Here is a 144179-nt window from a genome sequence, read left to right on the forward strand (position 1 = left end):
TTTTTTTTTGTATCAAGGCCTATCCCTGTGATAAGCCAATGATAGGAACTTTTTTAGTCATCGCCTGCTGGACCACATCCTATATTATCAGATGTTATGGGGTCCGATGTGGGCTGCCAACATTTCTGAGAAGTGGGTCATGAGTCGGAAAAGCTTGGGCATCCATTGGTGTGCTTTAACTCACCGACCAGGACTAAATGACTGCTCTTTTCCCCAGCTGCTCCCATCTTCAGAGGGAGCATTTAAAAAGAAAATTGTTGCTGAAGTAAGCGTTGATGAAAAAGGTAATAGATACTAGGTTGATCGAGCCGTTGAGACCACACTGACCATGAGATGACCAACTGGGAACAGCTGTGAGGCGAAGAGGATGTGACATTAACACTCAAAGCAGGACAGATGCTTTTTTTGGTGTACTCCCTCTGTGAGACCGGTTCAAATAGGACGTGTTTGAAAGCAGTCAGCTCTGCAGAAGAGCAACAGAACCGCAGCTCTTAGTGAAGTTGCAGATGCACCTGAAGCAGAATGAGCCGCTTATTGCATAGTGAGCAGCTGTCCACATGAAACAGACAGATGTGGTTTATCAACAGAAATATAATGTTTGCAGGAAAATTCTCTAATTAGATCATGCACTGAGTGGATTGGCAATATGTTTAACAAGAAATGTAAGAACTCCAGATTTTTTCAACAGCAATAATGAATCACAGAAAGCTAATTAAAGTTTTAAAGCTCTCAAATTTTAATTTTAATTGTCAGAGACCTCTTATCAATATACTGCATTAAACAATTCACATAAATCCTGAAGAATACACATTGTTTTTTTCTTTTTTTTTAAATAAACTACCACGGCAGCTATTCATGTGATTAACATGACCACTGAGCAGATAATGAAGGTACCTGAAGTTTATCCGTCATGTTCCATTTAATTTATTCAGTTGGTTCTGTTCAATTTATTTGTAATTTTGCATTGTTTTCCCAGCAGTGTGATTTTATTAGCTGTGGGAGAGCAGTGGGCTGGTTCACTCACTGAGCGGCTGTAGTGTTGGGGGAGTAGTTTGACTAAATGCAATTAAACTAGTAAATTTGCACTGAATTTTACAGTCCTCTGGTGGCTTTTCAACTATATTCAAATTTAAATTGCGTTAATATTTTGTCATCTTTGTTGACATTGGAAGCATTAGTGTAACGGTGTGAGCACATGCAATTCCTACCAACAAATCATTTTTTATTCAGCTAACTGATGAGCTAGAGCCTTATTGTATGATTATGGTATGAATAGAGCAACTTGACTCTTGAGTGACTCTGTGGACACTGGGTGAAGACAGGGGGATCAATGAACCAGTCAAAAACGTTTTAGACGATATGAACAGAATCAGTACAGTGTTGTCGGTGTTAAATATGCATGGTTTATAACGTTGTCAGTCAAAATGTGGCCAAAACTTCTTCCAAAAAAAAAAAAAAACTACTACAAAAAGGTCTAAGGCTAGTCTCTACTGCTGCAGGTAGCTGTTCAAAAATATTCGTTTACATGGAAGATATAAGTTTAGTTGAAACCATCTTTTTGAGAAACACGAGTAAAAAAAAAAAAAAAAAAAGTTGGGAGGTGGGTCTGTTGCTGCTCAGATGTAACAAAATGGTTCCGAAAATGTCTTCCACTTTTTTTTTTTTTGTTGTAGTTTTAAAACCATACTCGACAAGCTGTGATTCAGACTCTTTTCACAAACTTATTTGAGGAAATTGTAGGGACAACATCAAGAAGGAAAAGATTTTATATGCAATGCAATCTCTGCCTAGGTTGGTGGCAAAGTGGTTTCAAAACATCTAAGGACATGAGAAACTGCCGCTTTTACAGATATCACAAGTATATGGATGCATAGGTCAGTGGAACCTACACTTATCCATAGGTACATAAAAAACAAAACAAAAAAAACAAAACAAATTCTAATCATTCTGCTGTCTTCATAATTTTGCTCACAATATTTGAATTCCACACCAGCATTATTAAAAGCTGAGTTTGTCATGTTTATCATCATATAATCAAACTTATGGTCTATTTATCCAAGTTAGCTAAACTACTAAACCACTCATCATCCACACTGACAATATCTTACCTGACACACCACAATATATCAGCTAGTTATAAAGCTAGCGACTTGACAATAGCATAGTGGCACCTCAGCATATGAGAGATGACCCATGGCGGCCCTTCGGAAGGGAGCGACTCAGAAGGCTGGGGCTGACATATGTTACTCAGCGTGACGAGCCGAGTCCGTAGACACCCAATTTGTGGACTTTTGACAAAATTTTTCGTCGCAGCAAGCGGGCCTCGGAGACGTTTAACGAGGCATCCCTTCCGAAGGGAGCGACTTAGAAGCCTGGGGCTGACATATGTTACTCAGCGTGACGAGCCAAGTCCGTAGACACCAAATTTGTGGACTTTCGAGAAAATTTTTTGGAAATGATTAAAACACAGAATTTAACCGTGTCCCCCGGCAGCATATGAGAGACCGCCCATGGCGGCCCTTCGGAAGGGAGCGACTCAGAAGGCTGGGGCTGACATATGTTACTCAGCGTGACGAGCCGAGTCCGTAGACACCAAACTTGTGGACGTTTGGAACAAACTTTTCCGTTGTGACATTCACACTAGTCTTAATGGTGTGCACCTCAGCATATGAGAGATGACCCATGCGGCCCGGCGGCCCGCCAGCGCGCCCCCCCCCCCCCCCCCGGTGGCCCGCCGGCGCCCCCCCCCCCCCCCGGCACAGGCATTGCGCCCAGCAAGCAGAGCTAGCCGCCCGGTGGCCGCCGGCGCCCCCCCGCGGCGGCCCGCCGCGGCGCCCCCCCCCCCCCCACGGCGGATGACCCATGGGGCGGCCCGGCGGCCCGCCAGCGCGCCCCCCCCCCCCCCCCCCCGGTGGCCCGCCGGCGCCCCCCCCACCTGGCACAGCCCATTGCGCCCAGCAAGCAGAGCTAGCCGCCCAGGCGGCCCGCCGGCGCCCCCGCCGCGCCCGGCAATTACATATCAGTTTGTGTTGTTATTTTCTATAAAATAAATGGAGTATCTGTGGTACTTCAAATGAACACGTGAAGACTTTTTATTACTGTTTTTTTGCAAATCAACAGGTGGTGCCAAAGCCAAACGAAGGGCAGCTACAACAAATTATCATTGTAATCTCCACAATAATACTGGTTGTCACCCTGGCCCATATCATTTCCTGTTATAGACTAACCTCGGCCCCCCATCTCAGAAAGGAAAGTTGATGTGGCCCCCACTGAAAAAAGTTTGGGGACCGCTGGCATAGAGAGTTGAAGTCATGGCTCGCCTCTGTTCCACTAGCTCCTGTAACTCAATACAATCTCTGATTCAGCTTTTCTTTCATCGATCTTTGTGAACACATAGAAGCGAGCCACACCACATACTGCTGAGAAAGACTCAGTTCTGAAGTTGTATTTTTTTGTTATTAGCAATGTTACAAATGTTTTATGGGATTTTGAATGAGATTTTATTACTTCTGGAACAGAACTGAAAGTTCCAGTTTCACTTTGGCTCTCTATATTCTGTTTCACATAGTTGTAAACAAAGCGCTGATGTTGTGTAAAACCGCTGTCAATTGCATACAAATCATTTTTGAACTAATTATGGAAAACTGGGGTAAGAATAGTAGGAGTACCTGGAATGTAAAATGCGGAAATATTTCTGTCACAAAAATATTGCAAAAGCAGAAAGACCAGATCATTTTTGACCCAACTATGCCTGTAAGAGTTAACCATCCAAATCTGAATTAAAATAATTTAAATTTAAGGAATCCAATGAATATTTTCCTTATACATAAAACTAATTGATTAGTAATATATCCAATCATCACAAATGAGAGGCAGGCTCATGCAGTGGTAAAGAGAGAAGTGTCTGCTTATTGTTCCTCCTGAGGACGCCTCACCGATGAGCTATAGAGTAAAAAGGGCTGACGACTGTCTCCAGTATAATTGGACAAATGAATCAATTACATCAATAGCAAATTACAACATTCATAATTGATCCCTGGACAAATGCAGCATAGATCATCCTACTGTTCGATAGCTATACTACAATATTCACGTTACACTGAGCATATTCAGGAACTAATTAAATCTCAAAGGAGAGGATCAATGTTTGAAGTAGCATGAGGGAACTATTGATCGTACAACAGAGATCTCTTACACCGGTGATTTAAACCGCATGACATGATACAAGCTTTTCCTTTTGATTAATTTATTACATCCTCTCCAGAAAATAATATATGCATAGCAGATCGAGATCACAGCAGCAGGAACAAAACAGTGACCGTTATAGTTTTGGTTAAACTTCTCTGTGTTTCTAGTGCCAATGTGTTGCAATTAGCTGAAACCTCATCCCTGCATCACTGCTGTTACAGTTTACATGTACAAGCTGAGAAAACAAATTTTTGTCCCTCTCGAGTGAAAATAAAACATTTTCCACACCCTTACTACGGGTTTTCATATAACTTATATTAACTACGAGATTGAATTTGGGTATTGGACTGGCACTAAGCACAGCACTGAGGCTTTTCAAGAGCCTACAGCACTTACCAGAGGAAGGTAGCCGTCAGCATGAGAGTTCACTTGACAAATCAATACCATGGACAGCAGGATAAATGCTAATGTCTGGCTGCAAGGCCAGAACATTTTTTGCCTGAAACACACAGAGTAGTTATGAGGCGGCTATTTTCTTGTACCCACAGAAAAAACAGCAGCATTTAAATGGCCCGCAACTTGCATCTAAAGCACTTATGATGTTAATATTTTTGGGACAAAGTTTAAGAAGTTAAATTATTTGACATTGCACTGTTGTCAGCATTCATTTAAAAACCAATATTGCCACAGAAGCTACTTAATATCTCAAACATGTGGATTCTGCCTCCAACTGACACAACCATATAGGTCGTAAAGGCGGACCAGACCTCCGTCGTCGTGGTAACAACAATAAACATGCAGTTAAGGCTGTGGAACGGTTTGGTTTGGTTTAGGCACAAAAACTACTGATGAAAAGATTGTGGTTTGGATTAAAATAAGTCCTCTATTAAAGACCTTTGTCGTCATGGTTATAAAAATAAACATGCGGCTAAGGTTGAGGAATAAAATTAGTCAGACATAAACATAATTTGTACGAGACAGGGTTGAAGCCAGATTTTGGTTTTTGGCTCATTCCTGCAAATTTTAAAATTAGACATTTATTTTTAAATAGTAAAAAAGTTAATATAGCCCAGTCAAAAAGTTAGACTCTGATCTAAACTCAATTATTAGAAAATGTGTATTTAGAGCATGTTGCCTTTGCACTGCAGAAGAATTACCAAAAAGCACCAAGGTTCACCTCACACAATGGACAAAGGTTAAAATCCACTTATAGCTGAAATATTGGTTGTGTCATTGAAAGCTGCTCTTCCCCTCTGTCCTCCTCTCTGCTGCCACTGACCTTTTTCTACTGTCCACGTCTCAGCGCCAGTGGAGAGAGTATTTTGGCCACACTCCATCTCTTACCAAATGAGGCCAACTGTGGAAGTGAATCAATGTGTTTTTCCCCTAGTCATAGGAAACAGCTGTCATGCTGTCGTCTGCTACGGAGCTGGGCTGACTTAATGCCAGAGCCGGCTGGGAGAGTCAGCGGGGAGAGAGCCCCCCCCCCTCCCTGTATCTGCTCGTACGAAACCCATCACCTGAGTGAATTCTACTTGCCATGCCTCCCAGCTACACTCAAAGCACAGGGATGTAAACAAAGAACCAGATCCAGCAGGGTTCCTTCCTGGCACTGCTGCTATACTTCACAATATCGGTCCTAATTAAATGAGTATCGCTTTTATAAGTCCTTGGAATGTTTGAACTTTCATTCCAGCAAATGTTGAAGGTTATGGTTGCAGGTGAATGATTTGATATGATGAAACGGCACGAGTCTGTCTTTTCATATAAATGCAAAGACGGGAGACGGGGGTTGATAATGAAGTAATATGAGGGAGGGAATGAAATGCTTCAAAATAAGAATGAGAAGCTGAGAGGAGATGTTTCCATGCAAACCTTTAGCATGTGTTTCATTAGCGGGACCTGACCTTATCTCCCACAGATACCGCCAGCATGCATAATAGGAGAGGGGCCCTTTGTGCCAAATGCTGCAGGGCAGAGCCCATACCCCTCTCCTGGTACAGACCACCCCCTCTTTCCTCTTTCAAGCCACAGCTGTACACACAAATATACAGACACTCAGGGATGCAGAAAAGCACACACAGAAAGACACTCACCTCCCCTGTGTTCACCACCTCCTTCATGTTGCTCTTTGCCATTCTTCCCCCCAGAAGCTGCTTTTTTTTTCTTTTTTTCTTTTTTTTTTTTATGAGTCAGGAGGTGTTGTCTGTGTGTGAGATTGTAACCAGGCTTGGATCCTGTAAGAGACACAAAGAGGCTTTATTTTACCAGGAAGCAATAAAGGATAACAGTGAAATATCTCTATCACTCTTAAAAATGTATGCATGTCAGCAAACCTGCTTTAATTGTTTTAATTAAAGAACGCATGTGTGTGTGTGTGTGTGTGTGCGCGCGCGCGCAGTTCCAGGCTGTATGTACAGTGTGTGTATGTGCAGAATACGAGCATCTGTGCAAAGCTCAAAGACGAGCAGAGGCTACCTGCTCCATATTCATCGGTTTCCCCATATGTGACCCTCCTCTGTAAACAAAGAATATTACACACGGACACTCGGAGGCGGCCTAATGAACACATACACGTTACTCACAGTGTAATGAATCGATGGAACTTCCTCTTTCATCAAATATTTATTGAAGTAATATTCCTGAGCCGTTCCAAGTGAAACGCCGGCGCTGTGTGTGGAGTTTGACGGCCCCGGAGCCGGGCTGAACACAGCCACTCATTACAAGAGAAATATAAATCCTTGACTTAATGAAATATATATAAGTCCATCAATCATCCCCAGCCAGGTGGATCAAATCACTACAAAACTAATATTTACAGAGACTCCAGCATTTCATTGGAAAGATTTCGCAACATCAGTGAAATACACATTGCTTTAAAACTCTGTTTCCCATGATATACTAGATAAAATGTTTGAGTCTCATCATCTCCATATCATGTCACAATGAAGGTTCAATCTCATTCATCTTTAGAGGATGTGTACAGAGCCACCTTATGACTGTGCACTGGAGTCTAGGACACTGACAGAGCTTGACGGCATTGTGGGGTAACCACTGCCGCATCGCTTATGAAGACTGTGGTGATAGAAAAGCCTGCTGGCCCCCTGAGGCCCTGCGTCTCTTTTTTCGGGAGCTGAAGCAAAGCAGCTGACAAGTTCCTAGAGCTGCCTGGAAACCTCTGGAAGGCTCTGAAAGCTAAAACACATTGAAAAAGTGACGGACCACAGCTGTCTCTGACTCCACACCCCCCTCAGCACCCGTCTGCAGGGACGCTCTGCTTTGCAAAGCTCTCTACCTGGCTTTCAGTTCCTCCTCACAAAAGGCCAAACAAATAGATTCTAAAGAAATACCATTAATCCTTTTTGAAAGCTGCTACTGAAGTGGCCGTGACCGTCCACCTGCATCGGACTTAGAGATCTCTTACTTTCATTTTTGCTTTCATTAATTCATTAAAAGCATTTTGCATGTAAACAAACTGCACCCCGTTGCCCTGTCTCAGCTTGAGGACAAATAGCTATTGGGCTCCCTCTATTGGCCTTTATGCATCTATCTGCATTCTGCCCAGCCGCAGTTTGAAAGGGTAAAAGGCCAGTGGTAGAAATTCTAGGCATGTCCCAGATTTTCTGTACAGTGATATTATTGACTTACATTGAGCCTAAAGAGTTTTCTGTAGCCTCTATTCGATGTGGTATGCATATTAACAACAAAGAGTATCATGAAATTTTGCCTGAAGAGTGAAGCTGCAACTAATGATTATTTTCATTATCAGTTAGGCTTTCTTGATTCATTTTGTAGTCTATGAAATATCAAAGTCAAAATTCTCACTATGCAGGATGACTTGACAAATGTCTTTTTTTTTTTGTCCGACCAACTCCAGTCCAGAACCCAAAGAGAAAAGCAAGAAAAAGAGGAACATTCGAAAAGATGGAACCAGCAAGATTCATCAGCATTTTTGCTTGGAAAAAAAGAAATGACTGAAATGATTAATGATTAACTACCATCATTAAATAGCTGCAGATTAATCTTCTTTTGATCAACTCCTCACCTAATTGCTTCAGATAATTTCTTCCTGGCCAGCAGGGTGCATCCCATCGATGTAAAGCACAACCCATGTCTCTAAAGTCATTCAGAAATGCTGTTGTCATTCTCCTCCTGAGGAAAAAAGAAAAAAAAAAAAGGCCAAAGAGACGTATTTTCAAGAGGAATTATGAAAATAATATATTGTAAAGGAATACATTGTACAGCTTCTTTAATTTTGTACACTAATGCTGATTGACACAAGCTGATCTTTGCGTTGGCCAGGTAACACGAGCTCGCAGCGTCTTGGTCTAATTAGATAACACTATACCCGACAATTTCCTTCATTCATTATTGTTTCCAAGGAGCCAACTTCTCCTTCTTTTCTCCTTGCAATGAATTATTCATGGGCTAAAGTAGCAGAGCCCAAATCCATCCATCAACATCAGGGGTAAGTACATAAACAAAATTATTCACATAAAGTCGGCCTTAAATCCTAGTTTAGTCATTTAATGTGCAGCCTGTAACACAGGATTGTTATTATTCCCGTTTCAAAGAGGTTGTGGAGCAACTAATATGGATTTAGCCAATTTACCTGGGGCTCAAGTAACTCAATTCATTTTCTGGACAAGTACAGGAATGGTAGAGAAGTGGTATTGAATAAGGCTTTGCTTCTAAAGTCTGTCATGGCAGAGATCTGTTTGGAAGGTCTGTATTTGCTGTAGCAGCAGAATCTAACTTTCTAAGTGAAGCAGAGGTTCATAATAACACTGCATGAAACTAACTTGTGCAGAGTGTCCATCTCAGTGATGCCTGGTAAGGGACACCTGATTATTTTTGTTCAGTCTTAACTGCAGCCACATCCCTCCTGACAGCAGACAGACTTCATGAAGCAGCACCACTCAAGTGTGGTTAACGCAGTCCACTGTCTCGTGCTGTCACTCCAAACGATAAGATTATTTGCGCTCCCTGAAGACCAAAAGGCAAAATTCAAGCAGCTACTTTTAGACCTTGACAAAAAATCTATAGAGTCCAGAGTGTGAGTAGATTGGCTGTCAGGCTGAGTATTTGATATTTATGACAGGTTACGGGGCCACTATGCATCCAGGAGTGACAAAAAAATTGGTTTCTTTCATTTTCTCAAGCACAAGCAACACCCAAATGAACAAACTGATCCTGCATGAGTACATATTCAGGGCAGCCACGCTCATGTCGGGCCAGGAGATTATACAACACCCATAATAGAGTCTCACATCCCAAACAAAGTGGGTTCGCTGCTCTGTCAACACCATGCCGGCCACTGGAGGGGCCACCGACATTTCAGACGGGACATATGTTAACCCCCAACATCCATCCTTTGAAATATTTATGACATATGTATGTGAGGGGAGCCAGTAGGAAGAGAAGCAGGGAGAGAGGTGTTTGTAGACTTCATAAATAATTGCTCTTGGAAAGGTTACATTTAGCATCAGCTGGACAGAGAAAGACGTATGAGCGGGGCTCAGAAATTGGCAGGAGCACATTGGTAACCACGACCATGAAGACGGCGGCCATATTTATTCTGACGTGTGTCTTTATGCTCTCTCACACACTAGATACACACGCCATAGATTTACATGTGGTTTAGCAGTGTCCAACTATGCCAAACATACCAAATGCAGCTTCTGTATCCTGTTTTTTTTTTTGTTTTTTTAAACCTTTATCTTCTAAAATGGTTCCATTTAAATAAAATTACAGCATACAACATTTTATTCATGTTGGACTAATAACAAGTTACTACATTACTGTAATCTTGCTGCTAATAAAACAAATATGAAAATACATACATAAAATACTATATTTTAAAGAAATGCATAAAAATACACCCATGCCTGAATTATTTTATAATGCATCAAGATGGTGTAATCTCAGAGTTAATTATTTCACTGTATTCTGAGCACTGAGAGAAGCCACTTGGGAACCTTTTGCTCAACTAGCCTCATTTATAAGCAGCTCAAACCTGGCTCATTTATCAGTTGAAATTATTCAGTGGTGCATGCCTCATTAATACAAAAACAGATGACTGCATTCACTTTGTTTGCGGGGTAGCAGCACACCACTTAACACCATTTCCAGTAATACAATTCTGTATACTGTCATGATATGCACTTTATGTTATTAAAATAAAATTTTGCCTTTTTCTTCCTTTGCCTCGATGCCTCTTCCTGGTTGTGCTGCTAAATCTATTACTTTTACATAGCTGATCCAACAAGTTGGCAAAATTCTCTCTCGACACTCAAAAATTATATAAAGAAATTTTGAAGCAGGCTTTATTCTATATAGTTACATAATAATTTAGCCTCTATGGGAGGGATGGCTGAGGGACATGCAGCCATCCCCAACACTTTTCTTTGTTTGACCTTTCCTGCCAGAACGAGGATGGTCTTTTAAAAGAAATGGAAAAGGCAGGAGCTGATGGAGCGATGTCTTTAATGAGGTATGCTGGGGCTGTTGTCTCTCCTTTTAATTAGACAATTATGCACCCTCCTACGGAAGAGGGAGCATTCGGGGTCACATGGGAGGGGGCGGGCGATGCCACAATGCCACCCTGTCACATACAGAAGTAAGGAGGGTAAATCACAGGTGAGTCCCTCTGGGGCGAGCACAGACCCCCGCTCTCCATTTGGGAGCCATTATAGGCTCATCCTATTTAAATTCAGTTCAACTGTCTTGGTCCATCTTCATTCTGTTTTTGATTAGCCTAGTAATTACCATTCCACAAAGACACTTGCAGACACCAACAGCAACATTGCTGCAGACCGATGGTGCCAAATGGCCTTTCCTCGGCTTCTGAGCTCTCACCAGACACTGACAATGAGAAACTTGCACCTCAAAAGAAACTAGGTTGACTGAGGAACTATTTGCCAAGTAAACAAAGACTTTTGCAAGCAGGATATTTGAAGCTGCAGCAAGATTTCATTCCACCAGTGCCTCATTTTGCACCAGAGAATTGTAATTACACATTCACTGCCATCTGGTATCCATGCTTGTCTCTGCCCATTCTTCACCGGTGCCAAAGCAGGCTCCAGTTTCTTCCATGGTGAATTGCTTTAACCTCATGTCTGCCGTCCCGGTGGATGTGTCACTACACTACACACTCAGATGGGTAAAAACCAAAAGCACAACACATTAGGTCGAAGATACACAGTGGGGTGAAGGTTGAGGTAGCACGGAGCTCCTATAAAGAGGGACCATAAGTCACATAGATGAATGGTCGGAAATCTCAGCAACTGATGAGACAAAATTCATTTTGGTGATGTATGGGACACGTCACAGAGCAGTATTATTTGTACATATGTCAGCACAACTGAACGTCCTCCATTTCCTTTGTTTCGTCTTTTTCCTTGCGAGACGGGAATAAATCAAGGTATCAACATACAACACTAATACTTAAAGGAATAGTTTGACATTTTAGGAAAAAACAAGTTTGGCAAGATTTAGATGAGAAGAGCAACATCATTCTCATGCCTGGTTGTTGTAATGGACAACCAGCAGCCAATTAGCTTGGCTTGGCTTGGCTTGGCTTAGCGTAAACCCTGGAACTAGGGAAATGGCTAGCCCGGCCTTGTCCACAGTTAAATATATGCTGACCAGCACCTCTAAAAGCAGTAGGCAGTAATTTTCTGCTGTCTCAACAGGGCCTGTTACCTCAGAATAAACCCAGGCTAGCTGTTTTCCCCAATTTCCAGTCATTATGCTAAGCTAAGCTAACTGTTTATTGGCTGTAGACTTAAATTTACCAGACAGATGTGAGAGCTGTAGCCATCTTCTTCTCCAATACTCACACACAAAACACAAATAAATTATTTCCCAAAATCTTGAACTATTGCCATAAGAACCACAGAACAGTACAACACTATTTCCAGTGCACGTGGTCCATTTGTAAGGGAGCCAGTATAATGAGTAACATTTTCTGCTACTGTATGTGCACAGTCTTGGAAAAAAATATATCACAGCTGCAGCTTCCCAGCTTAACCATAAATCATCATCAGCATCCAATCTTTCCCTGCACATATTCACATGCAATTCAGAAAATGAGCGACATTTCCCAGGGAAGTAGTTGCCCAGCAGAGAGCCTGACTGTATGTCATTTCTCACTCGCAACCGGTGTAGTTAGAGAATAACAGACAGAGGAAGAAAAACCACTGTCCCGCACAATATCCCAGCATGAAAAACACTCATTATGTGACTGGAAGCTGCTCTGTGACAATTAATCCATCATTACCGCTGGTTCACCCCTAGTTCAGGCTCAAGACTGATGATGGCGTACAATATTGTCTTGTCCATAAGTGAGCAACTGCAGACTGTGTGGATCTGCTCTCTTGGGTTAAACATAGTGTATTGCTCCACATGTCAGAGCTTGAGCCTGCTGCCACAAAACACACACATATATATAAGTAGACACAGTGGTGGTGTCAGTTGGCTGGTGCATTATGGTGGCACTCAACAGGAAAAGATACATCAGTGTACTCACTCAGCAGCTGTTTTCCCCCCACAACAACAAATAGCGATCAATTTCCTAAGCTTTCAAAATGAGACGCTGGCTGGATAAATAGTGATAAGAGAAACATGGTTTAAGCCGTGTTACATTTTAAAGATTAGCCACTTTGTTTAAAGTTTAGAGAACTTCCTGTAGAGGATTATAATGTCTAGTAAGAGGCCTTGTAAGTACACGGCTGTTGTTCAGGGTGAGTTTGGGATCATGTTCAACCTTCATTTGGAGATTTGAACAAAAAGGAGTTAAAGCAGACATTAGCAAAGCAATCTTCACCCAAACAAGAGAAGTTTGGCTGATTGGACAATAAAACCTATTTAAAAGGCCAGAGAGGAGAAGAGTTTAATGTCTCGTTTAAGCTTCCACACCCTACTACTGATATTAAAACTGCAGCCAACTAGCCATGCACAGTGTTGATGGCTATAAAACTTTCCTAACAGTTTCAGTGACAGCATTTTTGAATGAAATTGTTGCTTGAAACGAAACTGTTCTTTCTCCTATCAGATAAGTGGAGCAACTTACTTTGGAAGGGCAATTTGGATGCAAGTGTCTCCGCAGGCTCCTTTGAAAATGGGAAAACAATCTGTTCCATACTCAGGTGCTGGTTGATGTGTTTCCAAGCAATGATCCTTCAAGTTGAGTCAGTTTTTTTCTTTATAAGCATCTACACAAGACTGTGCTGTTGCTGTAAGTGAGAAACTAGTCAAGTAAGAGCAGTGGTGCAGCCACACACTGTGCACACTAGCAGCTACTGGCTAACTGCAGTGTATGGTGGCTGGTGAGGGCCACACAGACTTCCCTGAGTTTCTAATTAGGATTCACAACACCTGTGGAGGCCAGCAGTAATCCAGGGTACACACATAATTCCCCAACAGGATATGTAAAGTATCAAAACTGAGGGATTTAACCATTTTAGCTCAGATGTTCCCCTTAAATGTGAATTTCAACATTATGTCCCTTAAATTTAAAGTAAAACATGAATGATTAAACAATAAGGATTTATTTTACTATGATAGCTGTAGGGCTAGAACTCCATGAGCAGGCTTAATCCTAAGTAGTCTTTTGTCTCTGAAACACTGCTGAACATGCAGGTGCTTAAACATTTCTGGTGTACAAGAGCTGAATGCAGAAAATTATAACCACATATTTCTTACTCTTTTTTTCTTTTTGGCTGCTGCACGAGGTCGTCTACTAGTGCTGGATGAAAAAGGCTGCAAGAAGCAATGTCTCAGAAATACCTCACACTTTATTGCAAACAACACAAAGAACTGATGGTGAACTGTGATTCAAGGGAAAGCAACCAGCTGTGAGGGTTGTACACAGGCAAAGAGAAGGAGAGGCCCTCCTCCCCTCTCAGCCCAATCAACGACAAACCACTCTTCCATGACATCAACCCCTGGGATCTGGTGGCTATCCAGCTCAAACTGATTACAAACCGACTGTAAGCAGGAAAAATTTTTATTAGTTGTTCCCTAATAAAAGTGTTTTATTGTGAGTTTATGTTTTTTTTTTATTATATGTCTTGTGCCTTATGTTTTATGTATCTTATGTTCAAGTCTGTGTGTGTTCTCTGTTTCACCTGGCTGAATTTTATTTTCTTTTGTGGCTATTTTCACATGGGAACAAGTGAAGTGACAGTTTTTCAGCTAATATTGGCTGTATTAAAATGGTGCTTCTCTGGGTACAAACATTTGCACTACTTATATTCATGCCTCTCTTCAACAAGAAGATTCAAAGTTAGATGAAGCATAGTGACAAGCAGGTCCAACTGTATGCCTCATGCCTATTCCAGCACAGAACACATCACACGTCACTCTGTCACTAGAAATGAAAATGGGAGATTTATGGCTGCACAGAAAATTATACATGTTTTTATAATTTCTATCAATTGACAATTCAACCTGATATATTCAGTGTTATAACTTGGCATTTTGACTGGGATTTAAAATAGAGTTGTGGGTGTTAACTGTGAGTCTGTGTAAAGTTTTACCTGCCAAGCCTCTGTGGGGGACTGAAACTGATTTTCTGGACAAATCTTAAAGGAGATTCTGCTAAATTTTACTTTTTTGTGTGTGTGTGTGTGTGTGTGAAGGACTGTGAATACATGCACATATTCCATAAGCACCAAGTAAATGCACCTCTATAATTTTAATTACAAAGATGGTTGAAATTGAAAAAAAGCACAATAGAGCCAAGTATTTTCTTTTTTTTTCACAGATTGGTTTTAATGTCAATCCAGCAGGACTGGCTCCAAATAAAGATTAAGTCCAGTTGGAATCACATGTATTTTTAAAGCATCAGTCTCCTCTTAGAGTGTACACTGTTGTTATTCCACTCACGTATAATTCACAGATTCCTGTCCCACAGGCTTTGAGTTGGATACTTAGTACTGTAGTTTTTGGGTTTGCAGTGTTATTTGGAGCATTTTTAGGAGCAGCACACGTACATCATTTACCGGCACCAGGAAGAGCTGCAGGATAAAATGAGAAATTATGGATCTCATGTTTTCAAATTAATCACAAACACACACACACGCGCACACACACACACACACACACACACACATATACACACACACACGCAAGCACTTATCCACTTTTTATGACAATAATTAATAATAAAAAATGTATATGTTTAACACTGGACCAAAGCTTTTGTTGCATATGAATTATGCTGCATTAATGAATATCATTAAAGGCAGACATGATAAAAACATTAGTTTTTTTATTTTTCAGTGCTGCTCTGCTGTATCCTGGGCTTTCACAATAATTCATGAGGGGCTCTGTTTAATCCATTTTGAGCAAAACACCATATGCCAATGAGTGCACACACATACAGAGGGCAGTGGGGCCTGCAAGCCCGTGTCCAGACTCAATGGATTTGTGTTGATTTTTTTTCTCCGCTCACGGCTCAAGGTCACGGTTCTCTGTGACTCTGCATGGCCTTGCGATTCCTGCTGCACACCATGTTCGCACTGAAGGCCGTGCTGTCTCAGCTTTCTGTCCCACAATCTGCAAATGCTGCCCTTGCCCCCTCGACCTCCCAGAGCTCAACCTGTCAACCCGCACACCCCCAGAACCCTGCTGCAGTGCAGCATGGGGGGACTGGAGGTGGGGAAGATATAAAAATGGAAGAAAAAGGGAAAAGGAAGATTAGGGAAAAAATGAGAGAGGGCAGGAATGGGGCTGTAGAGCAAAAGACAGAAAACAATTTAGAGCTGTAAGAATGGGGAAAAGGCAAAGCGCTCGAGATTGAAAGGCCTCCTCTTCTAATTTGCACCGTATTCATCACCTCAGAGGGCAGACACTCTCATATCGCTTTCCATTCACTTCCTCACCCTTGGCTGCAGGTCAAAGGAAAAGGCAATTTCCCCTCAGCCCATGTACAAGCTGCTCCATTCCTCATGGATAAACTGTACTTTTGAAATGTGTAGAAGTGAGGGCATTCATCACCAAACCGCCTCCTCCTCCTCCTGCGCAGGAAAAGCTACGAAGCAAACATGTCTGATTAATAACTTTCTCCTTGTGCAGTTAAAGACCACTCGGCAGAGCCACTGTCAGTCAAGTGGGGCAGTGTTGGGCTCCCTGCCCACCTAATTCGCTTACTGAGCACTGGGCAGCGTGCCCACCTACTGAAGACGCAGAGCAGACTGTCTCAGGCTGTCAGACTTTTATCTTGGAGATCCACCATGCTGGGCCTGCCAGTGAGGACACCAGGAGTGTGTTACAAATCCACTCTTGACACGCTCTCACACATCTTCAGCTGGGAAAAGAGCTGAAATTAGGGCATATGAAAGTCAACAGAACCAGGCAACATACGCCTGTGGTTTAAAACAGATGTCAGTAGGATATACATTCATGAAGGCAAACAGTGATACAGTGTGTCTTGTGTAGCTGTATTAATGTAAAGAAAAAGATTGTAAAAATAACTCAATAACATCCCTGTCAAGGTTTTGGTTGGCAGGCCACAAAAGCAAAACTAAACATATATGTGCAAACGTAGATATAGCCATTCTTCTCTCCTATCACAATCAAATTTCCATTTCTCCCTCACACACTGAATTCCTCTCTAAAACTTCACCTCTACTTCAGAGAGATGGAGAGAGAAGCGGGAGGGCTGGAAGTAGATGGATGATGATTATTCAGCCACACTCTCTCTTCTCTTTCTCCTCTCACCATTGATCCCGTCCCATCAGAGAGGCTATAAATATTAATAAGGGGGCTTTGTTTTAGCAACCTGTGTGAAGATCAGAGTGCAGAACAATAGAAGTATCTGGACAAGCTTTTTTTTTTTCTTTTTTTTTTTTGCAGGGAGGCAGGCAGGCAGACAGGCAACCTGCAGAGTGTCCTTGGGGGAGGGGAGCCTGGGGGGGAGCCCAGCCCTCAGCCCAGTGCCTCGGGCTCAGTGCGTTCAAGTCAAGGGCAGCTCAAGGGGAACTGCTGCTTTGGCAGAGTCTGGTTCAAAATGATCCTTTCACACACTGACATGTGGTGGATGAAATCATACACAAATGTACATTATAGAGTGTGGAAGATATTTTTGGGTATTTATACCACAATGAGAAATGATTCTCATTTCCAAACACCTCTCTGAATCTACATCCAAATGGTCAGTTTACCAAAATTAGACAAAAAAAAACATATTCCCACCTGCTGATAAAGATATCAATTCATGCAGATAGTCTAGATTTTAAAGGAATAATTCAACATTTTGGGAATTGTCCTTTTTTTGTTTCCTGGGGGAGCGTTAGATGAGAAGATTAGTACCACTCTAATGTCTGTACAGGCTACAGTCAGCACAAAGCTTAGCACAAAGACTGGAAACAGACTGACCAACAGGAACAAAATCCACCTACCAGCACCTATAAAGCTCACGTTACATACTCTATACTGTTTGTTTAATCTGTACAAGAAATAACTTCAGTTCTTTATAATTCTGTCCCTGATCAAGTCTGATAAATTGTGATTTCATAAATATATTAAAATGTCAATAGGGTGACATAAATCTTACAGACAGATATCTATTCAAATGGCTCGATTCCACCAGAGGTAAGTGAGAGAATATGTTTTATTTGGTTTGGGTGAAGTGACCCTTTAACTCAATTAAAGAGAAAACATAAAGCGATGAAATAGGTCAAATATGAGCCCTGGTGGATCTGACCCTCCCTCCCTGCCTCCCAGTGTTGTTTTAGTGTCTTAGAATAATATGTGTTTGTGCGTTATCTGACCTCCATTTTCTCTCATCCTGACCTGACTGATAGTGCGAGCACATGGGGTCACCGTGTCCCTCCACTTGGTTAAACGTTTTAATGCTGTACTTGACATCATTGTGTTCACAGACCAGAATCCTCCCTCTGATGGTGGAGGCAGTGATGGAGGGCTTGCTATGGTTGCAAAAAAAAATGATCCTCCAGATGAAACCAAGACAATGGTTTGACCCAGAGAGAGAGAGAGAGAGAGAGAGAGAGAGAGAGAGGGAGAGGGCTGGCGTCTGGTGGCAGGACGGATCCCTCTGGTTAATGGGAGTTTATGATTTACAGCAGATGTTGGCCAACTCCCTTTTAATCTAGAAACAATACGTGTGACATGGGGCCCATTTCTGGAAGGGAACGAATCGATGATACAGAATGGTGTGGATTTTATGAGAAGTTGGGCTGTGGGGGTATGACTGATGCAAGAAGCCATCCAAGCTGATCCGCGCAGCACAGGCGCCGCCGGTGTGATGTGTGGAGGCAGAGCGAAACAGGCCGGGTTAGATGTAACCACAGTTTGTGCCTCTCATGTATTTGCATTACACTGACGTCACAGAGCTGTGGGGACAAGGAGGACACTGTTATTGGGAACTTTTTTTCAGTTCAACCTCAAACCCTCTTTTTTTTCTTTTTAAGAGAAACCCAATAAAAGGATTTCAAAGGGAGAGAGAGAGCTGAGCATTAAAAAATCTGTGAAAAACTCAGAAGGTCGTTTGACAACACTTGATGTTTTTTTTCCAGAACTTTTAAAGAGTCTTCGAACATATGGATAAAAATCTGTCTGTTGTTATATTTTGCATAAAAACACAAAGTAACATTTTGGCTCATGTTGCTTCTTCACCTTCTTTGTTTGGATTAGGAATAAAGGTGCAAATTGAAAGAGATTAAAGTTCTTCTTTTTTCTTGTGCATCAAATTGATTTATTTCTCATCCACATGCTGAGAAGAGCATTTTTTGGAATTTAGGAACGCCGTCAGAGCAGTGGTGAATGCTGCTAAATGACCTTCAGGGTTTTTCAAAGATCATCGGGTATTTATTTGTATTATTTTTCAGAAAATCAGTTGTTTAGTGCTGAAACTCCAGTGTAATGTTAATGAGAGGCAGAAACTGCAGCTAGGTTAGAATTAGCTCTTGGAAGGTTGTTGTTGTGTGTGTGTGTGTGTGTGTGTGTGTGTGTGTGTCTGTGTGTATGTGAAGGGAGGGGGGGTAATCTGGTGTTTCTCCTTTTTTATCATAAAAAAAGCTGATTATCTTCCAGTTGTAACAGCTGCTTCTCTTGTTTTGGAGTTGACTTTTTGACAGTTGACAGTTTGGAGAGGCTCTCCAAAGTGGAGGGCAACGCTAACTCCTCTGTCGCATGGAAAAGCACTTATTATTTCTCGTTTTTCTTGTGTTGCTTAACTGCAGATTACATCCAAATAAATGCTGCATTGTCACCCTCTACTGTTCATCACAAAATGTGCCAGGTAGCCCTTGACACCAACGCTAAGTGCGGTGGTGGAAAATCTGAGTTCGAAGAGAAAGTGGAGGGCTAAACTGTCTCTTGACAGAGAACATTTGTGATTTAAGACACCACTTCCTCTCATGGAAATGTGCAATCAAAATGGGGAGTGTTGACTCCAAGTTCAAATGGAAAAAAAAGTGAAACAATGAAAGAGTCCTGTGGTGTATTTGATGAATTCTGTCTCTTATATTTAAAAGAAAGTTTTGTTTTTAATGTTAGGAATCATCAGCATGACGCGCATGATGAACGATGATTTATTCACGTTGTTGAAAATGAAATGCGCTGCCTTGATTTTGTACTCGCAGAGATATGAAAGACAATAGCAGTGGGAGGAAATAATCAGGGCTCATAATCAGTCCAGAGAGGAGGAAACTGAAGCCTTAAATCAACAGCTAAAATTAAGAACAGTGGGGTGTGCTGTTGACAGTGAACCTGTCCAACAGTTTGAGAGATGTCGTGATGTGAATCCTGAACTGGCAGCTACAACAAAAAAACAAAAAAAACAAGGCATCTTGGTGCCAAAATTTTCATTTTAAGAGGTGAACAGAGAAGGAGCAAGAGAAGCAGCTCTGATACAAAAGACAAGAATCACCAGAGAGATGATAAAGGAAGAAATCAGGAGCATCATGTCCTCTGTTGCTCAGACAGTCAGGTCACAACAGCCAACAGAAGACCGCCTGTGCAGCAGCGTGTATACACTTGACTGGTTTGACTAGATGAGGCTTTTTCTCTGCTCCCTCTTAAAACCCTATTGAGAGAACCAGCAAGGTGTGTGCTTGCATTTCATTTGTGGTGAGCCACTTGAGATTCTCCAGTATGACCTGTAAACAGGTTTCTCTGCAGCCCAGCCAGCGGTGCGCCGGTGTCGCCTGTCTGCAACAGTGCCGAGCCAAGCGTCGCCCATGTCACGCTCCGATAGCTCAATTTAAATGGAAATTGGATGAACTGCTTGGAAGTGATCCAGCCATCCAGAACAATTAACCCATATTACTGGCAGGCCTTGAAGGAGTAATTTGACTTTGAATGAGAATGGGAAGGAAAGCCTGTGGTATTTAAAACTACTGGAAATAAAATATCCTGAAGTGCAGAAAATATCCTGTTTGGCATTAAATCTCTGGAACTAAAAGCAGCAAACAGTGTCTTTAAATCCTATATATTCAAAATAACAGTAATCCATTGTTGGAGTGAAAGTATTTCACCAAATTTAAAGGCAACATTCAAATGAAAGATGCTTATTTTTACTTCACTATGTCATTTGAGCAATAATAAAACTGTATTCAAGTGGTGTCTATTGCTGCTACACTGGATAGATTGCAGCCTGCTTCCTTATCTGTCACTAATTTGATGCTGTCTTAAGGCGGGTGTACACTGCAATTCTGGTCGGCCCCAGACAAAAGATGACCAATGGTCAGTTTCAGAAATTTAGGATGACCATCTCACAATGTGACTGCTGCCACAACCTATGTCTACAAACCAACCAATAGGAACACAGCATGAAATTCAGCCTATGATTCAGTAGGTATTATCATCATGCAGTCTATACACACTGTATATCAACCTTGATGTTGTACCCAAGTTTATTAGATCCATGTCGCACAGTGTGGCTCGCAATGACCTTACAAGATATTGAAATCTCACAATCTGTAAGCGCCTTTAAGCTGAAATTTACATGTTAATTTGAGGGTTTCTATACATCTCAGCAAATCTCATTAAAAGAACAAAAACAAAAATTCTATTAGCTTGTTTCTCTTTGTCTGTGGCACTCAGCCTGACGTAGCCTACAATCTTTCCAACTGAAGATGTAAATGTTTTAAAAGCAGGTAACAAATATATATATATATATATATATATACTTTCAGTGTTTAAAAATTGAAGTAATTTCCTAGAAGAGCTGGGCCGTGTAGTTTTTATAAATGGTTACTCAGACAGGAATAAACAGTGCATTTCATGGGGACTATTTTCAGTTGTGGATGAATACGCATATGGTGCTTTATTTAGTACTTGCAAAAGCAGGGTGGTGCATGTGGGTTTCACTCATAATAGTCCCCCATGTTCATGGTCATGAAGAACCATGTCACCCAGTGCATTGGCATGGCTCATTTATGTGTTTCTGGACAGCAATGGTCCTCTATGGTACTGAGAATAAGCTACACAGACAACATTTATTGGTAGCATCAGTTCATTGTTGGTTTTGTTCTTTTCATTGGATTAGTTGACAGAATATGTAGGATGTAGGATATAGCTGGATTTATCCTTTCAGGTTAAGTGCTCAACCATGACCTTTCTCCTCAGTGATTTAAGAAAAATAGATGTACAAGCATGTACATTTAAAGATTTGACCATGACCTACCACAAACATCTATTTGGAATCAATAAACACAATTAAAAATAAAACATTCATGAGCATCGAGAGATTAAGAGAGAAGTGTAATATGTAGACACAAGAGCTCGTCATGGCCTAATCCTGCCTGGTCTATGGTGAAATGTTTTAGAAATGGCAGTGGTGGAGCATGGCGTGATCTCAGTATTAAAGGGTCAGATCTCTCAAATTACAAAAAAACAATTTCACTCATCTCTATTTTTTGGAGGGGTGGCAGCAAATGACTCAGAGGCTAACATCTCACAATGTGGTCAGATGAAAACAAGACTGTAAGATGAGATCCCACCGGAGTTAAGCAAGAAAATGTGCTTTCTGTAATTTGAGTGAATCGACCCTTCAACTCTGCTATAGAGAGAAAATGGAGTGGCTGTTAGGAATAGAAATTGTTCAATGATTAGATTGTTTTCGGTGCAAATGCCGTTGAACTGAAAGCACAGGTCCTGCTTTTCTAGGCAACAGCAAATCATTTCAATGTGATATCTGTGATCTGGTTCACATCACTATCTGTCTCTACTTGGAAAGAAAATAATCATTTGGGATCTGCTAAATTTGAGTCTGCATGACCCTTTCTTTGTGTTCTTCGTGAAATGAAGCCAGATTGCTCCCAGATTCCATAGAACCGAGCTCAGAAAGTGAGCATGATCATCTGCAAAAGGAATTGTGCTGTAATTGCGTTAAGTATAGTAAGTATTTCAGATTAAACACACAGACACAAAAACACAGAAGACTTACCCAGAATGAGAAGGACAACAAATGACTGCAAGGTGCATCAATGTCATACTCTAAAAACAGTATTTAGAGTTTGAAAGCTGCCTGTGGTATTGACATGCGAGAGTTAGAGGAAAGGCAAAGGCTGGGGGGTGGGGGGGGGGGCAAAAGCCACTAAAATCAGAGCACTCTGTATGCAGGGGACTGAAGCACGTTGGACTTGTGAGTCAGTCAGGTAATGGGTGAAATTGTGTCTGCTGCACAGCTTATAAATCGCAGTGCTGGCAGTATTTATCTATGTCTCAGACAATCCTGCTGGGAGATGGGAACAGTGCAATGAGAATCAACAGCCTGCTTCTCCTCCCCTCAGCTCCCGTCAGGTCATTTCACCCCCCTAACCCCTCCTCTCAAAGGCAACATGTGAGGAGAAACTGATAAATATAAAGCAAGTTGAGAGCCGCCTGCCTCTGCCCTCTGCATTTCGCCACAATTTCTGGGGTCATTTTAACATATTTTCTCCAAACCTAAAGGGAACTCAACTAAGCTGCCTCTCTTGCCGTATTTATTCCTCTTTTGAGCCACTTCCTGTCCATCAGTGCTACATTAAAGGCCATCAACTCAAATCCATTGCATTTCCACTCAAACTTTGCATATTTCACCTTTCAAATCAGGGGTTTTTACACTCCGGTGATGGCAGAGCCGCTCTGTAATAGAAGACGGCACATGAGCTATTTCTAGCCTCCCATTCTAGACAATTGCCCTTTGGCTTTGTCTCTAACAGTCACACCTTGTTACCACATCTCCGAAGGATAGAATAGAGGGGACAGACGTGGGCATGAGAAAAAGGGTGGATGGAGAAAAGAGGACAGGAACACAGGGAGGTAACAATAACACGCAATTTCAGGCTTCATTGTAATTCCGCTCTCATCTCAGTCCCAAATGACAAGCAGCTAGCCGCCCAGGATTCTAATCATTCCTGTTGTCAGATTGGTACCCCAAGTGAGATCGAGTTGATTGCTTGAACAAATTTGCAAAGTAACGATGCAATTTGCTGCAATATGCCCTGGGAGGGTTTGGGGCGTCAGATTGGTGGGGTCTGTGGAGAGACTCGCAGGAGACCAGCATGGAAGTTGTTGTCTTCTTAGAGACACTTGTCTGCAAGTAAATTAATCTCACTGTTAATCATTACACCTGCAAGACAAAAAATAAACTGCTTTAAATCTGCAACAACATAGCTAGGCTAAATAAGTTAAAGGATTTTATTGAGATTGTGGGAAATACGCTGATTCGATTTCTTGCCAAGAGTTAGTTGAGAAAATTGAAACTACTCTCTGGTCTGTACAGTAAATAGTGTAGGAAGCAGGTGCTTAAATTAACACAAAGACTGGAAACGGAGGAAAAGCTAACCTGGCTTTGTCCCAACATCTCAAAATCCAGTTACTTTTTTTTGGCTGGATGCAGTGATTGTCTCTGTAAAATTGTTGTTTTTATACTTCAGTTTTTGTATGGATTAAAGAAACAAGATACAGCATGTTAATTAATGAGCTACATCCTTTTTATCTTTAGACAGAGCCAGGCTAGCTAAGCTACACTAAGCTAACCAGCTGCTGTATAGCACCATATCTGACTGACAAGTTTCGGGGGAAAAATCTCTCCAAAAAAGGGAATAAGTCTATTGCCTAAAATGTCAAACTATTGATTTAAAGCTTAGGAGACTAATACTTTATTATTTGCTACTAGACTGTCTGGAAAAGAAGAGACGTTCAAAACATTGTGTCTATAACAACCTCTGCAACACTTCAGGAATGTTTGATCCCTCTGTATAATGAGACCTGTCATTTTCCACTAACTCTACTCAGTGAACATTGCAGCATGACAAACCCCAATCATCACACAGTATGAATATGAATTGGTTGCTGTCTTTCATCTCAAGGCTAATGATTTAAGAGTCCAGGGACATGGTAGTGCACCAAATATAAAGACCATCCATATCCAGTATGACAGTTGCTATTCATCATGGCAATTACTCTGTTATGGAATTTGACAAATTTTAATAGAAATTACTTATTGGTGATGAGAGAGAGGGGGCCAAGGTGTGCCAGAGAAGTATATTTGTCTTGAACAAAAGGACTTGTCAGTGAGTCATATTGTGATCTCTACCGCCAGACCCAATGACATTTCCATTCATGCATTCTTTGGAAACAGGTCGGGGACAAATTCTAAAATGATTCATTTTTAGGCAACTGAGGTTATTTGTGGGGATTTTTGTCAAATGGGAACATTTTCTCCTCACAATGCATCTCCCTCTCTCTCAAGAATGAAAAAAAAATCCAATATTCTGAAACTACAAGAAAGTTCATGAGTTAATAGTTCATCAGTGTGTGATATATAAAAAAATGTTGTCAGTATCCACACTAACCCATGATTCTATTAAATCAAGATGTCAACAGTAGCAGGTAAGTAGGTATTCAAGGTGAGCCCTCTTCTGCTGGTGTTGCTCCATGACTCAGCAACCTCACTCAGTCTCAGGAAGAGAAATCTATGCACATTGTTACAAAGCATCTTTACATTTGTGGTTTGCTTATGGATTGTTTTAGCTGTTTCTTTTAATTACCCTTTTTCTTTTATTTCCTTCTGTAAAGCAAATTGTAACTACTGCCATCTCTGTACTGTCAAAGCACTATATAAATAAGGTTTGCTTGCTGTTACAGCAGCCATTTTTTTCTGATTTTTTTTCAGCGCAGTGTAGTGGTAGACCATGATAAGATATCAACTGGAAATACAAACTGGAAATGACTTGTGGTTGAATGTAGCTAAGAACATTTGATTACTTTATACTTATTTCCATTTTTTGGATACTCAATACTTCACCTCAAAAACATCAAGTCAAATATTTTAACTTTTTACTCCACTACAGATATGTGACAGCTACAGTTACTTTGAAGATTAAGATTTGACATCATGATATCAAACATAAGATCAGTTGATAAAATGAACTATTGTTATAGATTCAACTACCCAATAACATATAGAGTAGTTTTTAATGCTACAGCATTAAAAAGGCTGTTAACATTATCAACACATTACTATTAATAATTCATTTCATATTGGGAATATATACATTTTTCTGTAAAACAAGTACTTTTACTTTTGATACTTTCAGTGCATGTTGTTGATAACAGCTCTGTACTTTGACTTATGTCAGATTATGACCTGCTATTGAGTATGTTTACACCATGGTAGTGGTACTCTCACTTACAGTAAATACTTCTTTCTCTACTGGAAATTACAAATATAATGCTCCTTCTGTGAATTTAAAATGACCCAGTCTTAAAAAACAAGATGTGTTTTGGGGCCAACATATTGGTTTAGGTTATGGTCTAGACTGGCGTTGTCATGCATCATCACATGCTGCATGCTACAGTGCAGCAGAGTCAGTAAAGGCAGTGCTTCCTGTTAGATTGGTGTGTGTACTGAACTGTTACTGAACCACCGCTGTGCTGCTGGAATCGCTGGAGGACCACTGGAGAAATGATTATCCAGACACCAGTGGGCTGCTGGCTGCTCCCACTGGCAAAGCAATCACCGTGTTATTTGGGAGAGAATGAATTACTGAACATTTTGAGATTAGACCGCTTAATCCTCAAATGAATGGCTCAGAGCATTAATATAAAGTGTACCAACATTTGTGTCTTCCATCTATATTGTCTGTCGTTTATTCTCCATCACCTGCCAGTCCATGTTTTTTAATGTCTCTCATATTATTGTGGACTGTGGAAACAGGAATTGTTTTCTTACATGACTCCCTGTAGAGGTATGGCATAAAAAGTATTATTCTCTCCTCCACTTTTTCTTTGTAGTTGATCCAACTCTGTGCCTTCACACATCTCCTGTGGCCATGTTTGATTTGCTGTGGCCCTGACCAAGGCTCGGCACACCGTGGTGTCGGCCCTGATTACCAAGAAGCACAGATCTCTGCAGAACCCAGGAGCGGGCAAAACAAAAACAGCAGCAGAAACCATAATGGGTAAGCAGTGTTGAAACAAAGGCGGCAGAGGATATGAGAATCCTTGTACAAAGAGGTGTATTCTTGCAATATGAATCAGTCAGAAAAGGCTGAGGGCCTGCAGCGATTCCCATCATCTCTCTCAGACCTTGATACCAGGTTGAAGAAGGAGCTTGCGTCGGCTCCTTTTATCTAGCCTGAGATTGGTGATTAGATTGAGGAGCCCAGCAGAGGAGACACAAGTCCTCTCCTCCACACCGAGAGGAAAAGCAATGTTCCACAAGACTACACATTCATTACTCAAAATAAATCTCCATTAAACAAATGCCATATGCATAATTAGTCTATAGGAATAATTATAATTGTGATTAGTTTCTCCATGGGCCGACCTATGTAAATTGTGATTGACACCCGGCAAATACGGAGTGCATAAACCTGGCTTCAGAGATACATGGACACACACTGCAGCGCAATAACAAGCAGCAGAATACAGAGGCAACAAAGGGATTTAGGGGCATAGGTGGCTGCAAGCATGCCACACATTCATTATCCAAGATATACAAGCCTCGAACTACTGTATGGTTTTTTCGTATCAGGAATAAACAGTCAAAGAACAGAAAGTAAAGGTAATAAGGTACACCTACTCATACAGTCTAAAACAGCAGCCCTGCAATAAATCCAACCTTCATGTTGGTTATAATCTTTGCCTTTGTTGGAGCTGTTTGTCTCCTGCTGTTGACATAAATGAGTTGAACCACATATTAGAAAGACCTTGCAGTATAAAACAATATACTGCTGCAACAACACAGCAGCATAAACTACAACCTACAAAAGACCCATAAAGTTAAATAAACACCTACAGAAACCAGTGGTAACAAAACACAAAAGCACAATACATCAATGGATATTAAACACAGATCAAGCAAGACTCAAGCTGTACATACATCACATGTACATGTACAGCAGTTAGTATACAAGGAATCACATGCTAATTTGCAAAGGTAATCAAACTGCGACTGAAGAATGCTACTGCAAATTAAACCCAACAATGAGATGGGCAAAATGTTTCTCTAAAAAAAATTCAAGTTGTTTTTTGTCTTCTGATGTTCTCTGGGAACTGTTTCATTACCATCAACAATTCATTTTAATATTATTCTATGATTAGCTTCTCTTCTTCCTTTGTCCACGGTTTTGCATTATGGTAGAATAGTGACTATCAATAGCAGACTCAAAACTGAAGTTTTTATTATTATCAATATGAATTCTGACTGTTTTGAGTGTGCTTTCTTCTTTTTTGGTCACAGCTTAAGAGACTACAGCCATGCTAGCAACTCTCTGAGGCTGTACATATATGCAGTGCTTCAAAATGCTAACTGACTTATTTGGAGAATTTTTTCAAATATTAAAGCTATTTTTGTTTCAACAAGGGCACTATTTATTAGTGCATCAGTTTTAGCATAGTGTACCTAATAAACTGGCTACTGAGTGTAAGTATGAGCTATGATCCGTCAATAGATGGTAAAAATTCACATGCATGTCGCCTGTCGACTCCTGTGATGTAAATCTGAGCAATATTTGCAGGGTATTAAAGAAGCAATTTCTCAATTAAAATACACCTGTTGTATGTTTCACACACACATGGTGCATGTAACAGTGGACTGTGATGTGTTCAGTCCATACAAACAGAAGTCCATCAGTCACCTAGCTCTGGGGGTCCCTGTCTGTTTGTTCAAAAGGAAGCCAGTCTTGATCTGTCCGACTGCTCGGGGATCCCGCTGACAGGGCATGCCTAATATTCGTGTGGCGGTGGTGGAGCCCATTATTACCAGTCTGCGGCTGCTGTGGGTTCCACTTGATATGCACCTTTCATCTCTAAAGCCATCTCTCCGGGAAACAATAACCAGCCCTACCCATCCTTTTGAACTCACCAGGTGGGGGCAACAGTGCTGATATGAAGTGAACAGATGACTTTTGGGGGGGGTGGGTTGTGTTTTGCATTTTTTGTTCGTGCGTTCTGTGTCTGGTCTGTCAATACATATGGTAAGACCGGTGTCAGCAGGTTTAATGCATATGCAAAACAGCCAGACAGGTTGTGTGTGGCTTCTTTTACATTTTAATGGAAAAGCTGGGAATGATAGATAAAGCCATTGATAGAAAATGAAAAAAATGTTTATGCCTCCACAACCAGAAACCAAAGAAGACATTTTCAGGCTCTAGGATCCAGACCTGCCCTTTGGAAACCAATCTCTTCAGAGCCACTTGGCTTCACATGATGTAAAAAAAATAAATGACTGTCAAGATATTAAAAAGACCACAAGATAAACAGGTATGATATGTTCACATTTATTGTGCAGTGACTTTTATATACATACATTTTATACACCTAATTTACATAAACAGAAATAAATTAATCTGCTAATGTTCTTTAACTCATCTGGCTTTAGTGTTGCCACTGACTGGACACAGCAAACTTTGAAGGAGAAAAAGCACAATAATTCCAAGTGACACATGAGTGACAAGGCAGTAATATGAGTCAATGCAGTCTAGTTTTCATTTAGTGTTATATCTTACACATATAAAAGAAGCAGTTGGTAAGAGTTTTAGTGTTTGATGACTTATGTTNACAATAATTCCAAGTGACACATGAGTGACAAGGCAGTAATATGAGTCAATGCAGTCTAGTTTTCATTTAGTGTTATATCTTACACATATAAAAGAAGCAGTTGGTAAGAGTTTTAGTGTTTGATGACTTATGTTAAAAAAAAAAAAAAACATCAATAGGAATTTATGAATGAAAGTTTGAGGAAGGCCAGTCATCACAAAACACTGCTTTGATTTCACTACTGGGTGACGAGTTCAGACAATAAGGTCAGACAACAGAACTGACTCCATGACAGCTTTATATTTGGAAGTCTCTGTCTCAAAGAGGTGTCACACCTCTCTATAGCCAGATGAGACTACAGGTCAGATCAGACCTCTGATTTCAGCTTTTTGCAATATAGAAATATTCAAAGATATATGACATAAAAAAAATATATGTCTCTAGTTGTGAACTATACCATGCTGATATCAAGTTAATGAGACTAAAAAAAAATTTAAATTATTTTTAAAAAATGGCTTTTTGCACCACTTCCACGATTATGCACCAGCTACTTAAACATTCAACTTTAAGTCTCACTTTTTAATATCAGTACAATATAGTGGTCATGTTGTCTGTTTTTTTCAATACAAAGTTGTATTTGTTATTCATGTCTATTCATTCCTTTTCATTATATTTTGTTGTAATTTAATTGAGTGTTTCGTTTGCTCTAAAATAATTTTTTGTTTGAAAAAACATGTAGTTTTTCTTTATTTGTGGACTTGCTTTATGTCTATGTAGTGGAGTCAGTTAACCTGAGGATGTTCAATAACTAGGTAGCCTACTAATGTTTCAGACAACATGGCCAAACAAACACCCTGCAGAGCTAAAAACGACCAAAACATCTTACTAACTGCATCTTTAATATGACTATTACTATTGTGCTACATACAGTATTTATCACTGACAGACACATAAAGATAAAATACAACTTGGCTAATTAGTGTGTTCTTTATAAAAAGTAAATCTAACAAGCTAATGTGAAAATCATCTTAACTGTGTACATTGTAGTGTGTGGAAACGATAGAAAATACATTAACTGGAGCGGCCGGGGCCCACACACGTCAAAATGTGGCCAAGGAAAAAAATAAAAATGTGAACCACTGGAGAAATCATCTCTAGGTTTCTCATATACACAAACTGTAAATACAAACATTGACCTGCTCTCATCTTTTCAGTCTGAAGGAACTGACAGGAAGTCTAACTTTCTACTGCTAGCTTATGATAAACACTGACACTAACTAGAGTGACATGCCTATGTAACACGAAACAACACATCAACTCCAGCCTCCTCTTACCATACAGAAACACAGAAAGAATTTACAGGATACATTAATGGGTCTTAAGCACTAAACTGCTGCTGCAAGCAGCAAGAACTCTAAGCTATCAAAACATGCAGCTTGTGGTGAGTTTCTACAGTACTATTCAGTAGTTCGTTGGTGGTAAACAGCTGTGTGAAAACCCAGAGTTTGTATTTCTTATTACTATTATTCTATCACAAGATAATGATTTTCAACATGGCTCTGCTGTTCCATTAGCCTTGCACCCAATCAATTCAGACTCTCATTAAAGTGAACAAATAATCACACTGCAGCCGTCTTATCACCACACCATACAGGAACATCTGATTATTGCACACTAGCACTGAACTTGCAAATGTTCATGCAGAATGTATGAGAAACACACTACACTCAAATCAGTGGTTGCTCACTATGTGACAGATGACCATACAGTTCTTTGGAAGACTAAAATACATTGTTTGGGAGGGTCAAGGACATTTAACTACGTGGCACACTAGTGAGACGCCTACAGCGCTTGTATTACAACCTAAGGTGGTAAACAGAGGTGCAATGATGTTTTAGAAAATCAGTATTAGGATACTTGACACCATCTGATAACGACTGGATTACAGTACCTTCTTTAAACAGTAGAAAAGGAGGAGTGTTAGAGATGGTAATTGCACCGAGGAGGAAAAGGGAACGAGACAAATTCTGTGAGAGAATCTAGCAACCTCTTTTCCAAGCAAATTCTAGCGCCGGCATGTAAAATATATTACATCCATATCCAACATTCATAGCATTGTTTCTGTTAAAACACAAAAATAGTTAAGACTCACAGAAAGAATCCCAGCAAAGAAAAAAACTTGATGCCAGGGGTTCATCTGTTTGGAGATGAGAGTTTAAAATTGTTGTATAAAGTAAAAGCTAAAAAAAGAAATAAATGCAATCTTTTTCAGACACACATTTTCCCCAGAAAATACTCCACATACTAGACTATTGACTAGACAAGTGAAACGGTCGTAAGGCGAAACTGTGGCAGAAGTATGAGAGAAGGAGGCGTGAGAGTGAGCAGGGGCTGTAGTGATGGACCTTGTGTTTAATGGACCTTGCATCATCTTCGCTCCGACTCAAGGGGACTGGGAGCCTGACCTGTAGCTCTTAAAGCTGCCCAGCAGACTCTGTACTCCCTTCTTGACCCGTCGAGCCACAGAGTCAGCAGGAGGAGTGGGCAGGCAGGAGGCTAGGCTGGGAGGACGTGCATCCAAACATTTCTGATAGCGAAGCTGTAAACAGAAGAATGCACAGAGCTTAAATGATGTATTGCAGATACTAGACTAAACACCGGAGTGTCTATGTAAACAACTGTGACTGACATCTGTGCTAGCTCAGCTTTTGGCTTTGGGACAGAATAAAGTGAAGTTCTGACAGAACTAAAATACAAACAAAGCATTTCTCAAATATCTTCTGGAAATCATCCCATCTCTTCATCTCTCTATTTTTAGGACTTTCCTCTCTTGTATTTGTTCACAACTCACCATGCAGGCAGCCTGGACAGCCTCACTCAGACTGGCAGCATTGGGTTCGCACCAAAACATGTGACAGGTGAAATCTCTGGGACCTTCAGCCATGATGAAAGCGAAGGTGTGGACATCCTTCCCCACACCCATGAAAGACAGGAAACGCACCCTGCACTCTGACAGCACTTCCTCATTCTGGACATGGACATATGAATGAGTGTAATTTAATAACTTTCTGTGGTATTTTTATTTTTACATTTGCAATATTCAAATGTTCTCTCTACAACCTTTCACAGTAGTATAAGTCACAAAACATTTATAAAAATGAATTGGTTGTTTTATTACATATTTGAAAAGTTTTAAGGCAACATTTTAGTAAAAGTAGTGATTGAATGAAAGTAATTAGTGAAAAACTTTCACTGAAACACATTGCTGACATTTCTGTTGAGGCTCATCATGATGAAATTTTAGCTTCTGATTTAAAAACCACTCTCCCTGAGACCATGTTATACTGATTTCATTGTCCGTTACCTGTTTTGAAAGTATTGTGAGGGTGGCTGGTGCAACATTCACAGAGACAGGAGTCCAATCATTTTTATCTTTGCCATTCACTGCTGTCTCTAGCACTTCATTGATTACATCCATTCCTGCGAAGGGAAGAAAACACACACATAGAGGCCATGATACAATGCATTAACTTAAGAGTTACTACTGCACCTATAATAACGATGAGGACAGAAATTATTTCAAAGCAGCTGAAGTGTTAACATAAACCATTACATATTTAGAAGTGTTCTTCTTACCAACTGGCTTAGTCACAGACTCACAACCAAGGTAATAAACATGGAAGCGCTGGAAGAGTTCATTTTTTGGAGCAGGAAACTCTGTTAAAAAAGGAGGAGGCATTAAGTGATCTGTTTCCATACTTATTATATTAGACTTATCATTACTTATTATGATAATATTCAAAACGTGTAAGCTTTACCTTCAACAGGGATGAGCCCAGGTTTATCTGGGTCAGAGTTCAGTCTGCTTATCCCTGGCTTGGTTGCCTTTCTCTCCATCATTATCTAAAGTTAAATAAAGGGAAAAAATATGTGAATTCAAGTAAGTAATTCACTGCTGATTGTGAATGAAGACACTGTGCTGAATTCATAATGAAACTAAATTAAATCCAGTAGTGGCTGACCTTTGAGCACATCTCATGTAAGCTGGTGGCGATGTTCTTGGCAGGTGAGTCACAGCGGAAAACATGACACTTCAGAACTTGGGTCAGGTTGTCTCGAGCCACATAAGCAAAATCCCTGCAGGTGAAATCAGATGGAAAAGGTCACATTCATATATTGAAATATTAATACAGCATAAATGTGTGTTTCCAGTTTCAACAGATACAAACGTATGTGCACATAAAACATTTACACATTCACAACTTCAAGTAACAACCGCAGAAGACAATCATTTAAAAAATATTAGTAGAAGGTAGAAGTAATTGAAGTATACCTTTCCCTGTTCATGATGGAAAATGCAGCATGAAAGAAAAAATATGATTGTTAGAACACAATGATGCAGTTTGGAGGCAAAAACTGGGCAAAGCAGGGGTGTTATTTTTGTATGTAATGTACACAACGATCCAGCAGAGGGCAGCAGCGTGCCATTAAAAGGGTGCACACAAGAGTGCAAGTGCTTGAAAGGAATGCCAAGCCTCCGAGTCATGACTACAGGAGGCTGTACATTGTTTTAACTCAACCACCAAATGCAGACTTAACAGGATAATGGCAGAATATTCAAAACAGTGAGAAAAGACTGCGTATCTTCACACAACAAGTCAGGAGGTATAATTGACTGACAGTTCAGTTAACTGTAAACAAAAGTTAGAGGTGTTTTTTTCTAAGTTTAGTTAGCTACCTAGAAACATCTTTTCACAGAACACCTTTGCACAAACTAAAAGTGTGAGCTACAATGTGTATAAAAAGTAGTTGTTCCTCCATGTCAAATCAAAACTACACAGTTCAATGAGTAAAGTTTAATGATCAAACAAGGTGTTTTTGAAGCATGTTTTGTTTAAGGTGATATTAAGAAGTTAGGTAAGTAAATTGTGTAGATCTTCCATTTTCATTTAGGCCTAATAATGTGGATACTGACCTGCCGTTGTCTCTGCCTACACCCCACACACGGATGCTGCCAATGGGCTGAGCATGAAGCAGAGTCTGGCCCAGAGGGTCGATTAAGTTCATAGTGTCATTCTCCAGGACCATCAGCATGTCCTTACCCTGTCACGACACAAACATACTGACAATGAGCAACTTAGCTTAAAAACATTTTACCTAATTTGTGGGCTTCTATGAAATTCAGATACATGTATTAGTGCACTTTTTAACTTTTACTATTTGAGGTATTTTGCTTCAATTCCAGTATGAATTTAACCATGGAAACTTTTCTTTACATCTTAAAAAGACCTGAAAATATACTGCCCTAAGTAACCACATCATTTTCAACCAAAATAGTTGAAGAGTGTTTGACAATAACCACCAAATACAACACTCGGTGATTGATGATTTGAGTGTTTTTGATGTAGACAGTGTACTATTATAAAATCTCCTAAAATTATGAGTGTGAACTTTTGACAAGTAAATTGCATTTTTAAATGTATCTTTATTAAAGCAGACAGCAGACGTGTGCAGGTGTCGTCAGTAAAGTATCTCCATGACTCCGTAAATCCCCTCACCTCTCCCCAGATACCAGCAGTGTCATGAAGGTTGTGTTTGTGATAAGAGAGCTGCCTGATGCAGTTGTTGACAGCAACACTACTCTTGCCAGGTGCCATGTCCTCCTCAGACATCTCTACCCAGCCCAGGGAACGCACTGCAAAGCACTGAAAGTGCAAATAAGCAACATATTAGTATAAAACAAGACTGCATAAGGAAGGTGAAGAACAATGGAGTAGGAAAGTTTCAAACTTTGAAGTGTGTTGGCTCCTCTACGAGTTAACATAGCTCAATTCACCTCTTTTACTCTCATTTAGTTGTGAAAGATTAACTTAAAAAAAGTTTGTGTAGCTAAAAAAAATATCACAAATAAAATAAATCACTTGGCCTTACTGCCTCGCCTCTACAGAAGTTATAAAAATACCAACTGCAATTACAGCACACATATTCATATGTCAAAGTATGAAAAAATATTAATTCCATATCACACAAGAGCCACCAAAAAGCAATTGTTAAGTACAATACTAAGTAGAACAAGCTAATTAGATAAATTATACTTCATTATTTCCTGTTGTGAAATTCTCCTTTTCATTTGAGCCTTCCTAAATATTCTGGAGCAGTTCAGAGACATAGTACAGCCCTCTGAAAACCAACTCCAGCTCCAAGGCCAGTCTTGTGGTTCTCAGACCCTTTATACTTTCAACTTATTTATATCATGCAGCAGCAAACTCTGATTTACCTTAGTTTCTATATCTGTGGAGAGTGGAGTGAGCTTCTCTTCTTCTTCTGATTGGGAGCAATTGTAGCTGTAATAATAGAGAAAAAAATAGTGCAACAGAATAAGACAATATGCTAAATACCAAATACTAACTAAGCAAAAAGCTTTCACAGCACGTACTTCAGGTTGATGGATGCATAGCGTAGAGTTGCTCCTTCAAACTCCTTCAGACTTTGATCAGATGCAACCTCTCCCTCCTCCTGAAGCCACAGAAAAGAAAAAAAAACAAAAAAAATAGGTAACAATGACAAAGTCAACTTTGCTCAACTTTTTCCAGCTAGAATATGTAAACCTTATAGTTTGTTAACAAATAGTCTGTTTTAATACATAGAACAGACATGTCTATGAGACGTGGCATCCTGAAATACTGGAAAAGTGAAAAAGTGATGCGATAAGAAACAGAGGGCTGATATTGGCTTGTGTGCAGATATAATAATCATAGTACATAAAAGTATAGTCCATTAGTACATAGTACATTAAAGAGACTGCAATTTATATAGTCTTGACAAAGACCTAAGTAAAATATGTTCATGGGATTTTCGAAAACTATTTTTGTTGACCACAAAATATGAAAATACTACACGTACCAATAATGAATGTTACTTTCACAAAACCAAATTACACTTTTCCAAGACTTACCTTCCACAGTTCCCCTTCACCGGCTCCTTCATCTGTGCTTGAAAGATGAGCCCACGATTCCTGGAAAATGTAACAAAAGCTGTTATTACCTTGAGTTTCACACGTCAGTGTCTTTATCCTGGTAAAAAGGGCGTTGAAACCTCACCTCCTGCTCCTCACAGGGTGTAGTTTCCAGGGACATAGTAGAGGACATCATAGAATCGCCAACTTTACCCAAGGGTGAAGGAGGCTCCCACTGGGTGGTGCCTGTGGGGATGTGCCAGTAGTATGTGCCTGATGTATCTCGCACTCTCATCCATCCTGAAGGCAGGTCTGTGTCTGTCTCAAAAGCACTGGAGTCCCAAAAGGACTCTGGAAAGGCAGTGAGCAAAGGAAAAACAAGTGTTAAATGTCTGTTTTAAAAAAAACATTCTGACCATTTAGGAAGCGACAAGAATGAACAAACACAAAACAAGGATTCTGTAAAATGTGTAATTATGCTGACAGCTTTGAAATAGTTGTATGGTGTCTGACAACCAGATAAACTGGAATGCAAACATGGGGATAATGAGTCACCATGGCCGGCAAACAGTCTACCCTCTTCATAAACTTATCAATAACCACAGTTATGTTGTATAAATTATCTTTGACGATTTTGACTCCCGTTTATCAGCTTTCCAATGAGAAAGAGACATGGGGGTTTTAACCACACTGATGAAGCTAGACTTCCTAGCTTTTTCTTGTTCACACAACAGGTGATCTAATGTTGCATTTATAAAGTTGATTCAACTCATTGGTGATGGTATGAAATGGACATTAACAGAACACAGGACTTAAACAGAATTACTGAATACTGATAAGATTAGATTAGTACCATACACTTTACTTTGCTATATACAGCTACTATATATTACTGCATACCTTTTTAATATTACTGAATATTGAAACTAATATAATGAGACTGCACTGGTGCCATCAAAGAAAATGTTTGACCTAACACAGCAAATCAGCACTGCACAAAAACCAGAGCATGGAAGTTGACTCCAATGCACAGACTTTAGTGTTTCACTGCACTCCACCATACAGATTGATATTATGACAATATATTAGATGGAAAACATGACAGATTTAGCTTTCATTTGTTTGAGGCCTTTTACACCAAGTACAGTACAAAACAAAGAAAAATTTGAAATTTGCAGTGGAAAGATGGGAAACTTCTTAACATGCCTGCTTTTTTCAGTAACACCTTACGTTAAGTCCCCCGATTTATCATTTATAAACAGTACACAAACATGGTGTATAACACACTATGTTGTAGTTATGAGCAGATAAGGGCATTCTAAGTTTGTTAGTAATGCACAGTATTTGTCACCAAATATAAGGCATATTTGAAATTATTAAAACTCTGTTACTATATTGCTTATGTGAATATGTGTATCACCATGGCAAACAGTGGCCATGGAGACAACCACTGAAGCGGGAACTACCGCAGAGGCAGTTTTGAGTACTCTGGCAGATGTTCACCAGCCATAACAGTGGGGTGGGATATTATTCTCACCTTGTGCATTTATGTGTGTCTGTGTGTGTGTGTGTGTGTGTGTGTGTCATCATCAGAAAATGTGGTCCAGGAGACTACTGCTGTAGCAAGAACTAAACTACCATAGAGCACTTTTGAGTACTTTGGTGGGTGCTTTTATGTCTGTGGACAAATTTTGTCACCATGACAACATCACAATTGTGCAAGATACAGTCACGAAACTTTACGGATGTGTGTACTTGACATAATAATGAAGGCTGAGTTTGAAGATGGGTGTGGTCCAACCCCTGAGTTCTGACTATTCATGTAAAAATGCAGTAATGACTTGAGTACTCATGAGTCAGAAAATCAACATTTTGACGGGCGTTGTGGCTGGTGTGATCCCATCGCAAGATGGTCTCTAGTTTATTATCTGTTTATACACCAGTCTCTACTTATGGGTGGTTCACCGGAGGAGTTATAGTTGTTCACAAATACATTAATAACAAACACTAATAAACATATCTGCTTACAACTACATTACAGTGTGTTATAAACCATTTGGTGGTGGAATCAAATGGGTGGACTTAAAAGTTAAGTGTTGCCCTTTTATACAGCTGCAACTCATCAACTCAGTGCTCAGTACAACATTTTTTACCATATCTTCTCCATTTGTGAGGCACGTTGCTTTGATCTGCATTTTTGTTTTTCTAATTGTGCAAGCTGTGCCCCCCAACTGCTCTTATCAGCATGCATAATGTTGTATTACACCATGAATGTGATGCCTTCACATCAGCTGTATGTTATGTTTACCTCTGTTGCCATTTGGAGAGCTGTCAGCTGTGTTATCCTGCGACAGTGCAGGCCAGCTGGACTCCTCATCACTTGGTGTCCCATTCATGTTGGAGAAGAGGAGGCAGGCATTTCTCCCCACAACACTGCCCTCTCTCTGAGACTCCACATTACTCTGTTCTTCAGCCACTTTCTCTCCTCTGGTATCACCTGATGTCTCCTCATCTTCCTCTGAATTATTTTCCTTCTCTTTGCAGTCCTCTTCTCTCTCTTTATCTTTCTCTTCTGTGGACTCCAGAGTGTCGATGAGTAGCGGCTCATTAAGGATGTTTTTGGACTCCTCCTGACTGAGACCAGGGGTCATTGCTATTTTGGGAGACTTGGTCTGCTCCTCGTTTCCCTGTTGTTCTTCCTGAGTGGTATTCTGATGAGGGAAGTCTTCCTTGTTCCCATTTTGGCTGATATTGCAGTTGTGGTCCTGGTCCTGCTGGTTCTCAGCTACTTTCCGCAGCTGGTTCTGGCCTTCTTTGACCCATTTGGCATTGTTGCCTGTGGACTCCTGGTCGCACCAGTGGCTGCTGTCATTCAGCTTGTTCTTTAGCTCTTCATCTTGCTTTTGTTTATTCACAACATATGGCATATCTTCATCATCATGGCCACCCATGGTAACTTTCCATGTAACTGCTCTGATGGAGGAAGAGGTTGAGATTTATTAGCATTACCGTTAGCAGGCTAGCTAGCAGGCTAGCGATTAACACAGATTCAGTCGAGAGTTTCTCACCTGAGTTCGTGAATTTGCACTGCGTTTGCTGGTTATGAATATATTCAGAGCCGTTAACTTTGTCACAACCACTATTAAATGTTAAAATGCGAAGTTAAATGGATTGTTACGTTAAAACAACCAGCAACATTTCAATCTGGAGACTGAAGTGGGTTTGACATTCGTCAATTCCGGGTTGCCCATTACTGTGCCCACTTTCACTGTTACATTTTTCGTTCCAAAATGAAACGCACTTCAGCAGTTTTACCTTCCATTTGCCAACACGACCTTTTTCTCTTTAGATATAAAGCTAAATATAGAACCGGTCATGAGCTCAATGCATCATGTTAGATTCAGTTAGCTGGTTGTTAACTAAAATCCAGCTCTAAAACGAGACTATGTGCTGAAATATAGTGATATTAATCAGATGCCATCGCCGCAGCTGGAAATAACGGGCACCGTCCGCCATCATCACCGTCGTCATCTTGGCTAGGCTAACGTTAGCTCCTAACAGGGAAATCAAAAGCGAGTAGGGTGATTATAACTTAACAAGTTTATGATAAGAATTTTGACTTACCAGCTCCACCGAACCTCCTGTTGTCGAAATATGCGGAACTATGCCAGCTAACTACATATTTCCATTAATCGTGAGGGCTCTCTTCGTCTGTAGGTGGTGTTTTCTGTCAGTGGGCTCGGCTGGTGATGGAGGGCAAACCTGCGTCACGGATTATCGTCACGGCTGGAGCCCAGTGCTGCCCCTCAGGCAAAGAGCAGGAGAAGAATTTAAGGAAATATAATCCACTTTTATGGTGTTTTAGGACATATCGATCCGGTGCTGCGTATTGTCAGTTTCTCAGGATTTAAGTCATCAATTTATAACTTCTGTGCCAGTGGCTGGGAGATAGGGCGTGGATGGACTAACTAGGCTAAATTTATTTAAGTAGATAGAGTATCTGCAGATCAAATATGGTCTTTGAATTTATTTAAAAACTCTTAAATTTCCCCGAACAAATGTTTTAAATATTTCTTCAACTCTGCTGTAGGCGGTAACAGTAGTTATAAAATATATTTATATGTGATTTTAACAAAAAGTTGCTGGAAAATCCTTGTTACAGACCTCTAACCTGATGTATGCAAAATTCATGCCTGGACCTTGGACCTTGTATTGTGTGATAGGAGCCTACTTATATTATGTCTACCTATGGACATTGGCATTTCTTCTCTTTGCATGAGATTAGTGTTTTTGGTTCCTAATAAACAAACTTAATAAACTAAGTTAGTTATTTGGTAATCAGTAATCTGCCCATCATAGGTCACATCACTTTGCCTGGTAGGCCTATGAGTGACAGTAAATTACATTCTACATGGTATTAAAAAGGTATTAAAAAGTCTTAAAGTTAACTTGGTGTACTCAGCAGAAACCCTACTACTGTACTTAAGTACAATTTTGAGGTGCTTGGATTTAACTTTCATATTTCCATTCTATATTACCTTATACTTCTACCTCTCTACAATTATCTGACAGCTGTAGATAGTCACAGGGGACATTTTACTGCATTATGAGTGAGCCTACATTTACTTCAATACTTGAACTTCATTTTGCTGATTATACTCCTGTACTTTTATGAGGATTTTGAGTGTAGAACTTTTACTTGAGAAAGACGCAGCGTGCATTTACACACAAGGGACTGCATCTTAATTTCATGCTGATATGCAAATATCATTTGTATACCAAGCAAATTTTAACCTTAGTCCTACTCAGAAGCCGAGGATCTTTAGTTACACAATTTAGAAGTCATATTATTGTAGCTAGTGAGGTTGGCAGATTCCAATTGATACACACTATGATGACTTAAGAGTGTCAACTTTTCATGTACTGGCTTGACAAAACACTGAACTGTACAGCAAATGACAAAGACCTGGAAATGTTCTGTTTTTCTTTAAGTGAGCTAACTTTGTCCCACAAGATTGAAAAATGAGTACTCCAAAGGCATCAAACAGTTTGCAGAAAACGCCATGAAGATAGATGACTGACAGGGAGGAGATCCAGCAGCTCGTGAAGTGGTGTGCTGAGAAACATCTGGCTCACAACATCCAGAACACCACAGAGATGATTGTGGAAATTAAGAAAGCCTCATGAATATGATGATGAAAATAAATAACAACAAAAACTCTAAGATTGCTTTTTTTGTATCCATAACTTAATTTTGTCAAACTTTTAAATTATATGCTGCAGGTAAATAACTACTGATGGGTAACAAATACATATAATAACTACTGCAGATGCTTCCATGTAGAATATTAAAATTCACTGGATGATCAGTAATAATCAATACAAATAAAAATACAATATTTTTTAGTTTTTAGTTTTTGAAATCAGCAGTTTTACCTTTTCCTAAATGTTTTTACTTGATTTGACTGAAGTTTAGTGTTTTATGTTTCATTACACTGTACATGTCAAAATAGGTTATTGAGAGACACATCAGTGTGACTGACTGGTTATTAAGTGTCAAACAGCTGAGAAAAGGAAAGGAAAGTCCCACCCCTGCATGGTACAGAGTACTTTTTTAAATAAAATACAAAACAAGTGTAAATCTTTTTACTTAGGCTCTAATGCAGGGGCAGTGGAAAAGAGGAAGTCCAATTTCCCTAAGCAAATCCCATCATCCTAAGTGTAACACACACACACAATTTCATTTAAAGCAAATTTGATTTGTTATTGTTTTCTGCCATTAGTCAGTGATTATCGGATCACCAATTTCAGCAATTATCTTTTATATTTCCTACATTTAAACATTTATGCCTTCTGTTGCTAATTTGACTAAAATTTATATCAAGAGTCAACCCTATGAAACACACGATTCAACACTGAGCCAAATAGAGAAAGTCTACATGACACGTTTCCCAAACTACCCAATAATGTTAAATTCCCACTATGAATCCACACATTCAAATTTCCCATATTTTTCCTTTTTAATATACTTATATATATAAATACATACATTTGTATAAGTCATTCTTGATTTTGGCTTCAACCTGTGATTCAGCACAAACAAGCAAGCTGGTGGAGGCACAGAAACAATGCAGGTAGAAGAAACAACAACCCATGAGATTGATATAAAGTCAGAAGTCACCTTGAGGCCCAAAATAATAAAATCAAGTGAGAAAACAATAGAGCAGTTAGCGGGATGTTAATACCACCCCTTAATGTCCCAGTCACCTTATGTTGGCAGCAGCTTCTGATGTAGCCATCAGGAGGTCTCCATGGAGGAAAGGCGGTCTCCATGCTCGAAAACAAAACAAACTACACCTGTAGCTAACATGTCCATGGATTAATTACAGTCGGGGTTGCATTATTCATTTTCTGATACGACAAGTATTCAAAATGAAAATAACACTTGAGTCACTTTGCGACATTGTGAAACAGAGGCTGACTATACTCTTTGTTCAATAGTACAGATAGCAGAATCATAAATCATAATAAAACTGTTTTGAAGGGAAAATACTGAAAATTAACTAGATTACACCAGTAAATTCAAATAATCTAGTTAAAATCAGCAATCTTGCAAAGCATCTTGAAAGAAATCTTCCCATAATAACAGCAATAATCAACATCAACATTTTTGCTGCACTGGAAAAAAAACAAAAGGTTTGCATGGCCAGTTTTGTACAGGATACAGTCAGGGACCAATGCTCAAGACAGGCCAAGCTCTACACACCACTACACAGCCAAGCTGAATGGCACAGCCCTGCTACTGTATGCACTCTTGCAGGCAGCCCTCATTCATATACATTTTCTCATTAATCTCATGTTTAAATGCTTAGTTTCAGACATGTGTCATGCTTGCCCTGTTACATAGTTTGTTGCTGACAACAAACATAAATCTTTTCCCACAAGACAAGCTTTGGGTTAATATGTTATATCTTTTATTATAAAACGGAGCAGTCACCTTGTAGGGTGACTTTTTAAAACTCCATATTAGAGTAAGGCCTTAGATCCACATGAAGCAATGCTGCAGACTGTCATGCTGACCTCCACAAGTTATTAGGTCGCTTAAAGAAGATTGTCCACATGATTACAGTTTAGAGGATGAACAGTCCATATTAAGTTCCTGCGCAGACAGTATCAGCCAAAAAAAAATTTGATATCACATTGAAAAAAGAAAACAAAAACAATATAAAAAGAACTGACTGCTGCTGGATTCATTTCAGAAGCAGAAGCTACAGTGGCGTTGAATGCAGCGGTAGAGTGAAAAGTTTAAGGCAATACTGGCAAGCACCACAGTATCAGAGTGATATCTGGGGGAAGATATCCAGTAATTCATCGGTTCAGTACAGGGGAGGGCAGAAGAGGTTTCTCACTTGTCCTGCATTTTTTCCAGAATTGGCACAATCATGTCAAATTTAGGCCTCTTAGCTGGGTCTTCATTCATGCATATCTTCATGAGCTTGCAAATGTGGGGTGAGATGCCGGGAGGGATAGTGGGCCTCAAACCCTCCAAGGCAACCTGAAGGCCAAAACAGACAGACATTAGATACTGTCAAACCTCTAGACAGATATCCCTGAATTAATGAAACGTTGCGGTTCTGCCAACCTTCATGCCTATTTCCATGTTAGATAGGTCAGCAAAGGGAACCTCTCTGGTCACCAGCTCCCAAAGCAGGATAGCAAAGCTCCACATGTCCGCTGACCGACGGTTGATATCCTCTGGCTTCTTCTGCAGGGCTGTGCACCACAAAGAGCAACAAGTGAAACACACAACAGACACCGCCTCCCTCTACTCTCAACAAAAAGCTCTTCTATTCAAGCTCAGCTGAGTATATAGATAACACTTACATGTGTGCTCATTGGATGTGGAAAGATACAAACTTTTAGGCCGAAGTGCAGAAATAGAAGTTCTACATTAAAGTGGTGTATTATTTAAATATATTTAACTCAGGCTGGAACTAGCCTTTTTTTTTGTTCATAGACTACAATACTAATAATACCTGAACTATCATTCACTTAGATTGTTAAACACTCATTGCTCTTTCCATCTGTTATTTACAGGGTGTAAATGACACAAAGACATCCTTGCTGAAGATAAGGCCTATTAAGATTCTTCACCTCCGCCACATCTGCGCATTTGTACCTTATCACCAGCAACGCTCTCTGTGCTCTCAATTTCATGGCTCACTACCCACTATAACTATACTGTATGTAGGCTGTTTCTATGGTAACTAACGGCAACATCTCTCCTGCATCCCATGCAGCCACAGCCACCATGCTCCATATGCCCCTTCTGTAAAATTAAAACCTCAGTGCTGCAAAAGTTCCCTGTTTATTTTCTTTCCTGTTTTATAACCAGTTTATGTTTCCATCTTGCTTGGATTTCACTGTATCTCAAGGGGAAATCAGCTGTAGATTACATTTGGCTCAGAGACAGTCTCAAGTTCCCTGCATCTATTTTTCACGCTCAAGCTTGTGTGGCTTCAGTTGTCACTTTAGATCTGTGCTGTATGAGTGATGCCTACCCTCGGGGGCTACCCATGCAGGAGAGTACATCCTGCCAGGACACTGGAAGGAGAACTTGACATCTGCCATGCTGATCCTGGCTGTCATGTCTTCATCTATCTGTGGAAATGAGGAACACCGAGTGAGATGTCACTTTAAAGTGTAACAGACATCACTTTCTACTTGTCCAGTTTTCTGGGGCAACATAGTTCTCTTTTAATAGGTCATTTAATTACAACAAGTGGGTAATTCTGATTGAGAAAGCAATGCTGATATCACAACTTCTTCTTACCATAACACTCTTGCTGTTGAGATAGTGGCGAGGGATCATGGGTTCAAGTGTGTGTAAGAAAGCCATTCCACAAGCAATGTCCAGCGCAAACTTCACCGCCTGTGTCTGGTCCACCACAAAGTCTGACAGTAGGATGAGGAACACAAAACAATTGGTTTCAGTCATTTGGACTTTCACCACGTAACAGGTTGACAGTCAAATTCCTTCTGTACAGAAAGTGATGGCAACATAATGACAAATGCTTAAGTGCAATAAATCACAAATCCCTGCAAACCACCAGAACTGGTGACAAGTACGGACTTTGTGACCCGAGTAGAAGTACTCACTGGTGCCTTCATGCAGCACGTTGTAGAGGGAGCCATAAGGCATCCAGTGTGTGATGATGATGGGGTGAGGGGCGGGAGGAGACTGACATGCTCCCAACATGGGTAGGACATTCGGGTGGGAAAATATCCTGGGATGGAGCCCAAGAGGGAGGGACACGGGAGAGAGACAGACGGACAGAAAGAGGCAAAACCACAGAGGATTTGACATAAACAGACGGCTCATGTGCGATGCAACACCCCCCAAAATAAAATAAAAAATACATAAAGTTTGGATCAGCACAATGCAAACAGACAAATGAGTGACAACAACAGCACAGAGCAGAGGGTTGTAATAAAGACACGATTCAATAATAACCTGAGTTTGGGATATTCCTCATTGAAGTCTCTGCTTTTCCTTGTGGTCCAGTCACGAATCTTTAGCAACTTAACGACAATTTCATTTCCTTGCCAGCGTCCTTGCCACAGCTAGAGACGAAATAAACACAGAAGAAGTGAAGTGAAGGACGTGTACCTTTAACTGATCATTAGCAGCTCTGCATGAATATTCAGCACAATAAAACAGTGAAGACAAGAATATAAAGTACCTCTCCCGACTGGTTGTCGTTTATTTTAGTGAGGAGAGAAAGCTGTTTGAAGTCAATGCCTGCATGTTTATTCAAAGTGCCATTGCCTAAAAACACAAGATGGAGACAAACTTAAGTGACAGTTTGAAGTTCAGACAAAAGCCGCATTATTCATGTGAAATTTAGAACACCACTACACTGACAGAAAAGCTGTGAGACTCACGGGGTCGAGTTCTGGTGGTGCCTTTCCAGAACGAGTCCTTGAAGGGAATTTTAGTCAAGTTCTGACCCAATTTCTCAGCCTTTTCTGGCGGGTGGAGAAATGAGAAAAATCAACACAGAGCAACAAAACAGAGACAAGAATGGCTGCTACTAAGATGCATTTGAAACTGGTGAAATAATCAGCTGTAATGGGCAGTTATACCTCGGAGGAGTTCACGCAGGTGAGGTTTGGCTTTGTCCAGGGGAGTTTCCCCATATTTGTTACAGATGCTCACCTGAGCCCCATTAGTCACAAGGTCCTGGGAAAGAGTAAGGAGTGGTCTCAGTGATATTTCCTAACAGTTATCATGATGGGAAGTGACACATGAATAGATAAGCCTCTTCTCTAAAACCAGCAGGGGGCGCACTAACCTCAGCCACTTGGTCTTGGCCCCAGAAGCAGGCGTAATGCAGTGGTGTGTTCCCGTGTTCATTGGCTGCATTTGTGTCCGCTTTGCACTGGATCAGCTAAAAGAAAGAGAAACAAAGGATTATGTGCAAAACAAAGCTGGTCAGATCTTGTTTTGGCTGTATACAGGGATGACTGTTAATGCTGCCAAGAAAAATCATGGGAGTGTGTCTTGCCTGTGGACACATACCAGGGGTATTGAGACATGACTAATATTAAACTCAATAGCTGCCTGACAGCTATTCTAAATCAGACACCCTGCAGCAGAAGCCTCACATTATGGCAACAGTACTGTGCACAACACTGACATGCAGATTAACTTTGTATTTCTTTCATGGCCTGACATTAATGCTTTTCAATAAATACAATTATAGAGCAGTCGCTTTGTGTTTCTTTATTTCACCAGCTAGAGATGCTTTACAAAATCGACATTAAAAATGTACAACCACCTGGACTTTCACATGTCAACTGTTGCATCTCCAAAAGTAAACCAGTGGATTACAAACCTTTAAACAGGATGTATAGCCATGAGATGTCTCTTAAAAAGACTCTAAGAGGAGTGCTGCAGGTGAGTTTTCTTATGCTGCATAGGCGCTTGTACAGACACAGACTATCAGGGAATGATAGTCTGAACCAGCTCCCTGTACTGGAGCTACTGACTGATTGTTGAATCAATGTATTACTTATCTATTACTTATTTTGGTGAAACAAATCAGCATATAACAACAATCAGCCATAGATTTGACCTGCAGCTGATGCATTTGCCCCACTGCACAGTCCGTTTAGGAAATTAGCAAGTAGCCAAATTGACTGTCCCCGAATAAATACAAGGATTAAAACATTTTGAGGAAAATCACCACCTCTTTCATATCATAAATCTGTTCTACCCTTAATAAGTGTAGCAGTAAGCAGGTTTTATAATCATAGCTGCAGCCATTATAACATTACATTTTCCCTTGACACTGACAAAACTGATGAGCCCTCCCTTTAGTTTAAAATTGCTGATGGCAGGACTGCAAGAACAGACAAGACCTTTGTTTTTCTAATCGCTGCTCGATGAGGACATTTTAAGTTTCATAATATTCTCTGTTTATGAGTCAAACTTAAAGAGATACATCAACATTTTGGTCATTCAAACAAATATTGGTTGGAATCATATATTGCAACTCAGAAAAATATACCATAGTTGGATTATAAGTCATGCTGTAATGACAGAGAGTTTATATTGTGGCAATCATCTAAAAAGACTTTTACTGTGGAGATACAGGAACCAGGAAGGAACCCTCTTTCTAGCTGTACGCCAGTGTTTCCATGAACCTCACCTTTCCCACAATTTCTCGATGTCCATGGCTGGAGGCCAGGTGCAGAGGCGTGTCGTCTCCACGGTTCATGACGTTAATGCGAGCTCCTCTCATGATGAGCATGTCCACCACGCTGGAGCGACCTTCCCTGCATGCCCAGTGGAGAGGGCTGAAGCCATGGTCATCTCTACAGCAAGAGAGGAGAATTCACATTCAGCACAGGCTCCACTAAATCCTTCAACATAGCAAGGACTTGGAATAACTGCAGGACAGACAGGAAATGTTACTAAGTATGACCCCAGGGAGAGAAAAGTATACGAGAAAATTCAGCCCCAAGTTATCTACATTAAGTTTTTCCCTGCAAACAGCTCTGTGGTAAAACAGGCACAAGTCCAAGTGGTACAGACTGGGAGTATATTCTGGAACGGATGTGTTTTTGCTTTGTCAATCAAAATATCACTTTTCAAAAAATTAATGAATAAAAACACAACAAGTGTGCATTCCAGAGAAGAAAAGGATGGTCAACATAAACAATATAGTTGCACCCAGAGATTTGGGCACCCCGGGGCAAACGACATATTAAACTGATTTTTGAAGTGAAAAGAAGTAAATTGAACCCCTGCTGAAAACAGACATTAAGAATTGAGCTGCTCTTCAAATGATAATGCCTTTTGTTTAAATGTTTAACAGTAACTGTGGCATGTGCAAAGGTCTGGGGACCACCTAAGTCAGTCCTTGTTAACTTAGTAAGGTGTTCTTTTCTCTTTTTATCAAATGCTGGACTTTCTTCCCAAATATCTGTCCACAGCACTTGTTTCCAAAATGGCTCTGGCTTATCCAGATGCTGCTGTGCCTTAGGGTGCTGACTTTTGTGATCAGATCCTGTTTGTGCATCAATGCTGCACAGTGGAATGGTGCACCACCAATCCTGTGTCATCTAAACTTTCCTGTAGATCCTCTGCAGTCATATGAGGGTTTGCTTCGTCTTTCTGCCCTTTAGACAGTTCAGTTCCTAAGACTTCAAAACACAACAGCCCTGCGGTAAATCCTCCCACTCAATTTTATGGCACTGACAGTTATAGAGCTGTTGAATCATACTATGTACTCCTAAGAAGTGTTTATAATATTTTGTTTGTTTTATTAATAAGTAGAGATTGAATATTAGAAATAACTCTCAGTATAACGCAATACAACTCAACAGCACTACAGAATTAAGTTGTTTTAGGCTATTCAAAGCTGTTGTTCCCCACTGAGCTGTAGAAGCACATTATCAGGAATTTCATTTATGCTTCTGTCATTTTCTTCCTTTAAAAAGGGAAGTGATGCAACTCACACTGAGACAGCAGCTAAAAGGCCCCTGGCACTCACCATTCCTCTTTGTCTCAGTGACACTGGCACTGACACATGTAGGACAGTGGCCTCGATTACATGACAGAGTGACTAATGGTGTATCTCCTCAGAGAAAAAGAGATAAAGAGTGAGAGATTAAGACACAGCAAGAGCTGAGTGACAATCAGGAAATGGCAGAAAGAAAAAAAAAACAAAAAACAGTAGGCTGAGTGTTTGCTACCGTCCTTATAAGGGCCAGTGAGACTTCCGTCAGCAGTGCTTCACCCACATACACTCCAGCTGCTGTGTGTGATCATGTCTCCACTCCATTGTCTTCTCATTCAACTCCATCCTGTCCCTCAGAGTTACACTAAACCAGCTGGACTGTGCTGGTGATAAAAACCACTTTCCACACACATTCATATTCCATGTGCGCTTCACTGTTTGGGCAAAGACACTGCACAATCCTCTTGTCAGTAAAGTTATGCCCGTATTCTGAAATTATGAGTAGGGAGACAGCAAAATAATGCAATCTGAGAACTGAGGGAGTATTATGAATCTGCAGGAATTTGAACCGTCTGCTCCTCCACCACCACCACCATCAATTCACTGGCTTGTATTCACACGTCCTGCAGAGCTCGGCTCAAAACAGCACCAAGAGCCCCACAGAGACCCTCAGTCCCACAACACACATCTATCTGTGCATCTGGGTGACCTGCTGCAGTCACACCAGATCTGCTCCCTGTGCAATTTCCTCTCAGCCCAAAAGGCCAAATCCTAAAAACTAATTAGCCTAAGCTTATGAGAGAAAAACTCCCTGCAGGCTCACATCCATGATTTTATTTGTTTTCTGTGTTAAGCTTGAGTCTGTTAAGGGGAGGAGGTGGACTTATGACAAACTTAATGGCCAAACTTAATGTTAGAAACAAGAATGCCCACATGAACAGAAATATCAATTCTGTTTATCTGTATGATCTTAGATTCACTATTTACAAATGACAAGCTGAAATGTTAAATTGGTTCAGGAGTCAATCAGCATAAAAATAAACTGCAGCTATTTGCATAGTTAATTAATCGTTTACCTCTTATCAATGAGAAGCTACAGTTTTGTCTGGTCCCAGCTTCTCCAAAGTGAAGATGTGCTGCTTCTCTCTGTTATACATCATTGTTAACTGACTTACATTTGAGCTCTGGTGTGTTGGTTGGACAAAATAAGACATTTGAAGATGTTACCTTGGACTCTGCGTAATGAGGTGTCAAAACTTCTGTAACACCAGTAAATTTGTAATGGGGATAGAAAACGTATTGTTTCAGCAATTTTGTGTGCCCATGTGCAACAGCCCAATTTTACAGGATGCAGTACAATAATCAACTCACACAATACATGACCCATTTTACTACAAACAGGAAAAAAAAGCAAAGCTAAACTAGTTTAGCATAACTTAATTAAAAAGGGCCCCACTCCACCTAAAATCGCTAAAAATGTACTTAAGTGGTGACAGCAAGTGAGGCTCAGCCCTCTGGTTTCTATGTGTATTTTCTTTTCACTTTTTTCCAGACAGATCTTCCCTTTAAGCAAGCTTCATCCTCACAACCCAAAGGCAGTTCAAGTGCCAGGGTTTTCTTCTGCTCACCCCCTCCACTCTGGCTGTGGTAATTTATTTCAGGCACTTCCACCTGCCAACACAGCTCAGTTTAGCAGACGGAAAAGCCCAAGGAAGAGCCCCTGTCTGCACCCTGTATGTCTCTGGCCCGACATCCTCGCCAGGTCATGTAACAAACCTCAGCTGAGGGACAAAAAATTCACAGAAACATTCAAGTAAATGAAAAGAACATCCACAGAAGTTGAATAAACAAGTTTCCCAAGACTTTGTACACAAGAAGTAGGACTGTCACTTCTGCTGTCATTAAAGTGGCTGACGCAACAATGTTTAAACGTTGAGAAACTAACCTCTGTAAGAGTTCTTTTCTCAAGTCAAGTCTCTACAATCACGGAGGAAATACATGAGAAGAGCAGAATTAAAGCTACAGTGGGCTAGAATCACCACCAACATCTATTATAACTACAACTGCTGTACCCATGTATCTGTGCATATATTATCCTCAGATACATATCGAAATTCAATTTTCGTCATAGCTGATGCCTGATACAAACGATAATTAAGACAAGACAAGACAAGATAATGTATAGCCTGACAACAGCTAGACTGTAGACAATAGCTAGCCAACACTGGACTAGACAACAGCTGCAGACTCTAAATGCAGACTGGTCTAAGACTGCAACACACAATTATCATTATCGCTTAATCTGCTGATTATTTTCTTAATAAATTGTTTGCTATAAAACAGAGAAAAATGCCCATGTTTTTTGTTGTTGTTTTGTTCAACCAACTGTCCAAAACTCTAAAATATTCAATTTGCTATAATGTAAGACAACATGGCAGTTTTAACATTTGAGCAGCTAGAAATATCAAATGTTTGTGCCTGAAAAATTACTTAAATGATAATTCGATTATAAAAACACCAGCCAATTAATTAGCCAATCAATTAATCCACCATTTGTTGCAGCTCTATGATGATTCTAACTTTCTTGAAAGGGTATCAGTTCTTCCAACATGCTTGTAGAAATGTGGGATAAAGGTATGCAGAGTGAAATTCCATTTGGTGCGTGTGTAATAACCCCGCTGTGTCAGACATAATTTAAACCTGACAATCTGTGTAAACTCATTAACATAAACTGATAATGCTGCTTCCCAACCTCAACAACATTTAAAATAAGTGCTGTCCTACTGTCAGTAGCAATCATGCGTGAAAAGTTAATTGTTCTGCTTGAACTATAATTCACACATGTACATGGCCTCTTCTGGACATATATGATGAGGAGGCTAAACACAGACAACCGTAAAAGCCACAATTACACACTTATAGGCCAAAGAAAACACCAGAGCATTTTAGTCCTTTTTATGATCAAAAACACCAAATATTATCAAAATCTAAACTGCTCAAATGTGGTGATTTCCTGCCTCTCTCTGTGACATATGATATGAACAGATTAATTGCGAATGAAAATACTTGTCAGTTGCAGCTCTAGACTAATCAATTAAACAGCTCCACATAGAACTTAAATTTACTTAGAATTTAAAAACCAAATGGTGGTTCAAAACCATCACATTATGCTCTATGCCGATTTCCAACACAGAAATATAACCCCCTACTAAAGTGACAAAACATATTCAGAGAAGACAGAGATGATGACTATACAACATTAGGGAGAGTTTCAAACGTTGTAATTAACTGTTGTAAACTTTGAAGAAATGTTGAGGGGAAATGAGTGGAGCTATCTAATACCGCTGGGAGACGAATGCCAGAAACATCAGTGGAGGAGGGGAAGGTGATGTGCTGTGCTCTGTTATGGCTTACTGTGCATTCCTCTTTTGAAGAGAGAAAAAAAAAATTCACTATTTAGCCCCCCCCCCCCCCACACACACACACACACACACACACAAAGATTCACTGTCATACATAACTCTTCCAGTCCTGCCCACTACAACACTCTCCTCCCCCTCTCTCTCAGTTTTGGTAGGTGGTAGATGGTTCCCTTAAGGCCTGTGTGTTATTCCTTGTAAGGAGATTCAGCATTCCACTACTACTCTTCGTGTGGGAGTTATATCTGTGTAAACATACCATCAATGAGCAGTAAAGAAAATAATATAGTGAGGATCTGATAGGCTGGGATATAGTGGGTTTACTTAAATATAGAAAGGGAGGAACTAGAAGTTCTGTAGGGAAATGAAAAGGCAAGAGTAAATGTGTTTCACCCACTGGGGTGATATATCAACCAGAAAAGGGAACTTGACATGTAATCAGCTAATGGACAAGTCATGTGGAGATGCATGTAGTACCCACACCGGCTTAATGCAATCATACAGTCTCACAATGATCAGAGAATTAAAACAAATAAAAGAGAAAGAGGCTTAAAAAAACTGACTGCAGCATCCTGCATGTTCTGATATGATACTTGGATACTGCATATTATTATAATTCAACTATTTTTGAAAATTATAAGATTGCAATAAAGGTGGGGATTTTTTTGAAAAAAATGCCTTGCAACAAAAACACAACACTGACTAAATGACAACTATTAGTTAATTATTCACAAATTAGTAAATCAAAATGCTCCTAAAGACATCTGTGCTCCAGAAAGCATGAAAACAACACCATGTTCTCATATGCTGTCTTACATGAATCAGTAAGACCAAATATTATGTGTGTGGATGTTATCAGTTACTTCTCTTAAAAAAAAATCATGATTCATTTCACATGATCACAAGGTGTGAAATTAGAGTTGCTATGTTCAATTTTCTCAACGGTAATCAGAGTAAACAAAAAAAGGGCTTTCCATATTCAGAGTGTTTTGCAAATGAATCAGTCAGTATAAAAGACAAATCAAGTGGTTGTTAATGTGCTCTGCCTTCCTTCTTACCATAAATGTACCAAAGGTACCATAGGTAAAAAAGGTACACAGAGTTATTGTAATTAAATGGATTAATTCATTCTGTCCTTGTTTGCTTTGAAAACAAATAACAGTGGTCAAAACCCAGAAAAGTCCAAAAGACAATCATCCTGGGTGGCCATCAGAAGTTGACAGGCGAGCTCTGCCAAGTTTTTCTTCACAGACTCAGTTAAAGACACAAAGGAAGCTCAGGATTGACTGATTACCTATATCTATCAGACAGGTGTTTTTTGTGCTCAACCTGTCGAATCTTACAGAAGCTCTCAGTACTCTCTACATCTAAATCTTACATTAATACATCTCCACAGATGTCTAGGTTTTTTCTCTCTCTTTAGAGCCTGACTTTGCAGTGACAACTGAAAGCGTAACTAACTCTTCCATCACTGCGTGCTTCCTGTCCAACATCATGCTTTTGAATTATTCCACTGGCATTCCAGGCATAAACATGTGCCCACAAGGAAATGGGTTCAATCTCAGGCCACAATCTCACTGGGGACTGAAAAGGCGGGCTCTAAGTCTGCAGCATTTAAAGTAAGCAATGATACTGTAGTGTAACTGATGTTGCCTCGGGATTCTGATTCACTGATTCCAGCATCACAAATTCGTGTTGTGGAAGTCAAGTGCAATTGTGCAAAAGTAACCATTGGCTAAATAATGAAGATAGAAATGACACTGAACTACAGTCTATTAGGCTGGACAATAACTTTTAAATGATTCTTCTGTCTGTACAGATATTTTGTTTAAAAGGACAACAAATTAATTAAGCCACAAGCCACATTTTCACCACATCCTTAATGACAATAATAGCCTACTGGACATGAGTTCATGCGTGTGCTATGTGCTAATCTTGACTTTAACAAAGTAAATTTTTATTCCATTGGATTTGCAAATTCTGGATACCATTAACACTGACAAGAAATACATACATAAATAAACCTTAGCTCACCCTTGGTTGAGGTCATTCTCTGTATTGTCCAACCATAAGCGAACTGCTACTGCATTGCCTTCCCGGCACTGCGTAAAGATGTCATCCATTTTGGCTTGAGTGTTGTTCTCCTATGGTGCACTCGTGGGAGTAGATGTAGAACTAAACTGGAGGAGTTGAGAGAGGAGGCCCAAGGGGTTCAGGAGAGTCCTGGCCAGCATCAGTCCCTCATCTGGGACAGTGAGGGACACAATCGGAGATGCTCAACAGCACTCCAGCAACCCTGAAAAAAGGGAAACACAAACAGGGATGCTGCTCTGTTAAAAAAACTTTTCTCTTAGTACCACTTCTTTTCCAGCCAGGTATTGGGTTGTCACTCCAGCATACAGTTCGGTTTTATAAATCCAAAAAGAAGAGAGCCAAGCAACCAACAAACTTTGTATTGTGTAATCTTATCCAACTCTCTAATTCTGGGTGGATGCTGACTACAGCATTGTGACTCACAACACTTGGCCATGACTATCACCCTGCACACCATGGTAGAAAAATATTTTTATCCAGCGTTATGTTCATTTCTGTACTTCCTTATTTTATTTTATTTTTTTATAATTCATAAATGATTAAAATCATTTATCAAGCAAAAACTTGAAACACTAACTAGTTACAGCTTTTGAGTTCTGAAGATTTACTACTTTCCTCTGTTTTGTGGTACTAAACTAACAATACTTGGGTTTTCAACCATTAGACAAATAAAATTAAAAATTTGTAATTTCTAACATTTTATATACCAAAGAGAATAATTGATGTGAAATAATGGTTATTTGCATCCCTAATTTGATCAAAGTGTAAAACAACATCTTAGTAAACGCAAAGAGAAAATGCAATGTAAATGACTCTTCCACATTTCATAATTCACACAGCCTGAACTAATATGAAATTGAAGACATTACTGAAGACAACAGATTATGACAAAGTGTTAAAAAAAAGCATAGAAGTAGGATCACAGTTTAGACCCATTACAACACCTATGAATGAAGGAATACATTTCAAATATTTGATTTAGTCAGAAACTCAAATAGAATAGGTTATGGTAGATGATGATAAAACTACAGCTGCAGGCCATCTTAACAGAACATAAATCCGCAGTTTAAATAAAATGGGACTTAAAGGTTGACTTTGTTTTTCAGTCATTGTTTATCGAGTTCACATAAACACGCAACAATCTGGACTCACAGCAATTAGTTTATCGGCAACAGTTAACAGCAGCCTGACTAGCTGCACTGCTATCCGGCTAACACAGGGGATCAGCTCGTTTCCAGCTTCGTTACCTGGTTATCCCTTCAGCCCCGGGCAGTATCACAGTGTGTTTTCATTACAGTGGATAAAAAAGAAATGACTGTATTTAGTTCCATACATAAACCAGCATCCTGTGGTTGACTAAATGACCCAGGTTTTTGCTAACAAGCTAACCAACTAACCTGACGCCGCGGACTGGCTCACTCATTTGAAGCTGAATGACTGAGAATAACACTAAAAAACGTAATTTGGTAGTTTAAGCAGGTCCCACTGAAACATGAACGATAAACTCACCAGATATGTTCGCCTGTTCCGGTGTAATGCAGTTACAGAGCAGGAGTTATTAGCAGCGTTAAGTTATCTCCAGTGGATTGAATGTAGGGGGACGTCCACACCCTCACCGCCTCCGTACATACGTGAGAGGAGGAAGAGAGCGCCCCACCCCCTACAGGCGGCAGAGGGAACTACAGAAGGTCAAAAATATTCACCGCCTCAGGTCATGTTTATTTATCATCATTATTAACGTTTTTTAATTGGCCTAATGAGATTGTATCTGTATATCAACCAGGTCGTCAACCTTAAAAAAATATTCATCACAAAATTTCACATTACTTTGCCTTTGTGCTGACTTGCAAATTAAACCTAACGATATTATTAACACGAGGTTTCGTGTCAAGATTGTACTACTAATTTCATGAACTATTTGACTATAGTAGTGACAAGCATTTTTTTTAAGGCATAGCAAAGCCCAGGTGGCACTTTTGTGTATTTCCTAAAGGGAAAATCCACCCTATAACACTACACATTTTATACTATAATATAATGTATAATGTGATATTATGCATATTATTTTGGATTTTAGAGTGAGTATGTTCAAACATAGAAACTCTCTTTACAAACTTTCAGATTGAAATATGGGTTTATTTGTCATCTCTATAATAAAAACATATGTAATACAAGGATTAAGGTTTAAAAACTGACAAAATGTTAGATAAAACATAAATGCAGGAAAAAACGGAAAATGTTTACAGTTTGTCGGTTTTTTTAAACCATGTGTGAGATAAAAAAAAAATCAGATTATGTTTAAATTCAACAAGACATATACTGTGTAAACATACTTATATTACTACAAAGTAAAAATAAAACATGAGGTATCTAGGTTTACCTGTGTGTGTGAATTTATGGTATGTTTGTTAGTGTGTTATAACATCGAAATCTGTTTTATTTAATACTGGAATTTGAAGTGGGAGAGCCTATAAAGAAATATTTAATAAGACACTGGTTTTGTTTTTGTCAGTATTTACTTTTGTTCACTACAAACCCTGAATAAGGACAAAAAATTTGAGTTCATGTATAGGCCTAGTAGTTTCGCCGCCTAAAACTCCATCTCCCATAAGTCTCTGGTGTGCTTGCATCATCTACGTGCGCCTGCACTTCTGTTTTGCTTCCTTCACGCACATGAGACAAACCAACGTGGCTTTTACTTTTGACAAGAAAGTATTTCACCTATTAAATGTAATTACATGTTTATTAGATAAAAACATTTGCATGCAAACAACGACACCGACGGGACAAGCTGTTTGACTGGTGAATCGGTGACTGGTGAGTAACTGAATGAGCAGAGTTAACGCTTTCAGCGGAAAATGAAATACTACCAGGGCAGGATCTTCCGATCCCCAGCAGTGATTTACAGATGTGTGTGTTCCTTACAGTCCTGACAGAAACATGTTTAATGAGGATGAAGACTGGAGCGACGAACAAGACGCTCAAACCCAGAGTAAGACTGTCTTCAAAAACACCCAGACGGCCAACAACACAAATGTCAAGGTAAAATAAAATCCAGTTTGTGTACCTGCTGCAAACAGATTGCATTGGTATTATGGCTGAGTAATATATCAGTACTAACTAACTTTATTCTCCTGCAGCTAACTATTATTTTCATTATTGATCACTCATTACTCAATGCCCTTAACAACTGTGCAGAGCCAAACTTGACATCTTCAAATGTCTTGTCTTGTTCAGCCAAATGTCCAAAACCCCAAAGATATTCAGTTCACAGTGACACATGACAAAGGAAAGCAGCATATTTTCTAATTTGAGATGCTGAGATGAGGGAATATTTGGTATTATTTCACATTTTTCTGCTTGAAATGTAATAAACAATTGATTATCGAACTAATTGATAACTAATCCATTAATTGATGAACAATTTCAACTCTAACCCTGGGTTTTCTAAATTCACAATACAAAGCAGTGAGTGAGTCAGATTTCTGTCAGAATAATGTTTGAGAAGTTTTTTACTAAATGATTTCTGATCTGTGCATTTAGATAGACATGGAAAGACTTAATGTGCCGCAGTTACATAGAATAATAGAAAAATAAATAAATTAATGAAGCAAGAATGCATGAACATACAGTATATCACATAAAGGTCCAGATATATACACTTGTATATTAACACATTTTTTTCTTTTCAACAAACCCTGCAAATCAGACACTGTGTAAATATTGGACCGTCTTCTGCATATTTTGACACAACCTTGCTGTTATTACCCAGGCCAACATCAGCCCACACATTGTTTAGTTAAAAGAGTAATTATTTAAACTGATGATCTTTCCCTACTCAATCCAAGGTTGTTGGTAAGAAGAGCCTCCTGCGGACCCTGCAGACACTGGGATCAGTACCAGAGTGGAAGAGCGATGAGCACCAGCAGGACAGTGACAGTGAGAGCGAGACAGAAGCAGCTCCGTCACATGCCAAGAAAAAGAAGAAGAGAAGGAAGAGGAGAAAACATGCAGAGACATCAGAGGAGCAGCAAGAGAACGGGGACTTAGATCAGAGTGTAATGGCGGAAAAACCTGTAGCAAAAAAGAGAAACAAGGACAACAAATCTGGTGAGTAATTAACTGAGTCAAGACTTTTATTTTCATGCACAGCACATGTTACAGTGTTCATAAGAATTTAATGGATTCAGAAACAGAACAATGTTGAATTAAAGTGTGTTCTTTCTTCCTTAAAGGCGCCCCGAAGGTAAAAACACCTGCAGGTGAAACAAATGCTCAAGGAATGACAAATTCTGCAAAGATGAACATGAATAAACCAACGAACACAGAGGGACTGACCAGACAGCAGTGGAAAAACAAAATGAAGAACAAGAGGAAATGTAAAAATAAATACAGCCAGAATAAACCTGAGGAGGAAGAGAATAAAGCAGAATCTGCAGATGAACACAAGCCAAAGGAAGAGGTAAACACAGATTCACATAGCAACAACAACAGCGGAGCAATTTCTCAGAAGGCAGCCCAGAAAAAGAAAATGGAGAAAGAACATAAACCACAGAAAAGGAAAGAGACTGAAGAGGGCACTGGTGTATCCTGTGTATCAGAAATACAAACACTGAAAGAGGAAAAGAAGCAGATGCTAAAAGACAAAAAAACAAACGGTGGTAAAGTCGAAAAAGGCGCCGAACCTTCTGCTGATGGATGTGAAGCTCAAGCAGACATCACAGATGATCAGCAGCAGTTACCCATGAAAAGACTGAAACCCGAGCTGAGCAAAGAGCAGAGTCTGAAGAGAGAGAAGCTGCGGAGAATGCTCCACAGCCAGAGAACAGAGCAACAGGAGCGTCCTGCCGAGCACAAGGACGAACCCCCACCAGCACCAGAGGAAGAGGTGAAACCGGACCGCTCGGCCTCCCTCAGGTCCCGCATGGAGCAGCGTTTGGAGTCGGCGCGTTTCCGCTACATCAATGAGGTTTTGTACAGCACGTCCAGCGGCGAGGCCAAGCGCATGTTCAAGCAGGATCCACAGGCCTTCTGGGTCTACCACAAAGGATACACTGCACAGGTTCAGAGGTGGCCCACCAATCCAGTGGACGCCATCATCTCTTACATTCAGAAAAAGTGAGAAATCTTCATCATTGCTGTAACACCAGCATTTTGCATGCGATTTTTACATTAGCGATTTCTTTTCCCTGAGGAATGTGAAAATCAAAGTACAGTATGTATAGTAAAATGTCTACGCTCAAAAATCCACTTGCTAGCTTTTTAAAGCTTTCAAACACATACTCATGGACTTCTTCAGCAATTGCAACTGACCCAGGTGTTATCACATGACCTAAGAGTAGAACTCGGGTCACGGGATAAAAAGTACAACCCATGTACAAAGAACTTGAAATCAAAGTCTTAGTTCACATGAATACATTTTAGCCCGCTCCTTGCTCCATGATGAAGACGATGTAAGCTCTGGTTGAAAGGTCCAGAAGCTAGTAAGCGGATAGTTTATTTTATTAAATATACAACAGTAGATTTGAGTGTCTTTCTGCATGCAGCTCATTTAAGAAACACACATCTGACAGTGATTTTACATCATAGTTGAGTTATTTTGAAAAACAAAATCAGTTAGTTTGCTCACCTCAATTGATGCTTGTTGGACAATCAAACACACAATGAATTACAAATCACAAAATTCACAGTTTATCACAGCAAAAGTAAGACTGGGAATGAATTTTCCGTTTTCAAATTTTCTATTCATTACCTGAATAAGAGAAAAGCAGTACTGTAGAACCCAGCTGTGGAAAAGGCAGGAGATTCTGTATCATCTCAGCTCAACATCTGTACAATCCATCATCATAGTTTGAAAACAGAGTGTGGTGATCCATTTGATTCACAGGGTGTACCAAATGTAGATTTTTGCATTATTTAATACAATATATAATAAATGCACAGTTGCATCTTTATGAGTTAAGACACATTTGTTTAGCGTTAGCCTTTTCCCAGGCGAATAAGAGGACCTTGTCTTTCCATCTCCAAAAGACTAAGAGTAATAAGACATTCTTCACATTTCTTCTTGAGGCAGGTTATTGTGCTGTAGGCCCCAAGCTCCCATTATATACATAATTTATCTGCTGTAAACAGTACAAACCTGACATTACTCTGCTGAAGATGTTTTGACAGCGAGGAGTCATGCAGGAGATGATGCTGCACTGTGGCTGTTCAACGGATCCTTCAGTTAACTGCTGTGAGGAGGAGATGGCCTTGTTAACATAAGCAGTTTGGGAGAAGATAAAATATTTTTGCTCCTGTGAACTTCAGATCTGCCTTGGGTCTGTCTCTGATTGTGACTTAGATTTCACCTATCTAATCTGTTCTTTTTTCAGACCGTCCTCTCTAGTGGTTGCAGACTTTGGCTGTGGTGACTGTAAAATAGCACGCAGTGTAAAGAACAAGGTGCACAGCTTCGACCTGGCGGCTGCCTGTGAGCTGGTTACCGTCTGTGACATGGCCAACGTGAGTGGGGGTCTTTGACATTTTTCTTTTTGCTAATTAATGTACATTTCCTCTGTGATTGTTTTAAAGCAGAACGCATTCTGTCTGTGCAGGTCCCGCTTCGCGACCGCTCTGTGGACATCGCCGTCTTCTGCCTTTCACTCATGGGGACCAACCTGGCAGATTTCTTAGCAGAGGCCAATCGAGTCTTAAAGATGAGGTAAAAGATGTAGTATCGATTCAGAGAATGCATCTTTAGTTTAGTTCATCTTTATGTCTGTCCAACTGTTTTGCACAAATTAATTAATTAATTAATTATTGCAGCGGTGTCCTTAAAATAGCAGAAGTGGCAAGTAGATTCGACAACGTGCGGAACTTCATCACTGCGCTGGCAAGTCTAGGATTCAAAATGGTTTCCAAGGTGAGGCAACAAACAAGATGACATCAGTTTACATGGACAGAGAAACATGTTGTCATCGCTCTTTCAAAATGCAATAGTAAGCCCATATTAACGCTCAACCCTTATTAAGCAAAGGGATAACCTGGCATGTGTTTGAAACCTAAGTAAAAGTATGAAATTAAACAACGTTTACTGTGAGTACAGGTATCATAATTTCCTTTTCCTTTTGAGAAGTCTGTTCAGAGATGGTTCCTTTCATTATTTATAGCATGTGGTTGTCAGCCAGGAAACCTCATGTAGAACAGAATATTTAGAGAAGTGGTTTATTGTTGGCAACAGAGAGTTAAATGTACTGAAGGTAGATGAACATCATGTAAACAGCTCAAACTGAGCAAGACTTCAACCAAATGATGGCCAGTAGCTAAGTTACTGAAGTTAGCAGGACATAATCCATCCACCCAGAGACTGATTGAATGTAAAGAATGACTGCTGTTTTGTCTCTTTTTCTTTCTTTCTTTAGGATACAGAGAATACTCATTTCTACTCCTTTGACTTTATGAAGACGGGAGATGCTCCGGAAAATGTTAAGAAATTTGGACTTGAGTTGAAGCCTTGTGTGTACAAGAAAAGATGAGGGAGTTAGAGAACTACATAAAAGTGTGAATCATTTTTCACACATATTTTTTTCTGTTGATCAGTTTATCAATGGACTCTATTATTTTTTAAAGCAGCACAAGGTTGTGCACTTTTATTTAAATGTATCATAGACCTTTGATACATGTTTGTTCATAGATTTCAATATAGTTGAATTATGCGCAGCATATGTACATAATTTCTTTTTTTTCAATACAGTTTTTACAATTGAATTTGATTATGTGCCATCAGTATCTAGGTGCATGTAGGTTCGCTTTTTTAAGCAGACACCACTGAGGTTAGTGGTTGGTTCTAATCAGAGAAAGAACTCGCCCTAAAAGTTAAAAGTTATAAGTTAAAGGTGAAATCTACATACATGGCACACTGGGTATGCCCTGCTAACTTTTCATAAGAGGGCAAGTCATGTACAGGTTAAGATTGTTGTATGGAAGAAAACCCTGACAAGTCTTTATAAATATGTGATGTTATTGATGCAAAATACAAAGTTTGCAAAATGATTCTCTCTTGTGTGTCTGTGTTGAACAATTTGTACTTAGTTTTATCCAGTAATGAGTGATTGGTGTGGCACTTTAGCTTTGATATTGTTATTTAATAGAAATAATTAACTTGAGAAACTGTAAAGGCAGAGAGATGGTAGAGAATTTCCAAAGGAAAAACTCCAAATGAAACTGAAATTATTAGTGTGGTGACTAATACCTGATTCACTCAGTTGCATGCATAATCAGTTGCCACAAGAGGGAGCAACAACACTGCAACCTAATGTGGGAAGTGAGTTCAGTCTGTCTGCATCTGCATCATATACTGTAAGATAGTTTATTTATAGAATTACTCCTGTTGTCACAGCAGATGTCCTGATTAATGTAGTCAACCAAAGACATCACAAGGCCAGATGGTGAGCAAAGTCACAGCCACGTCTGTCAGTCATCTCTGCTGTATCTAGAAATGCGTTTATTGTGGTACAATATGGTTGCAAATGACACAAAACAGCAAAGTGGAAAAAAAATTATTTGTTTGACTTTATTGACAAAAAAACCTTAGAATACAATATGCATAAAAACAAAATTCAAGTGAGGTGAAAAAGTGCAGAAATAATGCATTTAAAATCATTAATGCCAATCAATCAAAAGTAAAAATTTGAAAACAACTGATGTTCAAGAGCATAAACAGTGGATCCTTCCACTTTAAATGCTACAGTCACAGAAATCATAACTCGTGCTGCGGTGCCAGTAAGCCTTCATGATTAGATTGTGCGCAATGTAAAGCCCCCCGAAGCCCCTTTATCTTCACACCGTGCTCTTCACATCAATGACTATAGAGTAACTGATCAGTTGAGCGTATTCCTTACTGTCTTTTTCCGTCACAGCTGGCTTCTTGAAATCAGGAGAGCCGGGCTCCTGCATCAGAGTTGTCAAGGCTGAGAAAGACTCCTTCTTCTGGGTTTTAGAGAGTGTTGCATCAGCAAGACAGAAGGATAGAAGAAAGAGGACCAGAAGTTGTTAACTTGCAATAACAGTGAGCAAAACCAGAGAAGCCAAGGTAATCTGAAAGTGAGGATTTCTGAACATATTTCTGAGGGAAAACATAATTTAAACACACCTTATATTGTGTCCTGTGATTTATTGTGCTGTAAAACATAAACAAAAAAAAAAGTTGTATTAATCATCTGAATAGTCCTGTTTCGAGGGACTTGTAGTGCTGAACATCACCACTAGATGACACTGTGGCTTAATCTGACACAGTCAATTTGACTAAACAAGTTGCAGGTGCGAATGCATTATGCGTCAGGAATATAGATAGAGACGAGCGAGGACCTGAGTCCTCATCATTGATCTCTGATGTCAGAAGCAGCAGCTCACTTTGTACATTATGACCCTGGTGATATTAACTCAATGAAGACCTGCTGCTGTCAAACCGTGTCCCCAGCACTGGATGGGACAGGGACAGGGACAGGGGGTTGGCGTTAGTCCCAAAATAGCTTCTCTCCTGGGGAGTCATGTTTTCTTGTGTATGCTTGTTGTGCGCTGTGTGAGTGACCTTCCCAAATTAGCCTGACAGGACCCTCCCACTGGAGCGAGGGATAATGGGACAGAGGCTCTGTCAACCAATGGCACCTTGACCAAATGTTCTGACCACAGAGGCAGGCCTATTGAAGTAACCTCTGAACCACTGTTGTGCTGCACAGTGCAACATTATTCACAGCGAGGTCTGATCTGATCCTGACAAACATTCTTGAGAAAAGTTAAGAATTGGCATTGAATGTGGAAATGTGGAAACTTCTGCAGGCAGAAACCATAAACACTTCGAGGATCGTGACAGATATCCCACATCAGTCGTAAAAGACGAGTGACTCACTGATTTTTTTCCAGCAGCAATAAGACTAAGAGATGGATTTGTGGATTTATTTCATTGATAAATGGCAGCTTGAATTTCATTATACTAATAACTTCCGAAGATGTGTACTTTTTGAACCTTTTACCTTTGCTTTTGCATTGTGGTATTGATGATAGCTCACAGCAGTCTACTGCAGATATTGCCAGAAGTAGCACTTCTAGAGGCCAAGGAGGAAACTGGAAAATAAATCTGTTGTTCAAACTGACGGAAGGAACATTTTCTACCTGTCTACAAGCAGGGCTGCGGTGGCAGCAGCACCTGTCTGCTTCAGCCACATTGCTTCCTGTTTATGAATAACTGCAAGATACTGGGGTTTTGGTGAGTTGGGTAAACGATCCACACATCCTGTTTGTCTCAGCGTTGCCCTCATTTGCCCGTCGACACATTACCTGCCGAGCTGCAACCTGTCACCTGTGGAGGCGTTTAACTCACCAGCACACCCAGAGAGTGACGATGAGAATGACGATAATGGCTGCGGCCGAGGAGATGCAGCTCAGGGCTACCAGCACTGCAGAACACACAGACACAGTAGACAAAAGCCACAAATATTAGACAAACATCTCAGCAAACCTCATCTTGAAACTGATCACATACCTCAGCATGTTGGTATGATTGAGAATTTCTTGAATAAACATGTCACTGTTTTTGCTGAATGTCGATGGAAAATACAACATGGTGGGCACTTACCAAACTGTTTGTCCTCGCTCATGACTTCCACTTGAATCTTGACCATGGCCGTGTGGTGATAGAAGGATGCCCAGCAGGTGTACAGGCCTTCATCCTGCTCTGTGAGCTCCGACTGGAAGACGATTTCAAGCCTTTCCACGTGGACAAATGAGCCATCACTCCTGAAACACAAGTGACTTTTTAATTGTCAAAGTTTTCTTTGAAGGAAAAGTTTGACATTTTGGGAAATATGCTTATTTGTTTTATTGCCAAGGAAGGTGCAGAGAACATTGGTACCACTCCTCTGCCTGTATGGTTACTGCACATAAACCCCCATAAAACCACAAACTGACATTTCTACATGCTGTTTTTTGTGCAGAACAAACAAACACGCCATAGTGTTCATTTGTGAGCATTTTTAAAGGTGCTTGTAGGTGAATTATGCCACATTTGGACAGAGCCAGGCTAACAGTTTCCCCCTGTTTCTATTCTATATGCTAATCTAAGATAACAGCTCCTAGCTGTAGCTTATTTAGCAGAGAAATATGAGAGTGGTATTGATCGTCTTATCTAACTCTCATCAAGAAAGTGGATGAGTGTATTCCCTAAAATGTCAAACTACTCATTTAAATTCATATCAAAATCATGGCCTCCAGCATTAATGTTGTGCAAACAATCCAATGTTTATATTTTAGGATGATCACTCTTAATGCCGAGTGTATTCTTTCAAATGGTGGGAATATTGAATTTTGTGCAGCGCTATGTATGTACAGGTGCTTCCTCAAGACGATGAGGTGGTAGATTATAGAGGGTACATCACCTTTTACAGAGGAGGTCATACTGTGGTACATTGCCTTCGACTTGGAGCAGTATCTTCTGGTTGCGATGTTTTTCCTGGAGAGCTAGTCTGTGGATGACGGGTTCACCGCTGTAGCGGTTTTGCAGAGTAGTTGTGTGGTTCAGGACTCTCACAGCAGAGATATCTGCAGAAAAATCAGATGAAGCATGCATCTTTGGATCTCTGAATGCATTTATGAGAATGTTTACATTTGGAATAACTGAAGTGTACTTTTATTCATATGATTTTATTAACTCTGTCACACTCACAGTATCTGGGTACATGAACAGTCCTCTTCTCCATGATCCCATGTTCAAACTGGTACACACAGGTCAGGTCCTGGCCCTCATGAAGGGCCAAAGGAAACTGATATGTCAGCCTGGTTTTCTGGGCGCGTCCTTCATACTCTACGTGCAGCGATGTCTGGCCTTTAGCCTTTTCAGGAAGAACCCAGGCGAGGTTCGTCCCGACACCCTCCCCTCTGCATTCACACAGTGCCAGCCAGAGAGTGTTGCTGTCTCTCTGCGGTCTCACAGACACACTCAGCAGAGGGGCTTCTGAAAGAAAACAAGGGGTGACAGGAAGGAGATGAGAAGCTGTGTGAGGTAGTGTGTGTCACAGAAAGAAATATTTCAAAGAAATAAGTAACGTACTGTGCACAGGAATGTGTATTGTTCTTTTCTCTGGTGCTTCCAAACTCGAATGCTTCACCATGCAGGTCAAATTCTGACCAGCATACAAAGAGGACAAGAAGTTCACAGAGCTACGGGCTGAAACCAAACCATCAGCCTGGACTTCAGGCTCTGCCAGATAACTGATGATGCTGTTGTTACTGTTTCCAACATGCCAGGTAATAGCTGCTGCAGAGGCAACACTGTCTGCACAGCAGTCCACCTTTGTGAACTGTTCACCATCTTTCCACTCAGTGCTGGAGTTGATGGTGACGTTAGGGCGAGCTGCATGGGAAAGAGAAGTTAAACTACAGGAAGTGGGGGGGTTTCACTGGAGAAGAAGATAAAATCTATGGTGAGCTTACATGGCCAACTATGTCCGCTACTCAGAATTATCCATGGCTTGATTTGTTGAACATACCGCAAAGAGGGAGTGTTAGGCTTCTGTTCTCTGGCTCCTCAAATGCTGGGTGATTTATCACACACTCTGCAGTGAACTCCCAGGGCGAGCAGGCAGGGAGGAGAAAAACTCCCCTGACAGAGTGGCTTCCATTATGAGAAGTGAAATTGGACCAAGAGACTCCAGACACACCCTCTGGTAGAAGCCAGGATACGTTGGCTGCAGGAACAGCATCAGCTGCTGAGCACTCAATCACCCTGCGTCCATCTTTAGTCTGCAAATCAACTCGGATTGTGGGAGGGACTGACACGAAGGGCGCAGAGAGAAGGTTCCACATTAATGTTACAAATAATGAGGGAAATTCATCATGAAAGAAATATTTGCAACGAGTTTCACCTACCAGGCTGTATGACATGTGATTGAACTGTGATGTTGAGTTGCAGCATTGTTTTAAGGTGGTGATAGGAGAAGACACATTCATAGAGGCCAGCGTGCTGAGGCTCCACAGGACCCTGAACTTTGAGGCTGCTGCCAACCAGCTCCAAACCCTCAGGCAAGGGCCCGTCATCTCTAAAGAGAAAAACAGCAAATACAATTCAAGCTTCAGTTTAAATGTTTGACCAATGTTAAAACATTTCACGTAAAATCTTGATTATTTGATCAAAAAAAGTCTAAATCTGGTTCCTGCTCTCTATCACTTGTGGTTTGGTGGCACCAAATGTGTTACCACATCCTCCACAGGATACGTACGTTGTTTCAGTCTATGTGCACAGGAGAAAAAAAGTAGAATCGAAGCCATTTGTTTCTGAAAAAGGGATGTTTTTTAGCCATATTGGTTTTTTTTTGTATTGTTCCCATGAGAAAAACAAAAAAGACATTGATAACTATATCAAATCAAAGAAAATAAAAAATAAAAATACATTTACAAGCCAGAAGTTGTCAGATTTTACATCAGGCTCATCTAAACTGACAACCCTGTGCCATGTTTCTGAAAGCTCTGTTATATCTGAGTTAGCACAAAAGAGTTCATGTGTCTGCAAAAGCAAGCAAAGTGGATGTGCCATTGTTAATGGTAGTGAAAAGCTGAAATTTAATAGATATTGTACTATCTATAAGCGTACAGTATTTTTTTACTCATCTAATTCTCAGTAAAACACGAGAACTGTCAGTCAGCATTGTTACACTTTGTTCAAATGACACTTCTGTTTAGCAGCTGCCATCTTGAGCTGTCCAATGACAGGAGCGTTCACAAGTTGCAAACAGGGAAATCTTTCCAATCAGTACCTTCCCTCCCACATGAAACTGAAACAATTGCAATTCTCAATAAATAAATAAAAAATTAAGATTCAGATAACCCTGATGACATTGTTGGGAATTTTTTTATACTCCTCTAACAGAAGAGTTACTGTTTTCACAGGTTAAGTAGTTCACTCCATGACAAGTAAACTGAAGCTGTGTGAAATTGATGGAGTCCAACTTTAACACCAAATATTTCTTACTTTTTGCAGGTAACATTGTAACGTGGCACATTCCCAATGACCTGTAGGCCAATAACGATTTCACTCTGTCCTTCCTGCAGCTCTAAAACTTCAGCACCTTGGAAGTCGCCACTGTTGAGCCCCGGCTGCGAGTCCAAGTGAACCCCAGACAAATCTGTCGAAAAAAAAGAACATCTGTGTTTTCTTTGACTTCTACCTCATGAACATCAGGAGAGTTTTCCAAATGTGAGACACAGACTACTCACAAAAAGACGGCAGTGTTAGGACTCGTGTCTCGCTGTGTGTAAATTTGGGGTGGTCAAACACACAGGTGACATTATAGCCCTCGTATGCAGTTGCAGGGAGGAAGACTGAGCTTCTTGACATGTCTGAGTCCGTGTTGTTTTCTCTCTGCAGCTCTTCATCAATGTTCAAAGCCAAGGAGATGTCAGCGTCAGGTCTCCCTCCAGATGAAATGCATGAGACCACCCAGAACTCATTTCCTCCTTGTTGTACCATCTCTGCTTTAACGGTCACATTTGGCCTCACTGCAGAGCAGGAAGAAAGGCAAGAAGAGTTATTCTTTCACAAGGTCTAATGTTTTTTCCAGCAAATTAAAAAGTCAGATAGCAAGTGAAGGCTCAGGGTGTTTTTGTTAAATAGGAAGCTGGGGCCGGATGAGCTGAATGTTAGCTAAACACAGGCCATAAGGGGCTTCTGCTTGGGTTTTGGAGAGTGCTGACTTAGGCTTATCACCTGTCCCATCTGTTGGCCGGGCTACAGCTGAGAGCAGATGTCTGGACCAGCTGCTGTCCAACCAAAGCTGAGAGAACCACAGGCTTTGATATAGGGAATACGTAGAGATCAGAGTCTATTATCAAATACATAAAAGTTGTGGTGTAATGCAATAACCAGCCATCCCTAATGAGTCAGAGAAGTGAACTAACACCTCATAATGGCTCGGGTGCCGGGGAGGGGTTTGTACAATTAAAATGAGTTAAAAGCACAGGCTTTAAATAGTCCATCTGTTAACACCTACAGTCATGTGTGGACTAGAAAATTACTGAAGTTGCAGTACTTTAGTGGAGTGTAAATGTATCATGGATAAATGAGCTGGCTGGCCTGGCCCATGCTAATGGAATAGTTATCATACAGTCAGCCATTTGAACATACACTGTATCCATGGAAGGATTTGGACAGAATGTGTGGAAGCAAAGGCCCTTTTTAAAAACATTAAGCACACAGAAATAAACAGTCAAATGAATGAGTAAAAAATTCAATAACTGAACTGCTTCGAAGGCAAAGCAGCTAATAAGTCTGTGGCCAGTGGTAGTAGAACAGTTTATTTTTCTTTTGTAGTGGATGTCATCTCTCTTAATATGGTGGCATGACAAGCAAGGTTGATGACCAAATTGAAGTATCATGATCTACCATACAAAAATATCCTCTCGGTTTGTTTTTGCCACCTATTTTATCTAATGTGTGTTATGAAAACTAGGGCCTACATATGGGGTATAAATTTAAACATTACTGGGTCCGATTGTGAAACACGGAGGTGGCAACAAAACCAAACTCATGTGGGGTTTTGCATCTGTCCTACCAGCTGTTTCCTAATGATGATTTGTGCTGAAGATAATCTTTAAAGTTTTGCATGAGCCTTGTTGTTATGTAAACATTTAACAAACATTTGTAAATTCATATGTTAAATACTTCTCCATTTTAAGCCCACGTTAACTGATTTCTGCCACTTGGAGGCGGTGGAAACAAGATGTAAACACAACACTGACACATTTTCTGGTTGTAAATTTGATACAAACAGACATCCTCCATCCAGCAGAGAAACATAAATGTTGATTTTGAGTCGTGTCCATTGATGAATGGCAGTCTGATATTCTCTCTCCTCTTACTTCTGTTTTGTTCTCCACCAACTCGCTAACTTTGACTGCTGATCTGCTGTTTGGTCGAGAACAACGTTGGTAAGTGGGTGCAGGCCTGAAAACCAAAACAACGCGCTGAAAGGTGTTAAATTGCTCCATAGTTCTGAGAGAAACTACAGCCGGCTCATAATCCCTCGTCATCATGATCAACCCCTTTCCCTACATACACACTGTAATTTTGTCCACTGTCATTATTGGTTGTGGCTGCTTTAAATGTACTTGATGAAAGTCTATGGACCAAAATGTTGTGACTAAATAAAGTGAACGTGCTGGATTTCTAATTCCTACTCAATTAATATTTGTTGATCCTATGCACTTATCATTAGTTATGATGTGCAAGAACTTTGTTGGCATTGAGTAAGTACATTTTGTTTTCTTTTTTGGTCATAAGAATTTGGAGAACTGCAGCCACCAAACTGCATGCTGCACTCTGATATGATACAATATGACTGTTATTAATTATTTACTGGGTTGTTGCTGCATTATGTTGTTCCATATGCTCGGCTCCAGTGAAAGATGGCATTCCCACATGAATGCGTTACACTGTGCATTGTGATTTATAGTCTGTCACTGCGTATGTGGAGCAGAGTGAGAAGCAACGACCAGTGTGAAAAACCAGCAGGAGGCAGTTATTGTTCCCTCTGACTTCATGCTGAGTCATGATACATGATTACAAAACTCTGGCTGGTGATGCAACACAATATATACACAATATCACCCACAACAACACTGAGATACACACACACACACACACACACACACACACACACACAGCTGTACATTTGAGCGTACCATAAGTTTCCACCCTCACTGTGGTGTGTTTGGGGTTTGGGAGGGTTGGATGTTGAACGACGCAGGTCACGCTGTCCTCGTCCTGCAGGTAGGTGGGGAAGCGGAGGATGCTACTCAGGGTGGACGTGCCGTTTGAGTGAGCTGTGTTACTCACACTCACAGTGAAGGGGTAATCTGAGGGAGGAAGGCCATTGACCAACAAGCGGATCTGAGGCGTGGGCCTGCCGCCAATGGCAGAGCATGACACCGACTGGTAGTGAGTACCGTTTATGGTCTCTGCATTGACGAGGATCTGTATATCAGGACGAGCTGTGAATGAATTAACAAGTAAACATGTCATCCATGCAGATGTGTCTTGGGTCAAAGATCATTTCTAGTGCTGCAGTTATGACCTTTTAGAGTATGAAATTTTCCTCTCAACCTCATCAGGTTGACTTTTTCACACAAATATAAAAAATAACACATTATCGGCTTGGCTTACCTACTACAGTGACAAATGCACTGTCAGAAAAATCCTCCATCTCTGTTTCAAACTCACAGATGTATTCTCCCTCCACGTCCACACTGGACACCCGCATGTTAACTGTGAGGTTGGTGATAGAGTCTGGCTCTGACAAGTCACTTCGGCTGAACGGCTGACCATTTTGAAATCCTGCCAGCCCCTTGGATTTAGAATAAGAGTTAATCTTGCGTTTCCACTCGGCTTTCTCGACCTCTCTGTTGCCCAGATATCTACAGCTCAGGTACATCATTTCTCCCAGGACTGCAGTGACGTTGTGCGTGATCTCAAGGGTTGGCTCTTCACTCGAATCTGAGACACAGAGCAACAGAGCAACACAATGTTCAGTGATAATGAGAGGTCAAAAGTTCACCCGAACCATTCTGAAATTACAAACACAAGCAAAGCACAAATGTCTTGAGGGGGGAAAATGTGATTGTTGTTGTTCCTGAGAGGACAGACAGCAGGCTGATGGATGTCTATTGTTGTGCCTATGAAAGGGGTTTCTGAGCATCCTATTGTCTCTCACTGGTTAATTCAAGCTGTGATAGATGAGGCAGACTAACCGGGTCAGTGGTTACAAGGTTGTCAGTCATTTTATCATGATTAGAAAGTGTGAATGACTAATCAATAAAAACAAGACTAAGAGCCTAAAGCCATGCTAGCAGTGTGCTGAGCTAGATGGTAATGTCAGCATGCTAACACGGTTACAATGACAATGCTAACATGCTGATGCTTAAGGTGTGTTTACATGCTAACATGAGCTAAGTAGTTGGTGTCCTCAGTTTTGCAGGAGTTTGGTCATAAACCTACAGAAGATAATTTCGATGAAAATGAAAATAGAAATGTAAATTAAATTATTATTGTTTTAGTACTCAGGATAGTCAGGTCATAAATGTTGAAAGGAAAAATGAATTTGAAAAAAAGATGCAAAAGACAGGAAATGGACTTTGTGGCACACAATTTATAAATGCTGCCTTGTCCAAGCTGTGTATATTTAATAGGACTCCATTATGTTAATGTAATGAAAACCCAGACACCAGTGACATCCTTCCTCCACGCTGCTGAGGAATCAGCTCCGATTAGGGGAGGTTTCAGAGGAAAGGACATTTAATAGAAGCTGACGGGTTTTAGCACTTGCAGGAAGGACTGTGTGCAGAATCCAATGCATACCAAGTCCTCTTCACTCTGCTTCCTCTGCTGACTTCATCAAAGTGCACTTGAGGGCACAGTTTGCTCTATCAGCCAGGAACTTCTATTCAGCTTTAGGTGCATGATGAGTAAAATGATGACAGTCTGCTTCATGGATAACCATTGAACATGCAGCCGGCTGCTGCAGTCGAAAAGAAACTGCATAAAATGCTGTTAAGCTGAGAGGCTGGAGGTCTTACTATAGATCCCAGCAAATGGAAACAATGTGGAGTCTCCAAAGCCTTTTAAGAGGAAAGGACACAGAGGGAGTAAAATAAATATGTTTTATCAGTTCAATTATGCCTAGTGGGTTCATAATTCATTTGCCCTTGCAGGTTATTGCCAAAATAAATGTCAGCCAAGCATGGAAAAGACACACCTTAAGGATACAAAATAAGTAATAACTGTGGAAAAAAAATCATGCATTGATGCACTGCATCATATTTCCTGGGCCTCGGGGGCTTCTTTTTCTCACCAAAAGCAGCACCAAACACAGACACAGCAAGTCCTTCTTTGCAGACTGGGGATGTGGTAAACAAATAAGAGTTTCGACTTGAAAAACAGCTTTTTCACCCGTTTAAACTTTCATCTCCAGCTGCAAGTCTCCGTGACTCTGCAGAGACTGAACCCAAAACCAAACAGCAGGATCTCTGAATAAAGTGTAGCCTGCAGAGAGTTTTCCCCTTTCACAAAGAAAAGAACAATCTTAACAACCCTCATATATTAACTTTAAAAGCCTGTAAAGGAACTAATGTGGTTTTAGATGACACCATCAATAATGATCAATAATAATGAACTGACAGAGTAATTAAACAAATATGCAATCAGTAATAAATTGCAAAAATAGTTATCATTTAAACATGCATCCAGAATGTGGCTTTATTGCCTGTGTGCATTTATAATTGGACTAATCGCTTAAGAAAACCATGGCAGCACTGTTGAGTGTAAATGCCACAGGTTAAATAAGACCTCAAGGGCCAGTAAAAGAAGCTTATAAACAGCTGACAGTCACAGATGGATTGTAACCCTGCAGACTTACCCTGAATTTCCAAGCAGTGAGCAACATTTAGGATGAGACCCAAAATCAACAGTCCTGAGCATCCCATGATGGTGTCATCGAGTGAAATAGAGTTGGATCAACTGACTGTATGTCAGGCATAAGGGTATTTAATGAGTGCGTGCAAATGTGTGTATGTGCATGTTCTGTGGTTTATGGTTAGAGGTGCACACCCTCTACAGCTGACACTGACGTGCATGTGCCATTGTGCGCTTACTATATGTGTACATGCACACACACACACACACACACACACACAAAGATACTGTAGCTGTGTGTAGAACCACTTCTCCTTTTTGATTTCTAAAACAATAACCGTGCATGAGAGTCACTGCGGATTTGCATGTCTCTTAGAATTTCTACTTCTCAGATGCCAAGAGTCTGTTTTTTTTCCAAGTCCAAGTCACCACACGGGACGAGTCTGTTCAGTCACTCAGCCACCTCTTATAGCAGATCGCCTTGGGAAACAGTAAAGCCATGCATCATTCATCCCCGCTGGAGCCTCTTGGAGACCGCCTGTCTCGCTACTGCTGGTGCCCAGCAGTTTGGGAAAATCACTCATTTCTGGGTGTTGTTTTATGGCATAATGCACCTCTAATTCACTGTGTGTGTGTGTGTGTGTGTGTGTGTGTGTGTGTGTGTGTGTGTGTGTGTGTGTTTTTTTCAATGTATTTGCTGAACACAATTTGTCACCCTGCGCGGAGAACTGAAACACATGTGGTTGAGAAAGACGTTGTGAGGGCTCCGCATTACACATCATTTCAGGACAGTCAATACGAATTTGCCATCTTTTATTTCCTGTACAAGTAGAAAGGTGTTGACTCATTCACAGCACAGGAGATTGACAATGAATAAAATGACCTGACGTAGCAAAAAAGAAACACTGCTACCAACACATTCTGACGGCAGGTAGCTGGTTAACGGCTTTCTGACTCGTCTGGTATGAAACTGGCAGCCGTAGTGAGAAACTCTGAAGCCTGTGAAAGTGGCTTTTACAACAAAGAAAAGAGATGTCTCATCCTCTTTCATTCTCTATTTCACACACACACACACACGCGCACACACACACACACACACACCAGAAGAATCAATCTTCAGGTCGGCCTGCAGGGGACAAACATCCATTAAAATGAATTAAATGCCTTTTTCCATCTACTCACCTCCTTTAAATTGCAGTGTATAAAACCTGAATCATATCTTGTTTTGTTTACCAGGGCTCTTAGATATACTATATATATATATGTATGTACATACATATATACATACATATATATATAAATATATATATCAAATTATGATGTTTAATCCCTTAAAGTTCCTCTCCAGACATGTTTTAAACTATGTAAAAATACTCTGCTATGATCGATATTTTGTTTAACATGGTTTTCCCACATAAAAAATAATATTAAAATCTATCCCTGTCAGATTACCTCTCTGCATCCTTTGGGAAAGAAAAGACAGATCTGTTTTTCTAGTTATTACAGCCTATTGCTGCACAAAGCTCAGGCATTTTTAGCACTAACTGATGGATTACTTGTCCCTGCCAAAAGAATACAACAATAGACGATACAACACGGACAAATTTGCGCCTTAGATCTCGCGAGAATATGGCACTGAGACAGAGGCAGCTAACGGTACAACTGTTAAAAAACCACGGGTCTTAAAATGTCAAGTTACTGTGATAAAGAAGTTAGGTGTTGTCAAAGGTTGCTAGCTGACAGAAGCTGTGCTTTGTGATGCAACAGTTAAGGCGGGCACAGCTGGTGATGCAAAACAAAAATCCTCCATGGGCCAGACCGTCACACAGCTCTGTTGGTGGTTTTGCTAATGCTAAATCTTACACTCTGCTTATTTCACTCATATGTCTTGTATTACATACAAAAATTCCATATGGACAGATTAACAAGGTTAAAAACTTGATTTTCTTCAGAGGGGGTCTTTAAAGTTACTTTTTCCGTGCACATCTCACCTTAATCTCCATTTGAAAGTCTTTCAAAGCGTTTCAAGTAATTGGTATCTAAGTGTTAATCAAGCCAAACTATCATATCTCAGTTTCTTTTTAAGTTTCTCTTGAGTTACTTTCTTTTAAAAGACAGACTGAAAAGCAGATGAAGGGATAGCAAATCAGGATTTTTTGAATCTACATTAACAAATCATACAAATCAGCTTCAGAGCCGCACAGATGGATGAGAGACGCTTTGTCGGGATGTTCTAAGCAACATTAAAGATCTTATTACTTCCAGTCTCGCTCTCCGACTTGATTCTGACCATGGATGATCATATCTCCGGAAGGTAAAACACAGTTCAGTCTATTACCCAAATTGCACGCAACATTTGATTTTGAGGGCAAACACTTGACATGGAGTTGAGTATATCTCTTAAAACCCGGTGTAATCACATGAACATGGAGCTGGAGGTAATTTTTTCCTGCTAATTAAATTACCTGAAGTGGTTATTCCCTGAGGGTAGGCGGAGGTGGAGTGGAGTTTGGAATAGGAGTCTGGAATATTTCAGTCTTGTGTGCCCTACTGTCTGTGAGCTAATGTGTTTTACTGACAATGAATTGTTAACATTTCACAGAAAAGGTATTTATACATTTCACAGATGTATAACTGGCATCATTTTCAACGTGCTGTCTTTCTCTGTCACTTTTTCTACGGACACATGGAAATACAGCTGGAAAAAGGTAGTTGGTGATCAGCCAGTAATAATGTGTGTGCAGTAAAACACCAGCAAACCTGCCTGTGAAAGACTGTGTTAACTTATTTAACTCTGTGGGTCCTTATCACCCCTTTCTTCAGAGGAGGAAAACCACTGATCACCTGCACCATCTCTTCCTGCTGTTATTCATTCGCAGCTGAATTAAACCAAATCCTCCAGCCCTCTTAAACACACACACACACACACACACACACACACACACACACACACAGATTTCACACTGTCGCGACACTTGATTGATATGCTACTATCAGTCTGAGTAACAGAACAGTGTTGGCATCTGACATCGCCGGCATTCGTGCACAAAAAGAAAATAAAGAAAGAAATCTCAGCATCATTGCATGCACCACTGTCTGGGCTGTTCTATATCTTGAAGTACAATCTAATACCACTCACCTTTGTACAGACGTGTGGTCTGCACAGACAGAGAGAAAGAACAAAGAGTCTGGTTGGCAAGGTCTGTCTTTGCAATTCACAAATAAGAATAAACTAAAGAGAGACAGGTTTTTTCTTTGGCTCTTTTGCTTCAAGGTGTAGGAGCAGTCTGCTCTTTAAACATAAACTTTCCTTCTAAGCCTGGCTTTTGCTTGGAAAGTTTTATGCAGTGAGGAGTACCAAGATATTTTATATATTTATAGGCGTGCATGTGTGTGTCTGTGTGTGTGTGTGTGTGTGTGTGTGTGGGTGTATGCGCGTGCCAAAAACAAAGCGTAAAAACAACAAGCGTCTGGTCTTCGATCAGCCTAAAAGGGCACGTCATCTCATTAAACCTACACTGGCTACCCATGGCCACCCGAATCAAATTCAAATTCTAGTCACTAATGCTTGCCTTCTGAGTAACTTCTGGGTCTGCACCAATTTTACTTGAACTCTACCATACAGCTTTATGCTCCCTACCAGCCACTGCGTTCCTTCAAGGAATGTCGAAGGAGACTCATCTCTCCTAACACCTCTAACAGCCTAACATGCCTAACTAGCACTTACTGTGCACTTTGGATGCACTCTCTTACTTGATCTCCTTGCACTTACTGAATAGATGTAGTACTTAGTACTTACGCCAAAGTTTCCTACTGCACTGAAGCTCTAGTGATGTCCCTCACCTGTAAGTTTGCCAAATGAGTAAATGTAATGCAATGTAATGACTTGCTAGCTGTTTCCCCATTTCCAGTCTATACACTAAGCTAAGCTAACTGTCTGATGGCATTAGCATCTCATTTATTAAGTGATCTTTTCATCTAAAGTTCAGCAAAAAGGCGAGTACACATATTCAGCATCAAACATTTCCTCTGAAACTTATCTTTTTAGTCAGACTTTTGCTTATGAAGTCACAGGCAGTGGCAGAGGAACTGAAACTTCTTCAAAGTATCAATTTGACAAAAGAAAAAATGCTGCATTCAAATCTATACTTGAATCAAAGTGCAGAGGTTTTATCAGCCAAAGGTACGTCACAATAAAAAGTAACCTTTCAGAGTGCAGTATTTTTGTATATATTATTTGATTATTCCAATTAATGTTTTAACATAAAAACATAATTTCAATGTTGTGGCTTGTGGAGGTGGAGCTAGTTTGAACAACTTTACATACTGTAGGGTTGTTTAACAATGCATCATATTTTTTAATAAGTGATCAGTAAAACTTAATCTGCATCTTAATGTGAGTAATTAGTCAAAATTATTAAACTAAATTTTTAGTGCACTTCAGTACTGAAGAAAATGTAAGTTATATTCTACAGCTGTTTTTACAGATACTGTTTGCTTGATTTTATTTTATAGGTGGGCAAAAAAAATTTTACTGCCTTATTTATATTAGTCACCTAATGTACTGTATATAAAAGGGGGTTTAAGAAAGTTTGATTGACTGATTGACTGACAATACTTTCTGTGAACAGACAAGTGTTGCAACATGAACACCATTGCTGAGGAGGTGCTGACCACAAAAAAGGAGCTGCAAACAACACATACCCAGCAAAGTGTAAACACCTGAAAATGCAAAACAAGAGCTTAAGAAGTCTACTAGATTTTAAACATAACTTCTACAATGCATATAAGGGCACTCAAGTCATTCACAGTACATCCTGACCTTGTTTTTAGGAACCCACAATGGTTACTGATGCATTTTATCAGCTCTGATACAACATTATACATTCATAATGAATCATAATCATCTCATCAATGTTTATGACTTATTGTCTGAAAACCCTCTAAAGTCACATTACTTGTAATGCTTTTCAAATCCATTGCCCAGAAATGGAAATTTCCCTCAGCAGACACATTGATAGGTTGTGACATTTTGCTGTGTATTCGTAGGGTAAGGTGACTCATACTGAAATACTGGTTTTTATAATTTCCAACTGTCAGGAGACATCTGAAAGATCATCAAACACATTCATGCCTGTCGCTTCTCGTGATGCAGCTTAGAATTAAACGTTTAATGCAACTGCAAGAACGTAGAGTGAGTAAAAATTTAATAAATGCTCCTTTTTCATGATGCAGAGCTTTTTAAAATGATAGAAACAACTGCTACTACGGCCTCTTGTCCTTTTTTTCTCTTTGAGTCATAACATCAATCTCTTCTTCCTTGATGTGTTTTAACGGTTGAGGCGAAGACATTGAGTGCTTAATGGTTATTGGAGGAAACTACTCAAACAATGATGTGGCAATCCTGAATATGATGCATCTGATGTTCAGGTCATGAGCCATTTATGTACTTCAACAGTTGAGGCCGTAATGCTGAGTGCTTAATGGTTATTTAGTTGATGGGAATTACTCAAACACACTCAAGAAGAGTGGAAAGCCAATCTGGTCATTACAGTAAGAAGTGGATTGAGCGTCTAGGAGGGTTTGTGATGAAAGATACTGCTTTGAAAGACGTTTCAGCGAAGTATAGTTCTTTGTTTTCTCTGGAAAAATCAGAAGAGTAGCCATGGTGTCCTGCCAGCTGAACCCAGAGCTTTGGTGGCTCATGTGTGGATGGGAGGATTAGTCTCGTTCCAGGGGTGAAAAAGCAGGCTGCTGGCAGAGCATCAAGTGAGAATGTAAGTGAAATAGACAGCAGATGGTTCTGGTTCGTGCACCGGTTGTTTGGGACATGCTGAGCATGGCTGGGCCTGTGCACCCCTCCGGTCCTGGCACCCGTCCTGGCTTCCCCCACCACAGGACACTTCGACCAGCAGGCTGTGAGTCTGCGCTAATGCAACCTGTACATCTCCCATCAGGGGAGGAGGCTGGTTACTGAGGCTCATCTAAGGAAATGATGTCATTTATAAAAAAAAAAAAGAAAAAAAAAAGAAAAAAAAAAAAAGAGGTCTTCATGAGGTCCAAAATCAACACCCCTTGCAGCCGAAGTTTGGGGTCATTTTTCTGCCACACAACCAATTAGGGGAGTAACATCTTGTGTACTTATTTTGTTGTCATACACAAACCGCAAAGTGTTGCTGTTGCAGAATCAAGAGGCCACACCTCAGTAACCACTTCCAGTAGTGGCCATGTGAAAGGGTTGATCAGCGGTTGCTTCACTGGGTTTTGATTAGGCCGTCAAAATTATGAACGTTTATTCATTTGGTGAAACTCAGCAGCTCCATACTGACTTGTCTCTGACATTCATGCATTTTAAAACTGAAAAGTGGAAGCACATCAACAGGGAAAGTTTTCTTAGGATGTGATGTAAAGTGTTGTTTTGAGATTGAACAGACACACAGAGGGTGGAGAACATATTGATGAAACAGAAGTTGTTACAATGAAGTCAGGAACACAAAGGGGAAGGGCCCAAATACAGACTCTCAGAGGCTGGCTGATTCAACAAAGAAACACAGGCTTACACTACTCTGGCTGGCAGACAGGCAGGCATATGCCAAACTGGATGCAAAACAGATCATTCAAACTCAAAAGTCTCTATGAAACACAAGCAGGTTGCAGGCACCGGAACACTGGGGACAAAGGAGGAGCAAAACAGACAAACTAACCGAGAGGGAGAGGAACACAGAGACTAAATACACAAGGGAGGCAAGGGTAAAGAAACCGGTGAAACTAATTGAGGCAGAGAAGCCACATCCAAAAAGGCGAGAAACACACAAGAGCAGGAAGCAAAACCACCAACAGACACACAGGAAAAAATACATTTCAAAATAAAACAGGAAATGACACAGTCCAGACGTGAAGTCACACTAAAGGGGGACTATAGCTTAACAGTCACATTCTGGTTAAAGATCGATAAAACCTAACGGCAACATCCCTGGATCAGATCTGACAGAAAGCCTTTGTTGCACGTGATCCCCCTCTCACATGTTTTCTGTCAGCCTCTCCACTGTACATCACTGAATAAGAGAAAATATGTCTGAAAAACTGTATAACCTTTAAGTTCCACTAATCAGTATTTTGGTACTGATCACTCGTAGTGACTGTATGTAACTCACAGAAAATTATTACCCAATTCTCTAGCTCTAAGGAGCATTTTAGCATCTTTTAGCTCAATGGTCATGTGGCCCACACCTTTACTATGCTTCACTCTCACATCTCTTAGCATTGGTTTTTAGCAGGAGCAAGCAGCTGTTTTCGACCCAAAGCTCTGATAAACCCATTTTATGCTACCGGCTTAACACCAAGCAGCAGACCGGTGAAGTGAGGTAGTACCTGGTGAACACAATGGAGCATTTAGCAACTGAAGAACCAGATCTTTCCCTCAGAAGTTGGTAGAGACCAAAACAGAGCTAATTTGCCAGGCAGCCAGAGACAGGAGTCCAATTAAACACTAATGTTGCTCCACTGGATCTGCAGATAAGCAAATGTTTGTGTAGACATTTGTATATTAACTTAATAAAGTCATAATGTGTTCTGTTGGTTTTGCATCTTGTTCCGCTGCCTCCAAGAGGACAAAAAAATTAATTAATACTGCTAAAACAAATTCGATACAGTATCACCACATTTTTTTTAAATGCATAAAACCTCAAGGATTCGTCAGACACACTGTCTGTCATTGCAAATAATAACTTTGTTTGCTAGGTTTCTATGTTTTAGGATAAATGCAGGCAGGCACATGACTGGTACAGTTAATAAAATAACAAAAAGCTGCGTGTTATCCAGGGCCATTTTTCTTATTTTATACTGTCTAATGTTTAATAAAAGCTTAATTTTCTGTGAGATTTGTGTGTTACAGATGTGTTCGTGACGAAGTTGTAAACACTCTACTGTGCAAGATGAAAAACTGCCTATTGCCATTTGGAGATGCCTACTGTAGGAGGTACTAAATGAGTTAAAGATGTTGATTTCGTTGACAGCAAGCTCTTAATTAAAGCAGTGTGGGATAATGAGAGTTCACCTCCTCTCAAGCATGCACTGTACTAAACTCAGCTGACACAACAGAAAATTCACATGCAACCTTAGACCCAGGGGACAAATTACTCTGGCACCCGCCAGGCAGGGACTGTGCAGGAAGGCGAGTAGAGAATCAATACAGTTTTATAGACCTGAATCATGCCTTATGTAGCTTCTTTGCTCTGCCACTTTCATTCATCTTTCTGTCTTATGGCTGTTGAGGAGGGGAGACGGGCGACACACACACACACACACACACACACGCTGTGATGGACATGATTATGATTTCCCTTTCTGTTAGTCTCCATTTTGACTGCTGGATCTGGTTTTATAGTTGATATGAGTCCATTCCACATTCCTCTGTAGAGTTTCAGGTTACAAATGTAAAAGACAAAAGGTGCCTAATGCAAAGTTTGTGCAACAGGACTGTGTTTTTGAGTTCCTGATAGACAAAAATCATGGCTGCCACCTATGGGCAGAAATGATAACTGATAGGAGTTTTGATGAAAATAACACTAGTATGTGTAGTCATAACATATATTTAAATAAATCAGATATAAAACATCCCAGATTAATGAAGATATCAGGTTTTTGCAACAGAAATGAGCAATAAAGTGCTTTATAATTAGTTTCTCGCTCTCCCATTAACACAACAATAGAGATGGAGCTGCCATGCAAGACACCGGTCTGGACACTTGGAGCAATTTGGGTTTCAGTATCTTGCTGAAGGGTACTTTGATATGTTGAGCAACTAAGTATATTTATTCAAGCATTGTACCTGTAACACTGTTCTACTCGCTGAACAAAGTAACCTAGGGGGTTACATACCTTTAACTACATTTAGATTTACAGATTTAGTCACTTATTATTTTGCAGATTCATATTATTAATACAAAATCAATAATGTTGCATTATTATAGAATACATTTCAGCAGATTATGAAGGAGTTACAATTAGCATCATAACCTACATTGTCCAGCTGCAACATCAAAATGATATACACATATAATCCAATAATATAATACACATTATTCTGATTTGTAATTCTGGATAGTGAATACTTTTACTATTTGATACTTAAATCTTTGCTGATAATACTTTTGTATTTGTACACAAGTAACATACTGATTTCTGACAAAGTATTTCTGCACTGTTTTTATTGGTGCTGTTGCTTGAGTAAACAGCTGCCGCCTGCATGTATATTCTGAAGGGCAGTGTCACCTTGATTTTAACCTCCCTCTAGAGTTCACATTATTGGTGTCATTGATCAGATCTAATCAAATTAACCCCAAATCAACCAAGCACACAGTATGTATATGTCTATGTATATGTATAGTTTTTTTTTATGATGAAAGAATCAGCTCCTGAGGTGAGCTGCTGCAAAATACACATTTTTAAGGCTTTCTTTCATTATGTAACTGCAAAACCTTTTGTGTAAATTTTCTTTTAAAAATTGTCAATAAAGGACTCGGGTTGATGTCTACATATCAAAGAGGGACGTCCACAGTCTGCATTGGAACTGTGGTGAACACAGACTGGGGCATGAATATGTACAGAGGCCTTCTTGAGGTCTTTCAAAAAAAAAAACATAATTTAACCATTGTTTTTAACATGTAAACATCTAACACAGGATTGTTTTTGACACTCTAGATATTGAAATCAGGCATGGTTTGAACCACCCGCTGCAACACTGGCTCCTGCACAAAAGATCTCACCACACTACCGACTGCATTGGGAATTTGCTCTGAGCACTTTTCAGTCTTCATTTCTGGTGTTGGACTTCCAAGATTCATTGAGCCTCAGAAGTTCCAGGGGCAGTCCATGAACACACTATATTATTTGTTCAGCTTTCCATTTTTTAGACTCCTTAAATCTTTCATCTGAGTGTTTGTTCCAAGGGGAGCAACATAGAGGGGTAAAACAGGTAGAATTTAAAGTAAAATAAAGAAGAAACAAACAAAGAAAGTGTGGTGGCTTGTAACAATGCTGATGTGACTGGCTTCTAAGGAGAAGGTAGAAAAAGTGGCTGAGACTTGGCAGAGCTCTTAAAGGCATGCCGTCAGGTGTCAGCAATTACATGATGATTGAGGGAGGGGTTCCACACTGCCTGCAAGTCTCCACTGGAATTAGTGCAGCTTTATACCATATATAACAGTGTTGGACTTTAAAATTGAATCCACAACCTCAAACCTCAAACTTTACCTCAGTCTTTTAACAGCTTGTGCTGTTCAAACCCACATCATCAACTTGGGATAGTTGTAGAAAGGCACTTAACCAAAATCTTTGAGCCTGAGTGTTTATTTCAGCTGTTGGCTAATGCTTGAAGTAGCCATTATTGGTTGTGGCCATATAGGAATACACATGGTCAGCAACAATACTCAGATACTCAAGAAATCATTCCCCAAACCACTACCCCAACACCAGCAGCAGCTGACTCTACCATCATTTTTTTTTTTTTTTGCACTATGAGTAAAAACAATAGAGAAATGTGTGAGAATCCCAGGAGATCAGCTGGTTCAGAAATACTCAAACCAGCCTGTCTTGTACCAACAATTACATCACGTCAGAGGTACTGAGATCATATTCTTTCCCCATTCTCAAGTTCAATGTGAACATTAACTGAAGCTCCTGATCTGATTGGATAATTCCATGAATAAGCAGGTTCAGGTGTTCCTAATAATGTCAGGCAGGTGGAGAGGTCTAGCCTACTCTGTTACTACCTACTCTCTTTTACCCCAACATGAAGAGTTTATGTGTGTGCAGGCCTATATACATATAAACAGTTTTGAGCTGCAGCCAAGCACAACCTGCCTTGGGCTGTAAGCCATTCACTCTATGGAAGAGCTTGAAAGAACAACTTAAGTGAGTCGTTAAACTCCCTTCTCCAGCCTGAAGAGGCAGTGCTCAGTAAAAACCTTTAACACTCAAACAAGTGCAGGTTCACTCTGGGTTTAAATTAGAATAACTTCACCAGGGAGTTTTAGACATTATAGAATGATTTCAGCCGTGACCAACAGTGTACCTACAAAATGCCCCCTGTAGACTCACAGGTCAACTGTTGGTGAGTGTGTAACGACGGCAAGGACCATTGTTTGATAGGTACTGAGGCACACACAGAGGGAGGACGGGGGCCCTCAGAAATCCCTGTGGCGCCTCTTGTGTACGCAATGACTGCTCAACCAGTGCATTCCTGCAGCACACTGTACTCTAGGGTTTCCCATGTTAACACAAATTTCAACACAATGGCAACAGAATCAAAAGGGACATTCCCACGATTTTAGCCTCTAAAACATGAAAACAAGAGTTATCAGTAAACAAGACTTTCCAGCCAGGAGGTGTCCTCTGTGTCCCTGAGTGACTGCTGTCTCCGCCTCTGCCAGTAACACACGGCCTGACCTTCATCTTACCTACACTGACTCAGCATTTGCTTTAATGTTAAGTGATTATGCTGCTGGTGATGCCCAGTGGGTGTGAGAGGCATTTGTCAAGGATCAGTCCAACATCCTCTTAACCGCATTTTTAAAGCCTGCAGCCTGAGGCCATAAATCCCAACTGTCTGCACTCACTGATCAGAGGCTAATTGATCCCTGTAATGGATGAAAGTTAATGATGAGCAATAAGTTTTGTCATATATAGTTATTGTGAAACATAAAGTTCATTTTAATAGCTTAATAGTTTGGTAGACTTTCCATTCACTTATTCTGTTAATCAAGAAAACTGTTTTCAAAGTTCCTGTTTTTCACTTTTTAAAACTTAGTTTCATAAAAAAAACAAAGCTTTAAAACTTTGATGTTAAGAAACATTAGATGAACTCACCCTGAAATCTGTCAAGAAATATATAACAGGCAATTGTTCTGAAATAACTCATTGAGATGTCAAAAAAATCAAGCTGTGGCTTCCCATCAGTAATGAGGAGCAGTACAATTATAGCCACTAAAACCTTATATGGAATTATTCTCCTCAGTTACATGGTCTAATTATTAGACCACTACACTGAAGGTGTAATGTAATAGACTCATTACATTACACCTTCAGTTTACCTTACAAGACCCTCTGTTCTTGCTTGTAATTAGATTTTGTTCGTGTCAGGATGAGAGGGTCATTTCAGCTCCAAAGCTCACATCCAGACTGAATAGATACAGGAGGTAATGTTCATACATGAGCGTCAAGTTTCAGTGACTAAGACTGCAGTATATGAAATGGATCTGTATTAAGGAAACTGAAATCACCAATAGGTTTCTCATTTTCTGTACTGAGTGGCAGCATTGAGTTTTGAGACCGTCTGTCAGCTGCTCAGATTCAAATAGTAATTTATTATACAGTTTTATTAATAGGGATGAAAAGGTATACTCTTCATATAGCTTTGTCAAAATGAGGAAAATCAAGGGTTGTCTTCCTAACATGCTAGTGGAATGACTTTAGGGATGTCGCCTCTCGGTTTGTCCACCACCTTGGTCCGACATATAACCTCACAGAGCTACTGATGTGGCTGTAGACTCTTTCTACACTACCTCCTCAGCACCAAATAGCACTCAGACACAGTTAGCGATTAATTGGTGAACATAGTGGAACATCTAGCAGCTAAAGAGCCAGATATTTCTTGTCAGGAGCTGGTGTGGACTAAAAAGAAAGCTAAACGAGAGTGAATCTTTTACTTGCATTCACTAGAGGGGCAGGGACTAGCTCACATTAATTATAATTTTGCTCTTGAAGTTCACTATATCATCTTGAAAGGTATAATGCTGTCAACGCTGTGTTTTACAACTTGCTTGTGGTGCCCCAAGTGGCCAAACAAATCACCTATTGCAGGCTTAAAGATAAATATTTGCATTCATGTATACAGTGGTTTCTCCAAAATGAAGGAAAAAAATATATAAATATTTCAAGATTTGAATTAGCGAAGCAAAAATTTACTCTGACTACAACTATCTTAGCAATTATTAACCACCTTTACAAAACAGGGTCAGTTGTTTATTTTGAAAAGTTGACCAAAACCAGTGGTGAGATAATGTCTAAACCCAGAGCCACACTTTCTGCACAAAGCTGCAACTGCTTTGCCAGCGTAAACACAGCCTGACCAGACTGCAGTGACCTCTGTCCCTGCTGGTGTCTTGGTTTGGTCAGGATGCACTCCGTCATTATAACACATATGACTCTCTCCCTGTGTATAATTACTGACTCTCTCATGGCCAATAGCTGTTTAATGACAGCTCAAATTTTGGAAGAGAAAAAGGCTCTAAACTTCTATTTTGAGATTTACATTCCACTTAATAATATTGGGTGGGTGGGGGGGGTTGGGACATTTTTGTGAGTTAGTTGGTCTGACTGGAGCCAGACGCAGGGGCCAGACAGTTTTATTGCATTGTGGGATTACTAGCTGGCTGAAATGAAAGTGTATTGTCACGGCTACCAGACCCCTGATCCTCACGGCTGCTGAAGGGCCAATGCATTGACCTCTAAAGGTAACACAGCCCGGGGAGAGTTTTATACAAGAACAAACATGTACCTCCGCCAAAAGAATGCCCCATGACATTTGTTCTGATATCACCACAGGAGACGTTCGGATATTCAGCTAATTAGGAAAGAAAAGAGCTCAGACCTTGCAGAATAATGCAGAGCTCAAGTCAGTTGAGATTTTGTTTACTTACAATGAAATGATTTTTAATAAAACTGCATTGATAATACATAAATGAAAACATAATACGAATGCAAAAAATACCAAATAACATAGGAATTTTTAGGTGTTTTTCTTTTAATCTTCATTTAACCAGGACATCCTCTGAGATACATTATCTGCCTTGCATTCAGAAAATACTCAGACGCCTTCACTTTGTTATGTTACAACCTTATGCTAAAATGATTTGAATAAATTTTTCCTCATCAATCTATACTCAATATCCCATAATGATAACATGAAAACAGAATTTTAGAGATTTTTGCAAATTTCTTAAAAAATAAGTATTCAGACCTTTTACCCAGTACTTAGCTGAAGCCCCTTTAGCAGCAATTACAGCCTTGAGTCTTCTTGGGTATATGACCCGACAAGCTCTGCACATCTGGATCTGGGGATTTTCTGCCATTCTTCTCTGCAGATCCTCTCAAGCTCTGTCAGGTTGGAAGGGGACTGTCCAATCAATGTGTAGAAACATCTCAAAGATGACCAAGAGAAATGGGAGGCACCTGAATTTCAAGTGTCATAGTAAAGGGTCTGAATGCTTACGTCAATCTGATATATCAGTCTTTCCTTTTTAATAAATTCGCAAAAAGTGCATAACATTCTGTTTTCACTTACTATGGGAGATTGAGTGTAGATTGATGAGAGAAAAAAATGAATTTAAACGTTTTAGCAGAAGGCTTGAGGCGTCTGAATATTTTCTGAGTGCACTGTATTTTACAAGAGCGATTTGGCCAACAGAACAGCATAGAGAGGTTAATACACATTCAGACACAGTTCATTCACAACATAAAAAAGCCATGACAGAGAGACTTTTTATTACAGTAGCATAACTTGTGAAACATTATTTCACATACTCAGTTAATTGTTGATAAATAATAGGAATAAACCTCTAGTGAGGAAATGCTGGATCCCTTATTTATTTGTTGTTTCATCTGCCTAAACAGAGTCAACATTTAAATTATTGCATCTAAAAATAATAGAACCCATTGTATTATTTATTTTAAGCTATGTCCCTGCACAGTATTGTCCCATGCATGTTCATACACAGTGTCACTGTAATCTAAAACATGTAACATGTGGACTTTTTTTTCTTGCAGCAAAAGGAAAGCTTTTCTAAGAAAAATTATAAAAAACCTTTTTAGGTTATCATCCAGACATATTCCAACACATTTGTATCATATTTGTATTTATTCAATATTATCAGTGTTTGAAGAGCAATAATACCTACATGTTGTACAGGGTATGATTCCTAAAGTTATATGCCTGTTTTTTGAGAATTTATGGTTAATTTTGAAAGTTGGTAACAGCTTGGTTTAGATGGGGTCGACTTTATAGATATGTGTATCATCTGCATAAAATTGAATATTTGCAGTTTTTTCCCAAGATCATTAAAATCGTATAAAATAGAACCTGGTGGTGACCTTTTATGATTTTTAGGACTTCAGACTAAAAGTTTTCACCATAAACTTTCAATATAATTCCAATTTGGTTTGTTTGCTGTTATTAAATGTAATTCCGTCTAGATTTTCCACCAAAGTGTGAATTGAGGCTGAAGACACCTCAGGAGGATGTAAAGATTAAAGGTCAGCATACATATCCTTATTCTCATCCACACCATCACACCACCTTACTGATGAAAGACCTCTGGTCCTTTTCCTAGTAACCGACCCCTCCCTCCTTCATCTGAACAACAAGCATTAACACGTGATTGGTCAGTGGGGAGCAACCTGGGATCATTACTGCCAATAAACCCAAGTGTGCATGAAGGTTCAATCTGACAGGTGGGATAAAAGGTGGAAAAAGTGTAATTTGTTGGAAATCTACCTCATCTCGACACCAACTTGAAACCAGGATGAGGCCTTGGCGGCTTTTATCTAACAATCCAGACGTTAGATTTAATCAACCTTTATTTTCCCTCCTGCTGGCAGAGACAGTGGAAATGTTCTGTTTTTGTCTTCAGTTTTCGGTCTTTTCTCCTTCCTCTGAAGCCACGGGGGCAGCAGCCTCCAACTCCTGACCGTCCCAGTGTGAGCGCAGCGCTGGCCAGTGTTAAGTCTCAGTAATTAAGACTTCACGCTGTTCTACTTTAAAAGCTCACAAATGGGCTTCCCGCAGCCCCCCCAACCCTCCCTGTTAAAAGTAATTTATTCGATTTGACATGAGTTGTGCTTCACCTCATCCTCGCTTCTCCTGCTACACACGCCTGTGTTGTGGTGGAACAATGGAGTTCCTCTCCTCCTTTTGTCTCTATTTGCTTTTGTCATCTCTGCTTCTGTATATGATCATGGTTGTGTTTAATTAAGTCAAAAGGGCCTCCATTTAAAGGGGAGCTCAGATGATTAGGAAGTCAAGTGGTCAATCAGGAGACTGATGTAATAAGAGAAAACAAGTCCAGGACAATGAGAGGTACGGTAAGGAACGGTAGATAAATGCTCTCTTTCCTGTTACACTGATCTTTGTAGATGATGGATGATTGTTGTTTTCAGTCCATTATACACACAATGATCAAACTAACTCTTAGTACGTTGTGACTGCTTAATGAGAATTAGTGAAAAGATAAAAATCTGCACACTGACAAAGTTAGTTAAATATACTGTCTGGTCAAAATATTTAAAACACCTGAGCCTATCAACAAGCTTAATGCTGGATTAACCCTCTAGGGGCCTCTGGTGCAAAAATAAGATGAGGGTCCCTAAAGACGCCCCCCCCCCGTGTCTTTCTGTGTCTTAGTTAGTAATTAGTATGTGGTAACATGATGAAGCAAGATGAAGGCCAGCAGCACTGAGGCCATGCTGTATAACATTGAGATCAACTTTATGGTGAGATCAATGCGTTTTGGCTTGTGGACTTCATCAGGGTCATCAACACATTACAAAGAACATTTAAACAGAACCTTTAAATAAGATGGTTATGAGACAAAAGCTTTTTTAGAAATAAAATATATGTATATAAAAGACAGCCAATAATATATATCTTTCACAGCAAGAAAATGAGGTAAATACCCTTGATAAACACAATATACAGTAAAATCATAAAGGTTAAAAAATAATTCGGGGTCTGTTTATTATTGTGGGTTTTCATGGTACATAAAGTGTTAATGAAGAAATTAACACATTTTCAAATTACCACAAACATCACACAGTGAGCTGGAGCCTTCAGACCTTCAAGGGGCCTGGTGGCTCCAGTGAATAAAAATATAGTAAAACAAGATCAAATAAGGAAATAAACTAATAAAAGGAGCACAAACTAAGACAATAATACATCAAATATATGAAAAGTATCTCTGATACATAAACATATTAAAAGATACGGTTGTAAACTACATGAAAGGAAACACTGAAATGTTATACATGATAAAAAAAAACTCTCCTAAGGGAGAGAAAACTTAACAACCTTACCTTTAAAATGAGAATAAAAAATTGTACATTTATTTATGTTGCCTTCTTGTTGGCAGTATATATACAAGAAGAAGCACTTTAATATGTCAATATAGTTAATGTCTCAAGGGTAAAATGCCAAAATCTCCTCAACAAAATGGAAACAAAATGATAGCAAGCTTCAAGATGGATTCAAAAAAAGTGTTCCTAAACACAAACCATCAGCAGAAACAGACTTAATTAAAGTTTCAAAAATAAAATGTGCTAATATGAGTCATTAAATCAATGAGGCTGAGTTCACAGTGATGCAGGCCTCTATCTGCTTTAGATATGTGAATGCCGTCTGCCTCTGCAGTAAATCAGAGCCATAAATCACATATGTTAAGGCCGCGTTGATGTTGTTGTAACAAAAAAGCACATGTCCTGACTGTAAGCCCGAGCCCCAGTGATACATCCATCATCCAGCCGAACAGCTGAGCGTGACAGGCTCATCTGTCCCAGTCAAGAGAGGTCTCCCTGTTAGATATAAGACTGAGGAGGAAGGCTGGAAACGCAAATCAGAGCTAAACAGATGATAAAACATTACAAAACACAAACTAGCTGACAGATTTGTAATAAGCTGAGCTTGCTGGGGGCTTAATGTGAGGTGAAGTTTTATGACCACTCATCTGCTCCAAGGATTTGGAACGAACAACAACAGCCTCCGGTGGTGGTCTGCCGGCTGCTGAGCTCTGACACCGAGGCAGGCAGCAGTCACATGACGAGCGCCGTCACATGCACAAATGCACGCAGTTGGTGGTAGCACAGCGGAGAGAGGACGGCCGGCCCGGCTGTCAGACTGCATCCTCACCACCAGGTCCAACTGTTCACAGGAAGTATGCAGAGGGAGTGGCGGGTGTCTAGTCAGTCAGATTAGGTGCCACTTCTTTGGCCTTGTAGAAGTCGCAGACTGATAGATGCAGGCAGGTGAAGGAAACAGAGCTTTTACACTAAAAATAACAAGAGTGGACACAGGGAGGAGCAGACAGGCAGACAGGCATAGCTCTGGGGGAGGGCAATGTCGGTCTGTTTGTCCACCACTTTGTTTCAGACTGAAATGTTTCAACAACCTTTTGATGAATTGCCAAGAAATTTTGCAAAGGCATTCATGGTCCCCAGAGTATGAATCCTAATGACTTTGTTGATCCCCAGACTTTTTGCACCAATGAAATTTCCTACAGCTATTCAAGGTCTTTGGGAAGCACCAAGACAACTTACTATAGTAAGTTTTTTTTTTTTTTAAAACAGTCAGTTTTCACAGTGAAATATCTCAACATCTACTGAATGGATTGGCAAATCTTGAATAGACATTCTGACAATTTTAATGATTTTTCATCATCCTGTAACTTTCCCTCTTGTAGCGCCAGAAGTCTGATATTTTTGCTTCAGAGTAAAATGTCTGGGAAACATGAGATGGTTGCCATGAAATTTTGCCTAACTCATGGTGAATCCTTTTGACTTTGAGTAATATTACAGTCCTCAGATTTTTCTCCTTGCACTACCAGTAGGTTGACATGTTTGCTTTTTATTTAAATATCCCTGCTACTAATCTATGCTCGAAATTGTGGAGATGTCTTTAGCTGATTGACATGTTTTTTTTTTTTATTATCTATCTTTACACTGAGAGCCACAATAAAGTCAGATCCCTTGTATGTGACACATACCCTACTTGGACATAAAGCTGATTCTGATATTTGATGGATTACCCTGAAATTTGGCTCTTTCTCTTTAGTGCTGATTATGAAATGTTAGCATGCTAACACGCTAAACTATGATGATAAACATGGTAAACATTGCACCTGCTTAGCATGTTAGCATTGTCAGTGTGAACATGTTAGCATGCTGTACCTAATGGCCTCACAGAACAGTTAGCCTGGCTGAAGACTCTGAGACTCGTTACTTGCAGAATGTAAACTTCCTCCACACTTCACATACTTTTCCATCATACTATGTCCAGTCCAGTCATAGCTGTATCTTAGTCTCTTAGGTTCAATTGCGTGTTGTTGTTTCCCTTTGGGGGTTATACCCTATGGACATTTCCCAGGGAACATTGCATTGTTTTGCAGGGATTAAAATTCACTGAAGATTATATCTGCTTCAGCACTGCAGAACAATGCAGGGGGATGTGGGGGTCTCCCCTGTCACGGCCCAGTAAGTTGGATGCCCACCCATTCTGATCAGAGCCTGTGGCATGCCATGAGCGCAATTAGAGGCTGATCCATAAGAAAAACTAAAACCCTTATATGTAAAACCACATAACACTCTGCCCCTTTGCACTCTGACATGTGTGTGATTTTGTCTTTAAAAAGGTGCCTGTTACAACAGTGGATGGCAGAGATGGTCAATCTGCCAAAAAAGAAGAATGATCCTATGGATATTTTCTTACCACCCACACTATCCGATCTATATGTTTATACCTTATTTATTAGGCCCCAGAGAAAACCACTCTATCATCCCAGTTTAATTTCATATTGTGCAATAAGATATGCTGCTCTCAGTACTTTTCTTTAAACTGTCTCTGGAAAACTTTCTTAGTCAGCAGAGAGAGACGCAGCCTCACAGCGCTTCGGAGCAGCAAGCTTTTCCATCGCAGCAGAGCGGGCTGGGAACAGCACACAGAATCTGATCTGTGAATGGCCCTCAGTGCAATCTAGAGTAACAATGTGGCTCATTGATGAAAACCTTCATTGTCGTTGCTCTCAGTCTCAGGGGAGTCGCTCCACAAAGGGGGTTTGTCACAGTGCCCAACCTCTTGTCTTTGTCGGAAGTAGTGGACACATTTACACTGCGAACAAGTCAAATTGACTGTTTAATGGTGATACATGTAGGACAGTTTCTGAATACGTGATGTCTCGGATAAAAATGATTCACTCTGTAGCTTTTTTCTTTTTCAGCAAATTTTTTAATTCTTTGCTTTTTGCCTGTGATGGAAAAAATCAGCAGGAAAAGGTTTTCAGAGATCAACACTGCAGGTCAAAGCAGACTGCTTACATGTGTGACTGTCATGTTGGTGATATACTGCATCATTTAAATGCTCCATTGTACATCACAATGAAAAAACCCACACTTGTGGCCTGTAAATCACAAAAGCCAGAGTGAAACAGTAGAAGTCTACAAACAGACCAGACTGGAGGCCACAAGCTTTTTCCAGCTTTATGCTGCAATAGTTCGTACAAAACCTTTTTTTTTCCTGTATTTTGTTTTTGTTTGTATTGTTTGGACTTTTATTTTAAGTTAATCACCAGTTGTGTAAAAAGTTCTTTCTTTTACTTCTTCATTTGATAATTTGTTTTGGAGGAAAAATGAATAAAACAAATAAAGAATTAAAAAACAAAAACAGAAAAACCAAAATGTGGGTTGTGAGTCTTGTTCAGCCTCATGTCATAATCTAAGAAAAAATCTGTTGAAAAAACAATCTCAATCCAAGGCCCTTTTAGCAGCTGTCTGATGGTACCACACAAGCAGAGGGAGTAACCCAGCTGTCAGTGTGAAATTGTAGATGTTCAAATACAGTTTTTTTTTTTCTGGGCACTTTAATGACTTAAATCCTTCAACCTGCAAACATTTTATGACCACTTGGGGGCAGCAGAAACAAGCTATGAACATAACACTGACATATCATGACCTTTAAAGCTGATATGAAGAAGTTGTCAGCAAACAGTTGCCTATTTACACAAACTACAGTTACAGAGCAACATTATCAGTCATCTGGAGTCATTTTCTGACAAACTCGCAAATCTAAGTACAACATTGACTCTTCTTTTCACTCTGTTTTGGTCTCCACCAACTCCAATCAATATGTTCACCAGCTAGATGCTAGGTGCTGGACAGGTAGAGTACGCTAGGATTTTAGAGTCTCTTTCTTTTTCCTTTTTTTTTTTTTCCTTTGCTTAAAACAGCTGCAAACTATGCTAACAGTATAGTTGCTGGCTGGAAACCAGAACGACGAGCTGAATCACTCTAAAAAGCTCCACAGACCTGAGAGACACTGCAGAGTCGGGTGATAATTCTCTGTGGGTTCATCACTACATGCAACGCTTTTCACAAACAAGTAGTCATTGATCCATTGTTAATGTAAAGATATTGTTTTCAGCAGCTTTAAGGTGCAGTTGATAAATGAATTTCTGTGTGATTGTTTGGTCAACAGAAAATACAATTTCAATCATTAAAAAATTAAAATAACTCTTGTTTAAAGGAACAACAATAAATTCACACGACTACAAGAGACCACAGGCTCTTTTTTTCTCACTGTCTCAGCCACAGGTGGCTGCTGCCCTGAAGCCTCACACACTTCACACCAAGAAGAAGGCCAGTGAGACCGCGGGCCATGTGACAACATTTTTGTTGTAACTGCTCCGCACTCTCCCACCCTCTGCAGCATTTCATTATTTCCAAACCCATGAGCTCAAACAATTTGTCTGTTCAGCTCAGTCAGCTGTGGCCTTTGATGTGAGCTCCCCGGCGCTGCGGTCGTGTTCATTAGCTAACAATCGGTGTTTTTGGAGAGGAGTGGGATGGTAGGAGCACAAAACAGAAGTGGCCACCTCTCTTTTCTTCAGACTGAATTAATAAATCATGACAGCACGGCTGCTGATACACGGCAGAAAGAAGAAAACAGGCATTTTTACAAGAATAGTTTCTAAAGGTTAAAGTTTGATGCTGAAGCACATCTTGACGTTAACTTCTTTGGGTGGGGTCTTTAAAGAATGTTGAAGGGAACTGCTGCTGTTTTACGAGGTAACAAAACTAAACACATTTGCTGACTGATACATTAAGTGTGAAAAAAAATGCCCCTTGCAGCCATCTGCCAAAAACTTAAGAAAGGAGAAAGGAGAGGTAACCCAAGCCCACCAACACAGCATTATTTACCCACAGTGCCTGCACAAACATGCAGATGGTAGCAGTGATGGATTAGGCTGAGGTTATCCCAGTCAGGCAACGCCATGATAATAGAGTGAGTGCTTTTGGGCTGGGAGGACGTGGACGCTGAAGTGATGAAAGTGAAGTCCAAGAAGAGAGATTTCTGTTCAACATACCACAGAGGATTAAGTATCTGGTTTCTCCTCCTGCTCTTAATCTGGACCAGAGGGGACGCTTGTCCCTTTGCTAAACAATACATATTGATAGTGTTTGTGCCACCTCTGAAGCCAGGTTAACACTAGGAATTAAACACAGGCACTTAGAGTGGGAGTGACTGGATTACAGATGTCATTGTAAATTCCTTTGTAAATGTTTTGAGGGCATCATTTCACTTTGAGAAGTTCACCATATTTAAGGAGACACATCTTACTCTCTGAGGACAGAAGGGTGGCAGGAGGGAGTTGTGGGTGGTCAGTAACCTCCAAGGCAATGCAGGTGTGACAAAAGGCCGGCAGCCTCGATCGCTTCACTCTGTGAGCCGGTGATGAAGAGGGTGCTGAGTTATACAGGATGGAGAGTTGTGTGAAATGGGTCAGTTAGTTACTATCACAGGTGTGGACAGTGGAAGAGGCTGAAGGTGACAGAGACTGATGGTCACTGATCTAAATCACTTCTTCACTTCATGTGGAGGAGAAACAGCAGTCTATCTATCTATCTATCTAGCTGCTTTGTAAATTGTCATGTCATTTTAAACACTTATTTATAAAAAATGGATGAATGTTAAACTCGAACATCACACTAATTAATTTAATATAGTTTATAAATGTCAATAAGTCACAAGTGTCCTGAACACATGGTCATGTATGTAGTCCAAAACTGAAATATGTTCAAATTACAATAATATAAAATAGGAAAAAGCAGCAAATCCTCAAATTTGTGGTATTATTCATCAGATAAAATAAGATTTTTTACCAGATATCAGACTATGTAACCCTTATTATATATTACTTTATAGTATCAGAAATTTATTCTTCTGTTCTTTTTGGGTTTGTAAGCAAAACAAAAAAAAATCTATACTGAACTGCAGAGGGGAAATTCACATTAAAAATCAATAAGCACCGGATAAACTGGCAGGCCAAAGTATGCTCGCACTGCCCATCTGCATGAAGGCAGCTGAAAAATGATTTATCAATAATCAACATACCTCTTGATGACCTGATGGATGTGAGCTTCAAGGGTCCTCTTTGACCTTGGAAATAGTTGTCTAACAAAGTCCTTAACTCAAATTTCATCTTGGTAATTAAAAAAACTGACACTAAAAACAGAATATGAGAACCTCAAACTCATAACACGTATTTATTTGAACTAATAAAGATCAACATGGGATGAAATAGAGTCATCACCTGGCTGAGACAGGTGCTCCAAATCAGGGTAATTAGCTTCCTTTAGAGGCCAATGTAAGGAAGACCTGAGAACAAACACAAGTCCACATAATCAAGAAATCAACCAGAACAAACCAGAAAAATATCAGGTGAAAGTCACAAAAGAAAACATGCTACATACATTAAAGGTATCCCACAGTACAAATATGTATCTGTGCAGAGAATGCCACAATTCAATATTAAAGGTCAAATAGAGAAAGTGAGATGAATTCAAAAAGTGTATCATGTTGGTGTATGAAGACGGCAGTTCAGCGCAACGTTCATCTATATAATTTAAAATCAGTTCCACCATGTTGTTGCACCATGTAACAACAACATCCCCCGTTCAACTGCAACCAGACCTTGGTTTCCTGTCAGACGACTCTCTCTGCCATATGTTTCCTGCCTGTATCTCAACCGCTGATTTTAAAATTACTAAAAAATCTTCACTCGAAATCAACTTACATGTTTTTTTTTTCCCCAGGAACTTTAAACCACATCCTGGGGCCTTGTGCTCAGTTGTCATAGATTCACCAAGTATGAAAGTTTGGTCAGATAATAACAGCTGTTATCACTGGTCACAGATGTGGTGGCTGAAAGCTCTAGAAGAAAACTAGTAAGTGGACAGCTGATCAATTATCGATTAACTGTTTCAGCACTGAACTCATCACATGCATAGCTGCCATTGCAGTCCTGACTGTAAAATAATTCATTTGTCCCCAATAATCTCACCTCAGGGTGCATTAGTAGCCATTCTGGAACTTTTGATTGTGTCACATGATCTTCCTCGGTTTGCCAGCATTTTTTGTCAGCACTGAAACTGAAAGTTCATTCATGTCCTTGGAAACAGCAGAATACAAAACAATCCCCAAAGACTCCATTGAGTAGCTGCTCTGAAGCTTTCAGTTGAGGGGGCAGTCACAGACATCCTCAGCAGATCTGAGGAAGACTGTGTGACAATACAATATCAATTTAAAGCCATGACAGCTCCATCTGCTGAGGAAGACCATATTATATGCTAAAAAGCTCCACAACAGCTAAAACTACTGTGTCCAAGGTCAAGATTGAGGTCTAAATCTCCATTGTGACATTAAATATTTTTTGCAATTACTGAAACTGAAACTGTGTAGTAAGAGGAAATGTCTTAAAAATAAAGAGAAACATGCAACAGCAAAGAGGAACATGAAAGAGTTTCTTCAATACCAAACTAATAATCTAACATTGAAGCTGTGTTTGTATTTTTGCCATTCCCTTTATGTACTCAGTAAACTGTAGATTAATATGGGTAATTAGAAAACCATATTGACACAGCATTTATTTCCTTTAAACACTGATGCAAGTGAAAGAACTTCTAAATTAAAAAACCCTCCACTCTGAAAGCACAATCCCAGGACACATTTGAGTGCAATAATGGTGGTCTTTTATTGCAAACAAAAGAACAAAATACAATCTACCGCACTTTCATCTCTGATTCCTGTGAGACATCAATCATTCAAATACAACATACAAAATAATTGGTCAGAAACTCTCAAGAACACATAGAAAAATGCAGTGAAAACAGGATCGCCCTCTACGTTACCACGAGGAAAGAGTTCCTCGGACGCTCGTACGATAAACTAATACTCTGTGAAAATTACAGACCTCATACAAAAAATAAGATTTGTTTTCAATAATAATAAAAAAAACAGCCAGCATATTTACAGGACAATAATATTTTCTATGAATCTGGCTTGCCTCAATTCCCAGTGAAATTATACTTATTACAATTTTCTCAGTAACCAACTTGTTACATGTGTCCTTTCAAAGTGTATAAGGCATGACAATCAACCTTTTGTCTATTCTGATGTTTTAATAACAGCAAATCTTAAATATCAAGATGGAAGACATATTAAAGGACCAGTCAGCCCTCCTCTTTAATGATATTATCTTTGTCATTTTTTTTAAAGTTTCTGTGCATTGCTCAGCCCTTCTAAGGCACCAAATATTCAGTAGGGGAGTCCAAAACAAACTGTACATGAACATATAAATCAAACTGAGAGAACAGCTAATCCTACACTAACTTATTAGCATTATGTACATGTATATAAACATTAGTGATGAGAAATAATGAGCGTAGTAGGAGGCGAATAACTTAATTTACATGCAACCAGTTGACTGAACCAAAAGGATACAAAAAAAAACATTCATCACTTCAGCTCATTTTGCTTTTGTCAAACAGTCTTTAGAGATGAGGCAGAAACTGATGTGAAGATCAGAGACAGCAGTTTGCTTGGAGCGACTTTACCAAATAAGAAACAAGATGACAGCTCTGAATCAGCCGTTCAAAAAAAAAAAAAAAAGAAAAAAAAAAGAAAAAAGAAGTGTGCATGCAGACATGGATGTGCTATTTAGTGTCTCCTCGAGTTCAAGCACTTTCAGTGCCAAGTGCGATGAGAAGAAAAATTAAATTTAATTAAAAAGCTGAGGGTTTGAGGTGAGGACTGCTCTTTGAACGTGGGCAGCAGTGGCAGATGTGCGGTGGCCGAGTGCGTGTGTGCGGCGATGAGAGTGAGAGCGAGCTGAAGAGATTAAAGTAGTTTATTCTCAGACATCTAAACGTTTGACCAAAGCCCTGACATGGGTGGAGAAGGGTTAAAAAAAAAAAAAAAGAGAGAGAAAAAATGTGCACCCACAATCTATAAAACCCCAATAAGAAAGAAGGAGCCCTCAAAATATACTCAACCCCCCTGCCCTGATCTCACTGTGATACACATATATGGTTCCTTCTTCTAGCAACAAACACCCTGATTGACTAAGAGGGGATCTTTCCAAAAAGGGTATGTTTTCCCTTTCATGTGAGGCTTTGCAGAGGCCACTTTGATCCATGTATCATTCCTGAGGAAACGAAAAAAAAAGAAGCACTAAGTGGAAAAGTGTAAGGTCAAATCAAGCAGTGAGAGATGAGATCACAGATGATGTCAACTCTTTTGTTTCAACTTAAATGTCACTGGGTTTGTTGTTTGTAGGAAAAGAAAGAAAAAAATATAAATCCCTTGGGGAGCCATTACAGAGACAGCTCTAACCTAGGTGGTTCTTAAACTGATTTTTTTCTCTCATGGATTAAGTTTCTAGTTTCCATGATCACTGTATATCCACAGAGGAGCTGCCGAGGAGCCAAACCCCAACATTATAGCCTGTTCTGTGATCGGTAGTGATGTCAGATGCTCACAATTTTTCCAAGGTATCTGAATAATCATACTTCAAACACATACAAACTAAAGCTGAAGCGTCTGTTTATTTTTGCTCCTTTTCAGTTTTTTTTCAATAAAAGTATTTTGCTTATTTACCTTCATGAATGACAACTGTGAAGTGTTGAGCGGGAGCAGTGAAACTGTACGTGGTTTATGGAGCCACATAATGTCAGACGATGACAGCTGTTATAGTCACATCTGGTATTTATAACATGTTGCTTTGATCCTGTGTTTAAATAAAAAAACTATAATGACCAATTGGTGTTAGTCTTGCAGGCAGAAACCCGAGGATAAGAAGGAGGGAAAATGGCAAAGACCGCGATACAGCCTGTTATCATGGCTAAGTGAAGGAGGCCAAGGCCCCGTTGGCTTCCTTTGATGTTTGCTGACTAATGTAATAAGAGTTGTGCTTTTTCACGGCAAGAAAGTGACTGCATTAAGACATTTTAATACTGATAATAGTGTATTTGATTAAAGTTATAATCCATAAAATTTTCATAAAGTCAGTCAAGACTCTATTTTTGATACTATTTATAGCTGACACTTTTTCTGCAGACGCCATTTAATGTGTTTACATTCAGCAATTATCTCTCTCTATAGTAGTTTTTATTGATGGTGGCAGAGTTTGCCTTTGCTGCACTGGATTCTGCTCGACTACCTAAACACAAGGGATTCACAGAAAAACGATACATGCATGTGAGCAGCATCCAATGCAATTTCATCAGCTACTGTTTGCTCTGTTTAAACCGTGTCAGAGCTGCATTAAGTTACTGCTATGAAAACCAAACATCTGTCTGCTGGTGCTTCAAATTAAAAGAGTTTATCTAATGTAACATAGGGTGGCTCTTATTGTGAAACAGCCACAGGAAACACAAAATATTTGTCTCTGCAGTATCGTTTGTCAGCAGATGATTTTTAATTTTTGCAAGCAGCCACAGTGAACTGTTAGATGAAGAGTTGCAGGTGACGGGCTGCACACGTCCAACTCCTCAGTAAGGTAACTCAACTTTACTCTGCCCTGCTGCTGTGTGGAAAACTACTCGCGCCACGTGCAGCATGAAATCAGATCACGCTTGCAATCCAACCTTCAAAGAATTATTCATCAAAACAACATGAGTTTGTTTGGTTAAGCTGAACTGAAGCTGAAAGTAAAAGAACTTCCACAGAGTGTGACCCCTCTATCTGTCAGTTTACAGGCTTGCTATTTCATGTGTAATTTACAAAAGAACCTTAAAAAAAGAAAAAGCTACTGAATAACTTCTCTAAAGTTTACAAGGGGCTGTGTTTTTATGTGACGTACTGCTGTAGCATCAGTCATCTTTCTTTTCCCTTGGTGCAATGCCTGTGTAATTCTCCCTTTTAATCGTGTGACTTTCCCTTTAACTTGATGATACATTTTGTTTTAAAAAAAAAATCATGCAATATAATTTGCTTTAAATACTGTTGCAGCCATGATAAACACATCACCTGTATGAAAAGGCTGTAAGCAAACAAGTGACCACTTTCAAAATGCCACAGAAGTTGTGAGGTTTTATGGGAGCAAAGCTCAGTCAGTCAGGAATATAAATACTTCACTAACAAGGGTCTGAACACCTGACCAGTGACCTGTTTTAGAGACAGGTGCAAACACAAACGAGCAGAATACAAAACCTCATTCACACCAGTTGAAACGTCACTGTATGCCAAAGCCTCTTAAGTCTACACAGATTATATCACTGAGGCCATCCAGCATATTTGTAGCTCCTTGAAATGCTACAAAAGTGTAATACAATCCACAAACACGTCCTTAAGGTTAAGTGGTTACAATCAAGGCAGAGCAGTACTGTTCAAAGAGCTCATTGTGAAACTGAGCTGAGAAATTTTGTTCATCCTTTAACTGAAATGACACAACCTTTAATGATATTTATATCTGTCAGTTGTTAAATTATTCTCAGTCAGTCATTTGTCTGTGTTTTCATTTGCTTCTTTCCTCAAACATACCACTCTCTGCGCGAGATCACAGATCCGTCCATGTGGGACACATAGTCGCTGTCTGTACCATTGTCATAGCAGTCCTCCGGGAGGTAGGGGGAACCGTTGTTCACTATGGGGCTGTGCACAGGAGGCCCACAGGGGTGCATGTTTTGGGTGTTGTAGTGATCAGGGTAGTAGTTTCCCTCCTTGAGGCCCCTGTGGGCATCCCCCCTGTCAGCCCAGTCGTCCCTGTCCTTGCGTTCCGGGGTGTAGTCCGGGTAAATGATGTCTCCACCCAGTTTGGGTTTTAGCTCCTGGCTGCCTTTGCTCGTCTTGTCCCCATAGACCTCCTGCAGCTCATGTGGCTGCAGCACATCCAGCTGAGACTCCTTCTGCATGTCGGAGGGTCCCAGGTACTGTTTGGTGTAGTAGTCGCCCCTGAAGGTTCTGCGCTGGCGCATGAAACAGGCCCCACCCAGGATCAGCAAGAGGATCAGGAACAGTACTCCACCCACTGCCCCACCAACTATAGTACCCAGGCTGCTGTCAGGTAAGGAAGCCAGGGTCGGGGAAGTGAACAGGGCTCTCTGCTGGTCCACAGCAGTGCCGGTTCCAGATGTGTCGTGGAGGAGGGATGCGGTGGTGCTGGGGGCTGCAGTGGTGGGGGGAGGATCTACAGAGTGAAGATGTGATGAAAAGATTTAAACCAGAGCGGAAGGACAGCAGATGAAGTGAGAAATTCTAAAACTAAAGAGGAGAACGACTGCACTTTATGTTCTGTAACGACTGACAAAGCAAGTGTGAATGGTTTTTAGATTAATTTATAACACTGTGCAGTGTCGGGGCAGAGACGTGCCTCTCCTGAGACTAAAGAATCTGTTGAAAGCTGTGCTGTGGAGCAAAAAGGGGGAAATGAGAAGAGCAGAAAGAGGTTAAGTGCTAAATGTCATGGTGTGTGTGAGCACGAGAGAGAGAGAGAGAGAGACAGAGAGGGATAGGAGGACAGAGGACATGCACTCATGAGCATCTGAGTGAGTGCGATTAGCTCTACCCCCTTTCTTTCTAAACCCTGCTGTGGGGAAGTCATGTGAGACGTTGAAGCACTGTGATCGATGTGAGGTTCCTGCATCTGATTTGTCCTCCTGCAGCCGGTGTTTGTGATAGCAGCCAGAGCTGCAGAGAAAAGAGCTGTGTGGAGCTCAAGGTCAGGATAAGCGTCTCCATTCTGACCTCCAGCCTCTGGGGCTAAGAGCAGCCTGATACCACGAGTCGATCTCTGCACAGGCACATCAAAGGCCTGACTACAAAGCAATATGACTCGCACTAATAGAGGTCTGCATCTCCAGGAGGTTTTTAGGTACTAGTTATCAAAACCGGAATTCCAGTAGAGCTATAATGATTTCCACAATTTTGGTAACTCACTAAGAATCTAATTACCTGCAATTATACACCGTGTGTGAGCTCGAGGGATCAGGGGTAAAGTAAAAGCATAAGAGAGAATACTGGAGATGGATCAAGGTCAGTGAACTGATATACTGGCAATCGTCTCCTTCGTCAGTTACCATCAATCCCACCCTGCAGCGGGACATTTCAAACTCACGTAGGTTATGAGCATCTGTAACCATGTAGCTGATCATCTGAGAGACCAGCAGCCAAAAACCACAAGGCTACAGAGACAACTGGGAATGTGAATGCTACACCAAGCAGCCATGGAGGGGGGAGAGAATATCACCAAGCTCAACCTGGCTATCTCCACAGGGGAGGGAGGCGAGAGGCCGCATGCCCAAGTTGTAATATTTGACAAGAGAAGCAAGATAATTGCTCAGTGCAAGTCTGTCCTGGACAGGATGTCAGCTGTGCTTTCGTTTGGAGCAGGACTCCAAACCCAGGCCTCTACACAGATGGAGCCTGACAGCAATTTTTGGGGCTTATCCAGCTCTTTCCTCTCGACAGTGAGAAACCAAAGGACTGTGTGTGTTAGCGGAGTACGTGTCCAAAAGCAGCAGTTGCTTTGTTTGGAAAAGGATTAAAAGGAGCAGAGGAGAAATGAAAATAAAAAGAGATGCAGAGTTCTCAGGATCCACGCCCTGACTTTTACAATAATGAACTCAAGTAGTAGATCATGGACAGACAGAGGAAGCAGACGGGACAAGTTTAGTTCACTGCGAGTTTTCTGACAAGGATTTATGTCAATGAATCAACAGAATATAACAAATCCAAATGCAGGGACACCCCTTTCCATGATTTCGGGAAATCCCCTTTCTTACTATTAGTTTTAATCTATGAAGTGCTGAATCAAAAGAAATCACTTTGATCACATTTCATACAAACTGCTTTAAAAGCACAATATACCATTGAATAACATGTTTTATGGGGTACACACACATACTTCTGTGTACTGCAAATCTGTGAACACAATTCATCATGTCCCACTGTGAAACCTGACCTTTAACAAAACAAAGAAAAAGGCTACATGGGTGCATGGTTAGCAGAACCAGCAAGGGTAAACACCCACTTCCGTATCTGAGAAATCTAATGTTGCCAAAACCACAACACTGGAAATGTTTGGTACTGATACTCTTTATCTGCACTCTGTGCTCCTCTGTTGCCAGGAATGTGTGAAAGTGGATCTGGGCAGGGACATCTATACGGGGGCTTAGCTCTGCTAGAAGTGTTGAACTGAGGGCTGATCGTACTGAGAGGGTAATCTGACATCAGAAAGGCAGGATGAATGTCAAAAGGCACAGATTTCTCAACTATTAAAAGGTGATTTACTTAAATTAGCAGATGATTAGAGAAAAAAAAAAGTACTTTAAAATTTTAAGAAACTGAGTGAGAAGGTCAAAACGTACCTTGTACCCAGAGGTTCACATTCTGACTGCGAAGACCAATGTCATTCATCACTTCACAGCGATATACTCCAGAGTCATTGCGCTCCAACGGGCGAGTGAAAGCAAAGCTATTGTTTGAGATCTCAACACCCTCTGGCATCAATCCATCCAACCTGTGCAAGAATTAAACATCAGTGTACAGTACATCAGCATACAAAACCTTAAACTTCATACATTATCACTGTAAGTTTAAGAGACATACTTTCAAGAAAGAGAAATGATAGAAAAAAACTATCCATGACTTGAAATGACATCATTGCTCTGTTGGGTCAATTGGCCTGTTGCAACTATTATGTGATCACATGACTGGGATAATTTGAGCTGACTGTACTTCCATCAGTCCAGGGGAAAAGATTTCTTCATGAACACAAGGCTGGATAGAAAAAGGAAGAAAAAAAAAGAAAATAAAGAGCTTGGCTGTCTAGACTTCACTGGTACTGTCAGCCCAAATGAGACCATATTTCTTGTTTTCAAAGCAAGATGATGACAAAGAGCTGCCAATAGACCAGTGTTGCTCTGATGCATGAACTGTTTGGAATCTTTTATTTATAGCAGGCGCTCTCCCCCGATGGGTGCAGCAGTGCATTCGACAGCTCCAGTATCCGGGCTCCAAATTTACGCTGGAAGTAATTTACTGACAGGAGCTTCTTCGCTGCTTAATTTACATTTGTTTGAATACAGTTAAAATCTGTGTAACGTAATTAATAGCTGATATGCCATGACGTCTTTGCTATAACACGAGTTCTAAGTTACAAGTATGTTACTTTTGCCTGTTTGTTGCTAAACTGTTGATCAACAAAACGAACATGATTACAATAAAATCAAAATTATCAGTCATTTAAGCAACTTATTAAGTTCTGTCAAAATGTATTGTTGCAGCCAACAGCATGCTGAATATCTCTAGTAAATTCAGTCCAATATCTTTATATACATGATGAACTTTTAACCTGTCCACGCTAAAAAGGAACAAACTCTGGAGTTTCCACCTGGCTTCCAATATTTTAATTCTACAATAGCTTTTTCAGTGGTCCAGATCACACTAGGTAATTTAACAGTAGCTGCTGAAAACCTGGAGACAAATGATAAATATAAAATCATTTTCATCACGAGTTGACAAGGACTGCCCCCCTCTGAAATTTGGGATGGATAAGGCTGCCACATTTGCAAGAAACTGTTTGGACATATTTTGTCTTGAAACAAGGACTTTCAGGGGGGAGACAACATTGCAAGCCTTCAGAGGATGCAGCCCTTGAATTAGAATGTAGCAACATCCCAGTGACTCCAAAGGTCCAAAATTTGATAGGTTTAGCTTAAGTGCAAGGGGCACAAATGGTATAAACAGTGCTGTTTCATTGCTTAGCAAGTTGGTATAATAGCAAAGAATAAAAGGTTTAGAGTTTCACAGCATATAAAGGCTGTTTTCCAAGATATCCCGCAAACCTTTATACTAGATCTTACAGTTAAAGCAATAATAAACAAAATTGCAGTGTAGAAACGCATTAGAAAAAGAAAATGAGTTATTCAGATCTTGGAAAAAATGTGACTTTAGGTTTCCAGTGATTAGTTAGAGGTTTTCTGCTTCACTTCCATACAGTGAGGTTTATTCTGAGCCAAAAGTAGAGAAACTGCATTTTAAGGGAGTTCTGCGTTAGTTTCAGCATTTAGCCATAGAACCTCTATGGCTAAATGCTGAAGCTAATGCTGATGCTTACTCTGCTTTTGTATTTTGATTGTGGTTAGTACAAAGCACTGTGTGGTGGTAATATGAGAGACAGTGTAGCGATGATATACTGATATCATTCCTGAATTAAGATCATAACATTCTTGCTGCACCTATAGGATGATCATCTACCAGAATGGTTTATCTGAGGTTCTAATCTCAAGACATATTCTGAGGACACTGACCTGATCCATGTGAAGTGACGGGCAGGTGGGTTAGCTTTGGCACTACAGGTGAACTTCACATTCTCTTGACCAACATACCAATTTTTGTTGAGTCCAATTATTGATACCATTGGTGCAACTGTGAAACAAAATGAGACAAAAGGTTATGATGTTTAAAATTAGCATTATTTACAATGAACAAAATATTTACAATATATGTTGTCCTTAAGGCTGTGTTACCTTTTAACATCCTACACAAAAAGGTTGGTCTTGATTTCTCAAAATAGTGTGACCAGGATATATATATTTTTTTTTTCAAAAGGTAAAAGAGTAGAACTTAATCAGTCATTGTGATCCCAGCAGCCTGATGACAAACGAGCTTTCCCAGAAAGAACAAAGCGTGCATTATAAGCACAGTAGTGAGCAGTGACAAAAACAAAGGCTGTGCAGGACTGCAGCAGGGTACAGGACCTGCTGGTGAACGTGAGCCAAGAGAACAAACAAATGGCCCTGGGTTGGTGGAAAGTTAGAAAATGACAGACTCACTCAGACTGTAGATGTACTGCAGCTCATAATAAACTCTACTGCCTACCATGTAAGAGAAAAAAAAAAACAAAACAAAGGAAGGCAGGAGGATGCCTAAATGAAGCCCAGCACATGCCACTGTAATAAAACATGGCAAACACTGACTTAGATATCCAATTGTTCATTTTGATTTCCCTGGAGGACAAATGAGGAACTCATTACAGCACACAGGAAGATGTCTCGGCTCATCGTGTCCACTGACCCTTTTCACACAGTTCAACATTGAAATTGTGCTTCTTTTGCACTTAAAATCCCTTGACTCTGCATTTGACATGATTTATTGAGCTGGAAAGCGTCTTTCTTCCTGTATTAACCTTGGTTTTTCTGCGTCTCCATCCGCTGCCCCCAGCAGCCTCCTGCTACTTGTGTTCCTGCTGAGGCCTGATCAATATTTCATAAAATACCTTCATTAGCCTGCACTCACACAGTCCAAACACAGAGTAACCCTTAGTACTGCTCGCCAAGGAAGTATGCATCAATGATTATAACATTAAGATGACTCTTAAATGGCCCTTTTATGGGCAAAGGAGGAAAGGTAGTGAGCAGGCTATTCATAAATCAAGCTATCAGCATGGGTTAATATCAATAAGATATACTGAACCTGTAAGAGCTGCACAATAAGAGCTATAATAATAATCATTATTTTGTTATACATTCTGATCATTACTATTAAACTTGGTTATTCCAGGGACAAATTAATTTTGCTGTATTTCTGACCAACAACAGTGGGTAATGAAATGAAAATAATATTCAATGTCAGTCGAAAAATTTTAACTGTGCTGTGCAACTGTACACAATTTACTGATCAGCCCTTATACTTAACCTAATTCAAAGCATTGGATTTCAAAGCAATTTAGTGCAAGGGGTGAAAGCTGGAGTTATACCACAAAACCACAGAGACAAAAATTTGATTTGATTTGTATCTCTCTGTACATTTTGACTTGTTTTTGAGGGATTTGTTGGCAGTTTTCTGTCAATAAACCCCATGAAAAGACCAAAACCAGCACCGTCTTTGTCTGCTTCTCAATACTTTCCGACTTCCCAAGCATATCTGTGGCTCTCTGCTCCAAGCCCATTCATTCCTACCGGACATTTCATTTTAAGAAAGCGTCATGAATATATATGCTCTTTTTGTTGGCTGAGTTTTTGACTGCGGATTTAATGTGCTCATGAGTATTTACAGTAGCACAGTGGTGTATGTGGGACTGACTCAAAATAAACTACAGAATCCATTTTCATCTTACTAAAGGAATATGTTACCCTGTGCAACAATGTGGCTCATTTGTATTTTAATTATTTTGTACAGTCAACACAGACCTTTTTTGCCTAGAATCCAGAGTCCAAAAAACTCCAACTATAGTTTCATGGTGTGCTTACTTCCATTTTACTACATTGGGAAAAGTACAATTTTTTTTACGCAAAACGTCTGAGTTTGTCAAAATTTGGCTTTGAATTGTACTTTTCCATATGTGTTAACAAAGAAGTTTTAAAGGCTTCACAGTGCTGAGGAGAGGAGCAAGTTACTTTCTGATTTGAGATTTGCTGACAATATGAAATACTTGAATTTCACCAGATTTTCATTTCATCACAGAAATGAAGGAAGTCTTATAAGTCAACACTTACACTGAACATTTAGTATGTAGGGTATGCGGAACTCTGTTTGCAGGGCCGGGTGGCGCACCACACAGGTGAGTGTCTTCCCCTGGGCGTAGCTCTGTGGCTGCCACATGTAGCGCACATGTATGGTGGTGGTGCTGTTGGGCTCATCGTGACTTTCTTTCTCACTTTGCCCATAAAGCTCTGTCTCCCAGAAAACCTCAGCAGCGGGACGGCCACGCTCTGCTATGCAGGTGGCCACCAGCGACTCGTTCCCGCCATCTAGCAGAGCTGTGGGGCCGGCGGACACATAAACCTTTGGCTCCACTGTGAAGAGGAGAGTGAAGAGAAGGAGGAGGGGAGAAGATGACAGAATGGAGAAAAGATTACAAAATGAATATTGATCTTTTTGTGTATGTATATGAATAAATAATGCCCATCATAGTATATGGACAGGAGGAAGTGGCCACAGTATACTTAACTGCTAAAGAGCACAGATTGACTTCTTCCATTTCACATATATGCATAAAAAATTTATCAACCATGCTATTCAATCATCCGGAGGCATTTCAGTGGAGACATAGCTGTCTTTATTGTTGGGTGTCAAGCATACAATATGCTTGAGAAAGGACAATGCACAGCAGTAGCATCTATTGGTCCAAGTGTATGGTTCTAACAAAGCAGTGTCTGACACATTCATGTGACTGTGGGAGAAAAAAAAACGTAATATTTCAGAATCATAGGCTACTGACAGTCACACTGTAGTGTGTTTATATTTGACTGTGTTGTATTGGAAGATGAGGAGGTAAGTTAATGTAGGCCTCTCAGTGCTTTAGAGCTGGGGTCATGTTACACTGGCTTCCTGAGAATAACTGGAGGTTTAGACGTAACAAGGATTTTCTCAACAGAGAAGCAAAACAGATCCATGCAAGAGGGATGTGACCAGAATAATGCAACACTCTACCTGTTGTACAAAGCAGTATAACAATTTATCTTGTGCTGCACTGGCCTAAAATAAACATATGGGGCCCTGTTTAATAATTGCAAAGTGTCAGAAATGACACTTGGGAAAGTTCAGCAAGACAAAGGAGGACAAAAGACAGCCCAAATACAAAAGAGAGTCTGCTGAGGAACTCTGAGGGAGGGGGGTCAAAATGGGGAGGTAGTGAAGTAAACTGGATACACAGGTTACACAAGGTTACACTTCCGTGTATCATCACTACAGAATTTCCCTCTTTGTTTCATTTCTTCTTCGCTGTTTTGCAGTGCTCCACCTCCTCCATCTCTGTCCCTCTTACAAGAGCACAAACAGCTGTTCCACTTACTGCATGGTGACAGTTTTAAAGGCGGCACGTGGGGGCACACAAACAGCCTAATCCACAAGACAAGGCCATCACCTTTAAGACATCTGCCACCCTCCTCCACCCAGCAGGAGCAGGAGGTCCAACAACAAATTCAAATAACTCCTTACACCCCCTTTTTCCAAAAATAACCTGGCGTCTCCTGTACCCAGTGCAGGGGCGGGGACGCTGTTCTCAGTCATCCACCTCACATACTTCACTCACTTCTCTCTGCCCCTCCTCACAGGCCTCTGACTATAAACAGTAGTTGCTCTATGTTAGGAGGCGAGCTGGCTGAAGCTTCAGAATAACTAAATCAGAGACGTGTTAATTTGGAGTTGCTGTCAGGAAGGGAGGGGAACACTTTGGATGAGTGCAAATGCTTTAGGGGAAAGGGTAATGATTTCCCTTCGGCAAACTGGCTGCATTGGCCCTTTCTCGCCCACATACACTGATCCACATGCACACCGACGTCAGAGTGGGAACCCCAATACAGAAGGGATTTAGCTGGATGTTCAATGGCCCTGCATCAGCAGGAGGTCCAACAACAAATGTCTGCATATTTTTACAGAAAGATTTACCATCTGGGATTTTTACTATTTAAAGTAGTCCGTTTGGTGTGATGATCTAGAGCAGTTCTGAAATCAGCAGCCAACCTTTTCGTTTTAGATTTTTTCTTTTTGAAACAAAGTCCAAATGAAACCACACCTGGCGAGCAGGTAAGGTCAATGAAATGATCTGTCAGTAAGCTGCTGGCTAAGGCTGCCCTCGCCGGCTGATAGTTCAGAGAACAAGAAAAGATATGGGATGTATTATAGCTTCATGACTCATTCTACACAGACACTGGGGACCATCCAACATCATTTAAGTAGACTGAAAGGAAAAATGAAACATTTTTCACAAGAGAGAAACAATGACACTCTTCTGATTTTTGCTTCCATCAGTAAGCAACTTTATCCATCTCTCTGTGGGGTATGATTTCTCATTTTTATAACTCAGCAAAAAAAGAGCTGCATTACCGGCCACATGAATGCACAGACATGTTTAAAACAAAAAGAAGAATGCAGTTTATATGCGGATAAAGCTCAAATTCTTGGAGCTCATGTAGCTGAAGATTTATATGCAGGAGTACTTCTTATCAACATCTTACCAACATAATATGTGTGCATGTTTTTAAGAAAGTCAATTGTTAGTCAATATATTTCCCATAGACCTGTCAGCAGTTTCAAACAAAGGGTCATTCAAATCCATTCCCTATATGTGTTAGTTTTTCCTCCTCTGGTTCCTTCCTCTTGCTTACTGGTGGAGACTTCTGGCTCATGTACTGTAGCACAGTTCCTGCTCAACTGGTCCTTAAATGTTTGAGATGAAAACCAGAGTAAGACAGTGTTAGGCCAATACAAATAATGTGTGCTGAGTGATACTGACTGAATGCAAGCAAAGGTTTGTATCAAGAGTGTGACTTTTGAAATTAAGTCAATGTCCACTGCACCTGTTAATCATTATGATGTGTGTCGTGACTGCTGTCTATTATTCATGGGTTTGAGCTTTTTCATTACTTTACTTTAGTTCATTTGAAAGGAATGAAGTCAAGTGTTCTCACAAACCTCAAGTGCTCTCCAAGTATAAACACGAATCAAAACTGAGAACTCGGAGTTGAGTTTAAACTGGAACAAATACAATACACACTGTACAACCAATATTCGGTATATTAGATCAATATGTTAATCAACTGTTACACTGATGTAATATCCACAGTTTTGCAGAGATGCAGTTGCTGGGCTGCAGCCAAATTGTTCCTTCTGAAGAGGTTTTGTGAAAAAAGTACAATTCAACCCAATACAAGGCAGAGATGGAGAAGCCACTTTTCATCGCTGCCTTGGGAACTTGAATGTGCTGACTTTAGGTCTTGTAATTGTGATGTGCTTTTTTTAACAAAAATACCCTGTGGGATAAACTAATTCCCACATGACACGTATCAAATTGCGAAGAACATATATTTCCACCATAATCACACCCTAATTACATCTGAATGTAAAGTAGAACTAAGCATGTTTGTTTATGGGTATGCATGTATGTGTTTGCATGAGCCAAAAAAAAAAAAAAAAACATGCCTGAGAAACTGCTCACGGAGGAAAGCAAGGTGTAATTGAACTCTGTGAGGTCCCAGACACTGTGGCTGTCACAGCAGCACTTAATGTATCACTCAAGTCTTCTGTGGGCTCTGCAGGGAGACAAGAAGCTACTGCCTACAGTGCAATCTCCTACTCTCAGCTCTGCCTGAGCACAATCCAACCACCCATTTAAGGTTTGAAACATATGCTGACCACAGAGAAAGTTCAACGTTCATGTTCCTCAGAGAGGAGAGTTATTGTGTCCATACAGCATGGACCAAGCATGAACACACGAGTGGACAGACAATATAGTGTACATACATGGCATACAAACACTACAATGTCCGTACACTCAGACAACTGGAGCAACAAAGTATGGCAATGAGATTATAATTTTATTGTTTAGGTTTTCTGCATTTATATAAGTAGCAATAAATAATCAGATTTCGGTGTAGTGTGCTTTTGATGCTGTGCTGTACATTTCCTAGTTTTTGGTAAATATCATATCCTGTGGCAATGTTTTTTTTTTTTTTTGAGTTATCAAGGAAAGGCAAATAGCCTCAACATACAGCAACAAACACCCATATCAGTAACAATAGCATGAATCATTAAAAAGAGATAGAAATAGAAAAGATTTATATAGAAAAGATTTCTACACCGCAGACTGCCAAGTTTGTCATCTACTTCCTTACTGTCTGTGAGAGCTTTACAAATACCAATTACTCAGCCTGAGGTATGATTTCATAATTAGTGACAAAGGGTAAAGAGGGCAGAACTAACAACAAACCTCTCTGGGAAATAGCTGCACATTGACATTTTAAGACCGGTGCTACATATGAAACTTTTTCATGCAGCTTGGTTAAATGCAACTTAATGTCATGAGAGTCACTCCTTATCACACCCTGCAATTAAATTGTTGTTGCATGCAACTAAGTTGCATCAAGTTGGGACAGTTTGAACTGTCTGCATGTTTACATGTTTGCTAGAGATGAGGAGAGACTCCTTGTAGTGTTTATACTGTACATGCAGTATGGAAGTGTCCTTATGGCAGATCTTATTAAGACTCAGTGAAAGAACATTTCTAAAAAGTTGTAATATTTTGCTGTGAATTTAAACCTGACATAGCACTTTTTCACAGCAAGTGACACTGCAGTGAGTGAGAGGAGTGGGGCCACACGACAGCAGCCTCTACACAGCAGCAGATTGCTGCAGGGATTTAAATATACATGGCCTCTGTCCAGGTAGTCATTTTAAAAGGTTAGATGGCTTCAGAGAGAAGTTCTTTCCTCCAGGGCGAAATCACAACCAATTCTGTGCTTTGAAAAGTGAGATTTACAAACAGCATGAAGAAACACTCTACAGAATGAAGACGGACTTGAGAGAGCTCTACTTTACCTAATACATTGACGAAGGTTGATGCTTGTGTATTGCCCAGAGGAAATGTTGCCACTTTGCAGGTGTAGGACCCGATATCTGCGAAGCCAACTTCTTTAAGGGTAATGGTAGCATCTTGTATTGAAGGGGACACAAATGAGACGCGCTGGGCATATTCTTGAGAGAATGAGGTTCCATACTTGGGGTTGAACACTGCCAAGGTAATGGTGCCTGAAGAAAGACGGCGTTCCCAGGAGATCTGTGTGAGACTGAGGTTGGAGCCCACCTCTATTCTGCAGCCCAGTGTGATGTTCTTCCCCAGCACTGCATTCACTTTCTCAGGAACGATCACGTGGTTACTGCTCACACCTGCTGAGAGAAAAAGACGTTTTAAGAAAAGATTTAGATAAACAGGAGTACATCATTGTTGCAGTTATAATCAAATTGGAAGACTGGATTTCTCATGACAGTGTCACTTGATTGGATTAAGAGATTACAGTTTTTCTTCTACGTTGTCTAACAGTGGAAGAAAATTGTCTGTGAATTGAAATCTAGATTGAATTTGTCACAATAAGTTTCTCCTTGTCCATTGTGACAGCTGTAATGCCACCAAACATTAGAATTCAAAGTACAGCCGCTGAGATATGCTAATCCAGGGAGAGAATGGAGAGAAAATTGCTGCTTTTCTGGAGTACTGATCACTGTTAACACTGGGAAATAGGACATTAGCATATACTGACATGGTACATTGCACCTGCATGCACTGAGACACAACACACCAACACTCACATGTGAGACTACATGAAAATTAAAAGTTGTGACTTTGTGGACATGTACTGTGGCCACATGTGTGTTTTGGTGTTAGATCAACTGAAAGCATAATGGGCCAACAATAGTACAGTTTTTCCTTATTGCCACCTTAAATTTTGATTCATATGTCATTAAAATAAAATTCTTGATTAGCTTTCTACAAACTGCAGTACACTACCTCATGCATTCATTCTCTTCTCCCAACATCAATATTACTTGTTCCTCCATGGTGACATTAAGAGCCATCATTTGTTTCAGACATGCTTTTCCTGAAGGTGAAACAGACACCAGACTTCTTTTGAGTGCTCTGGTTTCTCTCTTAATAAGCAACACACTCGCACCGCAGGACACTCAGATTGTCCCTTTTGCTAATTATCAAAGCACATTTTAAGCAGGAAAGAAAAAAAAACTCTGGAAGGAGATGAAACAAAACCAGCTATTTAATGGTTTTATCCCCTCTTTTAATGAGGCCCTTAATTTGACTTGAAGCCCACCGCAGTTTTGAATGCGTTATTTTAAACAAATGCAACATGTAAACTTTGTTTTGAACATTATTGGCCATTTTGAATGCTACAATTCATTGAGGTTCTGTAAGTAAGTCAAGCCAAGATGAGCCAAAAAAAAAAGAAATCATGATGTCTGAGCTGTATGGACAGTAATCTGCATCTCACAGTTGATACACACGGTACTGGGTTGTAACCAAAAAAAGAACAAAAACAAAAACAACCAGCTCAGTGGGAATGAATGTATCTTGACCTTCAATAAATCCTAAATTAAAGCTCATGGATACTGCTCTGAATGGAAAAAATTCATCATAGTCCCAGTTTTTCTGCAGGCATAATCACAGAAAAGAGTCATTGATAGAAAAATGTATACTTTAACATTTTTAAGAGGCTGTACAAAGATTTACAACAGTGGTCAAGACTGAATTGTAGAGTAGATCCACATTAAACCTTGTGAAAATGTTTGTTTTATAGATAAAATGTAAAAAGGTGATTTCATTCAAAATATTCAAAACAGTAAATCTCAGTTTTCTTGACACGGTTGCAGTCAGAGTAAGCTATATTTGGGAGCCATAAATTTCCACTTTGTACGTAGTCTCGGATGTGTATGGAGTAAAGCTTATAAAAGTGGTCCACTGGCTGGTATTTTGAGTCTTTGGCATGAATGTGAGTGGTAAGCCACAGCAATGCTATCTTGGTTTGTGAGGAATATAGCCAGGGAGGCTGAGGCTCCCCGTGCTCCATTACGTCCCCTGTAATTTTTAGTTATTACACACACACACACACACACACACACACACACACACACACACACACACACACACACACACACACACACACACACACACACACACACACACACACACAAAAATAAGTAATAAGTGCGTTACCATGTGTGTAAGAGTCAGTCATTTTGTTTGAATGGCTGTTGAGTCTTAAATGTATGTTGCATTGTGTGTGTGAAGTTTCATGTTGTGCGATAGCACATGGGCTGTCCTGCTTGTTTTTTTCTCTGCTGACCCACATTTTCAAAATATTTCTCTTGTGTTTCTTGTGTTGCTGTGTAAACTAATCAAGCACAGCTCTACACTGCATTTAGGCTTTTAACCTATTAACCTCAAGTATTTAACTCCGGCTGCCTTATTTGTCATCCACTTGGAAAGACACTTGGGAAAGTTACTTTGGCTTATTATTTACATGATTCATTTCTAATTTAGAGATCTGTTTACATCTCTTTCCCACCTTTGAATCACGACCTGGTCTAAAACTAAAGCCTGCACTGCTATAATGTGCTTTGCACTGCATGTGTTACCCTGTGTTTGCATTGCATCTGCCAGAGTCCTCTGGGTGTACTGGTGTGGGGGAGAATCAGGGTCAGAGCCGTGTGGGTTTTGCATTCTCCACTCCACAGTCATCTGAGCTGACACGACAGCTGTTTGTTGTCACCTTACTAGTATAACTCAGTGGTTTTGCTTGACACAATATAACGAAATCATACTGCAGTGATAAAATCTCAACAGTGAGATACATATTTACTAATATATATCTGTAAGTGGTACAAGAATATAGATGGCAAACAGATAGAAATCATCCTGCTGCATCAGTCGTCTTAGTAGTAAACTAACATGCTTGGCATGCGTGACATTGTGTTGATGTCTGCAGACACGTGTCTCAGACCAGGCTTCTCTCTAACATGCTCCACATACTGCAGCTACCTGACACGACACTCCAACTGCTACTGTACGTAGTTTGTCTATCTGAGTGTGTCAGCTTTCAGGGCTGTCAAAGCATACAAAGAAACTAGACTCCATCCATACCATGTTCTGTTTGTTTTACAGTAAGCATTTGGGAGTAAGTAGGAAAAGGAGGGAGAGAAAGGGGGGGATGTGTTTAAAGAGGACTCCACCCTTGCCATTAGGGGAGGAGAGACAGATGGCCTCTGCATGGGATACCTACAGCCAGGAGGAGAGTGGGGAAACTTGGCACTGCTAGCTGCAACCATGAACAACACAGCCAGGGCTCGCAAACTAGAGCACCGTGAAATATTATCTAAAATACTGCAGGCAAATGAAATGTAAGCAGTGCGTTAAACAAAGCTGTCGTGCTGTTTCATCAAGGAAACAGGCGTACTGCTGTAGAACTGAGGCACAGCTCTGGCCTGTCACTAGTTTCATTGCTGGTTATCCATCTTGTTATGTAAACAAATAAGGTTCAGAGTTTTCAAAGGATCCAGAAGAAAAACTAAATTTTGATGGCCATCTTCATGCAGTGTCACTGTTTTTATGCTTTGCAATCATTCAGTCGACTCTAAATGTGACACCCTGCCCCAGAGAACAGGAAGAACCCTGGCCTGCAAAACTTAATTTGACCGCAGAGAAATAGGCTGCACTTTTGCCCTTCTTTCCTTGAGAAACCCAAGGAAAGAATGAACTCATGGGAAGGATATGCTTGCTCTTTGAAGAAATGCTTCATATTTGTTTCTTTCCCTCCTGACATCACTAATTGCGACAAGCTGCTCGAAAGACGCAATGGTAAATCAGAACCTTCCTTTTTGCCTGGCAACCGGCTCAAACATTCCACGTCAGCCACTTGATGAGCCAAAATCTCCACCTACCCAGACCTGACCTAGCTCCAGCCCTGACCTCCCCAGAGGAGGCTGTCTCCTGGCTAGAGAGATCTTCACAATAAAGCCTGCAGTGCATGTCAGAACCATGTGAGACAAGAGTGAGCCAAGTCCAGAAACATTCACAAGCTGCAACAAAATAGACAATATGTCATGTTCATGTAGACAAACTCCATGCATAGATTATCATGTCAAACAGCACTCATGAGGGACTGATCTGAAGACCTCACAGGAGAAGAATGCAGACATGAGATCTGTGCAGCAGGGAGTGTGGTTTAGGACTAAAGCAAGAGGAAACAGAGTTGAGCAGAAGATGAATAAGGACACAAAACAAGAAATAGGACAGTTTTTGAGAAGTAGTACAGGAGTGAGATGGACATAAGAAAGAACAGGAGTTTGAAGTGTGTAAGGACATAAGAATGTAACTGGGCTGGGTCAGTCATTTTTACTGACTCATATTAGTACTTGTCAGGCAACAACAGTCTGCCAGAGCAGCTCAGACCACCATGTTTGCTGCTGAACCAGGTCAAACTTGACACTAAAACTACTGATGCAAACACATGTACAGTATTTACAGCAAAGACAGGATGGTTAATTTGGCAGATGGCAGACTTTAAAAGTGTTTGCCTTTATAATTATGCAATCTCGTAGTACAAAGATGACATAGTACAATATTGGACATGTACAACTGTAGCAAGTATGGTGTGTCACATGTGAATCAAGAAGTGGGTCTGTAAACTGTGATGGATGTTTGGCTAACCTGGAGGTTTGTTTAAAACTTGTATGATCATCTGAAACCTGTTCTTTTTTTTTTTAGCCCTACTGAACTTTTTTTTAGCAATGTTGCTGTGTACCCAGATCCCAGCAGTTACTTTGAGGATTACTATAACATCATAACCGATGGAACTGCAGTAAGTGGAAGTAGAAGTGGAAGTGGTAATGAACTAGAATCTGGTATCCTGCAAAGAGTAATTAAAGGGGAATTAAATACAAAAATATTTAAATATCTATATATAAAAAGGTATTATATGTAAGAATGTAGAGCAATTTACATGTATCAATCACTTTTTTATTGCCACTGTGTATACAGATTGTAAAGTATCTCAAAAATTGAGACCTTCCTCGACTTTCACAGTTGCCTTTCACAGCCTTGCGGACTGATTTCTATGAAAAGACCAAACTTTACAGGAAAATCCAAGGGATGCCTCAATGCTTATCTCCTGCTCCCCTACAGTACCAACAGCGTGCAACACTACCTAACATCAGTCTAGAATAAGAGTCTCTAATAACAATGTTACCTCATCTATCAATATGATGCTGGTCAATGCCTGTCATTTGCCTCTCTAAGATGTTAGCAAGCAACTTGGGATTCATCAGACCGAACATAGTCACCACCCTCTTCCCTGCATTGTTAATTTTCAAATGTGTGTGTAGGAGGTAGGCACAGGCCGAAAGGCGGTGTTTCATAGTGTTTAATGAGCACAGTAATTCATACTCCTTCCAGGCACGAAGTCCCTTAGTCTACTATAAGCCAATAGCAACATTAGTGGACTATTAAACTTCCATCTGATTATCAAGGTCACATTTCAAAAATGTTCATTAACATGCATTTGAAAACTGCCTGGGCAAACTGTGCTGACCTCACTCAAAACAGCACCCAAATGAATCTCTGTATATGGATTAATATATGACTATGAGATACAGTCATAAAATATTTATTCAGTAATGTCTCCCATGCAACCATTCCCAACCCAATCCAAACCCTCTTGGTAGACAAGGGGAAAAACATAATACAAAGAAATAAATGCAATTAAACCTAAGAAAAGTCATTTAAGGACAGAGCTCTATACTTTGAGTGCAGTAGCAACTGTAGATGAGAAAATTACATTTGTGGAAAATTAACAAAAATTACAACAGTTGGGATTTTGAAATACCACTTGGGCCGGCCCCACATTTTCTGAGACATCTGTGCCTTTAAACTGGAAACTCGAGGAAGTCAGTAGGCAGTGTGGAGCCATTTGTTTGCGACAGTTACTCCCTAAAGAGGTGACCAGTGTAAAAAAAAAGAAACAACTCAGACAATGCCTGTGTGCCTTACACAGCCCCCCAGACCTTTTTTTTTATTTTTGTAAAGCCTTTAACTCTGTCTCAATCAGTTAGACAGGATAGGTTAAGTGGTGAATTGCCTGTTTTATAACATGTCTTTATCGTAAGGAATATTTATGCAGTGTGAAGAAAACATTAGTTCGTACACCAGCTCCATTCTACCCCTTCCTTCCTAGCATTGTATCATGTGAGGGTGTGAAGCTTTTGCAGTGGGCTAATTCATGGTGGAGACAAACACAGGCTGACAGGCTTTTAAAAGGGGGCAGGCAGGCCCTCTTTCACATGTCACTATCCTCTTCAAAACCTTTTCCCCCCCTAGCATTGTGGACTTTTTTTGCCCTTCTCTTCCGAGTCACATTTGATTAAAGATCAGTGCTTAAAAGAAAAAGATCAATAGTGTTGACATACAGAGTGTCAGGATAGGTTGCAACCTCTAATCAGAGTCAACTATAGCTATGCTGTAGGACTTGTGAAGGACAATGTCTGCCGCTGTGTACCAAAGCAACACAAACATTCCTACAGCATCCTGCCTTATTGTGTGGGATTTGTTATTGTTTGTTGTGGGGGTTTGTGGTATTTTAGTGTGTGGACACAATGCTATGCTCACAGAGATGGGCATTTTATTTTTCCATGCAGTTAGAAATTGTACAACAAAATGTACTATTTTAAAATGACAAACCGCAAAAGCCACAGCAGGTCACAAAAGGCCAATCTGCTGTGTGACTAAGTCAATCTTAAGGGTTTTCTTTTTAAGGGGAGAGACCATAACAGGAGTCACTGAGGACCTCACTTAGAGGTGAAGTGTTGATGTCCCTGACATGTAGATGCTAATAGAGACTGCACCACCATCACCTTCCCTCCCAAGTAGTGTTGAAAAAGGGTTTGCTTGCTCACCGAGTGAGCGCCTTACTGCTCCTGTCCTTTTTTAGATAGCTGATTGTTTAAAAAAAAACAAAAAAAAACAACTTGATGACAGCCATGAATTGTTCAGACATTTACTATACAAAACATTTAGCCAGACAACACATCACAAAAACAACTGATGTGTCTATTCTTTCAGAGAAAGTGGTGTTTTATAGTTAGCCTAGCATCTGCTTAATTGATTTCAGTCAGTTATTCACAGCATCCACTAAAATCAAACCAAAGACAGCATAGACAGGCTACCTAATGATAACTGAAAGTCCAACCCTCCACATCAGCCTATTTGATAATACAAGATTAATTGCAAGTTGGACTCATATATTCAAAACTGGTACTTGCTCAACTTTGCCACACTGCTGTTATATCCGTGGGCTCCCAAACCTGCTGTAAAGACCCCAACATGTCCAACACAACTGTGCTTCTGAACAGGTGGATGAAAAGAGGAGAAATAACCTTTTCCTCATAGCCAGCAATGAACCATAGAGACATGCACATGGACAGATTAGACTCAAGAGCCTATCATTCAAGAATTATGCATTGTTTTTAGACACATGTTGTTCTCACCACATTTATGTCAATGTCCTTTGAAAAATACTCAGATTTTCCTGATAAAAAAATCCATAAAACCAAGTTAAATTTTCATTTATTAAGACAGAAAGCAATCAGGCCCTTGTTGGGTGGTGGCATGGGGAGGTGGAGTTTTTCAGAATGGGTTCTGTACTAATCACAGACTCCACTGCCCTTGACTGGGTTTAAATGGGCTACTGTACTTTCATTAGGCCAATCTAACATAATAGAAACAAAGTTTCCCACATGCCACAGAGACCCCAGAGGGAATTAGACTGTTTTTCTTTAAAAATGATTCCCATGATTGTCCAATTTTAGATTTCTTGTATGATGCCCATTTCTGCCAACAACCAGCAACATTTCTACATGGTGTTAGTGAATGTCACAAGAAGGCTTCACATACTGGGCAATTTTTAGTTAAAAATTTAAACATATTTACAGACCTTTTGATTGATACAAGAAAACTTGGTTAGACTTTGTTTTATGTGCAAGATCAGTACAGCATGTTCAACCTCATCATATTTAGGTCTTCCAATGAGGCCTGGAAGCTGTGCCGGATTACATACCTTTGACATTTTTTATATAAGTCTGTATTCAGGTTTGTCGTCTTCCCTCATGAGAACTTTTCCAATTTTTTCCAATTCTCAATTTTTTGTTTTTTGGGTTTACCATGGTGACTGCAGCCTCCTTCACAAATACATTATTGCCTCTAGAAAAGTATAGATGTTGATGGGGAAAGCTTCTTTGGACTTTATTAAGCAATTAGCATCACTGCACATATTAGCAATTGCCACTTCACAACAGAGGAGGAAGTAAAGCAGTCCAACAGGAACCTGCCTCTGTATGGTACTGTGTGTATCCGGTGGTCAATAAAAACAGTAAGTAATGTGGTCAGTGTGGCATTTCACTAGCATTATCCTGGTCAGAGTGAGTTCATTTTCCCGGCACACCCACTCTTCCCGGCACATACTCTCACCCTGTTTTCTGCAACAGATTGAAGTGGTACTGAGTTAGACTTACCACCCACTTTGAACAGTGAGAAAAATTAGATTTAGGAGCCTATGTCAAAAAAATAAAAATAAAATAAAAATCACAGCTGACTAAAGCAGATCTATAGTGACCCCACAGGAGGACACAAATACATATCCGACAACATGCCAGTTGAAACCCTGAGTCCAATCCCCCATCTACAGGCTATGATGCCATTTTACTGATCTACATCCCTGATCTGCACTTATGTCTCGAGTTTATTCAAAGAGAAATGTTTACAAAATCCATATAAGTCATTCCTACTAGCCAGAAATTAGAGGTCCACCTCCTCCTACATGTGTAAAGTTCATAGAGATTAAATTTGCTACAAGACAACACCCAAGTGTATTTTTTCTGGGACTCAGGTTACATGTCTGGTTTGACATAGTGTTCCCACAATATACAGCTCATTTGGATGTAAAAGACAAATATTTTGAATACATAAAGGCAGCAGAACCCCAACAGCTCTGGGTTATAGTGTAAGTATACCTTCAAAATGTAATGCAAGCTGTGCTTTATATGACATTCCAACATTGTTTTACACCCTAAATAGAATTGGCCACTTGTATTGTTGTGATCCCTTCCGCAAGAAGCAACCACATTGAGCTATCATGTTTGTCAGAAGTGAGCAGTAATCTATTACTCTTCCCCTGTGTGACAGAGCAGCTAAGCTGTTGGAGAAAGACAGTATACACATACTTCCACCGTCCATCATTAATACTAACCAGTAACAAAACCTGTCTATTTGGTCTTCTTTACTACAGCTTAAATCAGAGAGGGGGGCTTTACAGTCTGTCTGTAAATCATAATAACAACTAAAACAGAAGCATGGAAACTTAAGTATAAGGACATAAGGTGGACATGGGCAGTGTAGCAGGAATGGCAGGGGAATACAGAATAATTTGGCTGAATGCCAGCAGGGTTTCAGTTTTGCAAAATCCTATTCAAGCCATTACTGCAACATACCTGCATTAAGGACCAGGGCTGCTAAGCTGCTGAGTTAGGGGACAGGGCTTTCTTTTCCTGTGTGTGATGTTATCTGACACACAATGAGGGCAGAGGTGCTGAAACCTAGAAACTTGGACTAAAATTCTGAGAAAATAATAACTACATCTGGTTAAATCTTTCATAGGCAAGACAGTTACTTCAAATAATGCGAGTGTTCCCGCCTGAAATGCAGTAATGCTACTACAAAGGACAATTTTGGTCCGTCACTCATGGCAAGTCCATTATTGTAAATAATGCATGCAGTGAACATTTCCTGCTCACTTATGGTTTTGGACGTGTGATCTTGGGATAGTAAGTCCAATACTGTCTGTGTTTTCACTGCTTAATTCACTTGTATGTCACAGCCAAAAGGTTTAGATTGTCAATACTTGCTGATACATCATAACAGAGGTTTCACTTCACAGCTAAAAGCCAGAATTGTGGATGACTAACTTTGCTTAAATTGTCCAGTTCTCTTGAGCCAAATGTCTATTTCCATTCTCAAGATGCATATCAGAGGTTTGGATGCTAGACAAACACTGTGCTAGAGAGCTTAAAACTGAGATGTAGGGGGGTGTAATACTGACTTTACAGAGGACAGATGAGGGATCCAAGCAGCAGGTATGGTGGAAACATTGGTGGAAAAACAAGACACTCTTTTCATCCGTACAGTATACTGTATGTCACCATTCTTTGTGTACTACCAGATGAGACAACACAACAAATAGTTTACTCTCTACAGTCAGCACTGGCCAGTATTTGACTAGTGGGTGTTAATAATCTCCCACCTGGGTGGTAGGGGGTGTGTCAGTGCATACAACTGACTGTGTGCTCATCCCAAACATCATAACCACCCAACAGCTGAATGAGTGAAACAAATAAGACTGAGTGGTGAAAGAGCAGCCACACCTGTTTCCCATAACCCCGGCACTCCTCTCCTGGGGGATTCAACTGCTGACTGTGCACATCCTGTGTGTATACCTCTTTAATATGGACTGTGAAGCCACAGTGTATCCGAGTGACCCGAACCTCAGTGGCATACTGTGATCTGCTCTTTCAGGGAAAAACCCTGTCTCCTGAAAACAGCAGGCAAAAAACGGTTTAAAATGTTTCTCTCTGTTCATTCACAGTAGGTAATTAACCATGGAAATATCTGGAAGCCATTTATACAGCGCAGTTTCCTATGACTCAGTGATTGAAACAGTCGATTCCTGTCTATCCAAGATTAATTCAGTAGACAAGACGTACTAGCTAAAACACAGTGAAAAATACCACTGCTAATATTAGCATTTTCTGTGTATTTTTATGCATTATGTCCTTTTCCTCCCCATTTTGAATGGCTAATTACCCATATACTGTGGTCCTAATACCCATGTTGGTCTGGAGAGGAAGTAGCCACAAAAAAATGAATGCCATCAGAAGCATTGTGATTGGCTCACAAAACCAGGCAGTCGGGTTAAGGTTGAGGCTGGTATGATAGCTTATTTGTTTCATTTGTGCCCATGGAAAGTCCAAATTCAACAATGTCTTACTCTTAATGCTTTCCAACTCCCATACCCTGTCTGTGGCAATCAGCCCCAAGTCCATTCATTCATCAGAAGTTGTGAAACTTTAAAAGCTCAGTCACAAATATTAAGTTTAATTTTAAAAAGTTATTATTAGTATTTATGGCTCCAGCATTGTGCTTGAGGGATTGGGATTCAAAATAACTTACAGTGGCCTTATTCATGGAAGTGCAGGTACGTGTCCCCATCACCCACAGCAATGGTGTGGCTCATTGCTGTATATTTTTTGGACAATAGCGGAATAAGCCATATCAGGCTTTTGGCTACACAGACAGTACTTGTTAACAGGATCAGTTCACTGTTGGTTTTGTTTTTTCATGGGATTTGCTGACAGTAAGAAAAATATACAGCCTTATCCCTCTAGGCATACGACTAACAATGGCTCTGCCTGGGTACATGGCATTAAGCCAAAGATGTCCGTCTAAAACTGTTGACAGGACACGTCAAACTGCAAAGAGGGTCAATTATAACTTTTTGCATTGTGACTTTTTAAACTGTGAAGGTTAATATTTGTATAACTTTGCCAGAGCCAAGAAAGAATGATATTAACATTCATATTGACATTCAGTCTAAGCAACAGGCCCTTTTGATAAAGTGTAATAAGTCAGGTTTCCATCCAAAAGGCAGTGCAAATTCTGACAGAATTTCCAGAAAATCAGCAAGAGAAAATGCTATTTTATGCACTTCTCCATTCACTACTGTTATGCCAGTATTAAGAGTTGGTTAATTGAAATAAGCAGTAGGTGCCAGTAATTCTCTAGTCAAGTGCCATGAAACCATTGGAGAGGAACGGGCAAACATGGCATTTAAAATTTTAAAAAACGAATTGATTAATCAATCAGCAGTAAATTAATCGCAAACTACTTTGATAATCAGTCCTTTTTTCTGGCAAAAGTAATTTTTTCTGGCAAAAACATATCACACTTGTGAAAATTGGCTGATTTTCTTTGCCTTTACTTTGGGCTTTTATACTGCTGGTCTGACAAAACGCATTTGAGTGTGTTTTAGAAAATGTAATGGGCACTTTTCACCATTTCCTGACATTTTATAGACCAAACAATTAATCAAGAAAAAGCATTAGTTGCAACCCTAATGGCATTTGTGTTCATTTGATGTATTATTGTGAAGAACGTTATGACTGATTTAGTCCGTTTTTTTTGCTACTTTCAAATGCTCTTTGTTGCCTTTTGTTTTATTGAAACACCAACTTTTCCACCTCAGCCAATGCACAAATTTAAATGCACATAAAAACAGGTGGATGGAAACACACTTACATACAGTATCTTTAGTCAGAGTACTTCAGGTTGGCGCTAAATGTACAAGTCATTGATGCTCATTCTTATTGGAAGCAGTTGGCTTAAGTATCACCAACTAACTGCAGTGTCATAGATATTGTTGTCTGGAGGTCACAGCTATGATTTACTAATAGACCACCAGAGAGCAACTTGCCATTCAGAGCCTCTGTCAGTCAGTCACATCTGTTGAGGAAGAGGAAGCAAAGGGGTGGAGTCAACAGAAGCTGGTGACCACAGCCTTCTCCCAAAACCCCACACACAGCCTCCATGTCCCACAATAAAGCAGCACACTCATCTGCTGATGGCCTTCCTTCAAAAAGAAAACACTGCATGCATTTAATGTGATTAGGAGTTTTCAGTCTGCTGCTTGACAACTGAGATTTAACATCAATGAGAGGTTCAGATGGATGCAACAGCTGCGACCCACAAAAGTGCAACCAAATGCTAAAACTTACTTTAAAGCCCTTTCTTGCATATATTTTCAATAGCACTTAACCATTGTGGATAATTAACAGCACCCAGGAGTGAAATTTTGGTACCTGTAGACATATTTAGTCAATGTATCACAAGTCCGTCTACTATACAAAGTAATGTTCATGAATGACCAACCATCCTTTGTGGAAGACTGACAGGAAAAAATGGTAAAAGAATCAAGTGAATCAAGTAAAATTTTATTATGACTGCAGATTCTTTAGCTTGATAAAACATAATAATAGGATGACATGTAACTTTACCTCTACAACTACAATCCGAATTTCCATTAAGCATGAAGTTATTTGACCACCACCCCCAATCAAAAGGTCCAAAAAATTATGTTGTGACCTGATCTGCCCTATGCCATATGGTAGAAAGATGTGGCTATTTGAATTACATTTTCAATGACAAGCCTACTTTCTTGGCTGCACCTATCACTTATTAACCAATGAAGCACATTAACCTCTAAGGAAGAAGGACCAATTCTGCTCAGTCAATGCGGTGCTTTTTCATATCTATTTCTGTTTTGAGTCTGTAATTTCGGTGGCTCCATTACTACATTATTTATTTAGATTGTGAATCCTGCGGCTCCAAGAAAAGAAACCACAAAACTACGGTCTTCAATTACAGACCTCACAGCCTGTAGCCACGCCTCGGATGAATCCCCTCCTCACAACCCCGTCAACACTACAGGGAATCTGATAATGACACAGTCAAGGAAACTGACATGAACACTGTTCATGTCACAAAGTCCCCCTTGCACATTTGTGCTTTACTAAACACGCAACAGTATGCCTAAACCACATGGGCTCCAACCATATATTATTGAAAGTCAAAAACCGGCACGATTTTGTTCCAAATACAACACCAACAATACTGCATTTTTGCTGGCTGGTTTGTCCTCTGTGTTAATAATCAGATAATTTGGCTGTCAAGGTGACTAGCTGGACTGAAAACCTGCATATACACTGCACCAAGTAGCACATGTTTGGGGGCTAATCAGCTTAGTTTGCAGCAATGGGTTGTTTATCAGTTCCCTGTGTTGATTTATGAACCAGTCTTTTGTGGTTACAGACAGAAAAAGTATGGTATGAAGAAGACTCTGTAAAAGTATGTGTTGCAAGTGTGTGTGTAAGCAAGACAGAGATGATACTAGTGGCAGCAGCAGAGACACTACATACTACAGCTTGACTGATGATTCTGCCAGGGCAACAAATTAGCTGATCTTGTTGTTGATATATTTCATCTGAATATGTGTCAGCTGATAAGTTCCAAGAAATTGCAATGCACAAATGCCAAAGATATGTTTGAGGTCATTTAGAAAGTGTCTCCATTACGTAGTTGATCACAGTTTAAAAATGTCCTGCTCAGTGCACATTTTAATCACAATTCATTAAAAAATATTTACTTTTAGTGACTTTTAGCTTATCAATTTTTTAGTTCTATTGTGTTTATGTAAAAACATGAATATCTGCCCACATATCATTATCAAATATCTTATAGTTTTCGATATATCAGTACCAGCTTCATCAATACAGTACTGGTTCAGCTGTACTACATACTAAAAAAAGAGTTTGGAAACGTGAGGAAAAATTGACAAATGGAAATATTTCCTTGTTTTTTTCATTTGTTTTTTAGTACTCATTGATTTTGGATTTGACAGTAATACCATTGAGTTTTGGACAGCTGATTGGACAAAACAAGACATGTGTTATATATAAGTTATATTATTATAGACCAAGCAATTACGCGATTTAACAAGAGAGTGATGCTGCTGATTATTCATTAAAATCATCACTGGTTATATCACTATACAAAAGGTTCTGGGCATTGACAGCTGTACTGGGAGGCTGTCTAACTGTTACACAATTAGCCGTGCAGAAAACTTTTATTTACATTTTTAGAAGCTATTAAACATGGCATAGTTGCAAAGCTGTTATTGCCCTTGCAGTCAGAAAATCTGGCGCATTCCTGTGCGGTATTTACTTAAGTATCCATCTGTGTTTGTCTGCTCTTTTGTCTTTGCAGACCATGTGTTGTAATCCCAGCTCAGGACTGGGATATAGACAAGCTCTCCAGCTTCACGACTCGGGACGGTATAGAGACTGGAGGGTGCTCTCGCTGGCATACAGCCCAGCTGCAGGTCAATACTTCCAGAGACTCTGCGACTGCAGTGCCTCTCTTGAAATATGTCTTCATTTCCCCTGCCACCCCTCACGCCCAAAGCGGAGGAGTCTGTGCTGCCTCTCCTCTTCTGTATCACATAACGTTTATCCCCCCATCTGTATCCAACCACTTGGCAAACTTCACAAAGGAGCTCCTCTTTGCTCACCATAAGTGACACCCAGAATATTTCGTTTCGTTTCTATTTTTGGACACCTCGAACAACTGCTGCCTCTCAATGACTTTAGCCATTTGAGTGGGAAGAGAAACCAGCCGGTATTCCCCCCACACTGAGTAATGTTAGCTAAGTCATGATGTGACATACTGGAAGTATTTTTTTTCATGCTGTAAGTAGCTAGAAAATGTGCGCATAATTACCACCAAACACAGCACCTAAAGTTGCCTCCTGTCCCGAGTGGAGTCATTTGGGGCTGAAAATCTAATTGGGTTAGCTTGTGTGTAATTAGCAGTTGCTGTGCAGGGTATAAGTTCACGTTAACTATTGTTAGAAAACGGAGTTGCATTCAAATGGACAAGGCAAACGAGATTTAGCTAACGGTGCACTGACGCCAGAAGCAGCTGCTTTCCTAGAGACGTAATGTTGGGATAACTGTCCACACACAAGAACCATTAGCTTAAATAAAGCTAACGGGCTTCGAACGGAACACAGCCCACTTCAACACAACGAGGGCTAGCCGGTTTTTTGGCGTTTTGAATCGGTGACTAACGGCAGACACTCCGGCCAGCTCCACTGCAACTTCTTTCAGTCGCCTAAAAAGTACCACGAACAAAATGAAAAAGAAGCCGTTAACTCACTGGTAAGTCCGTATAAGGTGAGAAGTGATGTTAAAAGTCGTAGTCCGTTGGATGGCAAAGTCCCTCTGAGCGGTGATGTTTTCTCCATGATCCCTGCGTGTCTGTGCGCTCTCTGCGCTCACTCTCTGCTCCGTCCTCCTCCTCGCTCCTCGCTCGTCCCTGCTTGGCTCTGGCTGGCTCAAGCTCTTGGGGAGCTGCTCTCCATAGCGACCGATCCGCGTGGGCTGTACCACTTCTGCAGGACAACAAGCACAAACACACGTAACCTATGCACGCATGCACGCACGCACACGACCCAAGTCATCCCCATTTGATTTTTATCTGTGCTCAGATTTTTGGTATCAATATGAAAAACAAAGGACATGAACTAGTCCTTAATACTATTTTCATACTTGGTCAATTCTATTTGCATAAGTCAAGAAGAAGACATTTGTCACGTCTTTTCATCCCGACATTTTATGGAGAAGGGCCTGCAGAATCATACCTTTTTTTCTTTTTTTAAATCGTTATTCATTTTTATTTTTATGTATTTATTTCAACACTTTTATTTAGCGTCAATAAATGTCAACTAATGATGTCAAATGTCAATAAATCTATACACTTACTTTTACAATGCCATAATGGTTTTAAATGGTTATGTTCTTGTTGATAATAAAGCCTTTAAACAAACAGGCTGCATGATTGTAGTATTGTTGTATCTCTTTGCAGTGTTTTTTGTCTTTTGTGTCTCTTAGTAATTGTTTTGCATCTGTGTGCGACTGTTTTCTGTCTCTTTGTAGTTGTTTTGTATCTCTTTGTGGTTGTTTAGTTTCTCTTTGTGGCTGCTTTGTGTTCATTTTGAGTCTCTTTACAGTCATTTGTGTCTATTTCTCATCTTTTGTCTCTGTTTGTAATTGTATTGTGTCACTGTGTGGTCACTGAGTCTTTTTGTAGTCATTTTGTCTGTTGTCAATTATGTTTTTTAGTGGCTGCTTTATGCATTTTGTCATTGTTTAGTGCCTCTTTGTGGTGGCTTTGAGTTTCTTGGTAGTTCTTTTGTTTCCTTCTCGGTCATTTGTGTCTCATTGTGGTTGTTTAGCATTTCATTTTGGTAATTTTTCACCTATTTGTGGTTGTTTTGCATGATTTTATGGATGTTTTGCATCTCTGTAGCTGTATTGCATCTATGTGGCTGATTTATGTCTCTGTAGTTGTTTTCCATCTCTTTGTGGTCATTTTGAGTCTCTTTGCATCTCCGTGGCTCACCTTTGCATCTCTATGGTTGTTTTATGTATCTGCAGTTGTGTGTCTATTTGTGGTTGTTTTATGTCTATTTGAAGTCACTTTCAGTCTGTTTGTGTCACTCAAATGTCATTTGTGTCACTTTGTGGTCATTATGTGTCTCTTTCATTTGATGGACTTTCAATCGTGACTATTTGATTTGATTTGTCCTCGATGGTGGAAAGTACATTTAGTCAAATACTTAAGTACAAATCTGAGGCACTTGTACTTTACTTGAGTATTTCCTTTTTCTGTTGTCATGTTGTTGGGCCCCTGTTGATCACCACTTAACATGGCAGTTTCATTATTTTTCCAGGCATCCATAAACCAACTAGTGCTCCAGAGCTGAAATGATAAAATGATTAGTCGAAGAGATGAATATAGAAGATGTAGCTGGTCAGGCTAATCTTAACTATGTGACACAGCTGAGAATCTTTATCTTTAGTTTCATCATATGTTTTATATATAAAATCTAAATCTACAAAGTAATTAGTAACTACAGTATATGTTGTCACATGAATGTCCTGGACTAAAAAGTAGGGACTTATACAATAAATACAATGTCTCCCTCTGAATTGTAGTGGAGTAGAAGTTCAAAGTAGCATGAGATGGAACTCAAGTAAAGTAAGATCATAGTAGCAGAGGCAGTCACAAACATTCTTATATCAAAGATGGATGAAATGGATTTACATTTTATACTAGCCTCTCATTCATGAGGCATTTTAAAAACATTGACTTTTGCTGTGGGATAGGACCAAGGTTAGATTACCATCTGGGCAAAATGAGCAGCTGCCCTCTAAGGCCCCATAACCTCAGGGGCCTGAAGGCTCCCAGTTCACCATGCGGCAATTCGTTTTTGGAAATCTGATTAAGAGAACATTTGTTTGGTAATACCATTTGCAACACTGAAGCACAAGATAAACTGAAATGATTAGGGCTTTAGGTTGACACCTGCATTGTTATATAATCTTGATGAGACACAAATCTAGTTTTAAAGCCTGTCTTATGTCAGTTCAAATTGCACTTCCATAGTACTGTGCATATTCTGTCAAAATGTCTTTAATCGTTACCATAAAATAAATACTAATTTCTAACTAATGCTTACACAATTCACAGAAAGTGGGAGAAAGGGTCAGTAGGGAGCCCCTAGAGGATTAAAGCGACCCTGGATGGGACTGGATAGATGAATGGATAACTGCATTAGTGGATAAATGTTTTAACATTTATATGAGGGATTATAAAATAGTGATCTTTGTATGTATTTTCTCTCTTTTTCTCTTAAAAAGAATGAAATAAAAGTAAAACTTTGTTTAGATAGGTAGGGAAACTCTCGTCTTCTCAAAGCACACTTGTGAAAACTGCTATTACATGCACATTTAACTGCAACTGCTGAAACCGTTAATTGTACAAATAACCATTTGCTTTGTAAGCCCGATTATCTTCTTCACAGCAGTGACTGAGCAGGTAAAGGTTCATTGTTTTGCTCAAGGAGACACTGTATCTTTATCTGTTTTGGCAGGCCCTATGGGTGATGTGGGAATCAGGCTTGTAACCTAGTATTTACACACTATCGATCAAATTTATGTGCAGGTTTCCGATTGTAAGCTGATGTAAATCTTGTTTTCATTTGACATATTTGTAAGGACTCTTGGACTACTGTAACAGTAACAATTCTATCAATCAGTCAAAATATGGATTACACAGTTTTACATAGATTAAGATAGATTAAGCTTGGGCCCCAACTACATTCACTGTTCATTTACTACTGTCTATCTAGCATATTGTAAATTAGAAGAGGCTGAGGATTACAAAGCAGCCAAAGAGGAGAAAAGCTAACACAGACCTAACTCTACAGGAATATTGCATCTGAATGTTTAATTAAATAGTCTATTAGCATGAAGATGATAGTCAGTGATTGTTGTGTTGGAGGCTGTTGAGGCCTATATCCTGTATGGACAATGTGTAACCAATGATATAAAGCTATTTTACAAGGAGGAAGTGAATGTGAAAGTTAATATAAACCCCAGGAGATCAGCTGCTAAAGGACAAAGCAGTCACATGCAACTGAGGCACTTGGCTGATTTCTGTTTCTGAAGTAGTGAAAAAGTTTGTTCTTGCCAGCTTCAGCACGGGCACACATTACGCTATCCTAAAAGAAAGTGGTAATGAAACACTCGCATTGTTCTTTTCTTTGAGATAATTACAGCTTTTACACATTCAGGAATCCAGCGTCGTGTGCAGCACGGTGTTATTATCATGCACTGGAGCTTGAACTGATAAACTTGCTCCCTCAGCAGTTTCAGGGGGACATCATATTTATTCACTGAAGATAAGCAATAATGCTTGTTTCAATGTGGATCCCTCATGTTGAGCTTCCCACTTCATTCAGCAGTGCCGTCTTTGTGGCCTGTATTAGCTCAGAGTCCTCATCAGGGGATGTGAACTCTGCAGGAATCCTCCCTCTTCCAGTGCTGGAGCTCAGCTTCGCTGTGATTAAAGCATGACCCATGATGTGTCACCACACTATACCCCCTGCCTTTATACCCTCTGGTGGTTTATTTATATCCTCAAAGAGCTATAAATCCCCAGGTGAAAGTGCTGCCCTTTTCACCAATCAATCTCCCCTCCTGGGCCACTTTGCATTGGAACTGTAAAGTCAGTGCAGTGAGGAGGCTCTTGTCTTTATGAGATGATAAATCACATCTTATTTTCTTCCACAAAACATTTAATGTGTTAATAATATCACCAATTTGGGTGAAATAGTTTCAGTGAGGCTTATTTCACACATAACTCGTGCTGCATAAATGCTCAAACCCCCTTAGTAGCACTAAATACTTTATGAGCATTTATGGGCCATGACCTTTGTAATTGTGGTTACCTCATTTAGGTTTTATTCTGCAAAAAAATCTTACTCAGTAAGCACTATTACATTTTCTTCCAGGCAGGCAAGGCTGTACTGGCACCACCTCTCCTGTGACCAGTGGGTGCACATCCACACAGACTGTCTGGGACATTTGGTTTTACAGTCTGTGAAAACAGCCTTTGTTAAACACGACATTCCTCACTAGTCACATTGGTGAGCCAGTCCTTGCACACCCCAAAACCTCACACCCCCAACCCCCCTGCTCTGTAGGCACACTCATGGTTCTATCCCCTGCCAAGGCTTGACCATCTAGAGCAAGGAGAGGTCACCTCAATGCTGACGCTATACACTTTTGCTTGCAGCACCACATAGGTCTTCCCCATAATGAGCTCCCTCTGAAATGACCCTCTGCAGTACACACTGACCTTTGGAAGGCATACGAGAAGACAATTAAGACAGCGTACCTGTTACAGAGAATATTCACGTTACTGAAGGATAAGGCTTCTGCAGTGGATATATTTGGCAATAAAGATGCAGGTTAGCGATATATTTCAAAGTACAATTTAACTCTGCCCAATATTTAATATCCTGTAAAGGCATGCAGATAGAAAGGAGGAGAAGGTGACATTATCTATTATCTGTCTGGAGTTCAAACTGATTATAATTCATGCACAATCATTCTGGACTGTACATTATATGCACATGCTGGCTCAGAGACAAAAAGCCACATGCAAATGCAGTATATTCACATTACAGGTTCTGTAACAACCCAGGGCTTCCATCTAATCACAGCCATAAACAGCAAAGGAAACAGTGTATGACATATCTTTTGTAATGAAAAGGTAAGTGCAATATGGAATAGAGACTCCAGTAAATACCTTTCAATTGACTGGAAATGAAACTGCAGATGCAATGAATCCAACTGCAGCAATGAAACATAAAAATGTATTACAACAGATTTAGATCGCCATCTGCTGGAATGAAAGGATAGCTTCACAAACCTTTCTGTGATGTCCCTATGAACACTTACACTGATTTTTCATACTGGCAATTAAGAGAATGTGCATCCAATGTAAGTGATGAAGAATAAAATCTACAGTCCTCATTCTGTGTAAAAGTGAGAACAGACTCAAACGTTCATCTGAAGCTAATATGAGGCTTCAGTTGTCTGAGTTACACAAATCAGGTAACTTTCCAATATGTTTTTGCTCAGAATGAGGTTGGCAAATTTTTGGTGTTAATTTGTCAAATTTACATCAGAAGTATATTAAGACAGTATCTCTATCTAGTATGACTAGGAGGGACAATTACAACAAACAAAGCCTGTTTTAATATTAATGGGGGCATCTGTGTATTGTTTTAAGAGAACTGACGATTGTTAACCTCTCATTACGTTTACAAAAAAAGGCAGTTATAGGAAAAGCCTTTGGTTCACCCTCAGAAGAATAGATTTGTGTTTTGTTGTCTGACTGAGTTCTTAACTCGTGAGTTAATCTGGGAAATTGGCAGAAAGTGAAAACAAGTTGCAGCTTGTGAAGCTCTATCTACATGCAAATGAGGTCAGTCTGCTTTCATCACATTTACAGGTTTTACCACCTTCCCACACATTAGCCTAAATCTGAATTAGAGAAATCTATATTGTTTTGTAAGTTGTGTGCTGGAAACAAAACTATCCAATAATGGAAGAAATTGTTTTTCAATTTAAAGAGTCTCAGTTTTTTAATGTTGACCAGAAGTAGGCTGGATTGTTTTCTGTTCTGTGACAGTGTGAAAAGAGATGACACTGCAGATGAAGTGATGACAGCGGGGATCTAAGAAACAGCCTAAAAAGCTCAATGGGAGAGAGTCAGGACATGGGTAATTTGCAGTGAAGGTAGAGCTGTTGAGTGACAAAGAGATACAAATGACGAGTAAAGCGACACTGCCCTTAAAGATGTTCTCAAAGGAACAGGTGAGTGGGAATCAGTGGGAAATTCAATTGCACCAGTAAAACTTCACATTATCAAGAAATGTGTTTCTCTGGGCAATTGTGTGGTCTCTCTGGGTTTTAAAGTTTTTAGTGGCTTCTGACATTTCAGCAAACAGAACATTTCCAAAGATTGGCCACAGAGCACATTCTGTTCACATAGTTGGCACAGATGTCGCTCATGTATAAAATCTGTTTACACCAACAATCAGTTCAGAAAAAATCTGGCAAATACTGGTTTCAAAGAAATTCCATCCTTCGGCAAGTCATTTGGATCAATGCAGTGTTACACAAAACAAGCACTAGAAACACAATATCGAATCTAATCCATTTGTTACTTAAGCAAATATGTAGTAAACACAAAATGAAATGCTATATTTCATTTTCTGATGCTACTGCAAGTGAAGAGCAAAAATAAACTTTTATACTTTTATACCATCTTGTCTTTATTATAATGAATTCAGACAAAATATAACACAAAAATCTGATCTCAAATCACAACACAATAAACAGTGGAGAGAAAACATAATCCTCTATTTTGCAGGAGCAGTTGATAGTCATTAATCAAATAAATAGTCTTAAAGGTGCTATTTGTAAGTTTTCTCTGAAGCCAAACATGGTTTCTTGCTGGGAGCGGGTGGTGGTGATTGTCACTTGATAAGAGCTTCGGCCATTGTTGTCTTTACAATACAAGAGGTTACAATATGCCCTCTAAGCAGGGCAGATTGGAGGCTACAGTGAGTCACTATCAGAAAGTGACCAGACAGGCCGAGGCTAGCTGGTTAGCGTGCTAACGTCAGTTGACGAAAAGATGTGATAGAGACAAGAGTTAACGTTGATGTTGCTCTCCACCGCTGGAGACAGTTTGACAAGACAGAGGCAAGTTTAATGCTGAACTCACAAAATTTCTTCTAGACTAAGTAAATAGCTGTTAATGCTAACGTTGGCTATGTAGCAAATAACTTACAAATAGCTCCTATAAGTGACCAAACCCTTATATGGAAACGTTTGTCCTCATTTTGTGTGATACACTCTTTCAGTTTATGAGCACATACATTTGTGGACAATCTACTACAAATGTGACATGGCAAATCACATAGTCAAATATAGGCTCAACATGAAAAACACTGTAGGGGTGATTAAAACAATTAACCAATAAACAATCAACTTTGAAAGTGTATCAATCTTTTTTATGCTTTCTTCTGTTTTCTGATACCTGTTTGTTTCAGTCTTCTCTCAGATAAGCCTCGGGCACCTCTTCCTCATCATGATTATTCTGGGCCGCAGCATATTTCGCCACCCTTTCAATCTCCATTACTTTGGTCTCGGCCAGCTTCTTATCTGCATCCGCTGACAGTTTCTGTGCCTCCTCCACCTGCGACAGGGCCACCTGAACGTTTGTCCTCACCGTGATGGACGCATGCTCAGCTCCTGGGAACACACAGACGCAAACATAAAGTTCAAGGGTTGACATAATAACACCACCTCAAGTTCAGACATTAGGTGTGGTCATTAAGAAGGCACTCCTGTCCATCATCTCCATTTTGTCTTACACAAAGCCATGCTGAGTGACAGCAAATGATCTGTACACTGTCCAAAGTGTAACACTGACAGCAGCTGAATAGGAACGGGGACAAACAGTTATGTACAAAGCTTTAAGGGGATGATTCACAGCTTAACACTTTTATTCACCATAACAAGAGCCCTGAGAAAACCTGCCTCGACACTGCAACCATAACATCCCAACCATTCAGTTACACAGCCACATATTCGTACTCAGACATTTACTTTTACACACCGGATGTGTAGGCTGCCTCAGCTGCCGTCTCACACATCTTAACTGCGCTGACCCAGGTTGACTCGAAGCGCTTGCATTCATCATGTCTGTCATTAACCTGTCAGGACAGAGAGAATTATTAAACCTAAGTCGGACTCAAACAGCTCTACAACTGGCTGTTTGTTCGTTTGTTTGTAGAGTTTTGCAGGTGTGCCGTCATATTTATGGTGTGGCTATCAATAAATGAACAGAAAAACTCGCTGACAGGTTTATTTTGAAGTACTTTTTCACCAAAAAGGTACAACATAAACTAACCTCTGCACGCTGGCCAAGGATCACCTGCCAAATCGAATCCTCTTCAGCTGGACTCAGTTTTCCCAGTGAGGTCAGATATCGTCTTTGGAGTGCAATGAGTGTGTGCACAGCCTATTGGCAAACATAGGGTGGACTGAGAGTTTATATTCAAAAATCAAAGACCAGAGTAGCACAGAGGAGTTTTGGGAGTATGGACAGGAACTATAGTTGATAAATTCAGACAAAGACATGTTTGTAGAAATTTTAAGTTTATGCTTTTTGAGTACCACAAATGACCTGTCTTTCACCTCTTTTGTACTGGAGTAGCAACAGACAGAGATCTTCAACTCCAAATCAGACCGAAAGGGAAAAGGCTATGCTTTAGTGTGCTTTGAGTGACTTGACAGTTTACACTTATATGGCCATACTAAACAAAGTCCACTACCGCTTGTATCTCAGCACACTACCATTACATTGCACCACACTGTATAAACTTCAACACATTGTGTGAAGTACTATGAGAATCATAGGCTGTCAATGAGGAAAATAAGTATATCTTTACTTTAAATTATGGTGACACATGCACTAAGAGATCCCACACTATACATATAAATATGAACGTGAGTATCTTATGAAATGTTTACCAGAAGATCAACACATACTTTTGAGTACTCTGTGATGGCATCTATGAGAGCCAGGGTGGTCTGTGAGAGGAAAGTGCTGGAACTGTCTGTCACCAGAGAGGCTGCTCGTCTGATCAGAGAGTCATGAGAGAGGGTATCAACCTGCAGCACAAAGACACAGGGAAACATGGAAGAGGGTTACAACAAACCGGAGGTGGAAGAAGTACTCAGATACTTTAGTAAAATTACAAAAGTTATGTCAACAAATGTTTCAAAAAGTTCACATTGCACAGAAAAAAGGTCTCATTTGTCGGGTTGTATGTTATATCATAGGATTTTTATTACAGATGTGATCATTTGTAAATGGCCTTTTAATGTTATAGTTGGCTGGGGTGCAGCAAATTTGAAATATTCTATATACTGTTGGGCAGTTTAATCTACAAAACCTCCAACTTCATGAGGACATTTCTGATTATGATCAAGTCTCTTTAAATAAAGGGGAAAAAAATCTCCCAGTGCAATTTATTCAACCAGTTTTTACTTTTTTTGTTTAATTGTGCTCTAAAAGGGAGAGGCTGTATCATGTAAAACAGAATGCTGTACTAGGATTATGGAAAAAAGTAACTTTTAGAAACTATCTGTTTACAAAACATTAATTTGAAAATAGGTTGGAATATTCTTAATGCATTGTCAGATTTAAAAAAAAAACCTTTAATAAAGAAAATAACACTTTAAGAACTCAATTACAGACTGAAATGACTTGATAAGAAGGAGATTTTGTGCACTTTCTGTTTTATATTTAAGAAATGGATCACATGTTCCCTATAGCTGCCAAATAAATGAAGTACAGTAAAAAGTACAATATTTCCCGCTAAAATGTAGAAAAAACCTCAAAATTGTAAGTACAGTGCTTCAGTGAATGTACTCACAGTTACTTTTCTGTAATTGTTACAAACACACAGGATATGTGCATACTGTAAGTTCTATACTCCAGATGACTACTGTCATTTTTACATGCGTCTGTCTCTGGTAGGTGACAGACTCACCTGTTTGAAAGGTACAGCACACAGCGCACTGCCAGCAGTTAAAGAAGCTATACTTGTGTACAGAACATTTGTCCATTTCCCCAGTCTATGCACTGCAGGTTTTTTGCAGCTGAACAGGACACGAGCAGAACTCCTGAACAAAACAAACAAACAGTTTCAGTTTAAAACAGTCATGTCCTGTTGAATCCGGGAATCTTACATTTAAGTTCTGGTTAACACTTTATAATACAGGATTTATCATCATACTTCACTGATTGATTTGGAATAAGGACAAGGTGACATATGGGAAAGCGTCTAATGTCTTCCAAGGAGGATGAACTATAACATAGTAAAGTAATGTAGCAATAAAACATATAGCTGTAGTTGGATCAAATACAGATAATCTTGAAAGTCTAATCAGGAATGTAGTAATTATTATTTCAATTATTTTAATTATATGGTAAGGTACATAGGCTGATCTGCCATTTTTATACTTTAATTACAAGAACAAGATTATAGGGCTGCCTGCAACTAATGATTATTTTGCATTTTTGATTAATCTGCTGAATTAATCAATGAATCAGTTTGTCTATAAGGTGTCAATAGTGAAAGCTGCCTGCTATAATTTCCTAAAGCCCAAGATGATGTATTTGAATTGCTTGTTTTCTAAAACAAAAAGCAAAAATGTTCTGTTTGCAATCAGATATAACAAAACAAGCAGCAAATCATCACATTAGAGAACTGACTGTTTGAAATTTTAGCATGAAAAAACCTATTATCATTATAAAGATTATGGTCTACAAGTTTGTTCACACAAGTTTTCCCAAACTTTTGACTCCTGTGTTCAGTACTGTACTCTGTAGATATCCAGTGTTTACACAAATAGTACTATTTATCTCTCCCTCTATAATGTCCAATTCTTCCACTGTCCCTACATTAAAGCAATTTATTGGTACCTAATTTAGATAACGAACTACACTGTAAATCACAGGTGTGTTACCAATTTCGGATACACTGTCCCTGTATGAGAACAGTGATCAAAACTGATGCTACTATGAAAACATAGTTAACACTGCGGTCATTTATTCTTTATTAATGAACCACTTTTGCATAATTTTATACAATTTAGAAAACACAATAAAGCCAATTTCAGGCAACGGGAAGCAAGTTGAAGGGTGTGAACTGACACACTGCTGTTGTCGTTGCCAGCGCTGTTATCAAGCTAAACATGATCATTTTCTGATATTAAAGTCGAAAGCAGCTTTTCACTTTTAAGAGACGGATAGTTTAGCAAAGTGTGTGTAGATTAAATGATAACACTTGCTTGTACAACGCTATCTAGCTCTAATACACATCATACCTGAGATAACTGAGGTAGGCTGCCCCTCTCTTGAGTGTGGCCATGTTGGTCCGCCACCATAAAATGTCCGTCTCGCTGAGGTCTCACAAAGGTTCCGCTGCTGTACAAAGACTGTAAAGACTGAACGCTGGTGCCCTCTCCTGGTGAAAACAGCGACATTATCATGTGCTCAACAGCAACAACTGGTGATAGTTACACCTTTCTCTCGTTCACTCAAGCACTTAAATACTAATTTGAGGTTCTTGTACTTAACTTGAGTATATTCTTTTCATGCCACTTTATATTTCTATTCCACTACATTTAATTGATAGCCGTAGTTACAATTTAATTGATGAATTTAGATTTTTGCAGACAAAACACACAAAGATTTAATGAATTATGATGCTTTATTATAAGTTTAACTGCAAACAATATATAAGAGTAGACATGATCAGTTAATTAATGGCAACTGTTTTGATAATGGATTGCATCATTGAATCATTGAATCAATCACTGAATTTTACCAAACAAAACAATCAAATAATCAGCAGATTAATCCATAATGAAAATCAGTAGTTGTAAATCTATTGTTAAAATGGATTTCAAAAACCAACTACAATAGTAAAATGCTGTTTATACATTATTTAATGAATAATAATAATCTAATGATATAATATTATAACAGTCACATGGGACATTTTCCTTCACTGAATTTGAATGCAGGACTCCTTGTAATGGAGTACTTTTACAGAATGGTATTGGTACTTTTACTGAGAAACGTATTTTAAGACTTGCTCCTTCACTGCTACATGTAAAATGAAAATAAAATGAAATGAAACCAAAACCAAAGAGATGCAGTGGCCTACATTTTAGTTTGGTGTATGTAGTCAGCTGTAATTCCTCACAAGTGTAGTCATTTTGCATTTTACATTCCAGGCATGTAATGACAAAATAGCACTGTACAAATATCAGGCCCTTAGGTGGCCTTTACAATCTCCCTGTGACCAGCCAAAGAAATATGTAGAATATGAGCAGAAAAATCAAACCAAATAAGTGTGATAAGAGCGATTTGAAGGGAAATCATTCAGATTGAAAGAGGACACTAAAAAAATGACAGGATTTACAGTGACAGCTGATGTGATGGATTGAAGCGGACGTTATGTTTGGCGTTGGTTGCATTCTAATATTTCTCCCAGTCATAGTACAGAATTAGAGATTTCAGTTAGTTTGAAATGAAAGGTAAGATGCAATTAAATCGTGATTCAAGACTGATTTACCCTCAGCATTATTTGTGATACTTGATGTAATGTAGTATGGTCTGTTATACCTACTGCCCCTATTCACTACCACAACAGTACTTCATTCAAAATCTAGGGTTGCACTGCATGAGAGACTAATAAGATCATCATACTCTGGCTTTCAATTACTAAGGACAAAGTATTTTATTCTCACGTAAGTAATCACTCAAAACCATAACATCATCCCTGTGACAGAAAGTGTCTGTGAGTCAGAAAGATAATTGATTGATTGTAGACACACAATGAACCCAAATCATTAAAGGTTCTATATGTAACATTCAGAAAACCCTTGTTGTTAATAATACTGGTCATTAGTGAACTTCAGTCAGTGGCCTGTTGTTCACGGTTGTGCATATAAGTAGGCATGAGTGAACATCCTGGGCATCAGCATCAGGATTTGTAGGTTGTCTTGATGGCCAGTCCAACTACACAAGACTGATTGTGATTGACCGGCATCATGTTGATAGATGAGGTAACTATAGTTACACTGTTATTATAGTTTGACTTATTGACTGTAAACTATAGTCAAACTATTTGACTCGCCAGCCCTGTCACAGCACTAAAACAATGTGCGGAGGTAGGTCTGACTATGTCTGATATACTAATTTGACTAAAGTTATGGGTTTTTTTTTTTAAAAAAAAGGATTTATAAAGTGTTTATAGATTTATAAAGTGTAATATCGTTATCAACAGATGTTGATCCTAGATTTTTCTCAAATGTCTGTCACATTCCTGTTTGGCCAGACAAGCTTCACTTGGTAAAACTTTTTTGTGTGTGTTGAGTTTGTTTTGGAGTATGTGTTGTGCTCGGAGCCGGTCGTTTATTGACAATAGCAGACTCAGGACTGTTAATGCTGTAGATGAGAGGGAAAGAGACAATGAAGCAAGGCACTAAAGAGTGAGCATAAATGTCACATCCTTTGGATAGTCCCAGAAAATTCGGCCTGAGCCCTTTACAAAGAAATCAGACCACAGGTTGTTATGGGCAACCGAGAAAGTCTCCTCTTTTAAGTCACATTACACTCCATTCACACACTGGCAATTAAAAAGCAAGTGATTCATTTAAATTTCTCCACACTCTTATATATAGTACCTTAAAGTTTTGATTTCACCCAGGACATACATTCAAACACTTACTGACCACCAGGTGTAGCTGAAGCAAAGCAAAATACAGTGACAACATGAAACATGGAGGGCACTAGAATACTAGAATAACTATATAAAAGTAACTAACTAAAGTACATTTTACAGCAGTTCACATTCTCCTACACCTGATATCTGCTATAGGAAGGTTCTATAGTCCAACATGTAATCGTATTGTGTGTGTGTGTGTGTGTGTGTGTGTGTGTGTGTGTGTGTGT

General features: G+C 39.9%; 6 protein-coding genes across 8 annotated transcripts; 1 reads left to right on the forward strand and 5 right to left on the reverse strand.

Annotated features, from left to right (window-relative positions):
* Positions 1-29350: 29350 nt before the first annotated feature.
* On the reverse strand, positions 29351-39895 carry apbb1 (amyloid beta precursor protein binding family B member 1). 3 transcript variants are annotated; one of them, XM_022759727.1, is made up of 15 exons: positions 39770-39895; positions 38454-39118; positions 36291-36496; positions 36146-36205; positions 35627-35706; positions 35468-35534; positions 34749-34895; positions 34166-34293; positions 33524-33529; positions 33213-33327; positions 33009-33093; positions 32827-32907; positions 32555-32670; positions 32042-32218; positions 29351-31789 (listed from the first exon to the last, which is right to left on the reverse strand). In XM_022759727.1, exons 2-15 carry the CDS (start codon positions 39094-39096, stop codon positions 31634-31636), a joined length of 2067 nt encoding a protein of 688 aa, XP_022615448.1. In that variant the 5' UTR covers positions 39097-39118; positions 39770-39895; the 3' UTR covers positions 29351-31633. The 3 variants fall into 3 exon arrangements, with proteins under 3 accessions (XP_022615448.1, XP_022615449.1, XP_022615450.1); XM_022759728.1 differs by lacking the exon at positions 39770-39895 and adding an exon at positions 39214-39315; XM_022759729.1 differs by lacking the exon at positions 33524-33529.
* A 2234-nt stretch (positions 39896-42129) lies between these two features.
* Positions 42130-56298, reverse strand: LOC111232291 (integrin-linked protein kinase). Its single transcript, XM_022759733.1, has 13 exons — positions 56196-56298; positions 54627-54888; positions 47860-48025; positions 46501-46596; positions 46292-46388; positions 46091-46174; positions 45889-45974; positions 45660-45769; positions 45305-45432; positions 44979-45100; positions 44707-44806; positions 43788-43918; positions 42130-43700 (listed from the first exon to the last, which is right to left on the reverse strand). Exons 2-13 carry the CDS (start codon positions 54713-54715, stop codon positions 43551-43553), a joined length of 1359 nt encoding a protein of 452 aa, XP_022615454.1. The 5' UTR covers positions 54716-54888; positions 56196-56298; the 3' UTR covers positions 42130-43550.
* Positions 56299-57354: 1056 nt separating this feature from the next.
* Positions 57355-62720, forward strand: rrp8 (ribosomal RNA processing 8). The gene is made up of 8 exons (XM_022759732.1): positions 57355-57503; positions 57614-57728; positions 58535-58796; positions 58922-59804; positions 61061-61190; positions 61283-61389; positions 61494-61590; positions 62090-62720. The coding sequence occupies exons 2-8, from the start codon at positions 57627-57629 to the stop codon at positions 62201-62203; spliced, it is 1695 nt and encodes a 564-aa protein (XP_022615453.1). The 5' UTR covers positions 57355-57503; positions 57614-57626; the 3' UTR covers positions 62204-62720.
* A 541-nt stretch (positions 62721-63261) lies between these two features.
* Positions 63262-74235, reverse strand: LOC111232319. The gene is made up of 14 exons (XM_022759774.1): positions 74126-74235; positions 71878-72207; positions 71397-71705; positions 68934-69215; positions 68689-68842; positions 67590-67759; positions 67211-67492; positions 66772-67074; positions 66388-66675; positions 66101-66263; positions 65302-65462; positions 65047-65122; positions 63820-63847; positions 63262-63656 (listed from the first exon to the last, which is right to left on the reverse strand). The coding sequence occupies exons 1-14, from the start codon at positions 74190-74192 to the stop codon at positions 63507-63509; spliced, it is 2763 nt and encodes a 920-aa protein (XP_022615495.1). The 5' UTR covers positions 74193-74235; the 3' UTR covers positions 63262-63506.
* Positions 74236-102290: 28055 nt separating this feature from the next.
* LOC111232338 (nectin-3-like protein) lies at positions 102291-130519 on the reverse strand. Its single transcript, XM_022759801.1, has 6 exons — positions 130374-130519; positions 114536-114886; positions 109714-110013; positions 107527-107644; positions 105583-105734; positions 102291-103403 (listed from the first exon to the last, which is right to left on the reverse strand). The coding sequence occupies exons 1-6, from the start codon at positions 130459-130461 to the stop codon at positions 102748-102750; spliced, it is 1665 nt and encodes a 554-aa protein (XP_022615522.1). The 5' UTR covers positions 130462-130519; the 3' UTR covers positions 102291-102747.
* A 6729-nt stretch (positions 130520-137248) lies between these two features.
* diablo (diablo IAP-binding mitochondrial protein) lies at positions 137249-141611 on the reverse strand. Its single transcript, XM_022759754.1, has 6 exons — positions 141542-141611; positions 140203-140335; positions 139196-139318; positions 138555-138665; positions 138261-138357; positions 137249-137893 (listed from the first exon to the last, which is right to left on the reverse strand). The coding sequence occupies exons 1-6, from the start codon at positions 141583-141585 to the stop codon at positions 137688-137690; spliced, it is 714 nt and encodes a 237-aa protein (XP_022615475.1). The 5' UTR covers positions 141586-141611; the 3' UTR covers positions 137249-137687.
* Positions 141612-144179: the final 2568 nt, after the last annotated feature.

This window comes from Seriola dumerili, unplaced genomic scaffold (genome assembly GCF_002260705.1).
Source record: "Seriola dumerili isolate Sdu_G_001 unplaced genomic scaffold, Sdu_1.0 BDQW01000330.1, whole genome shotgun sequence".
NCBI classification, from domain to species: Eukaryota; Metazoa; Chordata; class Actinopteri; order Carangiformes; family Carangidae; genus Seriola; species Seriola dumerili.

Bases quoted from the DNA above. Each gene is read 5' to 3' on its own strand.
- apbb1 (XM_022759727.1), bottom strand. From the start codon at position 39,096: ATGGGTGGCCATGATGATGAAGATATGCCATATGTTGTGAATAAACAA. The intron at 35,535-35,626 runs GTACGTGCTGTG...CTATTATTACAG, and splicing joins TATGCATCCATCAACCTGAA to CTACAATTGCTCCCAATCAG. The intron at 34,294-34,748 runs GTGAGGGGATTT...GTGTCGTGACAG, and splicing joins CTGCTGGTATCTGGGGAGAG to GGTAAGGACATGCTGATGGT.
- LOC111232291 (XM_022759733.1), bottom strand. From the start codon at position 54,715: ATGGATGACATCTTTACGCAGTGCCGGGAAGGCAATGCAGTAGCAGTT. The intron at 48,026-54,626 runs GTGAGCTAAGGT...CTCTTGCTGTAG, and splicing joins GAGAATGACCTCAACCAAGG to AGATGACCATGGCTTCAGCC. The intron at 46,175-46,291 runs GTATAACTGCCC...TCCACCCGCCAG, and splicing joins CCTGCGTGAACTCCTCCGAG to AAAAGGCTGAGAAATTGGGT.
- rrp8 (XM_022759732.1), top strand. From the start codon at position 57,627: ATGTTTAATGAGGATGAAGACTGGAGCGACGAACAAGACGCTCAAACC. The intron at 59,805-61,060 runs GTGAGAAATCTT...TTCTTTTTTCAG, and splicing joins ATCTCTTACATTCAGAAAAA to ACCGTCCTCTCTAGTGGTTG. The intron at 61,191-61,282 runs GTGAGTGGGGGT...CTGTCTGTGCAG, and splicing joins CCGTCTGTGACATGGCCAAC to GTCCCGCTTCGCGACCGCTC.
- LOC111232319 (XM_022759774.1), bottom strand. From the start codon at position 74,192: ATGGGATGCTCAGGACTGTTGATTTTGGGTCTCATCCTAAATGTTGCT. The intron at 66,264-66,387 runs GTGAGTGTGACA...ATTTTTCTGCAG, and splicing joins TGTTCATGTACCCAGATACT to ATATCTCTGCTGTGAGAGTC. The intron at 65,463-66,100 runs GTGATGTACCCT...CTTGTGTTTCAG, and splicing joins TATGACCTCCTCTGTAAAAG to GAGTGATGGCTCATTTGTCC.
- LOC111232338 (XM_022759801.1), bottom strand. From the start codon at position 130,461: ATGGAGAAAACATCACCGCTCAGAGGGACTTTGCCATCCAACGGACTA. The intron at 110,014-114,535 runs GTAAAGTAGAGC...TCCTCTTCACAG, and splicing joins AACCTTCGTCAATGTATTAG to TGGAGCCAAAGGTTTATGTG. The intron at 105,735-107,526 runs GTCAGTGTCCTC...ATTCTTGCACAG, and splicing joins CGTCACTTCACATGGATCAG to GTTGGATGGATTGATGCCAG.
- diablo (XM_022759754.1), bottom strand. From the start codon at position 141,585: ATGGCCACACTCAAGAGAGGGGCAGCCTACCTCAGTTATCTCAG. The intron at 139,319-140,202 runs GTGAGTCTGTCA...TTTGTGCTGCAG, and splicing joins GTGCTGTACCTTTCAAACAG to GTTGATACCCTCTCTCATGA. The intron at 138,358-138,554 runs GTTAGTTTATGT...CTGTCCTGACAG, and splicing joins TCCTTGGCCAGCGTGCAGAG to GTTAATGACAGACATGATGA.